At 47.3% G+C, this 144,179-nt stretch overlaps 3 protein-coding genes across 3 annotated transcripts; all 3 read right to left on the minus strand.

Annotated features, from left to right (window-relative positions):
- Positions 1–11,506: 11,506 nt before the first annotated feature.
- On the minus strand, positions 11,507–40,811 carry LOC116955157 (phospholipase B-like 1). The gene is made up of 11 exons (XM_032976166.2): positions 40,590–40,811; positions 33,839–34,064; positions 32,863–32,946; positions 30,402–30,540; positions 27,888–28,049; positions 22,445–22,589; positions 21,138–21,338; positions 18,462–18,602; positions 15,974–16,159; positions 13,323–13,429; positions 11,507–12,804 (listed from the first exon to the last, which is right to left on the minus strand). Exons 1-11 carry the CDS (start codon positions 40,642–40,644, stop codon positions 12,625–12,627), a joined length of 1,626 nt encoding a protein of 541 aa, XP_032832057.1. The 5' UTR covers positions 40,645–40,811; the 3' UTR covers positions 11,507–12,624.
- A 19,978-nt stretch (positions 40,812–60,789) lies between these two features.
- On the minus strand, positions 60,790–67,055 carry LOC142905760 (uncharacterized). Its single transcript, XM_076052916.1, is given in 2 exon segments — positions 60,790–62,251; positions 62,254–67,055. Coding segments are annotated over 2 exon segments (5,313 nt in total). The 5' UTR covers positions 66,848–67,055; the 3' UTR covers positions 60,790–61,532.
- Positions 67,056–67,691: 636 nt separating this feature from the next.
- LOC142905723 (uncharacterized) lies at positions 67,692–116,183 on the minus strand. The gene is made up of 6 exons (XM_076052794.1): positions 115,808–116,183; positions 97,300–97,528; positions 82,246–84,458; positions 71,919–72,080; positions 71,209–71,253; positions 67,692–67,696 (listed from the first exon to the last, which is right to left on the minus strand). Exons 1-6 carry the CDS (start codon positions 116,181–116,183, stop codon positions 67,692–67,694), a joined length of 3,030 nt encoding a protein of 1,009 aa, XP_075908909.1.
- Positions 116,184–144,179: the final 27,996 nt, after the last annotated feature.

Genomic DNA, 144,179 nt, shown 5'->3' on the forward strand with positions numbered 1-144,179 from the left:
CAGCAGGCCCCTCAACACGGGTGTGCTGAACAGCAGGCCTCTCTCACCAGCACCGGTGTGCTGAACAGCAGGCCCCTCTCACCAACACGGATGTGATGAACAGCAGGCCCCTCTCACCAGCACGGGTGTGCTGAACAGCAGGCCCCTCAACACGTGTGAGCTGAACAGCAGGCCTCTCTCACCAGCACGGGTGTGCTGAACAGCAGGCCCCTCTCACCAGCACGGGTGTGCTGAAAAGCAGGCCCCTCTCACCAGCACGGGTGTGTTGAACAGCAGGCCTCTCTCACCAGCAAGGGTGTGCTGAACAGCAGGCCCCTCAACACGGGTGTACTGAACAGCAGGCCTCTCTCACCAGCACGGGTGTGATGAACAGCAGGCCCCAAAACAGCAGGCCTCTCTCACCAGCACGGGTGTGATGAACAGCAGGCCTCTCTCACCAGCACGAGTGTGTTGAACAGCAAGCCCCTCTCAAGACAAAACAAGACAAAACTAGACAAAACAGGGCGCACCAACCGGCCGAGGCTGCCATCATCGGCGCCAAAGCATTTACACTTAGATATAAGCAATAGTGTATCTATGCATTATTGGAATATAATCGATAACATAACACAACAATCGGCTGATAATGTGTTTAAACTAACAAAAACTAACCAAATTAATAAATTTTCTAGACTACATAATAAACAAATCCCTACTGAAAACCAAAAATGTAAAAACAAAACTGTACTGAACTTGACCAACACTGTATTAACCGGTGACATGGTCTCTATCCTTTCTAAAGGCCTTAACTTTGCCGTTACCCCACGCACAATTCCAGTGGATGAGATAATTGCTGAGGTAGAATCAGCAGTTAGACTCCTTCCACATAATGAGGCAGAGATGACTAGACATGAGGTTGCTAAAATAATTTAGAATAGCAAAGTTCCAAAAGTAAATATTAGCTCTAACGAGGCAAAAGCCTTAAGAGAGCTGCGTGTAAATAAGGATATCCAAATCCTAGCAGCTGATAAAGGCCGCACTACTGTAGTGATGTCACGAGCCGATTATGATAATAAAATTAGAAATTTACTAGAGGAAAGTACCTACATTAAAATTAAACGAGATCCAACTAATACTTTAGAACGTAAGACCACTGCAATAATTGCAAATTCATTAATCCCTAAAAATGAGCAATACCTAATTAAGCCAAGGGCCTCAAAACCACCTAGACTCTATGGGCTACCAAAGATTCATAAAATCGGCATCCCATTACGACCCATAGTCAGTACAATTGGCTCTGCCACATATCAATTAGCAAAATATATAACCAAACAAATACAGCCCTACATCGGTAAGACATCTTCATTCATAAAAAATTCAGAACATCTTGTGAATGTGATTAAAGATATTAAACTTACTCCTGATGATATTCTGGTAAGTTTTGATGTGATTTCTCTATTCACTAAGGTTCCAGTGGACGAATCGCTTAAATTACTTGATACACTAGTAAAGAATACCGGTTTACCAAAAGATATTCCGAAACTTGCTGGCCATTGTTTAAATAACACTTACTTCTTATGGAGAGGAGATTTCTTTAAACAAAAGGAAGGAGCAGCAATGGGTTCTCCTTTATCCCCTGCTATAGCAAATTTGTACATGGAAAACTTTGAAATAAGAGCACTTGCCTCGAGCACATTAAAACCATCCTTTTGGTTTAGGTATGTGGATGACACTTTCGTTGTCTGGCCACATGGTAAAGATACACTTAATGATTTTCTAAATCATCTCAATGCACAAAACCCGGCCATCCAGTTCACCATGGAAATGGAGGTGAATAACACACTCCCATTCCTAGATAATTTGCTTGGACATGGCCTAAACGGTAAAATAACACACAGCGTTTACAGAAAGCAAACGCACACTGATGCCTATCTGAATGCAGAATCACATCATCATCCAGCTCAGAAATCCTCTCTTATCAAGACGCTCATACATCGGGCTAAAACAGTGTCAGATGGTGAGAGTCTAGTGAGAGAGATTAAACACGTTAAAGACGCACTACGACAGAATGGCTACAATAATGCTCAAATTAACAGAGCACTGAATGCCAAATCACGATCGCAAAGCAATACTGCTGAAAGCGACCAGATTGTTAAAACAATAAAAATTCCATATATCTCAGGAGTAACTGACAAATTAGCCCGTGTTTTACAAAAGCAAAACATTACAGTAAGATTTGGTACAGTACACAAAATTCAAAAACTAGTATCTTGCACTAAAGACGCATTACCTAAACTATCAACAGAAGGTGTATATCGGATTAATTGTTCATGTGGCAGCTGCTACATTGGGCAGACGGGATGTAACATCAGCGTAAGACTACAAGAACATCAGAGAAATATTAAATTATCTCAAACACAACTGTCGGCAGTGGCAGAACATGCTTGTCAACAAGGACACTCAATTGATTTTGACAATGTTGCAGTGGTGTGTAAAACTAATTATTACTGGCAAAGACTAATTAGAGAATCCATTGAAATTGAGAGGAACAAGAATAACTTTAATCGCTCTGACAGCTACCGGCTTAGTGCGGCCTGGAAGCGTATTATTAAATAATACACATTACATTTTGATTTAAAGAATTACTAATCTACAACTCATTACTAATCATAACCAATGACTGATTACTAATCGATTATATAATTACAATACCCCCCCCCTCCGCCTCTAATCACTGCACCTGATATGAGTTAAGTGATGACGTCACCCTGCTGCTCTATATAAAACCGGGAGCAAGCGAGGGCTTTAACATTCTGGCGAATTGCCCGATGACGCTGGATGTATTTACCAGCGAAACGTCGTACTCAAACTGTAAATGTGGATTAACTCTTCAACACACCGGTGGGCTGAAGTAGTGAATTATTTGTCTTTTGTCAACGTGACACTTTTTTTGCTGATTGGCCGTGTCGGGTGGTGGAGGGTTACGACACATTTATAAATAAACGCGATCTAACCCAAAAACCTTTATTATGAATGATTCACTTCAGTCACTCGCTTATCGGCGGTCAGTCGTCTCCCGATCACTCCGTTATCACTACTCTCATGGTTACTCTTTCGCCTGAACATTACTTATTGATTCTTCCCATTATTTTTGAGGAATCACGTCTAAAAGGCTGACTGTTTCGTCTCACCCACACTGTGTTCAAGCACCACACTGCAGGTCACAACAAAGACAAAGATCCCCCGTATAGCCTTAACAGACTGTTGGGGCAAGTGTCCAAAAAGAATAATGTCCGTTCGCCAGTGTGGCCACGGACAATGTGATAATGACGAAGAGAAATATCCCCCACATAGCCTTTGGGGCAAGTGCTTTTAACGGGCACCTATGAAGGTCGGGGGTGGGTGGCCAGCACCACGCCTGACCGCCTTTATCTTAGCAGTGGCGACGTTCTTATGCACTGCACCATTTGATGCTGAGGTACTTATTTGAAACTGAGTCAATCGAGGGGAATCCCAGGACCGGTTCAGATATTCGTCACCGATGTTGGCCGTGAGGGGGAAGCGAACTCGGGTTACCGGGTTGGTAGCGTAGCGCGCTAACCGCTACACTACCGCTCCCCACTGGTCACAACAAAAACAAGATCGCCCAATTATTATTCATAGAAAAAAATTTCATAAAAAATACGTACGGTCGATCATGGGTCAAGGCCGATTAACGCATTTGGCCATCAAATCAAGAGAACAGCCGAAAGTTGCGCGATCCAGGTAACCCAAGAGCGATGGAACCGGCATCAAGCAAGATGCATAATCACTTAATTGTGAGCATTGTACCTTTACATCTTGTAATTAATATTGTCACTGTGAGACGGTCTCACTCTAAACGCAATACACGGCGCAACTAAATAATATATATAGTTATAGCCTACATATTATTGTATTCGGGTTAAATTCATCTGTACCTATTTCTGTAAAAGTGAATCGGGAGAAAGCAGGGGGGGGCACAGTCGGATCTTACATAGCCCCCACCCCCCCCCCCCCCACGTTGAAGTAGGTAGCTGCGCTCCTGAATCCAAGTGCTGACCTCATCCCTGGCAATGCTACATTTCCATCCCAAGACGTTGGTTCATACATGCGAGAGAACGACGTCATCATTCCTTACACACAAACACACGTGGGATTGCGGTTTGTGCTGGATTCAATATGAGGGCACGTCATCTGACACACGGCACCATTACCTCACCTCTTTTATTCCTCCCCTGGCTAATGTATGTACATTTTGCTGAACTTCTTTCGCACCATACGTAGCCAACCGCGCTAATCGGAGGTGCGGGGGAAGGACAACAAACTGAACACAAAAAGCATTTATAGATAAATGAGTTTTCAATCCAGATGATTTGAAAGTGCATAGCTCCAGTGGCTTCCTACTCTCGGAAGAGCGTTCCAGGCGGCCACATGAACATGGCCAACATCAACGTCAACATCCCCCACTTCCTCATTATGCAGGTACATTCTCAACATCACCATCATCAACATCACTTACCTGTCAACCCATACGGGTTAGCCGTATTCTTGTACAGGGATATTGAGTTTTCAGGTCCGTACGGCGTACATCCGTTTCAATACGGGCAATAAAACATGTTTTGTCTATTTTTTCTGTTTCTCCTTTGTGATGGGACGTTATGAGATGAACACTGAGATTTATAAGGGCACGGGGGTGACCAATAAGGTCTCAATTGGTCTGTAATAAGGTCGGGCACTGATAAGGGATTGACAGGTATGACATCATCACCACCGTCACGTCACGTATGCAGGTCGAGAGCTTCTATCGCACAAGAGCTTTCGCACGGGTTGAAATAGGTCGTTAGGCCCCATGCGGGCCACCACAGCCACCAACTGCCCCGTATTTGCAACCCACGTGGGTTACCACCGGTGCCTTGGCTCCCGTACTCGCCGCACGTGGTCTCTCACAGCCCAGCGGGCACGAACTTGAGCTCGTTGTTGCTCACGCTCAGCCACGTCAGCGCCGTCAGCCCCTTGAACGCGTCGGAGGGGAGTTTGTTGAGAGTTATAATATACGAATGGGTTATATATATTTGTAAATATAGAGCATGTACAATAGTAATATATAATGTACTTAATGTGCATGTATAATGTACATTGTATACATTATACATGTGCATTGCACGTGAACATTACAGGACACACACACACCACCACATAATTGTGTTCACATTTTATTCCTGTGTTGAACTTTAGTTGAACGAAAGGTGTTTTAATTTAATGTTAATTGCTGTTTGTGCACTGTTTTTTTTTTCTTGAATGTTATTCACTTGGCTCTGTCTATTTGGTTATCTCGATTCAGATGTCTATTTGGTTATCTCTGCTCTTATTTATATGTGGTTGTTTTTGTTTGCTTCATTTTTGTGTTTGTCATTTTCGTCATTGCTTTTGTTATTTTGTTGACCCTGGTCACTCTTGCTAATGAGACTGTATCCCTGGTCTCTTCAGTTCTCGGCTGGTAACACAAGATCAACTTAAGCATCATAGAGATCACGCACAAATGTCAAATACAAGTGTGCAATTGAGACGTATCATGATCATTAAACAAACGCGTTCGCCAGTGGGGCCACGGAGATGTGTGATGATGACAAAGACAAAGATCCCCCGTATAACCGTTGGGGGCAAGTACCACAAGTTGGCACCTGTGAAGGCTGGAACGGCACACGAGGTGGGGGTGGTGACCAACACCATGACCGGTCGCATTTGTCTCCCCTGTGGCCATGTTTACACATTCCACTGGGTACTCATTTGAGGCTGAGTCGACTTCGGGGAGGCTCAGGACCGGTGAAAAAAATCGTCACTGGTGTTGGCCATGAGCGGTACTCGATCGGCTGGGTTCCTAGCACAATGCGTTAACTACTGTGCCACCACTCCCCACAATGTATGTATGTTGAACTCCTTTCGCACTGTACATAACCAACGATGACCCCCAAGTGCTGGACGTGCACGTGTTTATGAGCTGACACACAATGCACATTGGAAAGCCCTACGGTTGCGTGTCGTATTGCACTGCTGCCTGTTGGGACGGTTCACAATTGTCTCAACTCGTCGATTTGGTGGTCTAAATGACATCATTGCCACACGTTAATTTTTTTCTGATCTGGTGGGCTGGATCAGGCTGAGAGAATGTGTGCGCAGCTGTGTGTGTTGTTAAGCATATAAGTACTCATCACGTAGACCAGTAACGGACTATAGCACGTGTTTTATACACGATGGTCGCCCCCATTCAAACACTATCCAGGCTCAGTACCTGTGCTTTGCTTCTAGCACATTGCAGGTAATTTGGCCTCTCCGGTAATGTGCTGCGGTAGAGAATCTGACCCAGAGCAAGCACACCACGAGTTAAATTCCTGTCCCGGGTTCGACCCCAATCCATGGGAATCGCCAACAGCTGTGTAATGTGCGGGGTTTGCAAACAGCGGGTGCATTTGAGGGCGAGCAGGTTCCAAGCATCAAGACATGGAGTAGCCGCCAGAGAGGCGCCAGCAATTAGGGGGAGAAGCAGTAATTAAGCGGGTGCATTTGGGGACAGGCAGGTGCGAGCGCGGGAACACGGCGTAGACTCCAGAGAGGCGGGAGATGGAGATGATAAGAGAGAGAGCATGTGCAGGAGGCGCCGCTGAGGCGCCAGCTTAATGGGGGTAACTGAGGACCCTTAGTGAGGAGGGGGATTTAAGGTTGTGTGCGGAGCAACACGGCGTGGTTGTTGGTTGGAGCTGAAGAAATGAAGAAGTCAAGAGCCGGGGAGAAGAAGCCTGGGACCTCGCCCTACCACACCTCGTCCTCTCCAGCAGTGTTGGACGAGAGTGGAGGTGTGAGAGAAGAGTGACAAGCTAGCGGAGTATTAAGTGACAGGCTAGCAGAGTATTAAGTGACAGGCTAGCACAGTATTAAGTGACCGGCTAGCGGAATATAGAGTGACAGGCTAGCGGAGTATAGAGTGACAAGCTGGCAGAGTATTGAGAAAGGGAGTTCGGAGCAAGGGTGCGTTGTGTTAGTGTGAGGAGCATCCATACGGGATGTGAAGTAATAAAGTGACACAGGAGATAAGCTAAAAGTGTCCATGTGAATACACCACTACATTTGGTGCGAAGTGGTCAAGAACCTACTTCGCCATCATGTAAAAAGGCGGTTAAGAACAGGAACTTATGGTCGACTTCTCCAATGACGAAAACGACAGAATCATCGTTCTCGCCATGGCCCCCAACGCTGCGCATCAGCTGGTGGGCCCAGAGGACCGCCTGCCGCCGGTGCAAGAGGGAAAGCGCGGTGTGAGCCCGGTCTGCCCACCAACGGAGGGTTGGCGGAACGTCGCTGCCCATCTAAAGAGGATGAAGTCGGTGGTTACTTACCTGTTCAACATACTGATGATGGCAACCCAGGTGACGATTTCGGTGGTGGCGCTGGCAGATGTGCCAACTCTTCCCACCACTTCAACAATGGCAATCACGCAGGAAGCCACCGCCATTCCGCGAGCAGAAGCAGCTCCTGCCATTTCAGCGACTGTGCCAGATTTGACGACTACTTCGCCTGCTGTGCGGCCATCTCCGATGCGCCGGTTGCCTCCAATCCGTGGTTTCTCCGCGGCTGGGAGTGACTGGATGGCGTTCCGCCGTCGCTTTGAGGTGGCATATCATTTAGTGGACTGGTCTGCGGACGAGGTGCTACGGGCCTTGTAGACGGCCCTGTATGATGGTTCATTGACCGCCTTCTACTCCATCCCTGAGGCTGATGATTCTTCATTCACCGACACCTGCTCCATTATGGCAGCGATCTTTGACCCACCATCGAACATCCGCAGAAGATTCCTGTTCAGAAAACGGGGGGATACTGATACAGCCCTGGCATTCCGCAGCGCTCTCTTGGCCCTCAGACAAGCGGCCTACCCCTCCATGGATCGAGCAGCCCTCGACTTGCTCACCCTGGAGCGGCTCTTGGAGCTGGAAATGGAGCTGGGTGTTGTCCTCGCTATCGCCGCCGGCGACCTCACATCCCTCCAAGTTGCTCGAAATATGCAAGCTCACCTGAGCCTCAGAGGATGGCCTGCAGCGATGGAGTGCACTGATGAGAAAGGGGACTCAGAGCCCAGTGACGGCAGTTCGGCATATGCATCCTAGTATCAAGATTGACGGCGCGAAGAAATGTAAGGAGGCCAGCCGCCAGTCGAGTGGACACCAAGGAGTGGGCCGCCAACTGGGCCCTCTTTGCGGGCATGCTTTAACTGCAGTCGGACCGTGGTTCACCCAGGCCCCCTTCCAATCTCCAGCGCCAGCACCTCCTCTTCCCACAGACCAAAGGCTAGTCGCAACGCAACCATACACAGGGCCATTTCCCTCCCATCACTCATCCACAGCGCACCGGGCATTCGTTAACCTAGTTACTTTTCATCCCGTCGCATCGGAAGCTCGCCATGTTGGTTTGTTGGCTGCGGGTCCGCGGAACATTGAGCAGTGGTGTGCGTTGGCCTATCGAGTGGTCGGTGCAGCGGCGGGATTGTCGTATGTAATGGGCCTTGGTGCAGGTCCGGGTGTTGATCGATACAGGTGCCTCGGCCACCCTCATTTCGTTGCCTACTTTTCGTTCGTTGCTGGCATCACCTCGGCCTCTGAAGCAGGTTCATGGGCCATGTGTAGCGGTGAATGGGGGTAGTTTGGGGATAGTCGGTCGCATGATCAAGAAGTGGTAATGGACGGGCCTGTGTTGATTTCCAAAACTCTGGCAGTGTCCTGCTTGTTGGGCACGGGTTTTTTTTTATGCAAGATACCCCTCAAAATTATGGTGGACCAGGGTGTATTGAGATGTCATCGGGGCATCACCTGCATATTTTGAAATCCCCCACAACATATAAATCAGTCAATGCGGTTGTGCAGGCTACGGTTAGCCAGACAGTGCGTGTTCCGTCAGCCATGCAGATGCTTGTGCCATTGAGGTTGCGTAAAAGCTTGGCCCTGCTAAATCCGGAGGAGGGCATTCTCTTGACCCCCTCTAACATGGTATCGTGAACACCCTCCTTTGTGGGGGCACTGACTGTTGTCCCGGAAAACCGCGATCCCTTCATCTAAGAGGTTAATGCGGGCCATACGCCGGTAGTAATCCAAGCAGGCGCCCCTTATTTTAAGCTGCAATTATAACAATGCCCAGTGGAATCGCAATCGCAGGTCAAGGCCCAAAACGTCTAGCGGACAGCAAAAAACAGCACTATCCCAGGTGTTGGACATTTGATGTAACACGCACCTTGAATTGAGCAAGGTGATGAAAGCCAAGGTGAAAATTGACGAGTGGAGCAGATTTCAATGTCTGTCACTGTTTGAATTTTAATAAAATAAAATAAAACCACTTAATAACTGAGCCCTGATGTCCCAGAAATTGTATTGGTCTCCGCGCGATCGTAGATCGATGCTCAAGGGGAAGAGAAGGCCGAAGTGGATGGTGGGATGATACTGTCAGGGCAGATAAACTAAACTACTAAACTAGGTAAGGCCCAGAGTTATTTAACTATTTTTCAGAAGAAACCCGAATATCACAATGATAGCTTAATGAAGTGGCTCATCGCGTGTAAATGCATAGCAGCCAAATACTCTAAACGTGTGATGTTGATTCTAAATGTGGAGGGAAAAACCGGAGGATCCTGAAAAAAATCCACGCGACCACGGGTAGAGAAAAATGCAAACTCCAAATAAACAGCAGGCGTCAGGGTCGGGATTGAATCCGCAATCTCCTGCATACCAGGCGAGGGAATTAACATCTCGCCACCGCGGCACCCTCCTTCATCATAGAATATGAGCACAGCTCCTCACGAGTGTGGAGGCAGATCGATTCCCACTCACAGAGCAGCGAGCTCTGCAGGCACGCTGGGCTCGGGCACCTGTGGAGGGACTGAGTCTCTGCCGAAGCTTTGAAGCCATGGAGCAGTTCGTAAACATAAGGTGGAAACATTCATAACAAACATCTGATGACATCTACAACGAACATGTCTAGCAAACATGTATAACTAAGATGTATAGCAAACGTATATAACAAGCAGCTAATGACATGTATAACAAACATGTATAAGTATGAAACAATAATACATGTTACCCTTTGTGGCAATAATACAGGTGTTAAGATGTTCAAACACCAAATTGAAACCTTATGCAAGGAAACATATATATAAAACACATGTATAACAAACATCTGATGCCATGTAAAACAAACAAGTATAACACACATGTATAAGAAACATCTGATGACATGTATAACAAACATATTATGACATGTATAAGACATGTCGATAGCAAACACCTGCACGTAATCGCAATAAACTCAACATCTTCGTCAATAACTCCTGTGGCCTTTAAAACGAATGTCGGTATAAACAGGTGCCGTTTTTCGGGCAATGGCAGTTCTTTAAAGCACGTAAAATAGAACAGTTAATGATATCAATACACCATGCGACCTCTCTGGCCTCTGTGCTGTGAAGAAGGGCCAATGTTTACGTCACCTATTGTGTTTATTTTTATTAGAAGGCCGCAGTGCTATTGATGAATACGTTGAACTTTTTGTTGTCAGCATCGGAATTTTTATTTATACTAGAAGAGGAATCCGATGAGCTATGAAGCACTTTTTTTGACAGATGTGCAGAAGGGGCATGGGGTAAGAACGTTACAACAAATAATGCAAAAAATAGCGTTACGGAGTGCTAAAGTACAGGAAAGGCAAACAAATCACAATTTTTCTTGTGCACCTCTTTAAATGCAGAAGCAGCAGCATCAACAAAGTCATTATCAAACAATAATACTAATGTGCTGCGGTGTTTGAACTTCTTCACACCTGTTTTATTGCCATCAAGGGTAAAACTTGTTCTTACTTTTCAATGTGCTACCTTTTTGTCACGCCACTGGTTTATGAAGGCCTACCCAACCCGTGTCGGTTACGGGGATTGTTTGACCATACTTCATCACAACTGGTCAGTGCCGTATCGGTGACAGCAGAGTCCAGGAAGGGTTCATGTATCACGTGCCAATTGGTGCGAGCATTGTCTGCGAATCAAAAAATTGCATCGCCTGTTATAATGCAGTGCCGTAAACCCACCGTGCCACTGCTCCACCCCATGACTCTCCACAACTCTGGCTGTCGCCTGATGAGGCTGGTTGTAATTACTGCCGAAACGTAGTACTCGAATTGTCAATGTTGTGGGTTTACTCTCCAACACACCAGTGTGCTGAACTAGTAACTAATTGGCACGTTTTGTTTACGTGACAAACCATACTAATTGGTTGTGTCGGGTGGTGGCGGGTTTATCGACACATTTACACGATCTTATTAAAAAAAAACCCTCCTATGGATATTGGTCACTAATGCCTGTGTGTAAAATTTTGCTTCTGCGAGTAACAACACCCATTGAACCATATGCTCCAGATATTTATCTTCTAAATTTTTCGTGAATAAAACAACACATCATAATCATACCACGCATGCGCAGATTCAATATTTTTAGAAAAGCATTTTATTTTGTTGTTGCACAGCCATAGTAGCATTGAATAGCTTTACATTGGGATGGAGCATTATAACAGCATCATAATCCTTAAGTATTGGTGAATTGTGTCATACGTTTACATTACTTTTCCCGTTGGAGATAAAATTATCATTACTGGTTATGAACTGTGAATAACCGAAGCAATAACAGATATCCATTGTCTTTTATTTGAATTCATTAACCCCCATCCCCTCTGGTCTTCACACCTGATTGGCTCACAAGTGACAACATCACATTTACCGCCTCTATTTAAGACTGAAATAGAAGGATTCCTCCACAATTGTGGCTGTCGCCTAATCAGGCTGGTTGTAATTACCGGTGAAACGTCACGGTACTCAAATTGTAAACGTTGCAGTGGGTTTACTCTCCAACACACCGGTTAGTGCTAAACTAGAAACTAATTGGAACGTTTTGTTTATGTGACAAACCCTTACTATTTGGCTGTGTCAGGTGGTGGGCGGGTTAAACTACACATTTATATTCACGCAATCTAACCCAAAAAAACGTACATAGCCAAACGTGCTCATCTTATGTGTGCTCCGCAAACACGTGGAGCACAAATAATAATTACCTACATGAAGCGAATTCCAGCACAGCCATTAGTAAAGAAATACAAATGCTTTAAACGCAAGTGCTGCCAAAAGTTTTGTCTCCACTGTCACTGCAATGGGCTCACCTTTTCGAATAAAATCGGACAGTGACAGCGCATTGGCTCTGATTTGTTGTTGTGGGGCGGGGGGGGGTGAAGGATCCATCTCTGGTAACATTCCATCTCGGGTTTCTTTTTCCCAACCGTCACTGACGCACGTACGCAGGTGGTGCAACAACAACAGCAGCAAGCTCCATTAGGCATGTGTCACATCTGGAGCTGTAAAAACCGTAAAGCATGAGTCATTGGATACCTAAAAAGCAGTGAAGCGTGAGTCATCTAAGCTTGGAAAGCCATGAAGCACGAGACATCTGATACTGGAGCACGTTCCCGCCCTGCAAATGTCATGCCAAATCCACCACTGTGTTCATGCCTGTGAGCGCCAAAGGAATAAAAAACACAGCCCCGATGGACACCGCGATTACGGAATGGTGAACAGGGTAGGCTGCATCGTCACGAACGGGAACTTGTACGTGTTCGGAAGGCCCTCGTGTTTGATGTTGTCGAAAGGCGACCACGAAAACGCGGGCAGTTTTCCTTCCACCGTTGGCCCATTGACCGCAGACGTCATGAACTTCTTTGCCATCCTCATGTCCGCCACCTGCTTAGGCACGCAGCATCAACAAATGATAGAAGCCACCGCAGCTCTTCTTCTGCTTTCTCCGGACACGACAATGTCTGCATTTTAACACGTAGTAGGATGTCGCGACCAATATCATCCATAAGAGGTTGTTTTGGGTTAGATCGTGTAAATATAAATGTCGTTGAGCCCACCACCATCCGACACAGCCAAAACATGCCAATTCGTTACTATTTCAGCACACCGGTGAGATGGAGAGTAAACCGACTGCAACATTTACAATGCGAGTACTGTGACGTTTCGCAGGTAATTACAACAACCAGCTTTATCAGGCAACAGCCAGAATTGTGGAAAAATCCTCCTGTTCCCCATTTTACGCCAGGGCGAGTTTTACGTTCGGGTGCGGCGTGATTTCCATCTTCTGTCACCCCGGTGGGGAGAGCCGGCTCTGCAAGCAGCACGGCACGCAGAAAATCACGAGCAACGGCGGGCGGCGGTAGCTGAGAAATTCGTTCACGACCCGCCGCACGGACTCATACCTTGGTGTCATAGCAGCCCACGGGGCTCCCTGTGTTTGGCTGCAGGTCATCGCGGCAGCAGATGGTGTTGCAGGGGTTCCCGGACGTGTAGCGATCTGTCTTGTACCCTTCAGAAACAGCGATGCGGTGACGACCCCTTCAGTTGTGGAACTCATGAAGTCCAAACCTTGCTTGGACAAGTCGATTTAGACTGGCCGAGCTGCTCATAAAACAAAGATCCCCCCGTATAGCCTTCACAGACTAGTTGGGGCAAGCTCCGTTAGCGAGGTACTTATTAAGGCTGGCACAGCACATTATGGGATGGTTGGGCCAGCATCATGCCCAGCCACCTTTGTTTATTTCTTGGTGGTGTTCATACAATCACACCAGGTACTAATTTGAGGCTGAGTCTACCTAGGGGAGGCCCAGTAATGGTTCAGATAATCGTCACCCGTGTTGGCTGTGAGCGAGAATCGAGCTCGGGTCGCCGGGTTTATAGTCTTCCGCGAATGCTTTTACACGTGATTGTCGTACAGTTAGAGCACCAGATATGCAAGCATATCTGGTGATTGTCGTACAGTTAGAGCACCAGATATGCAAGCAAAATAATGAAAAAATGTTTGTCAATTTGATATATTTGTGAGTGGACGTCATCCCCACATAGGCACAGAGCCACGTGACAGCCTCCCCCTCTGGCACGTACAGGACAACAACAACAACCAGTCTGCCCGACAGGATGCTAATTGCTACACTACCGCTCATTGGCACACGAGATCATGCATCATCCTTTCGACAATCATTTTTTTCGCGGCAGGTAAAATACCTTCCGCCTTGTGTAGGGAACGGGATGGGGGGTTCAAGGGTTGTGAGCGCTGCCCCACTTTCTCAAAACGCCCAGCAGAGATCAGGGACTGCCCAGGGTGGTTGTGACGAGGTAATACAGGGTGTCCAAAAATTAATGTACCAAAAATAAAGTTTTATTGTTTTTCCAGATAGTAACAGAAATTGTATATGAATATATGCATTAGACTCGTACGTTTTAGTTTGTTGTGAATGTCTATTGATTTTGTTTCAGGAGGAACGCCATTTTCGGATATAATGACAAATCCACCCGTTCACCCGACAACACCATTATATTTTCTGTTATCTCTGGGGGGGGGGGGGGGTATTCAAGTAAAGTCTTACACTAGCAAACCTAGGGACCTTGAAGAACGTGAACATCGTATTGTTGATGCTGCTGTGTCATTCATCCATCCCTACAGCTGTGTTTGAAAACATTTTATCAGATTTTGAACGCCAAATTAGATTGATTATAGTGAACGATGGGCGACATGTAGAAATGTATTAAAAATTCGCTATTATGTAATCAATACAATGAACATTTTAAATCATATAAAAACGTAGACGTCTCTTACGTGTATTCATATTAAATTTACAACAATTCAACGTGCTTTTTGGATTATTAATTTTCGGATACCCTGTACAACAAAACTGCATGACAGCAATCCCAAATTACTCGAGTGATACTGGCGAAATAATGAAGCTCATTGCAGTGTTATACACACATTCATACAAAGTAAATGTATTTAACGATATAACTAAGCAGACAATGTGCCTCCTTTGCGTATTTATCTCTCCACATAAAACTAGTTTTGTTGTTGCACATGCTCATGAGCCATACGGCCTTCTGAGGGTAAACATTTTCAGCAGCGTTGCTTTTTACACACGCAAACTGTGGACCGGTTTTGACGTTCAAGTGTCTCATCAGCAGAGTCGGCTTCATTCAAACAATGCTGGTGCCCAGACGTTTATGGGCAAACGCCCTTTTCTGGCAGATATCGGTCGTAGTTCAATGCACAACTATACTGATGACTTTTGTGTAAATATATATAATGGTTCAATTAAAGCATTCGGCACAATATGTATCTCTAACCTCTTGATGGATATTTAACACGTAGGCTTTCGTGACCAATATTATCCATTAGAGGTGTTTTGGGTTAGATCGCGTGACTGTGTCGCTAAACCGGCCCACCACCCGACACGGCCAATTAGCAAGGTTTGTCACGAGGTTTAATGTGTGTAGACTACATTGGTATTTTATTGTTGTTTATCCAGAAAACACTCTTTCTCAAGAGGGTACTGCAAAAAAAATTTTCAATAGGGGTGATCGTTGCTGCGTGCGATCTCAACTGAGTCATTTGCAGGCAATGTCTCAGGGATTCAGATGTGTTGGGCAATACAACTGTGTATGTTTTTTTTTAATTAAGCAATGGGAGAAAAACAGAAAACCCACAGCAAACGCATACAAAACATACACGCTTCGCTCACAGGGGGAGAATGTACAGACTCCACTCACTCATTAGAACAGGGGGAGAATGTATAGACTCCACTCACTCACTAGAACAGGGGGAGAACGTACCGACTCCACTCACTCACACTGCTGAAGAGGGAGAGAAAACATAGAAACTCCACTCACTCACTCTCCCTGTATAACAGGGGCAGAACATACACACGTCACAGAGAAAGCTGCTCTGAGTGGGCAATCAAAGATAGTCCCTTCTTGCTGTAAGGCACGTGTGTCAACCTCTTCGCCACCACCCTGCTGCCCAAAGTGTGGTGTGAGAGTGAGTTGTAAACAAAACAACTGAGTTTTGTATAAAGTTATGCAGTACCGTTGTACCGCAGCACTGCCTTTAGAGACTCCACGTTCCTAATCTTGCTCTGATCCCGACGGAAAATCTTGGCGCGCGATGACAGCTGATGGGAGTATTCGTTCCCCATATAGTCATTCAGCCTCTGGTATCCGCCCAGCTCGTATATGGACCTGTAGAACGGGATGTTGTAGGAAGCCCAGTACCCTGTTGTGCGGTGAGACAAAAGACAGGGCGCCTGCCGTTGGTGTATTCACAAAACCAGAGGCAGCTTCTGCGTGGATTAAACGTCACAAAAAGGACTGCAGAGCTTGGGCAATCGTTGGCCGCCAGCTCATCGCGTGGCTGCTGCCTTTCTCGTTTATCTGTGATTCCTCCTCCTGGCACCTCGAGTCGTCCTCTCTCTCTGAGAGTGAGTAAACACTTTTGCGGCAGCTTCGCTTTACAAATTGACATTAGTTAAGTTATGATAACAAACTGAACAAAAGCAATGATCAGATATAAGAGATGAGCCACGGCTAAAAATCAGGTAGGACCCAGCTGATGGCCCTTCGCCACCAGGCAGGTAACGCCACAGACTCATTACCGCACCTCCGATCAGGGGCGTAACTACCTATTTAAACGGCGGGGGGGGGGGGGCTATGCAAGACTCACTTTTACTGAAATAGCTAAGGATGTTTTACCCGTATACATTAACATGTAGGCTATAATTATATATTTTTTCTAGTTGCACCGTATATTGGGTTTAGAGGAAGACAGACTCACAGTGACAGTGTTAATACGATTTCAAGGAACAATACTCACAATTACGTTATCGTGCGTGTTGCTTTCACGCCGACCCCATTGCACTAGGGTAACCTCAAAGGGCAACTTTCTGCTGCTCTATTGATGCGGTAGCCAGATGCGTTAGTCGAGCTTGGTCCACGGTAGACCGCAGGAAATTATTAAATAATATTTGTTCTTGAAAATATTTTCTTAACATTGTTGCTACTCGTTTATCTGTTGATTCGGGGCCCCCTTGTGGCCGATTGAGCACCTATGCGTTGCATGACGCTGCCACAAACCCTCAACCAGAAGAACACCCCTGTCTCTGATTAGCACGGATGGCTACCAACAGTGCGAACTAACAATATATTTTATAAATATATAAAATATATTTGACCATTTCTGGTAATAAAAATAGGAGGTGTCAAGACGTTCCAACACCAAATAGATACATATTTCAAGGCATCAAGTTCGCATGAAACACGCGTACTTGTGGAAAAGTATGCAAACAAACATGCTCTGATAATATATGCATTGTTTTTTAAACTGATTAGCCTACACCAAAGCCAGTCTGGTGTAGTCACTATTGACGTTTGAACATCTTAACACCTGTTTTAGTGCCAGAAAGGGTAAAACATATTCTTATCGCTTCATCATTTTGGAACTGACAAAATGGTCCCACAGATAAGTTCAACATACAGACAAAAACAAAGATCCTCCGAATAGCCTAAATAGACTGTTTGGGCAAGTGCTGTCAGCGAGTATCATCTATGAAGGCCAGGGTTTGAGTGGTCAGCACCAATGAAGAAGCGCGAGACAACAGTGGTTTACTATATGGTTAATAGTTTAGGTTACATGGCCACAATCACAAACCTTAGCTTGTCTTTAATGTATCTCTATGCGTCTTTACAAGTCTCTGTGGGTCTATATGTGCCTTTATGTGTTTCTTCGTGTCTTTTTAGGTTTTCTATGTGGTCCGTAGTTCTGGGTTGTATGGCCACAGTCACACGGCTGTGGCTTCATCTTGAATTTTGCATTTATGAAGGCGATTTGCACACTGGCCTGTTGATGTTCTGATGCGGTCGACAGTTACACCGGTGTTTTCGCCAGTGGCGAGATGTTGACGACCTCGCCTAGTAACAGGAGGTCATGGGTTCGATCCCGATCTCGACCCTGACGCCTGATGTACATTTGGAGTTTGAATGCTCTCCCCGTGGTCGTGTGCATTTTTCTCAGGTTCTCCAGTTTTCCCTCCACATTTAGAAACATGCGTTTAGAGTATTTGGCTGTTATAAATTTCCACGTGATAAGCCACTTCGTGGAGCTAACATTTGTGATAGCCAGGTCGCTTCTGAAAAAGAGCGATATACTTTCACCGTTTATATTTTAGTTTTCAAGGAATGTCAAAGCCAGGTGTGACTGTATAAAGGGGGGGGGGGGGGTGGCAGTGGCATGTGCACTGCGCTATGAGTCCCGTTCACACGAGTTTGATTCTTGGCCATGGCTAATATCGGTGGTGGAACTATTTTTTTCAGACGAGCGACCCTCCGCGAGATGTAATGAGTCAGCCTCGTACTGGGAGAGAGTGTTTGTGTGTGTGTGGACATTTAAATACAGTACATTGTGTTCCGACTTACGAACCGTCTGACTTACGATCAGGCCTCAGGAAAGAATTATGTCCGTAAGTTCGAGGAATGCTTGTACATCGTTAACAGACACGCACAGCACTAACGAGAGTGGGTACCGTTCCGCAGGATGTCGGTTTGGTCAGCGGAGTGAACCAGCGTCGGCATCTGCTCCACCACGTACAGGGCACCATCATGAATGCCTACGCCCAGCTCAATTTTGTTCAGATTCAATATCATGTACTGGTTGTTGTAGGTTCCTGAGGATACACAACAGAGGGGAATATTTTGCAAGCGTCAGTAATCAAAGTGTGAATAACGGTCCCTGAGCAAGCACGGACAGGCAAGCTGGAAGGCAGCAAGCTAGCGCCGTCAACAAAATTACTCAGCTCTGCAGTCATCTACGTATCAAGAGGATTGGTCAGCCATAAATACCGCACCGAATCGCAAGGCTCTTTCTCACGAAGGGTCCCACCAAGTTTTCACAAGAGAGAGAGAGAGAGATGTTGCCGTGTGTGTGTAATCACACCCCAGTAATTTGCAGTGCATTTTTTTTTTTACATTTGGGATGTTTGGCTAATGCCAGTTAGATAGTGTGTAAAACTAAACTATAAACTAATTTTATTTCACCAGGTAAGGCCCATTGAGCTATAAAGCTTTTCTACAGAAGCAACTTGGCCACAAACGTTAGCTCAACGAAGTGGTTTATCACGTGGAAATTAATAGCAGCCAAATACTCTAAAAGCATGTTGATTCTAAATATGGACGGAAAAATCGGACTAGTAGAAAAATCCACGTGACCACAGTGAGATCATGCCAACTCCAAATATACAGGCATCACAGTCGGGATCGAACCCACGACCTCCTGTATACCAGGCGAGGTAGTTAACATCTCACCACCGGGGCGTCAGAGTGTGTGCTTTAGCTATGGGAGGGAAACCGGAGAACTGAGAGGAAATCCATGAACAACAGGGGGAAAGCACACAAACCCTGTACGGCAAGGTGTCCGATCTGGGAATCGAACCGATATGCTTCAGCAGGGAGTAGATAAGATTAGTATGCCCTTTGCTGTACGTGCCTTCTCCTGGAAATCCAAGGGAGTTTTGCAACAGTTGTCTGATCCACTCACTCTTCGCTGCCTACACAAGTGCTGGATGGCAGGCCGCATGGATTGCCACCACAGTCCAGCTAGATGACATCCAGCAAAACCCTGTCCTATAACAGCACATTTTTTATTCATTCGGTTACTAGTAATGCTACAAAATAATGTTTTTATCGGGCCCAGGCCACCATCAACCCGGCAACTGAACATCGACCAACGATCTCCTGGTCTCCAGAGCAATGACTCAATCGATCCAGACGCCTTTCTGCATCGAATTTGTATTTTTTTCCACCTATTCTGCATGGGTTCCCTCCAGGTTCTCTGGTTTTCTGTCATAACAAAGAAAAATAAAATATACTCACGATGTAACTGGTATTGGCAAGCATATCTCAATGCTGAACAATCACTTTGCAAATTACTCGAATTGGCTGTACCCGTAGTTGCTATTGCTACCCTGATGAAAAAAGAAAAGGCGTTACCCTTATTTGGCCACAATGTAGGTGTCAAGATGTCCCCGGAAGCATGAAGACATTCCCATTGGGCAACATTCATTTATAAGGCAATTGCCCAAAGATCTGCGATCTGTTGAACATATGTATTAGTGCAGTTACAAAATAAAAAAATAAAAATCAGCGACGCGTCCGCTTGTTTGTTCACGATTCCTAGATTTCGTACAGAACTTGGTTCAAAGCGTTTCATGTACCTGCTCTGAAGTTTTGGAACCAACTGGTTTATGTCTTTTCTGGGGATTACCACTCTGTCATCACTGTATTCTCTTCAACATATATTATTGAGGTCGAAACAATACAAATGCGAATGTACGCAAAATCATTTCGTTTTATTTACTTGAGACATTTTTTGATATTTTATTTCTTCTTTATTAAATCTTGCTGCCATGTCTGTCTGCTGGCCAAGTCGGATAATAAACTTCTGATTCTGATTCAAGCAGCACATATGCTTGTGGTACAACATGCATGCAAACAAACGTGCTTCGATAATACAATGTTCTTGAAACCGATTGGCCGACACCAGAGACAGCCTCCTTTATATTTGGCCTTGTCTCACCACAGGTGTTGAACCTAGAGAACGCCAACAAATGTGAACAGCACAAAATCAACGCATACATAAAAGAGATCAAAATAGCTCAGGTTGTGCAGTTTAGGATCCCCATAGATATTACCACCCTACTTGGAGAACATGGCATGACCCTCCTGACAAAAGAGTTTTGTGACTCGGTACGAGTATGCAGGATACACTGCTGAGGTGAAGAATGGAGATTTGTGGATGTGCCTAACAAGGACCTCATCAGTGATCCATCTGTACAGGTGCCTGGCTTCGACCTCCAAAGGCCCCAGTGGGTCAGTTGAACCGCATCTGGCGTTACCAAGGGGTGGTGTACGCCGCTTCTGAACCATTGATGGGGCGTACTACGACATGGCAGCCCGCTGTGTGAATGTGGAGAGCCAGGAGACCATGGCGCACCATCGACTCCAGCTGTTAAGTCCGTCACTGCGTGCCGGGAGAACTGGTTGGTGTTGCGCTGCACGTGCTGAAGGAGGAGCTGGCTTTCACATGGCTCTGTGGCTACGTGGGGCTGACATCCGCTCACAACATTTATAACATTGACAAGCATATTGTTTTTTTGCATATATGACGCTCTAACTGTATGACAGTCACGTGTAAAACGCATTACCCGAGTTGTGCTTGGCTAAGATTTCGCCCCACTGTTTGCCGTCGCGAGCAAGCACGTTGGCCGTGCGCACTCTCTGCCATGACAGCAGGGCCTGGGGCGTGATGTCATTGAAGAGGTTTTGGTTGTAGTTGACGATCGTTGTCTGGAGCATCACCAAGCCGCTGCTCAGCAGGTAATAGTCGTCGAGCGATGACAGGAAGCCTGCGGGGAAAGGGCACCAGCGGACGCAATACCCAGTGGGGGGGGGGTGGTTCGGGTTTACAAGGGACAGAATTCCAGGTGCTAAAAGAAGCGCCCTGCCATCGCGTCTGATAAATATAATCAGGGACACAGCCAGGGTGGCCTAGGCAACGTTGCTTCATGTTGTCTCCATTGGAGCATTTCACCTCCTGCTCACGTAAATGATACCACTACTACAACAACAAGGTAGACGATATTACGTTGTAATAAATGTAGCACTACAGTTAATCGATTAAATCAATAGAATATCGAAAAAAATAGTTTATTGTAATTAAGTAACCATTTAACATGTAGGCTGTCGCGACCAACATCATCCATAATAGAGGTTTTTGGGTGAGATCGCGTAAATATATAAATGTGTCGTTAAAACCCACCACCACCCGACACAGCCAACTAGTAAGGGTTGTCACGTAAACAGAACGTGCCAATTCGTCACTAGTACAGCACACCAGTGTGTTGGAGAGCCAAGCCACAACATTTACAAACTATGATCGCGGGGAGGCCACTCCAATATCTGCCCCGGTAACAGACCCTCAACCATCCCACATACGTCACTTAACCAGCAGAACAGTTCTGTTTTTTTCCCCAATCCTTTTTAAAATACTCAGTGGAAAAGATTTGCACGAGTCTTTGTTGGACGCAAGAATGCATGCACATGCGCGTGTGTGTGTGTGCAGTAGGGAGCGGTGGCGTAGCGTTGAGCGTGCTGCACTACGAACCCTGCCACACGAGTTCGATTCACACCCGTTGCCAACTCCAGTGACGTTTATCCGAACCTGTCCTGGGCCTCCACTAGGTCGACTCAGCCTCAAATGAGTACCTGGTGAGCTGTGTAAACATCGCCACTGGGGAGACAAATGTGGTCGGGCGTGGTGCTGGCCACCCACCCCCTCGTGCGCCGTGCCGGCCTTCATAGATGTTTCCTAACAGAACTTGCCCCAGCAGTCTATTAAGGTGCAATGATTTTGGTGTGCCAATGGCAGCCGAGTGCACGCTGCCCCCCCACGGTTGTTGCTACGCCGTGAGCGTCACGACGCATCAGTCGGGGGGGGGGGGGTTCTCCTCACCGGGGTAGCTGCTGAACGATGATTTGGGCGCGGCCGCAGCGACTTCTCGCAGGTTGAAGTCCCAGTGCTTGAATATCCGCGACGTGGCTGAGTACGTGAACCAGCTCGAGTGCCCAAAGAGGACGTTCTCAAAACCCGGCGTCACCTGCCACAACACAAGCCCCCAAGGAGCACGCGTGTCTGAGTGTGTGAGTGTGGGTGTGATCAGCGCTCATATAGGCAGCGGTTAGTGTCGCGGAGAGCGCGCTGCGCTATGAACTCGGCCACCCGGGTTGGATTTCCGCTCACGGCCAACACCAGTGACGATTATCTGAATTGGGTTCTGGGCCTCCCGTAGGTCGACTCAGCCTCACATGAGTACCTGGTGTGGTGTGTAAACATCGGCACATGGGAGACAAAGGCGTTCGAGTGTGGTGCTGGCCACCCACCCCCTCGTGTGCCGTGCCGGCCTTCATAGGTGCTACTCGCTAACAGCACTTTATGTATCCCTATGTCTAGGAGTCTCTGATGTCTATGGCTTTACTATACATTCCATAGTTTGGGTTGCATGGCCACAATCGCACTACTGTGGATTGTCTTCATTTTTTTTCATTCGTAGAGAACATGCACTCATCGGACCTGATAATGTTCTGACGCGGTTGATAGTTACAAACTGTTCTTTTTATTTAACCAGACCTCGGATTGACTAAGAAATGAGTTAGGGTCCACGTGTGAGAAAAGGTAGTGGGATCAAACCCTATCTGAGACCCCTACCTAATCACTGTTCAGTTTTGAGCCACCATGGGCTTGAAAGTCAGCTCACCGAGCCGACCTCCCTAAGGCTGTCACACCGCATGAACACGGAGCACCGGCACGGACACGGGCGTGGTGCAGGCTGCCGCCCATAAAACTGCACCTCATTAATGCGGTTGTGTGTAGTTAAAAAGGTATTGTTTTTAACACAGTCAAATTGTGCTAGTCCAATACCAAATGGGCTTATCCCTGATTGCAAATAGTGCTGTAAAGCGCAAAGACAACGCGATAAAGGAATCCGCGTCTAATGGAAATCCCACAGGGCAGAACGCCTCTCCCCCCTGCCTCCCGTGTCAAAGAATGACTACGCTAATAATTTTGAACACAACTTCTGAACAAACCTTCAAGTGACCCGTCTGTCATTAACACACTTTCCCACACAATTCGCTGACCATATTGTTTCAGGATATTCAAACCGACATTTATTTGAGTCGAAGAGTTGGAATTCGGTGTTAATACGCATGAAAACGTAACGCGTGCATGTGTGCGCTGGGGTTGATGGCCATCAACTCACTCCGCTTGAGAAACCCGGTTCAACGTCGGTTGAATGACGTCAATCGGGAGACAGGATCTCAGTGGTGCCACCTCAGAGCGGTCGCCTTTATTTGTTTATTTTATTTATTTTACCAGGTAAGGCCCAACTGAGCTATTAGCTCCTTTTCAGAAGCGACCTGGCTTTCACAAATGATAGGTCAACGAAGTTAATTATCACGCGGAAATGTATTGCAGCCAAATACTCTAAACGAATGGCTACCTCGAGTCTGGCAATACAGCAGTACCTCGGTTAAGTGACACCAGTTAACGGTGTTTAGGTTAACGTGTCGCCTCCCAATGGAACCCCATGGTTTCCACTAACGTTAAAATGTTGACTAACGGTCAGGTGTTTACATTGTGCACGCGGGCGGCAATTTAGGCCAATTCTAGTGCTCATAAGTGGGGCTGAGCCACGCCCTCAGCCAATCAGCGACGCCCATTTGAACCGTTTAGACCTCGACTGTCTTTGTTTAACATTATACTTTTCTGTTTTGGCAGTGGAAAATATCCCTCTTGCAGACACAGTGATGTTTACCTTTGTTTACCTTATAAGTGCATTCGTTGAACAGTTATTTCGGTTTACAGTAGTTTTTGTGCAACGGATTAATTTTTAACCAAGGGACTACATTGTAAGTGTAATTGAAAAGCCAATTTGTCCTATGCCGAGGCACATTTACATCTATTGTTCATAAACCCAACGCTGTGTAATGTAGCACATAGTTGCCGATGCCACGGTCCAGATTTCTATAATTTACAACAAAATTAGCAACTGAATATTTGTGTTGAAACTTAAAACGTGTGTAATGTTGCGTTACATAACCAGCGTGATGAGCATGCGTTGCAGTGCACTGATTTAACGAGACACTGAGCTGAAACTGTCCCCCAGAATATGTCTGCTTAAACAATTTATTTGACAGATCTCAACGTTTTATTATTATTATTATATTTTAATAAAACAGACGCTTGTCTATTTTGGTGGTGCGGTGTTCACATTCGCGTCTAACAGCGAGAAGCGCCTGGGTTTGATCCCCACACTCGGGTGCCGTTGGTGCGTGGAGTTTGAATGTATGTAGAACTTATTTCGCACAATACGTAGCCAACCGTACTAATGTATGTGTAGTGTAATAGTGCTGGCTGGTGGACAGCAGCAGCAACTGTGGTGGACAGATAGTACACGCGCCGGTAAGGGCGTGCACGGGGTGTAGGCAGAGGGAGGAACTAGGATAAGGGTCACTGAGGACCCTGTCTAGAGGCCCCTGGAACCTGCTACCGGGTTCGAGAAGGGAGGCATGGTCAGCGTAGAGCCATGCTGCGCTAGTAGCATAAAAAGAGCCAAGAGCGGGGGGGGGGGGCTCGCAGTTGCCGGTTCTGGGAATGGACTCATCTCGTCGTTGCTGTCGTCTCATCTCTGTCGTCGCTAAATGTCTCCACTAGATATTGTGCTACGAAGGATAGTACTTGGCTATCTCAGTCAGTATTAGACGGTTAGTGTAATGTACAGGCTAGGCAGAGCTACTGTGGAGAGTGTGCGGACGAGACCGTGAAAGTTGTTAATAAAGAAAGCGCCTCCTAGAAACTCTGTCTCTGAATCGTTGACACTACATATGTATGTTGAACTTCTTTTGCACCATACATAGCCAACCGTGCTAATGTATGTATGTTCAACTTCTTTCGCACTGTACGTATCCAACCGTGCTAATGTATATATGTTGAACTCCTTTTGCATCGTACATAGCCAACCATGCTAATATATGTGTAGTGACATCGCGGGATGTCACTGTGTGGTGCCGGCCCTAGAGAGGCACGACATGCGATGTATTGACATCACGGACCACTTGGATGTGGGTGCATCACCGGCCCTAGAGGCACTCAGTGAGCGCTGGTCGATAGCGCTGGATGGCACCACGCTTAGCATGCAGTGCTGGCCCGTACAGGTTAGGGTGTGGGAGTGCTGGCCATGGGAATAGGGTCACTAAGGGCCGTGGCACTCTGGTTGACCCCAGAGGACACGTCACCGGTTAAGTCTACACAAAGGCCCCAAGTGGGGTCTAGGGGTGGTCACATGTCAGGGTCGAGATCCTGGTCGAGGAATCTAGAAGGTGGTCGTGGCCAAGGGCAGAGCCGGCCACGCCACAGAGGATATAAGCCAGGTCCCCCAGAAGGACCGGCGCTGTTGTTCATCCTGAAGAAACCTTCGTCTACGTTCTACGTCCTACAGTCTCCAACACGTGGACCCTTGTAGCTAGTTACGGTGTAATTAGTGTAGTTAGCTTGGTGGTTACCACCATAGGTTGTTATTCTGTTAAGGGGTAGTTACCCCGTGTGTTGGTGTTAATAAATGTGTTGCCTCCAAAGAGTACGTATGCGACTCAGTTGAACGCACTACATATGTATTGTGACATTGCTGGATGTCAACAGGTTGTGGGTGCAGTACCAGCTCCAAAGGGGCATGGCGTGCGGTGTAGCTACATCGCCGGATACCACAATGATGTGGGTGTAATACCAGCCCTAGAGGGGCCCAGTGTGCGCTGAATAATAGCGCTAGATGGCACCACACTTTAAGTGCAGTGCCAACCCTACAGGATAGGATATGCGAGTGCCGGCCAAAGGATGAGGTTATGTGAGGCCATGGCACTCTGTCTTTATTTGAAGCTTTCGTGACTGCAGGAATCCATACTCTTTGGTTCTTTCGGTAAAGTCACGTAGGTATAAAATAAAATAAATCAATATGTTTCGGGCGCAACACAAGTGTCCGTCATCAGGTGGAATGACGGACGCCACCTACGTGACTTTACCGAAAGAACCAAAGAGCATGGCACTCTGGTTGACTCGGGAGGGCACGTGACCGGTTAAGTTGACAAAGGGGCCCCAAGAGGGGGCTAGGGGGTGTCATGTGATTAGGACCCAGATCCTTCTAGAGGATTCTAGAAGGTGGACGTGGCTAAGGGCGGAGCCGGCCACGCCACAGAGAATATAAGCTGTGTCCCGTGAGGGACCAGGGTTTTTGTACATCATGGAAGAAACCCTTCGTCTACATTCTCCATTCAACGAGCCTTCAACACGTGGACCCAGGCCGAAGTCGTTGGTCCCGGTCCATAGTAACAGTTACGTTGTAACTAGTGTAGTTAGCCTGGTGGTTACCAACCATAGGTTGTTATTCTCTTAAGGGGAAGTTACCCCATGTGTTGGAACGAAATAAATGTGTTGCCTCCAAGTTTAAGTCTGCAACTCAGTTGAACCCATTACATATGTATGTTGGACTTCTTTCACACATTACATAGCCAACCATGCTAATGGATGTATGTTGAACTTCTTAAGCACCATACATAGCCAACCGTGCACATTGAATGTTCTCCCCCTTCTCCTGCACGGGTTCTCTCTGGGTTCTTCAGTGTCCTGTCACGGCTAAATACAAACGTAAACTGTAACTAGCATCGGCCCAAAACCTCCCACTGCTGAAAAATCACATGCAAATCACGTAATCAGGATAACACACAGCAGCAGCAGTAACATCACCCTCGACTGCGCAAAGAGGCTTAAAGCGTTATTAGGCAAATGAGCAGAATCATATCTACGGGACCTTTTTTTACCAGTATCAAAAATGATTAAAAAAATTGTTTTTACCCTTTCTGGCAATAAAAGAGGAGGTATTAAGATGTTCAAATACCAAATAGATACCTTTTCACGTGACAAGAAGTCTGCATTAGCCACAAACTTGTGGCAAAACGTGCGAAAAAAAATGCTCTGATAACATACGCATTGTCTTTGAAAATGATTGGCCTACACCAGAGACAGCTTTATTAATGGCCTAATCTCACCAGAGTTAGACCAGAGAAAAACGCCAAGAGGCGAACAGTACGAAGACAATGCAAGTATCAGAATATTTATAGCTCGGGTCGAACTGATTGGCCTACACCAGACAGTCTTCTTAAGCAGAATCATCATCAGCAGATTAATTGAATGACTACATATTACGCAATGTGGTGCAACAGGATATGAAGGGCTGTGGGGTGGACGTGGAGATGAGAGCAAGGAGAGAGAGATGAGAGCAGAGAGAAACAAACAGGAAGGCAGCATACCTCACCACACGGGGACGTGGGCCAAGGACTGTTGTTACCTTGATGATAGCGGAGCAGTGGCCGTTCCTGAGCGTGTACCTCCGGATGTCGCCGGACGTCATGGCGCCAAACCCTCGCGCCTGCTGAGGTGACAGCTTGTTGACGAGATCGATGATGTCACCAATGCCGTTCAGGTAGTGGAAAGCAAATTTGGGCAGAGGCTGCGGACAATCAGAGCGGTGACAGGCTACAGGTTTCACATTTCTCGATATAACTTTGCTCGGACCCAAGCTATAAGTGTTCAGATACTTGAATTATCTTTGTGCCGTTCAGCTTTTGGCGTTTTAAAGTCAATGCATGTATTATCAGATCATGTTCATTTGCATGTTTTGCCACAAGTATGGGATGTTAATTAAGACTTAAAAAAGATATCGATTTGGAGTTTTAACCATCTTAACACCTGTTTCATTGCCAGAAAGGGTGAAAACCTATCCTTATTTTTTCATCAGGTTTCATATCGCTCTCGGTGGCACAAGAGCCAGCACTGAACTGCTCAACCACTCCCCCTTGTGCTAAACTGACGACCATAATCTGTGCAGCGTAACGCGAGCCGTTGTGCCAGCGAGAAAGCGACGAACATGGCAAGCAGTGGCGGCTACGCACGGTGGCTATCTCTAGCCCGGCGCTTCCTGAAGGTAGCGAGGGGTTGGTGGATCAGTGCACAAGCGCTGTGTAAAAATGCTCTCTCCTTGGGCATCGACGTGCCATTCCCGGGCGTGTCAGGAGATGGCTGCACAGCAAGTGGACTAATCGCCATCTTTCTCCATCTGTATGGGGATGGAGCCTTGCCTGCTCACATGATTGGGTTTTCTCAGGGTGGCTCGGTTTCATCCTACGTGTACAATAAACACAACTCATCATGAATTGGCTGGAAACATCTTACAATGAATACCCAATGCAGGACAGACTCAGTGTGGCTCTCCCGGACAGATAAAACAATTTATTATAAAATATGATGAAAAATAAGAATATGTTTTACCCTTTCTACCAATAAAACAGGAGGTGTTCAAACACCAAATATATACCTTTTGCAAGTTATCAGGTCTGCATTAACCACACATACTTATGGCAAAACATGCAAATAAACATGCTCTGATAATGTACGCATTGTCTTTGAAACTGATTGGCCTACACCAGACATAGGTCTCTTGTCTAACCAGTGTTAGACCAGAGAATGGTAAAAATCGAACAGTACAAAGCAATGCAAGTATCACGGCACTTATAGCTCGGATCTAGCAGTCACATCTAGATATTACGAGTATATGTCACTGATTAGTATATCTATACATTGTCACAATAACCAAGTGTGTGTGTGATAACAGCAATAATTTTGCATTTTTAAGTCATGTCATTCACGCAAAATTGTGGACCCGACGCTCAAGCACAATTGTAACAGTTTTCCGCACGGAGGCCTGGGGGAAAACACAGACAAGCGGGAAGGCGGCCAATTGTCGATGGCAACAATGGCTCAAGCTCCGTGGTCCTATAATTGGATGCTTGGCCAACTCCATGAATGAGCAGGAACCGGAGTACCCAGATTAAATCTAGATATGTAAATATATGAGACCTTTTTGTTATCAGTAACAAAGCATGAAGAAAAATAATGATAATAAGAGGTTTTACCCTTTCTGGCAATAACACAGGTGTTTAACATGTTCAAACGCCAAATAGATACCTTAATCAAGGAATAAATTCTGCATTTACCACACGTACTTGTGGTAAAACGTGCAAACTATTACTATTTATTTTACCATGTAAGGCCCATTGAGCTATTTAGCTCTTTTTCAGAAGCGACCGGACTATCACAAATCAGAATCCGAATTTGTATTTATAGTGGAGGAATCCGATGAGCTATGAAGTTATTTTCACAGATGCCCAGTAAGGATGGGGAAGGATGTTACAACAACAAAAAATACAAAAAGATGATAGCTCAACGAAGTGGTTTATCACGTGGAGATTTTAAAGCAGCCAAATACTTTGAACCCATGTTTATTCTAAATGTGGAGGGAAAAACCGGAGGACCTGAAGAAAAATCCACGTGACCACAGAGTGAAAGAGACATGCAAACTTCAAATATAGAGGCGTCAAAGTTGGGATCGAATCCATGACTTCCTGTATACCAGTTAACCACACGTACTGTAGCAAGATATGCAAACAAACATGCTCTGATGTTTGTCTTGAGGGTTTCATTGCAAAAGGGTATCTAGTTTGTTGTTTTAACATTTTAATACCTATTGTATTGCCATAAAGCGTAAAACCCATTCTTATTTTTATGCACGTGTAAATTAACCCACTTGCTATGCCTGCTGTACCACAGCAGACCAGAGATGGCGACCAGCACACCCAAGGTCAGAGGGGAAGCGCTCCACGAACATGCGCGATCCAAGCCGCGATGACGAATTGCCACGGGCATGAGTGATTCTACTCGGCCGTCACGAGCTGTCTCTTTTTGTTCTCAGAATCCGCGATTTTCGGAAGGGGGGGGGGGTGAGAGCAGTTCACCGTTAACCCACCTTGACGTTGTTCTCGAGAGCCCACTTATGCACCCCTCTCTGCAGTCCCTGCATCTGCCCGTGCAGGGCATCCACGTGCCTCCACACCGGGTCCCCGCGGTTCGCTTTTATCTGCCCGACAACCCAATCGTCCTGCTCGCTGAGCAAAGGCAGACGCAATGGGGGAAGGCGGGGGGGGAATACCACCAACGCAAAATAACAACAACGATCACCATCATCAATAATAGGGGGTTGTTTTTTTGTTGGGTTAGATCGCGTAAATATAAACGTGTCGTGAAAGCCGTCCACCTACCCGACAAAGTCAATTAAGTAAGGTTTAAATTTCGATTTAAAGCTTTCGTGACTGCAAGGATTCATCTTCTTTGGTTCTTTCGGTAAAGTCACGTAGAATGAGAATAAATAATAAATTGATAAAATAAAATAACACAATAAAATTCTCACGACGTCTCTCGCTCCAGCCCTGTCCTCCAGACAGTCTCGTCCCTTCACCTGATGAATGCCATTTGTGTTGTGGCCGAAACGTCGTGAGAATTTTATTGTGTTATTTTATTTTATCAATTTATTATTTTATTCTCATTCTACGTGACTTTACCGAAAGAACCAAAGAAGATAAGTAAGGTTTGTTATGTAAACCACAACGTGGCCAATTAGTTACTAGTTCAGCACACCCCGTGTGTTGGAGAGTAAACCCACAACATTTACAATTCGAGTATCATCTTTCCACCATCAGCATCATTCCGCACGTCCGATTAGCACGATTGGCTATGTACGGTGCGAAAGAAGTTCAACATACATGCATGAAGATTTAGACAGACATATATACATACACACATATACAAGTGACACAGTTCCCACGTATAGCCTTAACAGACTGTTTGGGCAAGTGCTGTTAGCGAGAAGCACCTATGAAGACCGGCACGGCATACGAGGGGGTGGGATGGCAACACCATGCCCGGCCGCCTCTGCCTCCCCGGTGGCGATGTTTACACACCGCATCAGGTAGCCATTTAAGGCTGAGTTGACCTAGCGGAGGCCCAGGACCGATTCAGATAAACGTTACTGGAGTGGGCCGTAAGTGTGAATGGATCTCGGGTCGCAGTGTTCGTAGCACAGCACCATAACCTGCTGCACTCCGCTCCTCACCCATTGCACTGCACAAAGACAAAGATCCCCGTATGGTCATAACAGACTGCTCTGTTAAGGGGCACCTATGAAGGTTGGAATGGCACACGGGGTGGGTGATCAGCACCACACCCAGCCGCCTTTGTCTTCCCACTGGTGATGTTTAAACACAACACCAGGTACAAGTACTCATTTGAAGCTGAATCGACTTAGGGGGACGCCCAAGACTGTTTCAAATAATCGTCACTGCTGTTGGTTGTGAATGGTTCGCACATACATGATCAATCCACTGCTGGATGAAAGCCTCTCCAAGCAGGTTTCCATCTCTTACGATCCTGCGACGTAATCATCCACCCAGTGCCTGCTCTACACGCGAATTGCTTTCATCACTCCATCTCCTCGGTGGACAGCGCAGCCTAGGTGAATTTGCCACCATCATGCTTAAGTTGGACCTAAACCAGCCCGTGACCCGTGCCCAACAGCTCTTTATTATTATTTTTAAGTTCAGAAGGAGTAGAACATTGTCTGGTGTTTTACAAAGGGAGAACAATAAGACATTGTTATTTATATTATGGGACCCTTTTTTTGCCAGTATCAAAGTGTAGTGACATAGAATTGGTCATGTTGCAGCAAAAGCGCTGGCTGCTGGCAGGGAAGGGGATCTGCAGCTTACAGCAGCCCTGACTGATAGCAAGTTACGTGATAGACCAGAGACAGGATGTAGGGGAAAGGTTAAGGAAGGGGCACATCGGGAACCCGCTCGCAGGTTCGGGAAGGGGGCGTGGCCGGCGCGGAGCCAGGCCATGCTGACAGTATAAGAGGGGCCCCGGGAGGGGAACTCAGGGTTGTCGTTTGAAGTGGGATCCCGTCGTGCTGCTGGAGTCTTCACCGTCATCTCTGTCTTCACCATTTCAGTGTCGCCAGTCAAGCAGTCTACCAGCTGCCCTTACTGGGAACCGTATTTACCAAGTGTTAACTGTTAAGGCCGTTTTAATAAACATCATGCCTCGTACTTTTAGTGTCTCTGAGTCAGTCACTACAAAAGTATGAAAAATAAGAATATGTTTTATCCTTTATGGTAAAACATCAATCAGTTTCAAAGACCATGAATATAATATCAGAGCATGTTTTGTTTACATGTTCACTGCAAGTACGTGTGGTTAATGCAGACTTGATTCCTTGCAAAGGGTATCTATTTGGTGGTTGAACATCTTGACACCTGTTTTATTGCCAGAAAGGGTTAAACCTATTCTTATTTTTCATTGTAATTTATGTTATTATTTTTCAATATCCAGAACTCACTCGGTACTGTGTTCAATGTCACTCAAATGCCTCTTACTTGAAGAATGTATTCAGCTCTTGACCGATACGGTTGTCGGTGATGAAGAACGGGGCGAGGTTCCGGTAATGAGGATATATGCGACTGTAACGCAAAGTGAATCGCATCGGTAAATATATATATAAAAAACATAACTCATTCAAATATATTAAAATACAACAACTTTCGTACACTGTGGTCTATTCGCAAAATCATTCGGAAGTGGATTGAAGTAGTTGCATTTTTGGTCCTAACCTGTATCAGCTGCAGACTTGTAACACGCTGCAGAGTAAATGTTACCCCGGTTGTCTTGCTTGTGAATTGTCTTTTTATAAAAATGGGCAACATAGTCCTTTCTCTTATATATATTTTTGTATTTTACCAGGTAAGGCCCACTGAGCTATGTAGCTCTTTTTCAGAGTGACCTGGCCACAAATGCTAGCTCAACAAAGTGGCTTATCCTTGTGGAAATTTATATCAGCCAAATAACTCTAAACACATCTTTGTAAATGTGGAGGAACAACCGTAGCACCCAGAGAAAAAATCCGCGCGACTACAGGGAAAAAGACACGCAAATTACAAATATACAGGCGTCAAGGTCGGGATCGACCCACGATCTACTGTATACCAGGCGAGGTATTTAACATCTCACCATCTTGTGCACCTCATCAGCCTTCAAATGTGCTCACTAACAGCACTTGGAGCTGAGTGGACTTGCCAATGACCGGTGCCAACAGTGTCAAGGACGGAGCAATGCTCACAAGAACAAGCAGACCGCCGAGCAGTTAAACCACAGCAAGTTGGCACAGCAGGTAGAACAGTCAGTCAACTCAAGGCACCTGCTGTGTCTGTCCCGTGACCAGCCAGCGGACGTTCGGCACTTCACGCGGCCTTAAAGTGCACATAGCCTGACACAGGCACCGTGGTGATGTCACAGCGCCACTTGGTGGCTAATGGCAGTTATTGTTGCGTGTGATTTGGCAGGGTGGGACCTCACTTAGCAGTGAGGTAGCCCTCGAGGAAGCCGGCCATGTAGAGGGTCTCCCTGTCGCCTCTCTTTTGGGGTCCGTATCCGGCGCGCACCTCGAGCACGTCCCAGCCTGTTTGGGGCAGCGTGTCGTTGTAGAGCGCGTACGCATCCCCCTGGGACCGGTCCAGCACCCCCGCCCTCAGCGTCACGTCACCCTCCTGGGCATTCCAGTAGACTGTGGCCAGCTTGACCTCTGCTCACAACACACACGGGAAGACCGGGAGGAGGGGGCGGGGCAGCGAGGGATGATCCAACAACGTCACCCCTATCTGCTACTTCTCACACAAGCACTCTTCCTTCCGATATTAGGAAGTCACTGGAGCTTTGCACTTTTAAGTCTCGTTTGAAAACCCATTTCTTTAAATTGCTTTTGGTGTTTAGTTTGTTGTTCTTTCCCCAGCACCTCCGATTAGCACGGTTGGCTACATACTGTATGATTGAAAGGACTTTACCATGCATGCATACATATATGACCATTATTCAAGAAAAAAAGGCTAAGTTATATCAACCTGCCCCCAGCAGTGAGGTCAATCTTGACACCCCTGGTACAAATCATCACTGAGTCCACTCAGGTCCACGTCCTCCTGTAGTACATCAGTCCATCTTATCTCTGGCCCCTGCTACTAGCCCACTCACTCAAACATCCATATGGTCGCTCACTCACTCACACATCAGACCATCTCTTCTCCAGCCCATGATGTGCCTGTTAAGCCTCCACTCTCCAACCCCTCATTACAGGAATTGGATTCAAACTAAATTGGCCTGTGGCGTGGTCTAATTTCCTTAAATTGGCAGGAGAGTTGACGGTTTAAGGGCTTCTCTATACGCAAAATTATTTGTTTTAAGTCACTGTACAATTTTTGAGAGTCTGCGGTTTTCAGTTTGTTGGGCTTCCTCTTTTTAATTGGAGGTTGCTTTTTTTAATCGCAGGTTGCTTATTTTTAATCGGAGGTTGCTTATTCAGGCGTTCTCTTCACACTCTGCTCCTTTCTTTTCAGAACCTACCTCCTTCCTGTTTAGGGTGCCACGGTGGCTAGGATATATCTCCCTCGCCTGTATGGAGGAGGTCATGGATTCGATCCCGACCCTGACACCTGCTATATATTTGGAGTTTGCATGCTCTCTTTCCCTGTGGTGGCGTGGAGTTTTTCTCCAGGTCATCCAATTTTTTCCTCCACATTTAGAAACGTGCATTTCTAGTATTTGCTACTATACATTTCCACATGATCAGCCACTTCGATGAGCTATCATTTGTGATAGCCAGGTCACTTCTGAAAAGGAGCTAAATAGCTCAGTGGGCTTAATGTGGTAAAATAAAAACATAGAATAGCTTAGAAATAGAAAGGACTATGTTGCCCAATCTGATAAAAATACACAATTTACAAGCAAGACAACCAGGGTAACATTTACAACGTGATTAAAATCTGCAGCTGATACAGGTTAGGATCAACAATGGAACTGCTTCAATCAACTTCCAAATAATATATTTTCATGAGCAGTGCTTATTTATTTATTTACATTTAGAAACATGCGCTTAGAATATTTGGCTGCTCTAAATTTCCACGTCATTAAGCTACTTTGTTGCGCTGTCATTTGTGGCTCGGTTAACTTTGAAAGAACTACATAGCTCAGTGGGACTTACCTGGTAAAATGAAGAAAAACATGTTTAATAGTTTAGACCCCACCCCTTCCTCTTCAGACCCCGCCCATCTCTATCTCGGCCCCTCCATTTGATATTTAGGTCCCACTCTACCTCTTTAGGGCCCGCCCATTTCTCTTTAGCCCCCCCCCCCCCCCCCACTTGATATTTAGGCCCCATTCATTTCTCTATAGGCTCCCCTCTTCCTCCAGGGCACAGGCTTTGAGCTTATTTTGGGGCTTGTGTTTTAAAGGCCAGTAGTGACACTCTCTTTGACCCATGAGACCTGGCAAACTCTGGTCTAAAGGCGAGTAGATTTGAGTGAGAGACGGCATGGTCGGTGGGTAGTGGTGAGGGTTATAGAAGGGGGAGAGTGTGTGTGTATGACTAGAATGCCTCTCAAAGCAGCAATACAATAATAATAGCGTCTTTATACGAGAAGCATCTCTAGACGCTGTGTAGCGGCAATAATTTAGATGAAATAAAACATAAAAAAATCATACAAATTTGCCACAGTGATCAATCCCAAAGGGCATCAAAATAACCCTCAAACATGAATGAAGATGCAACATTTACACTTGCCGTTTTTATTATTAGGAATGTAATTAGAATTATAAATGCCAAATATTGTATTTCTGCCTTTGAAAATGCACCGCTGGATGCAGACCTGCCCTCGACATGTCGGTTGCCTGAAATTGCATAAGTCACACCGAACCTTGTTGAGAATTATTGCTGTTTAGTGTAAATGCAAAAACTTTCAACAGTCAAACCCAGGCAACTTATCAGATTCGCCGAAGACACGTCCCAACGCAAAAATATCAATAAAACTCGAATGCCGTGGAATTAATGCCATTTTTATAAGATGAGTAACTTTCAGACTAATTTAAATGTTCAGCCATTTTGCCAATCCACTGTTGGATAAAGACCTCCCCACGCTGCTCAATGCGGATTAATGAAAAGAGGACCAAGAAACGGTTGAGGTACCCACTCGTCACTGATGTTAGCCGTGGCTGGAAATCAATCTCAGGTTGCCTGGGTTCATATCATGATGTGTCAACCACCGCGCCACTGCTCGGGCAATTATTGTCATCTTGGTAAATTCCTATTGCCGTTATAGCTTCATTAAAAAAATCCAATTGACAACTTAATTATCTCAGTGTAGCATTTTCCACGTGCCGAATATTTATCGTCTAAAACAATTACAAGCGGCTTCCCCGTCACATCCGCGGGGTTCGCGTTTCAATTATTCTCGCTCCACGCGAAGGTCTCGAGAGTTTTTTTTTTTTCCCGAGACACGCGGAGGGAAACGTCTTCTCCGAAGATGAGAAAATAACAAATGTTGCAAACGCGAGCTCGTGGTTTTCTTTTCCAAAAACAACAACAACCCACCAGCGTCCAGGGGCGAGGGCACCTCACATCCTGCAAGTTCTGTCTTGCCTACAGATCGTCTTCGCGTACAACATGCCACAACACGTCGCAGTGGCGAGTCTCACTCACCATCTATGTGTGTGTGTCTGTGTGTTGAACTTCTTTTGCACCGTACATAGCCAACCAAACTAATTAGAGTGTATATTAGTGTAGTGTATAGTCTAGTGTATAGTAGTATAGTGTGTAGTATATAGTAGTGTAGTACATAGGGGTTTGTATGTATGTTGAACTTCTTCCGCACCATGCATAGCCAACCGTACTACCCGGAGTGTACAGTAGTGTAGTGTATAGTCTAGTGTATAGTAGCGTACTATAGCTCTCATATCCCATACCAGGAAGGTTTTATTAAAGATTATTCAACATAGAATTGAGAGCTACGTAGAAATAAAACTACTGGATGTTCAAGCAGGCTTCAGGAAAAGAAGAGCAACAAAGGACCAATTTGCAAACATCAGAGGGATCATGGAAAGATCAAATTAATACCGGCAACAGCTGTACCCCTGCTTCATTGACTACAGCAAAGCTTTGATTGTGTGGACCACGAATTGACGTGGATTACAATGAAGGAAATGGGAATTCCAACTCACCTTGTGTGCATGTTACGTAATCTATATGCAACCAAAAAGCAACGGTAAGAACAGAGTATGGGGAGACACAAGAATTTGACATTGGCAAAGGAGTAAGACATGGCTGTATGTGGTCTCCTTACGTGTTCAATTTATAGAGTGAGCATATCATACGAGAGGCAGGTCTGGATTCCATCGATGTTTATTTAAATAACTGTATTTATTTAAATACGTGGAAACCATCACACGAGGCTCGCTCGACATTGGGACGGTGATGTGGCCCAGTGGCAGCGCGTCGAAATATCACGAGCCGTCAGCTTCACAGTAGGACTTTAAAATGTATAAATACCCCGTGGATGCATTCGCGAGGGAGAGCGGGTCATTGTATTTGCCAGCATTACCATCCAAATTTTGCCAAACGTATGTATTGGTGGTACACCGGTGCAGTGCAATGCACCGGTCCTCGTAAAACAGTTCTAAAAATCAAGATGTGAACTGACATTCGTTTTTTGACCTCTCTGGCATTACAAGAACCGATTTTGACGCACCACCACCAAGATTGTTGGCAAAAACATTCTTTTTTATACCGCGCACCAGGGGTGTACTACCAATACGTTCAAAAGTGAAAATGAGCCGCAAATTCAATGGGGCGCCACGGTGGCTCGGAGATGTTAACTACCTCTCCTGGTACAGGAGCGTGTGGGTTCGATCCTGACCCTGACCCCCTATATATTTGGAGTTTGCGTGTCTCTCTCTCCCAGTGGTCGCGTGGATCTTTTTCCAGGACCCTCCGGGTTTTTCACCTCCACATTTAGAATGGACATCACGCGTTTAGAGTATTTGGCTGCTATAAATTTCCACATGATGATAAGCCGCTTCGTTGACCTATCATTTGTGGCCAGGTCGCTTCTGAAAAAGACAAATATAGCTCAGTGGGCCTTTTTACATAGTAAAATAAAAATAGTTGAGTTCATAGTTTATAGATCTCATCATGCTAGCTAAGCAGGGGTTACCCTTGGATAATTCTTGGATTTGGCGACACGTCATGGGCAGTAAATTGCAGTGCGGCCAACTCTACTGTTATACTTCACATCTATAAAAAAAAATGTGCATAGTCGTACGATATGATACACTATTTACTGGCATCATTGTAAGATTGTTAGAACAGTTTAACACGTTGGCTTTTGCGACCAATATCATCCATAAGAGGTTTTTTGGGTTAGATCGCGTAAATATACGTGTCGTTAAAACACACCACCACCCGACACAGCCAACTTGTAAGGGTTGCCACGTAAACAGAACATGCCAATCCGTCACTAGTACAGCACACTGGTGTGTTGGAGAGCCAAGCCACAACATTTACAATCTGAGTACTCAGTTTGTAAATGTTGGCTGTGCTGTACTAGTAACGAATTGGCATGTTATTTTTACGTGACAACCCTTACTAGTTGGCTGTGTCGGGTGGTGGCGGGTTTTAACGACACATTATTATATTTACGCGATCCAACCCCAAAAAACCTCTATTATGGGTTGTTAGAACAATTGCTCACCGATTATATTACAATACTCACCATAATCGTCGTCGTGCATTTTAGAAATAAGAGAATAGCGGCTGATGCCAGACAGGCCACGCCTGGTGCCGAGCCAGTTATACTGGCGACTCCACATGCCTATGGCGGAGACCCATCATCTACTGAAATAAACTGTTGGATTCTCAAAGTGGTGCTCATTTTCATCGACCGAGCAATGTCTAAACTATGAACTAAAGACTTGTGTTAAACATGCAAACTATTCCTATTTATTTGATCAGGTAAGCCCCACTGAGCTATATACAGTAACTCTTTTACAGAAGCGACCTGGTCACAAGTGATGGCTTATCATGTGGAAATGTATAGCAGCCAAATGTTCTAAACACATGTTGATTCTAAATGTGGAGGGAAAAAACAGAGGACCTGAAGAAAAATCCACCGACTACCACGGGGAGAAAATGTAAACTGCAAATATACAGCAGGCGTCGGGGTCAGGATCTCACTCACTCACGAACTCCCGTATACCAGGCGAGGTAGTGAACATCTCGCCACCGTGGCACCCCATCATGGTGAGGTACGGTTAACTGATCATACAGAGTGTGCGGAGGGCCTTAATCCACAAGTGGATTGACAACGGGATTTAAATCAATGCAATTGTATGACCATGCATGGAGATATTTATTATACAAAAAAAGAACATCACCAGAGGACAATGACTCTGTAAATAAAATATTAGAATCAGAATATTGATGTATACTTGAGGAATCCGATGAGCTATAAAGCTATTTTCCAGATGTCCAGTCGGTCAGAAAGTTACAACAAGACAATACAAAAACACTCAAATGTGTAAAGTATAGGAAAGGTAAACGAATCACTTCAAAAATATACACGTCAAACTAAACTACTTTTTTATCTGACCAGTCAAAGTCCACGGAGGTATAAACTTATTTTGCAGAAGCGACCCGACGGGAAATGATAGCTCAACAAAGTGGCTTATCATCACGTGGACATTTTTTGCAGCAAAATAATATCAATGCACGTTTCTAAATGCGCACAGCGCCCTGCTCAGTTCATTTGCAACGTGCATTTAAATCCCACCACACAATCTGAAAAAAGGTACAATTATTTATAGTACTTCTAAAATAAGCCATTGGAGATGTTCATCTCTTGCCTAAAAACTTGAGCCAATTGTGGAAATGCCACATTCCTCTTGTGGGGACAAAGTATAAGGACAAACCACTGATGACTTCAGCAGAAAGTGTTTTTTTTAAATGTTATCAACCGTGGAGGGATTATGGGCCGAGTCAATTCCTCTCAAACCTGGATTTTTGACTCGCGACATTCCAATGGAAAGTTTCAGAAGTTTATTATCCGAGCAAAGAACCCACTGAGCTGTACGTTTTTTTTTCAAGGGTGACTCGGTCAGCAGCAAGTTGAGCCAACCGGGCCAGACAATTGTACTGAACTCTGTTGGTCTCGCTGTCAACACCCGCACTGTGGCTAGGACCGGCTGCCATCACGCGGGAAGTTTAGAGAAAGAGACCGCGCGGGCTTACCCGAGGCAGCCAGAGAGACTGCGGAGAGGATGAACGCGGTTGTGGAGAGCCACATGGTGACACTGGTCAGCGTGCGCGGCACTTGTTTTGAACTCAACCCCCGCGGGAGGCGCGCGGTTTCATCGGCCAAAGCTGCTCCGATTCTGCCGCCCACCGCCACCACTCCAAACGTTGCAGCCCTCGTGTGCAGGAAACCGCGAAACACAACCACAACACCTTTTATTTTTTAAAAAACTAGCAGCCCGCACCTTCCCTCCCTCCCCCTTCCTTCCCTCCCTCCCCCTCCCTTCCCTCCCTCCCCATTCCTTCCCTCCCTCCCCCTCATTCCCTCCCCCCCCTTCCCACGTTCCCCCCTCCCTTATCTCCCCCCTCTCCTCCCTCCCTCTCCCCCTCCCCTCCCTCTACCCCCTCCCTCACTCTTCCCCCTTCCCCTCCCATCCCTCCCGCTCACCCCTGAGGCCACCTGAAGTCTGCAAGGCTCGCTGCTGGTAGGAGTTCACGGGACAGATCCAGGTGCCATGGGTGGACTGAGGCGACTGGCAGATGCCACCACCAGTGTCGCTGCTATGCCCTCAATCGATTGAATCCAACATTTATCATCGTCCATATTCAGCTTGTACAGGATGACAAGCCGATCATCAGCGTGCAGATCAGCTCCACGGTAGGTGCTGATGTCAAGGACATGGGCCCGCATCCGCTGTTCCGTCCCCATGTAGTCCAGCGGATGTTCTTGCTTAGATCCTGTATGCATCCATGATGTGGCGTGGATGCGCTGAATACGGAACAACTTAGTCGGTGATTTAAAGTCCATGGGTTGCACAGAAGTCCGGCAGCCTCCTACTATTATACCTACTATAATCACCCAGGAATGTCTGTCATTAACGCTCGTGACGTCACTCCACATCGATCAGCCAGCCCCCTTAATTCATATTCATGAGCAGGTGACGTCCTCTAAATGGACACCCCCCCATGCCTCCTCATTAATAATCATGAACGGTGACGTCACTCAATATAGAGTACTCCCCCCCCCCCCTCACTAATAATCATGAGCAGGTTACGTCCTCCATATGGACCCCCCCCCCCCCCGTCATTAATAATCATTATAAGGTGACGTCCTCCAAATGGACCCCCTCCCCCGCCATTCATAACAACTATCGGCTGACGTCACTCCACATGGGGGGCAGAGGGGCCTCCTCGGCTTCTCCCCCCCCCCCCTCGGAGTCAACTTACAACCCTCACTACAAAGGCAGAACCCTCACGTCACGCGATCTCCGTAACGCTGTTGAGACTTAAAAGTAAAAAAATTACATCACGATGAACAAGGGATTATAACCTTAAAATGAAATAGGTCTGTGTCACCGCGCCCTTACAAATTGCACACCTATTAATGCAATGAATATTACGTCGCGATCTGCTTTTCGCTTGCAAGTTGCAGATTTACTGCAATACACCCGTCCTTGGACGGGCAAAAGGCTAGTTATTATTATTTATCTGGCCCATTACTTCCAATTGAACTATAAAATCACCCACTTTAGCCAGTGCCCACGACAGTAAGTCATAGCAGGCTGACTTATCAGCCTTGTCTGCATCCCTCGACTGATTTAATCTTCTGTCGCAGTATAAGTCACCACCACCATTCCTCGACTCCCGTTGATGCGGAGGTGAACCCACAGTAGCCTGGTACTTACAACTTCCCCACACCTCGTCTCCGCGCTCCCATACCCCCGAAATTATTTTGTTCAGAACAAGAGCCGCTCCCTGTTGCTTGGCCGTTTCCTGGACCCAGTGGAGGATTTTTCCACCCTTCATGGCAGTGTTTCTCAAACTGTTTTCTTGGCTCGCAGACCGCTCAGCCCATGTGAATATTTCCGTGCACCGCCCGGGCCACACCCCCTGCAGATAAAACGCATTCACTTATCTCGAAATACCACGAGTGCAAAATTATTCATATTACATGAAAAACATGTGTTTTTATATACGCAGCTCACAAGGTTGTTTTTTTAGTGGGGCATTTCGATCTTATGTTAGGGTAGTTTAAACCGGGAGTTTACCTAACTTCGTTTTAAGATAAATGTCATCACTAAAATATGAATTAATGCCCGAAACAAAAAGTATAAACATCGTCATAATTTCCGGATCAACCTGCAATTTGCCTCTCCTGGAGGGCCATCGCGGACCGCTCGGCGATCGGGGGATCACACTCTTAGAACCACTGCTTTATGGTGACCGGAGCCAAAACCAGTTAACCGGACCCCCTGTATTCCAGAGGTCTAGACCAGTGGTTCTTAACCTTGTTGGAGGTACCGAACCCCACCAGTTTCATATGCGCATTCACCGAACCCCTCTTTAGTGAAAAATAAAATGTGATTTTTTCCAAATTCAAGACTTAGATATGTTTTTTACTGGTACACAAAATGAGCCGTGCATGAACATTACCTTGTTCAAAGAATAAAACCAACACAATGCATAAACTCACAACAAATTACATACCTGGAAATCAATGTGACTTCTGCTGTTGCCTTTGAGAGATCAGTTCAGATATGCGTGGCTTCACCTTGGCAAGTGCCACTCTCATGTCATTTTCACAGCAAAGTCTGTTCCTTTTCTTCGTTTTTATGTCCAGCATCCTCGAAAAGGATTGCTCACAAAGATATGTTGTAACAAATGGTATAAAAAAAATCCAGGGCTTTCTTAGCAATAACTGGATACTTGTTCATTTGTCGACACCAAAACGTTGAGAGCGTTGTTGTTCTGAAGAGTTGCTGTTGAACCTGGCTCTGCTGAATTTCAATGATTTCGTCGAGGAATTCATCATTGACATCTGCTGTTTCAACAGCAAACGTGAACGGCTGTCTCACCCATGCTGGATATGACTCTCTTGTAGGGAAATATCCGTCGAAAGACTTTGCAAGCTCATCTAAGTGCGTGGCAATTGTTTGCTTCAGTTCCGTGGATACAGAAATATCTCCGATTCCAGACACATCTTCGATCTTACTTGCACAGTCGTCCAGAAGCGGGAAGTTTGCGAAGTTATTGTTCTCTGTTCGTTGTTTCCATAACGGTAGCTTTTTTTGAAAAGCCTTCAGGTGTTCTTCCGCTTCCATGATATTGACTCCACCACCCTGCATCTGCTGATTGAGATGATTGAGAGCTGCGAATATATCAGCCATGTACGCTAAAATGAGAATGAACTCAGGATTTTTGAAGCAATCTGCATGGCAGTGTTGGTGCTCTTGCAAAAACAGGGCTAATTCCACACGCATGGCAAAAACACGATTCAGCACCTGTCCCCGGGATAACCACCGAATATTAGAATGGAGCAGAAGTACCTCAAATTCAGAGCCCATTTCTTTACACAGCTCACTGAAGATGCGGTGCCTCAGAGCACTTTTTCGCACATAGTTCACACATTCCACCACAGTTTTTAATACTTCTGTCATTTTTGGAGGTAAGGTTTTTGTTGCCAACGCATGCCTGTGCAGAATACAATGCGTCACAATGATGTGTGGTGCATCGGCCTTTACTAGCGCACCAAAACCAGACTTTCTTCCCAGCATGACTGGAGCTCCGTCCGTACAAACTGCAGAAACCATATCCCATGAAAGATTGTTGTCTCTGAAGAAGTCATCCACAAGCTTCTTCACATCGGCTGCCTTCGTTGTTGTTGTAAGAGGCTTACAAAATAAAAACTCTTCTTTTATCATGTCGTCTTTCACATAGCGTACAAAAACAGCAAGCTGGCTTAGATCAGAAACGTCTGTGGTTTCGTCGAGTTGAAGGCTGAATTTTGCCGGGCTTGAAATCAGATCCGCGACTACTTGAGCCAAGATGTCTTTACTCATGTCTTCTATTCTGTCACTGACGGTGTCATTTGAAAGGGGAATTTGGGATAATTTACCTTCGGCCGCTGTTCCGAGTATCAGATTCGCCATCTTTAATGCAGCTGGTTTCACAAGTGTTTCACCAATGGTGTGTGGCTTGCCCTGCTTTGCGATCAGGTAAGCAACTTCGTACGATGCTGTCAGGATCGGTTTGTTAACAGGTACAAATCCAAGAGCAGGCAGAGTGGCCCTTTCATCGAATCTGGCTCTCTTCACCCTGAATTCAGCAAGTGTTGTGTTCTTGTATTCCCCGTCTCCATGCAGCTTCAAGAAGTGTTCCTTTAGTTTTGCCGGTGCAAGACTAGAGTTGCTCAACTTGGCGTTGCAAATCATGCAGATAGGACACTCACTCCCATCACGTTCCGTGATACATGAGAATCCATGTTGTACATATTCGTCCGACCACTTTCTTCTTTTGCCCGACATAGTTAGTATGGATAAAATATTAAAGAAATCACACGACGTACGACAACAACAGTCACACGTTGACTACTGAGTACGCACTAAATTCCCCGCAGCGCTGATTGGCCAAGCAGTGTAGCATGATCATCTGCAGCCAGTGATGGCCAAGCGGGCCGTGTGTGTCATCACAAATTTACACAATAATTCAAGTGTGTCCGGACCTCCGTGGCGGGGGCTCTGCCGAACCCCTGAGATCGACTCACCGAACCCCTGGGGTTCGATCGAACCCAGGTTAAGAACCACTGGTCTAGACAGTACTGGTCCAGCTTCTGACCCAAGAACGGCAGCCTCTTTGCAGCGAACGTTTGGACATTCCGCGTGGCCAACGTAGTAGATTTCTGTTTTTGGTGGTGGGGTGGTTCAGTCTGACTCCACCAAATGAGGTTTGGCCAGAAGTCATCAGAAGGCGTCATTCGCGCCTCGGTGTCGAGATGTTATCTCCCTCACCTGGCATACAGGAGGTCGTGGGTTTGATCCCAACCCTGACGCCTGCTGTATATTTGGGCTTGGAGATAGTGTTTAAGGCACCAGTCCTAGACTGTTACTAGATGGGTACTCTTCAGAAGCCACGTGTATTTTACACGTTGGAAACCCCAAGGTGAGGTTTTCAATTGTTCAAAGCTGAGGTGCCTGGCCTACAGGGGCGCCGCCGTGGCGAGATGGGATGCAGGAGGTCGTGTGTTCGATCCCGAAACTGACGCCTGCGTGTCTCTCTCCCCGTGGTCGCATGGATTTTTCTCCTTGTCCACCAGTTTTTTCCCACTCCGCATTTAGAATCAACGTCTATTGTATTTGGCTGCAATAAATTTGCACGCGATATGCCACTTCATTGAGCTATCGTTTGTGATAGCCAGGTCGCTTCTGAAAAATAAAACAGCTACATCGCTCAGTGGGGCCCTACAGATAAAAAAAATAGTACATAGTCACTATTTGCGTTGCAGAGCCAGTGTGTGTTCAAGACAATCAAACACTTCTGGTGGTAGAGCCGACAGTTGGTTCGTCGCGAAGCTGAGCGTTCTTAGTTCAGTCAGAGGATGGAAAGTGTCGGCTGTTAGCGCCTGCAATTGGTTGTCGTCAAGGTTTAGCCGTGCGTGGTTAGATTCAGAGGCAAGTAGCGTTGTAGAGTTCATTTTAATGTATCACATCGGCAAAAAGGAAATTATGAAAAAAACGATACAAATCTGATATTTGGGCTGACAGGGTTGCGAGGTTGATTATTTTCTGCGTGATGTCGCGTAAAAGGATTACAGTCTCGTGTCAGTACGGCCAATTGAACCTTATAGCTGTACCATAGTACCCCGGCTCTCGTATAATGTCCGTGATGCAGTCATTTTTAGTCTGTTGATGGTCGGCGATGCAGCAATCATAAACTCATCTCGGCGAGCTGTACACGATGCACTATTCAAAGTTGAAATTTTCGATAACAGATTTTTTTTTATGTTAATGTTTAGCGTTTCGCGTCGTGGAGTAGCACTGATTTCAGGTTGATTGGTACCCCAGTCGCGGAGTTAAGTCCACCCCTGGAAGAAATAGTGTCCCAGAAATAAAATATTTAATTGCCTCGGCCATTTTGTATTATTTGGTGCTCCGGGGTAGCGCCATAAAGATCACGTGATTGTGAATGTTGCTCTGGCTGCCGCTTGACGATGCCAGTTGTCATTACTGGAAAAAAAAACGTCGTACTCAGATAGTAAATGCTGTGGATTTGCTCTCGAACACACAGGTGTGCTGTACTAGCGACGCATTGGCATGTTCTCTTTACGTGACAAACCTTACTAATTGGCTGTGTCGGGTGTTGGCGGGTTTAACGACGCATTTATATTTTCTAAGCCAATAAACCTGTATTATGGATGGTATTGGTCGCGACAGCTTACGTGTTAAACTGTTTCTTTGCTTTTTAAAAGTTCCTGAATTGGATGGCACGTTTGGTATAGTCATCATCATCATTACCATAATCAACAACCACTGCTCGGTGGAGGTCACTCCAAGTCATCACCACGCTATTCACCAAATCCACCTGGCGTCTGCACGCGAGCCGATTTCGTTGCTCCATCTCCACGGTGAACGTTGCTCCCTGGGCTCGTTTTCTCATTCAGGCAAGTCTCAACTACCGGGTCATCATCTCTCCCTGCCAAAGACCGATGATGTACGTTGATTGAATTGTGTTTTTTGACTCTCTGTGATTGGAAAACCCAAGGTGAGGTTATATTCTGATTCTGATATTCTGTTTACAAAGTCACTGTCCTCCGCTGATTTTTTTGTATGAGGCATCGCCGTGCATGGTCATACAATTACATTGATTTAAATCCCGTTGTCAATTCACTGCTAGATGAAGGCCCTACGCACACTCTGTGAATCATGGCGACTGTATTATCAGTTTACCATACCTCACCACAATGGGGTACCACGGTGGCGAGATGTTAACCACCTCGCATGGTATACAGGACGTCGTGGGTTAGATGCAGACCATGACGCCTGCTGTATATTTGGAGTTTACATGTTCTCCCCGTGATCATGTGGATTTTTCTACACGTAAAACATGCGTTTCATTTGCACATATTGTGCCACCTCATTAGGCTGTCATTTTTGGCCTGCTTGATTCTGAAAAAGAGCTATATAGCTCAGTGGGCCTGACCTGGTAAAATACTAAATTTGTTTAATTTAGTTTTAGTACCCGTCTTGAGTAGAAAATTATCAGCCCATTACATTCATCATTCCAATTGATCGATTCGTTGCATGGCGGCTGTGACATCTGCCTCCCCTTGAACCGATTCGGGGCACAGTTCAATTCACGAATCGATGATGCACGCCAGCAGTGCATGTGTAAACTGTAGTGGAAGTAACGTCTGTTTCCCAGACCATCAAGACCCAGGCACGTGGTAGAGACATTACAAAAGAGTGGAACAGGGCGCAGTCCCTGCTGTTATGCAAACCTCAGTTTCCCAGCACGGATGGTTGTATAAAATATATTTAGTAAAATCTTCCCCGTCATTTTTAAGGAATATTAAGCAACTCATCGTCATCGGCGATCACTCGGGGTCAAGTATGACTGCCCACCTGGCGGGTCCCATTTGTGGATCTCCAGATGGCTGAACAGGCCGATCCGAGAGCCGCAGGTTCTGCTGCAGTGTGCGTTTCGATCGCAACACAAGCAATCGTCATCAGGTGAGACAGTTACAGTGAGGGCAAATGATGATGTGAAAACACAACGCTGTAAATGTCTCACCTGATGATTATTGTTCGTGTTGCGATCGAAGCATCGTGATTTATTTAATTTTATTTCCACCTACGTAACTTTACCGAATGAACCAAAGAGTATACATGCATGTATGTTGAACTTCTTTCGCACCGTTCGTAGCCAAAAGTTCTAATCGGAGATTGCGAGGAGAAACAAAAACGATGGAGCGATGAAACAAAATGAGTTTGGCACGGTTACAGCAGCTGAACTGTATGCATTCGGAGTGACAAGTGATTGGAAACGGTTGATGGAGGGGAGATAACCAGGCGCGCTGCTCCAGTTGGGATATGTAGAAGCGTCATGCGACACATGGGGCCCCAGTCGGCCACAAGAGAGCCCCGAATCAACAGATAAACAAGTAGCAAAATGTTAAGAAAAAAATATTCAAAATAATTATTCGTGAAAAATTGCCTGCAGTCTATCATAGACCAAGCCCGACTAACGCATCTGGCTATCGCATCAACAGTGCAGCAGAAAGTTGCACAATACACCCCCTTTGAGGAAATCCGAGAGCGATGTGACTGGCATGAAAGCAAGACGCACGATCATTTAATTGTGAGTATTGTACCTTTTCATATTGTTATTAATACTGTTACTGGGAGACTGTCTTCCTCAAAACCCAATACACGGTGCAACAAAAATAATATATAGTTATAGCTTACATATTATTGTACGAGCTTTCTGGCCGTCCAAGGACGGGTGTTTTGCAGTAAATCTGAAACTTGCAAGCGAAAAGCAGACCGTGACGTGATATTAATTGGATAAATTCGTGTGCAATTTGTAAGGCCGCAATGGCAAAGACTTATTTCATTTAATGGTTATTATCCCTTGTTCATCATGACGTCCTTTTGACTTCTATGTCTCAATAGCGTTACGGAGATCGCGTGATGTGAGGGTTCTACCTTTGTAGTGAGGGTTGTAAGTTGACGCTGAGGAGGGGGGAGGAGGTGCTCCCCCCCCACCCACATTTCGAGTCACGTCACCCGCTAATGATCATTAATGAGGGGGGGTCCATTTGGAGGACGTCACCTGGTCATGATTATTAATAAGGGGGGCTGTTCGATGTGGCGTACCATCACCTGCACATGAGTATTAATGGGGGGTGATCCATGTGGAGTGACGTTACCAGCTCAAGATTATTAATGTGGGGGGGGGGGCTGCTCCATGCAGAGTGACGTCACCTGACATGATTAATAATGATGGGGGGGGGGCATGTGGAGAACCCCACCTGTTCATGACTATTAATGAGGAGGACTGTTCGATGTGCAGTGACGTCACCTGCTCATGATCAGTAATGTGGGGGGTTCCTCCATGCGGAGTGACGTCACCCACGCATGATTATTAATGAGGGACAGGTCCATGTGGAGGAGGTAACCTGTTCAAGAGGGGGGCTGGTCGACGTGGAGTGACGTCACGCGCGTTACACACTGACATTATTTGGTAAATATAGTCGTCAATATGGGCTAAAACCAACCGTAGCTATTTCAGTACAAGTGAGTCGGGAGAAAGGAGGGGGGGGGTGCAGTCGTATCTTGTGTAGTCCGCCCGTTGAAATAAGTAGTTTCATTTAACACGTAGGCTTTCGTGACCAAAATTATTCATAATGAAGTTTTTTTGGGTTAGATCGCGTTATTTATCCATTCTGGCGAATTGCCCGCTGATGCTGGATGTAATTACCAGCAAAACGTCGCATTCAAACTGTAAATGTTGTGGATTCACTCTTCAACACACCGGTGGGCTAAGGTAGTGAACTAATTGTCTTTTGTCAACGTGACACTTTTTTGCTGATTGGCCGTGTCGGGTGGTAGAGGATTATGACACATTTATAAATAACGCGATCTAACCCAAAAAACCTTTATAAAGTATTTGAAATTAGGTCGTTGAAACAGGTAGTTGAAATTAGATAATTGAAACAGGTACTTGAAACAGGTAGTTGAAACAGGTAGTTGAAACAGGTAGTTGAAATATTTTAAATACGTAGTTGAAATACATAGTTGAAACAGGTAGTTGCGCCCATGTAGGTGACCCAGCCTGGGCTAAGGCAAGGGAATTCCAGTTAAACTTAGTTTATTTCATAGCTGGTATATATTTTGTAAGAACAGCGAGGCAATTCTGAAGCTGCGGCTCGGAATTTATGGAGTTTTTGGAGGTCCCTTGGTAATATTTGACGGATTTGTTTAAACTTAATTTGAGGATTAAGTACTGGGAAAAGTTGGGTTGGTCTCTTCGGATGTTCAATGTGGGACAGAATGGTGGCGACAGACAGGTTGTAATGATGCGTTCTACACGAGGCGCCAAAGGGCAAGGCAAAAAAGCCGGAGTGATGTAATGGAACGAAGCGGTTTCGAGTTGTTTCGGTGGTGGCTAAGCGGTATGTGATGTCGCAATCATCAAAGACGGGGGATGGTGGCGACATTGACGATATCAAGATGCAGCCGAAGTGGGACACTGTTTCTGGAGATGTCCATACGCGAATTGGAGGATACGTTATAAAATAGCATGCTCTTTCTCAGACGATGCCGCACATAACACTATATAATTGAATCCCTTAAATAGGCACAGTTTAATCTTGATTTGAAGCTTTCGTGACTGCAGGAATCCATACGTGACTTAACCGAAAGAACCAAATATTATAGGCACGGATGACTTGCTCGTTTTAAAAATGCATATATGTTTTGTTGTTGCAACATGATTGTTTAATATAAAATGCGACATTTAGACAGCGCTCTTCGATAAAACGACATTTTTGTACACGGCCCGATCTGGATGACAACCAATTGCAGGCTCTCTCGGCCGGAGTTTTCAACCCTCTCACTGAACTGAAAACGTTGGGCTTGAAGGGAAATCTGCTTCTAGTTCTACCACCCGGAGTGTTTGATCGTCTCCCCCTCGCAGGCCTGGATGCTCACAAGTGGATGGAGGGATGAGCTCATTCTGGGCTCGGTGGCACGGATTTGCTTTGCAGGTAGCCCCCTCCGTCCCAGACGGAAGTGCGGGCGTCATGAGTGAGCAGTCGTGTGGAGAGCGGTGGGTGTAATGGTTAGCACGCTGTGCGACGAACCCGGGCGACCCGAATTCGATTCCCTCTCACACAGCCAACACCAGTGACGATTATCTGAATCGGTCCTGGGGCTCCCCTAGGTCGACTCAGCCTCAAATCACTACTTGGTGCGGTGTGTAAACATCGCCACCGGGGAGGCAAAGGCGGCCTGGCGTGGTGTTGCCATCCCACCCCCTCGTGTGCCGTACCGGCCTTCATAGGTCCTGCTCGCTAACAGCACTTGCCCCAACAGTCTTTTATATGGGGAGAATTTGTCTGTGTCCGCGGGAAGGGTCGAGGTGCGCCCTCCCCGCCCCACACCACAGCATCAGACAATGCCACGATACGTCCGGATATACCGGCGAAAGGCCAACACTAACCCCCGCGATAGCGATATCGGCACACAAAGAGGTTGCTCGCGATAGGTCGAACCCGCGAACGATAAGCCCGCGATATTCTAGGGTACCCCGTAGTATAAACGAGACAATAAAAAGGCAAGAATGTGGGGCACCTGGGAAGATTTCCAATAAGCATTTCGCTAATTTGTTGGTCACTCTTTAGAATGAATGTAAGTTCAAGTTGATTGCACGTAGCATGATGTTTGAGACAAAAGCAATCCACAGGCATGCCCACGCTGTAGTATTGCTTCTTAACCCCCCCCCCCCCCCCCCACTTTGTTAGTATTGACTGTTGCCCACATCATCCAGGAGTACATGTTGTCTACATATTTCATCTAAACGGTGTTTTTTTCACTGATCACCAACAGCACCGTTAACTCGGGTTACTTACCTGTTTTATTTTATTTCTAACTACGTGACTTTACCGAAATAACCAAAGAGCATGGATTCCTGCAGTCACGAAAGCTTCAAATCAAGATTACTTACCTCTTGTCTAGAATTGACTCGGACCATACAGAAACTGACCGCTGTGTCCTGGGCTGCAGAGGGAGAGCATCGGCTGGTGGTTTTTTTCTTCCCTGCAGGGCCATAATCTTCAACCACCTGTCTGTCTCTACCACTTCCCTCTGTGCCTGGTTCTGTAAAAACCCAGATGTGGCAACTCCACGTCGTGGGTATCTTGAGTTGCACATTGGTTTGTTGTTAAAGGAACATTGCCAGCCTTACAAGATTGTCAGCCCGAAGATGTTTTATAAATCGTTCGTTCCTCAATCCGCTTGTCCTGGTGAGGGTTGCGGCGCAGCATGTTGAGTAGTGGCGGCCCATACCTCCCTTTCCCTGGCGACAGACTTCAGCACTACATCACTATACACTACTATACATTACTACACTATATACTACTACACACTACATTATATACACTACTATACACTACAATATGCACTATTACACTATACATTACTATATACTACACTACTACACAGACTCTAGCTCTTGCTGGGGAATTCCGAGGCGTTCCCAGGCCAGCGACATGGTACCGCCAGCGTGTTCTGGGCCGACTCCGGGGTCTTTGCCCAGTGGGACGTGCCCGGCAGAGTATATATATTGCCATATTTGTTTAACGCCTCTAAACATCGAAAATGGGAATTTAGCGCTTGAATAATTTGCCACATGCGAATAATAGAATACAATAAATGCTGTGAACCGCAATGCCATCATTAAACTGTGTCTGTACGCACAGTATGCCGCACGTGGCTCAACCTTGAGAACAACCAATTGCAGGCGCTAGCCGCCGACGTTTTCCATCCTCTGACTGAACTAACAACGCTCAGCTTCACGAGAAACCAGCTGTCGGCTCTACCACTCTGAGTGTGTGATTGTCCTGCGCACGCATGAGCTTCGAAACACAACATGACCGTCGATGCAATCGGGCGTTCGTATACGACGTTTGCTTTGCCAATTTTCACATGAATACGTAATAATAATGAAAATGTCAACTTTACCGCACACGATTCGCTAACTCTCGAAGAGAGAGAGGACGACTCAGAGGCACGAGGAGGGACCACAGACAAGAGGAAAGGCAGAAGCATCACCATGACCCGGCGCCAAACAATTACCGAAGCTCTGCAGTCCTTTGTATATTAAGGTGATATCGGCCACTTGAGTGTTTATATAATGGGAGGGAAAAAGGAGAACTCCGGGGAAAAACCAATGCATGCGACAGTGCAACGCTCTATCCCATGCAGATGGAACGGTTGGAGTCCACGCCTATGCTGTGCTGCTTTCAATTGGCATGACATCACCACAAGGGAAAGTCGCAACATTTGTGCGATCCACCGAACCCTCGCTGCCTCTCCCGTGCTGGGTTACAGGCTGTGCTACTATTCGTACGCATAGTCATCTTACTCCCATTCATATTTAACCCAACTTTGCAGCTATTTTCATTAAAACCTTCTTCCATTGCCCATGATTTATTCCTAAATATTTTCCCCATATGAATAATTTTATTTCTGTTATGATATTCTGATGTCACACTAAATAGCGCTGGTGATAGCGAATCTCAAGGTCCGACTCTCTTCATCAAATCTAATAATTTGGAATGTTCTTCACTGTAGGTGGACCGGGATCTAAATGATGATGTAGTGGAAGTTAATACTGAGCAAATAGAGGGGCCTGTGACCGCAGCCCCTCGTGCTTTGGGAAAATTAAACTCACTCACGGAGAGTCTAAAGAAGAACATTTCTATCAGCGTACATCATCGGCCTTTGGCAGCGGGAGATTATGGCCGGAATTTGAGACTTGCCTAAATGAGAAAAAGAGCCCAGGTAGCAACGCTCACCGTGGAGATGGGACAAGGAAATCGTCTCGCGTGCAGACACCAGGTGGATTTGGTGCATCGCGGTACTATGAGGGATGGCGAGGACTTGGGGAGACCTTCACCCAGCAGTGCTTGATGATGATAATGATGATGAAAACGATACCAAATGTTCCATCCAATTCAGGAACACTTAAAGGTGAGGCAATTTCCAACTTTCGTCACAAAACAGAGCAACATTGACAATCAGATTGGTGTATTGACACGAGACTGCAATCCTTTAAAGCGACTTCACGCAGAAAATAATCAACTTCGCAAACCAGTCAGCCCAAATATCAATTTTGTATTGTTTTTTTAGATAATTTTAGTTTTTTTTGGCCTAAATGGGATTCTTTAAAATGAACTCTACAACACTGCATGCCTTTAAATTTAACCACGCGCTGCTAAGCCTTGAAGACAACCAATTGCAGGCGCTAACAGCCGACACTTTGGATCCTCTGACCGAACTAAAAACACTCGGCTTCACGCGAAACCGGCTGTCGTCTCTACCACTTGTGGAGTGTGTGCTTGTCTTGCGCACGCATGAACTCCGAAACACAACATGACTGTCGATGATATCGACCGTTCGTGCACGACATTTTCTTTGTCAATTTTGACATGAATACGTAATAATAATAATGAAAATGTAAACTTTACCGCACACGATTCGCTAACTCTCGAAGAGAGAACGACTCAGAGGCACAAGGAGGGACCACAGACAAAAGGGAAGGCAGACGAATAACGATGAGCCGGTGCTAAACAATTACCCAATCTCTGCGGTCCTTTGTATATTAAGGTGATATCGGCCACGTAATGAGTGTTTACATGGTGGGAGGGAAACAGGAGGACTCGGGAAAAAAACCCCACGCATGCGACGGTGTAACGCTCTAGCCCACGAAGTTGGAACGGCTAGAGTCCACGCCTATGCTGTGCTGCTTTCATTTGGAATGACACCACCACAAGGGAAAGTCGCAACATTTGTGCGATCCACCGAACCTTCGCTGCCTCTCCCGTTCTGGGTTACAGGCTGTGCTACTATTCGTATGCATAGTCATCTTACTCGCATTCATGTTTAACCCAACTTTGCAGCTATTTTCATTAAGACCTTATTCCATTGCCCATGATTTATTCCTAAATATTTTCTCCGTATGAATAATTATATTTCTGTTTTGATATTCTGATGTTGCACTAAATGGCGCTGGTGATAGAGAGTCTCAAGGTCCGACTGTCTTCATCAAATATAATAATTTGGAATGTTCTTCACTGAAGGTGGACCGGGATCTTTCAGTTTTCAGTTTCAGTTTATTTATGTAGTGGAAATGAATACTGAGCAAATAGAGGGGCCTGTGACCGCAGCTTCTCGTGCTTTGGGAAAATTTAACTCACTCATGGAGAGTCTAAATAAGAACATTTCCATCAGCGTACATCATCGGCCTTTGGCAGCGATAGATTTTGACCGCATTTGAGACTTGTCCAAATGATAAAAAGAGCCCAGGTAGCAACGCTCAACGTGGAGATGGAGCAAGGAAATCGTCTCGCGTGCAGACACCAGATGGATTTGGTGCATCGCGATACTGTGAGGGATGGCGATGACTTGGGGAGACCGTCACCCAGCAGTGGTTGATGATGATAATGATGATGAAAACGATACCAAATGTTCCATTCAATTCAGGAACACTTAATAGTGAGGCAATTTCCAACTTTCGTCACAAAACAGAGCAACATTGACACGAGACTGTATTCCTTTTACGCGACTTCACGCAGAAAATAATCAACTTCGCAAACCAGTCAGCCCAAAAATCAGATTTTTATGATTTTTTTAAATATAATCTTAGTATTTTTTGCCTAAATGTGATACTTTAAAATGAACTCTACAACACTTTTGGAGTGTGTGATTGTTTTGCGCATGCATGAGCTCCGAAACACAACTTGACTTAATTCTAGATTTGAAGCTTTCGTGACTGCAAAGATTCATACTCTTTGTTTTTTTTCAGTAAAGTCACGTAGGTAAAATAAAATACATGAAAACAACTAACTTAAATCCCGACGTTTCGGAGGCAACACATGCTTCTGTCTTCAGGTGGAAACTGTCACGGCAAAATTGCCGTATCAAGTGAAGAGAGCTCTAAGATACCTGAGATTATATACAGTTTAAGGGGGGGGGGGGAGGTGCCAGGAAGGGCCGTGGGGGGGGGGGGGAGGCTAAGTTAAGCCGCCTTTTGTTATGCTGCATGGGGTTAGGGGGACGGAGAGGCGATGGCAAGCGGTTATCGAAAACGAGCGCAACCACCTGGAAGAAATGGGAAAGACTGTACATTTATAAGGCAGCTAAAGTTTGGCTTGGTTGATGACATCTTTCCAATGATTGCTCATTTTAAAACCATCCTCTCGGTTGAAGTTGTGTCTATGTTTATATATCTGGATGGCTTCATGGACAAATCTTTGGTAGTATCCGGGAAGTTTGCAGAGTACTTTGGTATCGGAGAAAACAATATCATGAGAACCCGCTGTGTTGAAACAATTCTCGAGCACAAATCAGATTAGAAACACATCAGAACGAATTATTCGGCCGTAGCTGATCATTGTTTCAACACAGTGGGTTCTCATGATATTGTTTTCTCCGATACCAAAGTATTCTGCAAACCTCCCGGATACTACCAAAGATTTGTCCATGAAGCCATCCAGATATACAAACATAGACACAACTTCAACCGAGAGGATGGTTTTAAATTGAGCAATCATTGGAAAGATGTCATCAACCAAGTCAAACTTTAGCTGCCTTATAATTGTACAGCCATTCCATTTCTTCCAGTTGGTTGCGCTCGTTTTCGATAACCGCTCGCCATCGCCTCTCTGTCCCCCTAACCCCCTGCAGCATAACAAAAGGCAGCTCAACTTAGCCCCCCCCCCCCCCCAGACCCACAGCTTGAAGAGGCGACGACCATGACGACAGCAGCATGACGAGTTACATTCCTGATGGCAGCAGCCCCGACTGTGTGTCGGAGCTCGCCTTTTATTCTCCCCATTGTGGCCAGGCTCCGCCCTCGGCCACGCACCGTTCTGGATCCCCCAGAAGGCTCCGGGCTTGGCCCACGGGTCTAACTGGAGGAACAGGCTGCTTCCCCTTATTCCATTGTTTAGCAATCTCCCAGCGCCATGCGCTGCAGTGACTCATTCAATGTCACTACACATGCGACAGTGCAACGCTCTATCCCATAAAGATGGAATTGCTGGAGTCCACGCGTATGATGTGCCACTTTCTATTGGCAAGGCACCAGAAGGGAGAGTGGCAACGTTAATGTGCGATTCACTGAACTTTCGCTGCTTCTCTTGTGGTGGGTTACAGGCCCTACTCGTACGCATAGCCACCTTACTCACATTCATATTCAACCTACATTTGCAGCTATCTTCATTAAGACCTTTCTACCATTGCCTTCAATTTATTCCCGTTGGTTATTATAATGGATGGATATATAGTCATCAAAATCTGAGATGGCTAAAGATTATTTCCGTATGAATTATTTTATTTCTTGAAATTATCTTTTGATGTTGCACTAAATGGCACTGGTGATAGCAAGTCCCCGTGTCCGACTGCCTTCATCAAAGATAATAAATTGGAACGTTCTTCACTCAAGGTGGACCTGAATTGAAATTATGATCTAGTGTAACTGAATACTGAGCAAATAGAGGGGCGTGTGATAGCAGCCTTGTGTGCTTTTGGAAAACTAAACTCACTCACGGATAGTCTAAAGAATAACATTGCAATCAACGTGCATCATCGGCCTTTGGCAGGGAGAGATGATGACCGATATATGAAACTTGCCCAAATGAGCAAACGAGCTCAGGTAGCTACGCTCACCGTGGAGATGGAGCAACGAAATCGGCTCGCGTGCAGAAGCCACATGAATTTGGTGCATCGCGGAGCAACATTCACAATCAGATTGGCCATATTGACACGAGACTGTAATCCTTTTACGCGACATCGCATAAAAAATAATCGACCTCCCAAACCAGTCAGCCCAAATATCAGATTTTTATCTTGTTTTTTTACATAATCTTAGTTTGTTTGCCGAAATATGATACTTTAAAATGAACTCTACAACACTACGTGCATCTGAATCTAACCACGCGTGGCTAAACCTTGAAGACAACCAATTGCAGGCTCTAACAGCTGACATTTTCCATCCTCTGAATGAACTAAGAACGCTCAGCTTCGCGAGGAACCAAGTGTCGGCTCTACCACCAGGAGTGTTTGATTGTCTTGAACACACACTGACTCCGAAACGGAAATTATGGTTATTTACAGTTTTTTTAAATATATTTTACCAGGTAAGGTCCACTATGATATATATGTTTTTTCAGAAGCGATCTGGCTATCACGAATGATAGCTCAATGAAGTGACTTATCACGTGGAAATGTATAGCAGCTCAAATACTCTAAACGCATGTTTCTGAACGTGGAGGGAAAATTCCATGCAACCACGGGGAGAACATGCAAACTTCAAATATACAGGTGTCAGTGTAGGGATCAAACCCACGACCTCCTGCATACCAGGCGAGTTAGTCAACATGTCGCCACATGCAGCGAAAGCAGATGCATAAGGCACGTGAACACTGATCCTGGGTAACATTTGAGATGTGCATGATCTGATAAATGGCGTCATCTTATTGACGGAATCTATACATTTTCGGAACGCACGTGGCATTCCACTTTATTATTTCGACAAAAGTTGGAGTAAATTTGTTCGGTATTGCCTCAGTGAGGATGACTCTGAACATGTGTCTGCTTGACCGTACTAATAATGTTACCCCACCGTCAGAAAAAAGAGGTATTCCAAGTGATTCCTATTCCATGTTTTCTTAAAAAAAGACGGGATTAAAAATAAAAATCATGAATATATAATACTGCAAAATATAAATACTGCGGCATTAATTCCCATGCGGGAAGTTGGTGAAAACTCACTGCCTTGGGTTTGTTACTCTGCAGCTGATTTTGATCCAGGTCGAGTCGAGTGAGTTTTGTCAGACTGTCAAACACCCCGGTTGGGAGAGACTTCAGCTCGTTCCTGTTCAGCTTGTGAAGTAGCTATGTTTTTTTTTCCGTAAGTATTTATAAAAGTATTCCTAAGATATAATCAAACGCTACAAATTCTGTCACAAGATTCTAATACAATGAGATTCCCTGTCCCTCCTTGCACGTATTCTCAAATGCACCGCGACCCACCTGTTAATTGGACGATGCCTTCATAGACACTTTGTATGCATCAGTAGATTAGCATTGGCAATGTGAAGATGTAATTACCTCCCAAGCAAGTCAAAGGTGCGAACCTGCAAGTGCTTACTCACGCCACTGTTGGCAGAATGTCCTTTACTCGAGTGAACTCGACCAGGCATGTGGTCTTCTCTTCCACAGTGACCAGACGCGTTGGACCTGCCGATCGACTAACTGTATTGAATTTAGTTCAACACGTAGTAGTAGGCTTTGACGACCAATATTATCAATCATAGGGAGGAGGGGATTGGGTTAAATCGCGTAAATATAAACGTGGTGTTTAACCCGTTTACGCGACGAATCTTACTAATTGGCTGTTGCGGGCGGTGGCAGGTTTAGCGACACATTTATATTTACGCGATCTAACCCAAAAAAAAATCTCGATTATGTATTGAACCCATTTGGATTAGTTTTAACGTTAATGGTTTTTACTGAGATTGCGCTGTCATGCGCTGTTGAGGCATTGGTGTGAATGGCGATACAGGCAGTCCTCGACTTACCAACATCTGATTTACGAACACCCGCACTTACGAACATCCGCACTTACGAACCAGCTTCCATGAAGGATGTTCTTAAACATTAACTGAAAACGCGAATTCGCATTTGAAAATTGATCTGCAGCACTATTTTGTTCAGCTTAGCGCTCCTATGTGAGGTGTAAATGAGTCGGCCTCGTGCACTGGCATTGAGTGGTTGTGTATGTGTGGGCATTTAAATATCAAGAAGATTACTGTTTCCAACTTACGAACAGTCCGACTTACGAACAGACCTCGGGAACGAATTGTGTTCATAAGTCAATAACTGCCCGTATATATTTACTGAGGTTTACTTCCTTCATTTATCCACTGGAGCTCGTGGATCCGAGAGAACGGACGTGTAGTGAAGACCGATGTGAGGGCCAACGTTCCTGATCCAGACAGTGTACGCATGTGTAGTGACATAAATGGTGTCAATATAGTGTAGCAACAGTACCGAGTGAAGAGCGGCACTGTATGTGCAGAGTCTCTCTCTAGCACCAGAGTGAGTATGCCATGGAAGGGCTCTCTAGGGGGCATAGCCCTGGTGACGGTGAGAGAGAGGTCAGGCGAGCACATGGTACTCTGAGTGAACCCGAGAGGGCACGTGACTGGACGAGGTGGAAAGGGGGGCCCAGAAGGGGGTGAGAGGAACACGTGATGTAGGGCCCAGAATCTTCGAGAAGGATCTGGAAGGGGGCGTGGCCAGGGGTGGAGCCCAGCCACGCCGCAGCCCATAAAAGCCGAGTCCCGAGCCCGATCGTGGCTGTCTCTGGGAATGGAACTCTTCGCTCTTTGGTCTTTGGTCTTCGCGCACGGCATCGTGAACCAGACAAGATGTTAACTGTCCGGGTCCAATTGTATAGTTACCCCTTGGTGGTTACCACTATATAGTATCTCGTAGAGTGGTTTAGTAGTTAGAGTGGTGGTCACCACCCTATGTCGTTATCCTGTGAGTGGTTATATAGTTACCCCGTTGGGTTGTGAATAAACGTGTTGCCTCCAAGTTCGAGTGTGCACCTCAATTGAACCCACTACACATGTGTAGTGGGTTCCAGGACACGGAGACGGCAGAATAGAAGCAGCACTATTTATTTAAACCTTAACAAGGGTTACACTAGAAGGGGTAGCGGCCCCTCCACCCGTATAACTCAGGAACACACCCCAGGCTCTCTAGCCTAAGCTCTAGACTGCCAGTTCCTCCTGGTAGGGCTCTAAGGGAGGCTATCAGATCCGGCCCTGGTTAGGCACAGATCTCGGCACCCCGCCGACCAGACCGGCCCTTAGAAGGACTCTGACTCTGGGGCTCTGGGGCCGCACCACTGGCTTGCTGTGCCGGCCCTGAAAAGGGCAGCGGTCACAGGAGTTCCAGGGTCTCACCTAGCTGGCCTTCTTTCTTCACTGGTTGCTTCAGCCTCGGGCCCCACACTCTGCCCCGAGATCCCTGGCTCCCCGCACTTTATACCCACTGGAGCCTTAGCGGACGTTGTTGTAGCCACCAAGGTGTGGGTGAACCACACCTTCCCGTGCCATGTGTTTATTCCCCATAGCATCCCTACATCACCCCCTCCCGTGTAACCCGCAGCCGTCCCGGCTGCAACAATACTCGAACAATAAACACAACAAACTCCCACCTGTGCGTGCCTCATAAGAACGAACACCCCAATAAATAACCCAACCCACCTATACAAAATTACACTATATACACATATACATTGTACCCCCCCCCCATCAACGCAGCAAGAAAACTTAACAGTGAACAACAAGAGTAACAAGAACCATTATTACAACAAGCGGCGCGTTTTGGCGCCAGTCCGTTTTGCGGGTCCATCGTAGGGGGAGGGTCCGGTCGGCCCGGCAGTGGGCACCGGCTGTGCAGGTGCACCGTCTTCCGTCACCCCGGAAGGGCAAACTCCATCCCCACCGGGTGGCGCAGGCGTGCTGGAAGCCGTCACTCTTGAGGCGCCTGAAGGTGGAACAGTTATCGAAGCATCAAGGGCAGGTGACGAAGGCGCCGTCCGGGAGTCAGCGGACACATCACATGCTCGGCCCGTGTAATGTGGTGGAGGGACGCGCGGCGCCACAAACGGCTTCAGACGCGAGGGGTGTACGTACCAGCGGCGTTTCCCCCACTGGATACGAACGCACTGCGGCCGCATAACCTTCACAATAACCACAGGGCCCATCCAAGGCCGCAACAATTTCGCCGAGGTCGCCAACGGCACCTGAGGGCAGTGCAGCCAGGCTTGATCGCCTGGCTTCCACGCATGTGTGCGTGATTGGCGCGATCGCAACCTCTCTTTGGCCTTCTGCCGAGAGGAAGAGTTTTGGGCCGCTGCCTCCCGCGCCTCGGTCAACCTCAGGATATTAAATTTAACGTGGTCGGCCAATTTTGATTTTCTGCTGGTTTCCGAGACGCGGAGCTGAGTTGCAATTAGTGGGTCAACGTCGCGACCGTACATCAAAAAGAACGGCGAGAAGCCGGTTGCCGCATGAGGAGCATTCTATAGGCGGCCAAAACCCCCGGAATGTGAAGGTCCCAATCGGTCTGGGAGTCACACACCTGGTGACACAACATAGATATGAGCGTCCTATGCAGCCACTCCACCATGCCATCGGTCTGTGGGTGATAGGGGGAAGTGCGAATCTTTTTCGTACCAAGAAGCGCACACACCTCGTGCAGAAGGACGCCAGAGAAGTTCTTCCCTTGGTCAGTCAGCAGCCGTTCGGGAGCACCCTTGTCGAGGACATAGCCCTGGACAAAGGCCTCGGCAACGGTTGCTGCTGACTGGTTAGCGAGAGGCCATGCCATAGGCCATCGGGTGAAATATTCCACGCCAACCAGCAGGTACTTGTTACCCCTAGGGGTCGCAGGGAAGGGCCCCAATATATCGAGTGCGACGAGTTCGTTAACCCGAGAGACGGTGATAGATTGTAGCGGTGGGCAGGCGCCTTTCGCTGGTGGTTTTCGTTGGGCGCACTGAGTGCATGCACCCAGGAGGTCATCCACATTCCTTGCCATACCCGGCCAGAAGAAATCCAGTTGGAGCACTGCAAGGGTCTTGTGGGTCCCCAGGTGCAAAAGCCGCTCGTGTGCTGCCCAAACGGCCTTACCCCGCAAAGCGGATGGCACCACAAGCCTGTGACGGCAGGCCCTCCCATCCCAATGCATTAGGAGCCCCTGGAGCAGCCCATACGAATCAATCCCCGCGACCCCCCGCACGGAACCCCCTGCGCGACGACGCAACGCGAGGAGGGATGCGTCCTCCATCTGGAGGTGCCCCCATTCCACAACGGACAACCCCAGCAAGGAGTCCGCACCTCCCTCCCCGACAGGCCCCTCAGGCAAGGGGTCCTCAGTGGCAGCAGCGAGAACCGGGATATCTAAGGGGGGGCTATCCTCTGGCGGCTTACAACACCCCGATCCCCTGAGACAAGCGCAATCTGAGGCGGGCGGCAGGCGAGACAGCGCATCCGCATTAGTGTGCCGAGCACCCTTCCGATATGTGGTCGTGAAATCATGATCGTGAAGGATTTCGAGCCATCGGGACAATTGCCCCGAAGGCTGTGTCACCCGCAAGGCATATTGTAATGCCGCATGGTCCGTACGGACAGTGAAATGCCGACCGTACAGGTATGGGCGATACTGTTGCATAAAAAATACAATAGCCAAGAGTTCCCGACACGTGACGCAGTATCTCTGTTCCGCCGGAGACAAAACCCTACTGCCATAAGCCACGACGCGTTCCACACCACAGATCACCTGTGAGAGCACACCCCCAATGCCCGTATTGCTGGCGTCTGTATCGAGCAGGAAGGGTTCCGAAAAATCGGGGTAGCTCAATGGAGGGGCCCGCACGAGAGCGTCGCGAAGGGAACAAAAAGCGACCTCTTCCTCCTGGCCCCAGTGAAATTTCACTCCCTTCGCCGTCAGAGCGTGTAAGGGCTTAGCAATGGTCGCGAAATCCGCGACGAACCGCCGGTAATAAGACGCAAATCCAATGAAACTCCTGACCTCAGCCACCGAGGTGGGGGTTGGCCAGGAGCTGACACACTGCGTCTTTGCGGGATCGGTGGATATGCCCGAGCGGCTGACGATGTGCCCCAAATAGCGTACGGATTCCCGTAGCAGGTGGCACTTTTGCGGCTTAAATTTCAAATTCGCAGCATGCATTTTGAGGAACACGGCGCGCAAGCGCAAAAGGTGTTCGTCAAATGTCTTGCTGAACACGATGACGTCATCCAGATAGATCAAACAGACGTTCCACTGTAAGCCAGCCAAAACCAGTTCCATAAGGCGCTGAAATGTCGCTGGAGCGGAGTGTAATCCCATAGGTAACCAGTTAAATTGGAATAGGCCGTGTGGTGTGCGAAACGCAGTCTTTGGCTTGGACTCATCATCCAATGGGAGTTGCCAGAATCCAGATAACAAGTCCAACGTAGAAAAAAAACGTGCGCCAGCCAGAGCATCCAGAGATTCGTCCATCCGGGGAAGTGGATACGCGTCGGCCACGGAGATCTTATTAAGGCGGCGAAAATCCACACAGAATCGCAAGGACCCATCGTGCTTTTTGACATGCACTATGGGTGCTCCCCATGGACTGGTGGAAGGGGCTATAATGTCTGCAGCCAGCATGTCATCCACTGCCGATTTGACATGATCTTTTTCGGCCGGACTTAACCGAAAAGTATTCTGGCGTACCGGCGCATTGTCACCCGTGTCAATGTGGTGACGCAACAATTTCGTGCACCCAATGTCATATTTGTGTTTACTAAAGACATCGGAAAATTCCGTCAGAAGGGTGCGTAGGCCGGCACGCTGGGAGTCGGACAGATCACTCGTGCCCGAACATAGTGCGTCCATCCAACTATCGTCCCCCTCAGAATGCGGTTGAGCCAGAGGATCGGTCCCCACATTACCCATAACCGTGTCTACCACGGGGACTGGCGTCGCGTGCGCAAGCACAGTTCCCTGAGGAACGACGGCCGTCTGTACGCCAACGTTAAGGACGAGGATAAACGGGTCATCGCTCCCCTTAACGAGCGTTTGAGCGGCCACCAGATCCAGCCCGTTTTCCCCAGCCCTCGAGGGCCCTAACAGAATTCCCTGGTCCAGAACACCGGGCACGAAAGGCTGACGCAAGCGAAGGTGCACGAGCATTTGTGCCCCGGGAGGTACACGCACCGTCCGAGTGACGACCGCAAGTATCGACGCGCACGCTGCCCTTGAGGTGACAGGGGAAGGCAGGAATGTTACCCGTTGGCCCGAAGGAAGCTCGATGCAACCCTGATCAATTAGAATTTTAATCGGCATTTTGCCCAAAAAGTCCATCCCCAACAAGCACGGAACCGCCAGCGAGGACGAGACTAATATCGGCCCGGAGAGTTTGATATCGCCAATGCAAATTTGTGCTCGAATTTGGCCTATGATACCCAGCGAACCCCCGTTCGCTGCGTAACATGGAACGGTGACTGGGAGCAAGGGGCGGCTTTGAACGGGAAGAATATTATAAATCAAGTTTGACACAATGGTCGCCGAAGCTCCCGTATCGACGAGGATACGCACCTCGACCCCGTCAATGCAACCCGCGACCACGGACGAGCCTGCCGACGCAGCAACAATGCGGTGGGCCAATTCCGTCCACTGCCCCGGCCCGAGCACCCTCTCGACCCCGCCGCCACCCAACAAACCAATGGGCGTACCCCGAGGCCCATACACCGAAACGCGCGAGGTGGGGACAGGTGTGTGCACAGGCCGAGCATGTGGGGTGCCGCGACTTGCCGGGTTGCGATGCGGAGGCCTGTAGGCTGGAGCGCCGTCCGACCGTCCCGGCTGTCGTTGACGAGGCGCCCGGCATTCCGCAGCCACGTGGCCCTTGCGGCCACAGTTGTAGCACGTGATGAGCGCCTTGGGGTGCTCCTGGCGATCCAGTGTTGTCCGAGCCGGCCTCCCTCCGGATCTGCACTCCACCGGGCGACCCGCCGCGAAGACCTCCTCGGAGGGGGGGATGGTCGGCGTCCCAGCGCACACCGCAGCTGCGCCCTTGGGGACGAGAGGTGATCGACGCTGCGCTATCAGGTGCGCGTGGATGTGTCTTGCTGCCCGCAAGGAGCACATGTCCGCGTCGTCCTCTGCGACGATGACGATCTGTAGCTCCTGGGCCAACGCCAGGAGCTTCTCCGTCACCATCGCGTCCACCCCTTCGCCGTCCATCCGCGGGAAAGCCGCTTTTGCGAGGGCCAGGAGAGCCGTGCGATACGCCAGCGGTGGCTCCCTCTGGCCCCTGCACCGCTCGTGGAAGAGTTTGCGGCAGTCCGACGATGGCCCGTAGACTATGGTGAGGACCTGGAGCGGCGACTGTAGCGTAGATAGCGTTGATCTGGGAGCTGTGATGAGCGTAGCAAGGGCGTCATCGTCCAGCATGGCCGGTAGCACACTCAACGCCTCGTTGTCCATCCAGCCGGCCATCTCTTGATGAGCGAGAAAGCGGCGTTGAAAGGCCCCCCAGTCGCCGCCGTCTGAAACGAACTCCTTCAACACCGGCAGGCGTTGTTGAAACGATGGCTTCGTCTCTGAGAGGTGCCGCGCGCCATTTCCGGCCTCTCCGCCGGTGTTGGAGGGGCTGGGGACACCCATCGGCGGTCGCGCAGGTGATGACGATGCTCCCGCCGATTGGTCCTGACAGCGGGCGTCCGTTGGTGATGACGTCACCACCGCTGATTGGCCCACAGCGTCCACGTGGAGCTGCGACCCTCCAATCGCCGTGGCAGACACTGTCATGGCGGAAAATCCGAAATCTGGTGGCTGTGTTTCGGCGGGAATGGCCGTTGAACGGCGTTCGTCTCTCTGCCGCCTTTGCGCCCGCAGCCCCGTGCGGTTGATTTCCTCCAGCGTGGAAGCCACGGCATACAGCAGCTCAGCCAGTCGAGAGTGAGCCGCCTGCAACCCGTCCTCCATCGGCGGCCACTCCTCCAGCGGCGGCTGCTGTTGGGGCGTCTGGGGCATCCCAGGATCGTCGGCCGCGGCCTCTGGCACAATCCCAGGCGAGCTGTCCTCCTCCTGGGGTTCCTGTGATCGGTTTGTACTCCTTGTGTCCATTTTAAGACCACTTCTGACACCAGTTGTAGTGGGTTCCAGGACACGGAGACGGCAGAATAGAAGCAGCACTATTTATTTAAACCTTAACAAGGGTTACACTAGAAGGGGTAGCGGCCTCTCCACCCGTATAACTCAGGAACACACCCCAGGCTCTCTAGCCTAAGCTCTAGGCTCCCAGTTCCTCCTGGTAGGGCTCTAAGGGAGGCTATCAGATCCGGCCCTGGTTAGGCACAGATTTCGGCACCCCGCCGACCAGACCGGCCCTTAGAAGGACTCTGACTCTGGGGCTCTGGGGCCGCACCACTGGCTTGCTGTGCCGGCCCTGAAAAGGGCAGCGGTCACAGGAGTTCCAGGGTCTCACCTAGCTGGCCTTCTTTCTTCACTGGTTGCTTCAGCCTCGGGCCCCACACTCTGCCCCGAGCTCCCTGGCTCTCCGCACTTTATACCCACTGGAGCCTTAGCGGACGTTGTTGTAGCCACCAAGGTGTGGGTGAACCACACCTTCCCGTGCCATGTGTTTATTCCCCATAGCACCCCTACACATGCAACCTGGAAGACAACGCTGCCGCCCCACGTGCAATACAATACAATGGAGTGGTACAGTTGAGTTAGAGTTGCAGGTTCACATTAACACTCCTGAAATATATCACAGGCCTTTGTGGTGGAGCGGTAGTTTTCATCACTGTGCTTATGAACCCAGTGACCTGAGTTTGATTCCTAGCCACAGCGAAAGTCAGTTTAAAAGTTCGAACGAATCTTAACTCCCCCAATTATCCAACGTGCACCGACCAGTTTGGTGAATATGGTTAAATAATCCTCATATAGACACAGTATCCGGGGGCCGTCATCCTGCAGTGAAGAGACAAAAATGAGTCAATTTATTATTTAGTATTTATTTTGAGATTTTTAACAATAGGGTATTATTTGTGTGGCTAATGGGGTGTGTAAAACGTCTTTCAGTTTGATGTCGTCTTGAAATAGAGAGAGTCCTCGACTATAGACAATTGGCCGGTTTGGCATTGGTTCAAGCAAGCCGGATTTATGATGTACAACTGAATACACTATGTAACACAATTTTTGTTCCTAGGAAGTGTTATTTCGTGATTGCTTATGCTTAAAAAGTATGGAAATGAATATTATTCCCTACAAACTTTGCTTTTGTGACCAGGACAGTGATATTTTGAAATTTACCTATTTTCAATGAGAAAACAGGCAAATTTGTGTCTTTTCGTCCACATAAAGTCAGCAAAAAACAACATATTAATCAAAATCAACACATAATTATACGAAAGTAATACAATGTCCTGGTCACAAAAGCAAACTTTGTGGGGAATAATAGTCATTTTCTGTACTTTTGAGGCATAAGCAATTAGAAATTAACACTTACTACACGGGTACAAAAAAAATGTGTTAAATAGTGATATCAACACCAGCCCCAAGAGTTTGCTTGTGTCGAACAAATGGTCCTGAAATAACGCACTCCCAGAAGGCCGTGCGGCTGATTGGATGTGCAAAAAAAAACTCAGTTCTGTGTAGAGAGACGATTGTGTGAATGAAATGAATGTGCTGTGTTTGTATATGCACAGCACTACGCTCTTGTTTCAACAGCATGCGTTTGACAATCGCGAACGGCGGATTGCACGCACACTTTTCGCCGGATCGCACTGTGTATTTTCAGTTTTTATTACAGGAGTTATTAGTCGTGAAAATGTAACATTCGTGCAGTGTTTTCGTTGTAAAAATTGTTGTATAATGTATCGTATATTATATTTGACACTGAAATCAAGCGTAGCTTTAAAAAAATGACACACACTTGGTACCGATCGCTGGGACCTCGTTACAGACTTTGCAACCGGATAATTCGCGTGCCGGATAATCGATGCTCATCTATATTCTGTTCTTAATATTCGACACAACAACGCTAACGATGTTTATTTATAATTATATATTCCCGTGCGGGATAATTCCGGTCCTTATTTCAATCGTTCCCGTTCCGAATGCTGCCCAATTTAAGACTTGCACCTGCGACCTCATTAATTTGACTCATTAATGAAAGGCGCTTTCATCTGAAGAGATTAAAGGTTCGTTTCAACACCGATTCATATTTGAACTTTCACCTGAAATCCTTCGAATTGGAAGTTGAGATCTCAGTCACTGTGCCACTCAGCCAAGTATCTAAACGGGCAATAGAGTTCAATCAGAAGGTAAGATAACTCCGTGAGACTTTAATACAGCCATCAGCTAATCTCTCCCACATGCCAGAATCTGAAATTGTATTGATGATGATTCTGCAGCAGCTGTGACATCCTGTACCTGAGCGCCTGGATCGGGAATAGTGCGGGCAAGGTGTAAAGTGGCTGTCTGTCACTGCTATTCACCATGTACGGCGTGCTGCTCTGAGCGGATAACTTCTTCCAGGCGAGTAAACTTTGTAAGCATAATGTTCAACAGTACACACACACGTGAGCGTCTGTCACTGATTTTCACCATGTACGGCGTGCTGCTCTCAGCGGATAACCTCTTCCAAGGCGAGTAAACTTTGTAAGCACAATCTCCTAACTCGCTGCTTGGCGACTAACATTCCACCACCAATCTTGTCCATCGGACCATCACCCTCCTTCTAACCCAGACGTGTCCATGCCCTCATAGCAGACAAGTTATGGACGAATTCATTTGAGAATTGGACCGATCGCAGAGACGCAGATTGGAACGGTCTTCTCGAGTCGATGGTGGAAGACTATCAGGGCAGGTCGCGTGGATATTTCAGGTTACAGTGAGGGAAAAAGTATTTGATGCCCTGCTGATTTTGTACGTTTGCCCACTGACAAAGAAATGATCAGTCTATAATTTTAATGGTAGGTTTATTTGAACAGTGAGAGACGGAATTACAACAACAAAATCCAGAAAAAACGCATGTCAAAAATGTTATAAATTGATTTGCATTTTAATGAGGGAAATAAGTATTTGACACCCTCTCAATCAGAAAGAGTTCTGGCTCCCAGGTGTCTTTTATACAAATAACGAGCTGAGATTAGGAGCACACTCTTAAAGGGAGTGCTCCTAATCTCAGCTTGTTACCAGTATGAAAGACACCTGTCCACAGAAGCAATCAATCAATCAGATTACAAACTCTCCACCATGGCCAAGACCAAAGAGCTCTCCAAGGATGTCAGGGACAATATTGTAGACCTACACAAGGCTGGAATGGGCTACAAGACCATTGCCAAGCAGCTTGTGAGAAGGTGACAACAGTTGCTGCGATTATTCGTAAATGGAAGAAACACGAAAGAACTGTCAATCTCCCTCGGCCTGGGGCTCCATGCAAGATCTCACCTCGTGGAGTTGCAATAATCATGAGAACGGTAAGGAATCATCCCAGAACTACACGGGAGGATCTTGTCAATCATCTCAAGGCAGCTGGGACTATAGTCACCAAGAATACAATTGGCAACACACTACGCCGTGAAGGACTGAAATCCTGCAGCGCTCAAGAAAGCACATATACATGCCCGTCTGAAGTTTGCCAATGAACATCTGAATGATTCAGAGGACAACTGGGTGAAAGTTTTGTGGTCAGATGAGACCAAAATTGAGCTCTTTGGCATCAACTCAACTCGCTGTGTTTGGAGGAGGAGGAATGCTGCCTATGACCCCAAGAACACCATCTCCACTGTCAAACATGGAGGTGGAAACATTATGCTTTGGGGGTGTTTTTCTGCTAAGGGGACAGGACAACTTCACCGCATCAAAGGGACGATGGACGGGGCCATGTACCGTCAAATCTTGGGTGAGAACCTCCTTCCCTCAGCCAGGGCATTGAAAATTGGTCGTGGATGGGTATTCCAGCATGACAATGACCAAAAACACACGGCAAGGCAACAAAGGAGTGGCTCAAGAAGAAGCACAATAAGGTCCTGGAGGGGCCAGGCCATTCTCCAGACATTAATCCCATAGAAAATCTGTGGAGGGAGCTGAAGGTTCGAGTTCCAAAACGTCAGCCTCGAAACCTTAATGACTTGGAGAAGATCTGCAAAGAGGAGTGAGACAAAATCCCTCCTGAGATGTGTGCAAACCTGGTGGCCAACTACAAGAAACGTCTAACCTCTGTGATTGCCAACAAGGGTTTTGCCACCAAGTACTAAGTCATGTTTTGCAGAGGGGTAAAATACTTATTCCCTCATTAAAATGCAAATCAATTTATAACATTTTTGACATGCGTTTTTCTGGATTTTTGTTGTTGTTATTCTGTCTCTCACTGTTCAAATAAACCTACCATTAAAATGATAGACTGATCATTTCTTTGTCAGTGAGCAAACGTACAAAATCAGCAGGGGATCAAATACTTTTTTCCCTCACTGTACCTGGATCATTGAGGTCGCGCGTCTCCTGCGCACCAGCTGCAGGATCTGGCATGGGGGAGACAGAGTTGGCGAGGTGTATTGGCATCGACGTCTTTGGCCACAATGCCATCTTGATCTTGAACTTCGGGGAAATACCTATGGCCTGACTGTCAATTTCACATCAGACTATAACATGTTTTAAAATGTAGCAAATCTCAAATCAATACACAGTATATTCTCTTATGACGCATTCGTAGTTGCGTTCCTGAAGAACACCACGTTGTGTAAAAATCGCGTTATAATAAATGATATATACTGTAGGGTAAAGCACAGTCCACGGTAACACGTGAGATGCGTATGCAAGCTGAACAAAGACTGAGGCGTGTTGTTAGCATCTAGAAGCATCCAGCAGCATCCCAATGCCTTGTGTTGTGTTGCTACGCTGAGGCAGCCGTACGATCGCGTATTCCTACTCGCGCAACGGAGTTCCGTTAACTCAATCGCGATATATAAAATTCGCATCTACGATATAAAAAATGTGTTCCGTAATACGTTCGCAGCGTTATATCCAATTCGCGTTATGGAAACACACAGCGTTTTTTAAAGAGAACAGACTGTAACTCATCAATAAAATTCACACACCGGCAACAAAAACGGCTATAGACGAATCTATAATGAGATGACTGGGACCCGAGTGCACTGACGAGCCAGTCCCATACGCCACCTCGCACCTTCCTGGACCCCTGTAACGCCGCCTCGCTCCTTCCTGGACCCCTGTGAGAGCTCCGACAACTCCTTCAGGTTCACCAGCTGCTGGAACGCAGCCTCGGGCAGCGACTCCAGTTGGTTTGAATCGAGCTCCAGCCTCTGCAGATCCCTGAGGTGGTTGAATGCTGTGGGGGAGATGCTTTTCAGCTGGCAAGCCGTCTCTTCTCGCTCCCTGTGATTGTCTGGATGCCGTCACTCGATCGCGTTATATCCAACTCGCATCCGCATTATAAAAATAATGTGTTCCGTAATACGTTCATTGCATTATATCTAATTCGTGTTAATGAAACACGCAGCATTACAGGGTAACAGACTGTATGTGTATTTCATGCTGGCTATGGAAAAGTAGCGTCTACTTACTAGGTTTCACATTTAATTTGCTTAACATCGGTAAGTGACAGGGAAAGAAACAGTACACGTGCTCCATTGGAACCTCCTTTGCCAGTAGCAGAATATGATAATTGGTTTATTACCCTTTTATCTGGCAACAAAACTGACACCTTTTATTTATTTATTTCAAGGAGTCATGTATGCATTGACCACAATACCTGTGGTCAGAATGCAAACAAAAAAAAACAAATCTGCTAATGTATGCACTGTCCTTGAAATTGATTGGTTCACACCCGAAACAGCTTTCCTTAGAGCCTAGTCTCACATGGTGTTGGACCAGATGACGCCAAAAGGCGCACAACTCAAAGATTGAAAAAAAAGGTGTCCGCTTTGTTGCCAGATAAAAGGGTAAAAAAACAAATATAATTTGCTACTGGCAAAGGAGGTTCCAATGGTGTAAATGCTTAACCCGAGCTCTCATACTCTGATGGTGCATTGTCTTTGAGTTGTGCGCCTTTTGGCGTCATCTGGTCTAACATGTGAGACTAGGCTCTAAGGAAAGCTGTCTCGGGTGTTGACCAATCAATTTAAAGGACAGTGCATACATTATCAGAGTTATGTTTTTTTTGCATTCCGACAGCAGGTATTGTGGTCAATACAAACATGACTCCTTGTAAATAAAGGTATCAGTTTTGTTGCCAGATAAAAGGTTAAAAACAATTATCAGTACACGTGCTGTTACCTAATTTTCCAGGACTTCATCATCATAAAACGTGAAATGTGCAATCGTTGCAAGCACTGGTCTCATTTGTTGATTAGCAGAGAAGGCTGCAACATCCTCTACTTGAGCTCGTGGATCCGAGAGAACCAAGGCAAAGTGAAAACCGACGCAGTGAACAACATTGCTGAACCAGACAGTGAAACGGCACAGGCACAAATCTGCATCTATACTATAGGCTGTGCTTGCACATAAGCATAGCACACGCACTCAGTGTGTTTCTCTGATCATAGCACACTTAGACACAGCGTCCATAATACAGTTTATTTGGGTTAGATCACGTAAATATAAATGTGTCGTTAAACCCACCACCACCCGACACAGCCTATTAGTAAGGGTTGTCACGTGAACAGAACATGCCAATTCGTTACTAGTACAGCACACCGTTGTATTGCAGAGTGCGTCCACAACATTTATAATCTGAGTACGAGCTTTCGCCAGTAATTACAACTAGCATCATTAGGCGACAGCCAGATGTGTGTAGAAATCCTGTTCAGACTCAGAATGTATCTCTTATCATAGTCACTGAGAAAGTGTCTCTCTGATCATAGCATACGGAGACACAGTGCCTCTCTCACCATAACACACCGAGACACAGTGTCTCTCTGGTTATAACACACACTCAGAGTGTCTCTCTCACCATAACATACTCAGACAGTATCTCTCTGATCATAGCACACTGAGACACAGTGTCTCTCTGATCATAGCACACTCAGACATAGTGTCTCTCTGATCATAGCACACTCAGTGCATCTCTGCACTTTATGATGTATAACTTTTACTGTAGTGTTGCTTGTACAAAAAAAACGCGCTTCTGAACGAGGCACAACCTGCGTCTATGCTGATATGCCTGTGTCGTTAACTATTAGGTGAAGGTGGAAATTGCATTCACGATATAGATGATTTACATATCCTAGCTGGGTGCTGGTGGCTTTGCACGTCGCCTTTAATGCAGCACTGTATATCTATGTGTTAAACTTTTTTCACACTGTACCTAAGCAAGCGTGCTAATTGGAGGTGCGGGGAGAAGGACAAACAAACTAAATACAAAAAGCAGTTCTCAATACAAAGTTTTCAATCTTAATTTAAAGTGTGTAGCTCCAGTTTTTTCCTAATATCGGAAGGAAGAGCATTCCAGACAGCGGCAGAAGCGCATCTCAAAGCGTGTGACGCGGTGATCGTCTTTGTTCGATGGTTAGCCAAAAGCCGCGGCGAGGATGACTGAAGTTCGTGTGATGGTTTATGCTCCTTGACGAGATCGACAAGGTATCGGTGGTTCCTTTGTTCTAAGCACTTTGTGTGTAATGAGTGCGACAATATCATGTATTCGTTCGGCAACCAGAAGCCAATGCTGCTCAGCGAGCATTGGTCAGTCATGGTAAGATGTACAGTGAGGGAAAAAAGTATTTGATCCCCTGCTGATTTTGTATACTTGCCCACTGACAAAGAAATTATCAGTCTATAATTTTAATGGTAGGTTTATTTGAACAGTGAGAGACATAATAACAACAAAAAACATCCAGAAAAACGCATGTCAAAAATGTTATAAATTTATTTGAATTTTAATGAGGGAAATAAGTATTTGACCCCTCTGCAAAACATGACTTAGTACTTGGTGGCAAAACCGTTGTTGGCAATCACAGAGGTCAGACGTTTCTTGTAGTTGGCCACCAGGTTTGCACACATCTCAGGAGGGGTTTTGTCCCACTCCTCTTTGAAGATCTTCCCCAAGTCATTAAGGTTTCGAGGCTGACGTTTGTCAACTCGAACCTTCAGCTCCCTCCACAGATTTTCTATGGAATTAAGGTCTGGAGACTGGCTAGGCCACTCCAGGACCTTAATGTGCTTCTTCTTGAGCCATTCCTTTGTTGCCTTGGCCGTGTGTTTTGGGTCATTGTCATGCTGGAATACCCATACACGACCCATTTTCAATGCCCTGGCTGAGGGAAGGAGGTTCTCACCTAAGATTTGACAGTACATGGCCCCGTCCATCGTCCCTTTGATGCGGTGAAGTTGTCCTGTCCCCTTAGCAGAAAAACACCCCCAAAGCATAATGTTTCCACCTCCATGTTTGACGGTGGGGATGGTGTTCTTGGGGTCATAGGCAGCATTCCTCCTCCTCCAAACACGGCGAGTTGAGTTGATGCCAAAGAGCTCCATTTTGGTCTCGTCTGACCACAAAACTTTCACCCAGTTGTCCTCTGAATTATTCAGATGTTCATTGGCAAACTTCAGACTGGCATGTATATGTGCTTTCTTGAGCAGGGGGTCCTTGCGGGCGTTGCAGGATTTCAGTCCTTCACGGCATAGTGTGTTACCAATTGTTTTCTTGGTGACTATGGTCCCAGCTGCCTTGAGATCATTGACAAGATCCTCCCGTGTACTTCTGGGATGATTCCTTACCGTTATCATGATCATTGCAATTCCACGAGGTGAGATCTTGCATGGAGCCCCAGACCGAGGGAGATTGACAGTTCTTTCGTGTTTCTTCCATCTGCGAATAATCGCAGCAATTGTTGTCACCTTCTCACCATGCTGCTTGGCAATGGTCTTGTAGCCCATTCCAGCCTTGTGTAGGTCTACAATCTTGTCCCTGACATCCTTGGAGAGCTCTTTGGTCTTGGCCATGGTGGAGAGTTTGTAATCTGATTGATTGATTGCTTCTGTGGACAGGTGTCTTTTATACAGGTAACGAGCTTAGATTAGGAGCACACTCTTAAAGGCAGTGCTACTAATCTCAGCTTGTTACCTGTATAAAAGACACCTGGCAGCCAGAAATCTTTCTGATTGAGAGGGGGTCAAATACTTATTTCCCTCATTAAAATGCAAATCAATTTATTACATTTTTGACATGTGTTTTTTCTGGATTTTGTTGTTGTTATTCTGTCTCTCACTATTCAAATAAACCTACCATTAAAATTATAGACTGATCATTTCTTTGTCAGTGGGCAAACGTACAAAATCAGCAGGAGATCAAATACTTTTTTTCCCTCACTGTATATATTCTTGGTTCTTTTGGTAAAGTCACGTATTATAGTTTTATTTATATTATTTTATTATTTTCTTTCTACGTGACTTTACCGAAAGAACCAATAATATGAATCCCTGCAGTCACGAAAGCTTTAAATCAGATGTATGTATGTTTAACTTCTTCACACCGTACGGAGCCAACCGTGCATATCGGCAGTGCAGATCTTACTGTACCCATCACGACAGGTGCCAAAGATTTTTGTGCACGCTAAAGCTTGGTAATGTTTTTGGCAGATGTCCCGTAGAGTAGTGAGTTGCAATAATTGAGCCTTGTTGATACTATGATACACACCACCGTGTTGGCTATGTCACGACTCAATAGTGGTTGAATGTGTCATCGAGCCCTGATATGAAAACTGCAGGACCTATGTTTTGCACGTGGTGATCAAACGACATTCTGGTCGAGTATGGCGCCGAGGCTCTTTAGATACGAGTAGAAAATTGAATCCTGAGCGACCGCCACACCTCATCCTCCCACAGATGTTTGAGTGCCAGCCAGAATAACTTCCGATATTCCTAGATTAAGCAGCACTTCGTTGCGTGAAAACCACACGTGCACCGCTCGCGTGCAATCCTGGAGGTGACGGAGGCTCTCTGCATCTAACTGTGACTTCACTGTGGCGTACAATTGTGTATCATATGTTGGTGGAGGCAAGGGTTGGTGAATCTCACCCAAATGTTGCAAAACTCCTTCCCGTGTGCGTCGAGGTGTCCATACCCCTTGCTCGCCACGAGATGGCAGTACAGTAAGTGGACTAATCTCAACTAGTTCATAGTTCATTTATTTGGTATAGCCCTGTGAGCCATTCGGCTCTTGAATCGGGTGCAACCGCAACAAACAACAAACATGAACAAGAAAACATCTTAAAGTGATTATGTGACTGTGCAAACAGAAAATACAGGAAAAATATCAAAATATTCCTGAAATAGCACCGTACACCAACGCTGTGTGCAAAAATCCCTGTGGGATGCAAGTCAAATAACAACAACCACAAGACAACTAAGATTAAGGCCATCAGTCTAACTCCGTACTACAATAAACAAAAACATGGCCAAAACAAAAAAAACTTTTCGAAATCACCAAAATAAAAGCCATAAATCCAATGTAACAGTGATCATAGGGACTGTGACCGAATTTTTTACAATTAACTACATAAATAAATTATAACACCAAAATCTAGAGCCATATTTTAGGCCACTATATTTTTTATTTATCAGGTAAGGCCCACTGAGCTGTATAGCTCTTTTTCAGAAGCGACCTGGCCACAAATTATAGCTCAACGAAGTGGCCCATCACGTGGAAATGTATTGCAGCCAAATGCTCTAAGCGCACCTTTCTAAATGTGGAGGGGAAAACCGGACGATGTGGAGGGGAAAACCGGACGACCCGGAGAAAAATCCACACGACCACGGGGAGAAAGACATGTAAACTCCAAATATACAACAGGTGTCTGGGTCAGGATCGAACCCACGACCTTCTGTATACCGGCCGAGGGATATAACATCTCAAACCACCGTGGTGCCCGGGCCAGGAATCCAAATGCGGTCATGGTGCTGATGCCACGATCAAAAGCACAGGGGCTGCTCATCCGTAGTGAGGCGAGGACGAACTGCTTACGCCGGGAGGAGTGCACACACCGATAATCGCAGGTGAACAGCAATTACAAACAAGATAAGTGCGGGCAATTTAATTGTTACGAGAAAATGTGTGACATATCGAATGTGAGATGCCGTTTAGTCAGTGGATCGAACGAAACTCGGATAAAGTTTAATCCACTGTCCAGGCCACGTTTGCGGACCCAGATGGTGTAATATGCTGAGTGTAGCGAATTTCAATTTACCAAAAGTGTCGTTGTAAAATTAATGGCATTTGTGAAACGGGCTCTTGTATATTTTTCATCCTGTTAGCCACAGGATGTGTGTGGTTTGGCAGGGGAGGATGAAATTAACAGTAGGATACGAGGCCATTGGACGTGACCACAGTAACTTTTTGAGGTATGATCGAGACAAGAACTATTGCACAAACATGTTCAGGACGATACAATCGTTGTTGTTTGGAGACTAAGATTATTGAACAACTGCCCAGGTAGCCCGGCAGCAGAGCTAGCAGCTCGCAATCAGAAGGAAACGAGTTCACATTCTGGTTGCGATTGACTTAGCCCATCAACACTTCCCCTGGTGTCGATACAAATTGCACACATTTTAAACTAAAAAATGTGTTCATTAATATTGTTAAATTAAACTATCTTTTGTTTAACCAGGTAAGGCCCACTGAGCAATTTAGCTCTTTTCAGAAGCGACCTGGCTATCATAAATGATAGCTCAACGAAGTGGCTTATTGTATGGAAATGCATAGCAGCCAAATACTCTAAATGCGTGATGTTGATTGCAAATGCGGAGGTGAAAAACTGAAAGACCCGGAGAAAAATTCACACGACCATGCAAACTCCAAATATACAGCAGGCGTCAAATCCACGACCTCCTGCATACCAGGCGAGGTAGTTAACATCTCTCCAGAGCAATAGCAAGTCGTGTAAATGTATTCAAACAGCCATATAAATGTGGAATTTACACCACTGGCTAACGGTTGTAAATGGGAGATGAGATTCAGTGTCTCAATGCTCATTGGAGCAGTAAATCACCTTGACCTTGAATTCTGAAAGGTTAGACTAGAATAACGTAAAGGCATTTTAATCACTATATCGTAAATATTGAGTAAATGCTATAACACTCGAATATTGCAGAGCCATCTTCATGAAAATACACCAAGTGTTCTTCGTTATTTAATTACTCTTTAGTTCCTTCGGTAAAGTCCCGTAGGTAGAAAAATAAAATAGAATAAAAAATAATATGAGAGGCAAGCGCGTTCACGCAAGAGAACCACCGTGACGGTGGTCGCACCAGTGAGACACAAAGCCCATCACACAGCCGGAACCATCGATACATCGTGGCTAAGGGAGCAGAGGTGGCCATGTTAGTGAGACCCCAGCCCGTTAATACAGAGGCACCTAACAGGGCAATGCAACTCAGGGAGTCGGAGATAACAGCTAAACGGCAGCGAAGAATGGAAGCACCACAGCAAGTTACGCCTGCTTGCCCTTTGCCACATATTTAACCTCTTGTTGTAACAGCTCTCTCGCTGGTTCAGCAGTTCCACTGCTGGATTATGTTTTCCGGCTGAGGACGACCGCTTGTGTTGTGATCGAAACGTCATAATATATTTTTTTCTACCTACGTGACTTTACCGACTGAACCAAAGAAAATGCAATACAAAGTCCACTCTTGCCATCGGAATGGTCGAATAAAAAAGAAAAGTTACGTTCAATGAGACATGATACATTTCTAACCGTGTTAATCACAACAATCAGCCAGTGGATCCAACAAAACGCATACAAAGTGAAAACAAACGTGCAATCCACAATTGCTGAACCAGATGGTGTAATATGCTTAACGAACTCTAGCCAGGCGGTTGGCGGCTTATGCACGTGGGCCTGTCGTCCGGCACTGTCACGGTTTGTCGAGGTGGAGCCGTAACCTGGCTCACAAGGAGAAAGCTGTAAAGCAAAAAGCCTGTTCTGTCTATGTGGAATATACTGTTTCCCTCTCGCATGTGTAGTGTTGTAAGGACGAGCAGACTTCTTTAGGAGGCACACTCTGTTTATTGTATTATTTCCTTATGCAACGCTTAACACACACAGAGGGATATTCGCTCACCCGATACCCTAGGGAGGTACAGCCTCCGGAACTGGCGGGACTCACACGTCTACCGCTAACCTCCTTGATACCTAAGGAGGTACAACCTCCGGACTTGGCGGGACTCACACGTCTACCGCTATCCTAGTCCTCCGGCTAGGACCTAGGGGAGGCTATCTGACCCACCGCTGGCCCGGTGGGTCCTGACCACTGGGTATGCCGAGCCTTAGCCCTTAGAAGGGCTGAAAGGCTGGTCCAGGGTCCTAGCTAGGCTTCAGCCCAGTCTTCTATCTTCGTGCAGGGAGAGAACTCCCCGAGGTCCGTTGGGTCACCCGTCTTATACCCCTTCGTGGCCAGGTAGAACCAATCATACATTCCCATGTGTAACCGTCTGATTGGTTCGCACCAAACCTTGGCCACGATCCGTTTCACCTCGACTGACCCCAACCGTTGTACCCAGGGGTAATGCTGCACTGCCCTGGTGGCAATGCAGGTTACGCAACAGCGCGTAGTTAACACCTCTACATCACCCCCTCCTTCGGAAGCTCCAGCCGTCCCGGCTGCAATAATAGGAAACTCCGAAATTACCAACGGTAGAAGAATTGTGAGTGTGCCTCACGAACAGCAAGAACAAGAACAATAAAACCCCTATAAATACCCCCTTAACAACATAACGTATGTACAAGGCACTAGACATGCCAAAAAAACATTATAACAACCGGCGAGATTTCGCGCACGTGTGTTTCGCGGGACCATCGTAGGGGATGGCAGGCTTTGTTGGCGGCACAAGGGAAGGAGGAGGATGAGCCAGAGCATCCGGTGGGCCTTTAGGCATCTCCACGGGGACACCTGCTGCTCCACGGTCCATTGAGGCCGAACGTGGCCTGCATGGAGCCGTCACTCCCGCGTCATCTGCAGGAGGAATGACGCGCCTGCGCTGTGGGTTAGGCACCAACGGGGCAACATCCGGCTCGTCGGACGCGTCGCACACTTGGCCCCCGTGTCGTGTGTGTTGTGGAGGGACGCGTGGCGTGACGAAGGGCTTTAACCGAGAGGGGTGAAAGCACCAGCGACGCCGTCCCCAGCTAATTTTAACACATTGGGGACGCAGGACTTCCACTACCTCAACCGGGCCTCGCCATGGTCTGAGGAGTTTGGCCGACGTGGACACCGCCACCTGGGGGCAGTGGAGCCATGCCCTGTCTCCCGGTGCCCACCGATGCGTGTATGTCCGAGGGTCCCACAGTCGCAAATTCGCCCGTTGGCGGGAAGCCGAATTTTCAATGACGGCCTCCCGTGCCTCGGCCAACTTACGGAGGTTGAATCGCAAGTGGTCAACGAGCTTTGACTTTTGCGGTGGCTGTTCGATTTCCAGCCGAACGTCGGCGAGAGGAAAGGCATCCCTGCCGTACATTAGAAAGAACGGGGAAAATCCCGTCGCCGCGTGAGGTGCCATACGGTATGCGGCGAGGACCCCCAGCACCTGCAAGTCCCAATTGAGGTGGGATTCATCGACCTGATGGCATAACATAGCGGTGAGAGTTCTATGAAGGCGCTCCACCATGCCATCGGTCTGGGGATGGTAGGGTGAAGTGCGCACTTACTTAGTGCCCAACAGGCGGCACACATCATTCAGCAAGGCTCCCGAAAAATGTATTCCCTGATCAGTCAGCAACCGTTCTGGTGCGCCCTTGTCCAGGACGTAGCCCTGAACAAAGGCGTCCACAACGGCCGCCGCCGACTGGTTGGGGAGGGCCCAGGCCATAGGCCACCGTGTAAAATACTCTACCCCAACCAGAAGGTACTTATTACCCCGTGGCGTAGTAGGAAAAGGGCCCAAAATATCGAAAGCCACCAACTCATTTATACGAGAGACCGAAATGGGTTGCAGGGGTGGACATGCCAGTTTAGCCGGCGGTTCACATTGCGCACAATGGGTGCATCCCAGCAAAATGTCAGTGACGTCGCGCAGCATGCCCGGCCAGAAAAATTGCAACCGCAACAACCCAATGGTCTTATGAACACCCAGGTGCAATAAACGCTCATGCGCCGCCCATACGGCCTTGCATCGCAAGGCGGATGGCACGACGATTTTATGTTGACACGAGTCAGCATCCCAATGCATCAACAAGCCGTGCTTCATGACAAATGAATTAAATTTGCCCTGTCTTGGAACCGCATTATTCGCGTGGCGACGCAACCTCAATAACGACATGTCCTCACTCTGGTGCCGACCCCATTCGGCCAAAGTTAGCCCCAGCAAATCGTCACTGGCCATTGGATCTGCATGATCCAACATCGGCGCTGAGGCGGCGGGAAGTGCGACTGACACCGTTGTGAGAGGCGCAACCTGCACAGGCAGTGGCGGCTCACAACGGCCCGAGCCCAAAAAACACGCACATTTTTGAGCCGGCGGAGGCGAGACAACGCATCGGCATTCGTGTGTTGTGCACCCCTACGGTAAGTGACATTGAAATCGTAGTCCTGAAGGACTTTGAGCCACCGAGAAAGCTGCCCGGACGGTTGGTCAACCCGCAGAGCGTACTGTAAAGCCGAATGATCAGATCGCACGGTAAAATGCTGACCATACAGGTACGGCTTGTATTGCTGAATAAAAAAAACAATGGCCAGCAGCTCACATCTGGTCACACAGTATCTTTGTTCAGCAAGAGACAAGACTCTGCTACCATAGGCAACAACCCTTTCAATGCCATCAACTTTTTGGGACAGAACACCCCCAATCCCCGTATTGCTAGCGTCGGTGTCCAACACGAATGGCACGGAAAAATCGGGGTATGCAAGGGACGGTGCCGTCACGAGCGCGTTCCGCAAGGAGTCGAACACAGCCTGTTCTGCGTCACCCCAATGAAACGCCACCCCTTTTGACGTAAGGGCGTGGAGCGGCTTGGCAATTGTCGCGAAGCCAGCAACAAACCGGCGGTAGTACGACGCAAAACCAATAAAATTACGAACATCGCCCGCAGATGTAGGGGTCGGCCAATGTTGAACACATTTGGTTTTTTCAGGGTCGGTAGAGATGCCCGAGCGGCTAACTATGTGGCCCAGATAGCGCACAGACTCACGCAGAAGGTGACACTTTTGCCGCTTGAATTTCAAGTTAGCGGCCCGCATTTTCAAGAAGACAGCACACAACCGTTCGATGTGTTCGCTGAACGTGCGGCTAAAGACGATGACGTCGTCAAGATAAATGAGACATGAGTCCCATTGGAGCCCAGCGAGGACCAACTCCATGAGCCTCTGGAACGTCGCTGGGGCCGAGTGGAGACCCATGGGCAATCTATTAAACTCGAAAAGGCCCTGTGGTGTCCGAAAAGCAGTCTTAGGTTTTGACGATTCGTCGAGGGGGAGTTGCCAAAACCCCGACAGAAGGTCCAAGGTGGAGAAATAGTGTGCCCCTGCCAGGGCATCCAATGACTCATCCATACGAGGGAGAGGGTAGGCGTCCGCTACCGAGATTTTATTTAGGCGCCGAAAATCAACGCAAAAACGGAGACTGCCATCGTGCTTTTTGACCAGCACTATTGGAGCACCCCAGGGACTAGTGGAGGGAGAAATTATATCAGCCTCCAGCATGTCATCCACAGCCGATTTAACATGCTGTTTCTCCGCCGGGCTAAGCCGAAACGGGTTTTGTCGAATCGGGGCAGCGTCACCAGTATCAATGTGGTGACGCAGCAGCTTGGTGCAGCCAATATCAAATTTAGATTTACTGAAGACATCGGAAAATTCTCGCAGAAGAGCACGCAATTTATTTCGCTGTGAATGAGACAGATCACCCGTGTCTGTGCAGAGCGCGTCCAACCATCTCTCATCCGATTCGGAAAGAGGTGGGACCTGCGGCGTGTCATGCACGTGTCCCACGACTCCGGTCCCCAACGGCACCGGGGTCGTGTGAGCGAGCACAGTTCCTTGCGGAATTACGGTTGTGGACAATCCGACATTCAAAACCTGCAAGAACGGCTCCCTGTCGGCTGCTACGAGGGTCTGTGCAGCCACCAAATCTAACCCCTTAGCAGCTGCGTTTGAAGGCCCCAGCAAAATGCCATGTGCCGAGGCCTCCGGGGCTAGCGGTTTTTTAAGTTGCAAGGGCACGAGCATTTGTGTCCCTGGCGGAATGCGGACTGTGCTCGCGACAAACGCCTGCACCGAGGCACTAGCCATGCGCGGATGTGAGGGTATGGGCAAGAACGCCATCCGTCGACCCGACGGGAGTTCGATGCAGCCTTGATCTACAAGGATCTTAATAGGCATTTTCGCGAGAAAATCAGTGCCTAACAAACACGGCACGGCGAGGGAAGAAGAGTCCAAAATAGGCCCTGCCAATTTAATGTCTCCAATCGAAATTTGCGCCCGAATTTGCCCAATAATGGCCAGTGAACTTCCATTAGCGGCGAAACACGGGATAGAAACCCGTTCCAAGGGGCGGCATCGTACGGGCAGTATATTGTAAATCAAATCCGAAATTATCGTAGCCGACGCACCAGTATCGACCAACACGCGAAATTCCACACCCTCGATTGATCCGACAACCACGGACGAACCTGCCGTCGCCGCGACTACCCTATGGGCCAACTCAGACCACTGCCCAGGTCCGAGTGGCCGTGAACAAATGCCAGAATACCCCCCATCACACGCCGAATCGCGAGCCCTTCTTATGGTGCATTGCAGTGTGTATGGTGTGAATGAGGGCCGAGCGTGAGAGGCGTCGCGACTTGCCTGGTTTTGCCGCGATGCCGTGGACGTCCTGTAGTCCTGGCCCCGGGATGCGGAAGGGCGTCGTCGAGGCGCACGGCAGTCAGAGGAGATGTGGCCTCATCGGCCACAGTTGAAGCACGTCACGTCGCCGCGTGGAGAAGGCCGTCCCCGCTGCTGGTCGTTGCGACGACCAGCGTGGTCGGACGATCGCCGGCCCGTTGACCTGGTCGCCATGAAGGATGACGATGCGCAGCTCGCACGCCAGCTCCAGCATCTTCTGGAGAACGATGGCGTCGATGGCCTCGTCGTCCATGCGAGGGTAACCCGCTCTTGCCATCGCCAGTAGCGCGGTCCGGAATGCCAACGGAGACTCTTTAGGGCGGCGTCGCCTGTCGTAAAATCGGCTGCTTGACGTCGGATGGAGGTCCGTAGACGTCGGACATCCGTCGGAGGGCCGATTGAAGAGTCGCCCTTTTGTGTCTGGGGATGGTGAGGAGCGAGGCGAGAGCGTCGTCGTCCAGAGTGGCCGGTAGCGCTCGGAGCGCCTGTGCGTCCGACCAGCCCACCATCTCTTGGTGGCTCAGGAAGCGACGCTGGAACGCTGCCCAGTCGCCCCTTCAGATGGGAATTCCCGGAAGATGGGCAGGCGTTGTTGGAGGGCGGACGTCGTCTCCTCCTCAGCTGGCAGCGTCTCGAACCAGAGATCGGTGATTTCCCGGCCGACAGGGTCTACTGTACCATGTCGGTACAGTGATAACGCGACGTCCGCTGAGGAACTTGAATTTTCAGCGTCGCTTGCTGATGACGTTGCGGGTTGTGATTGGCCCCCCGCGTTCTCAGGATGCCCCTGGCTTCCGCTTCCGGCGGGATCACATGTTTCCCTGGTGGGAAAATCAAAATGTCCGCCTTGGCCGATGGCGGGAACGTCTGCCGGCGGTTGACTCGGCCTGCCCGCAACCTCCAAGTTGATCTCTTCGAGAATGGAGGCCGCGGCGTGTAGGAGTTGGGCGAGACGGCCGTGTGCTGCCCTGAGTCCGTCCCCCATGGCAGGAGGAGCGACCGGCTGCTCAACCGGTGGCTGGGCGGCCGTCAACGTGGCAGCAATTTCAGCGGAGCTGGCGGTGCTCGCAGGTGAGACAGCATTATCTTCGTTCTGGCTCCGCGCGTGGGCTGAACTTCTTGTTTCCATTTTCAACCACTTCTGACTCCAGTTGTAGTGTTGTAAGGACGAGCAGACTTCTTTAGGAGGCACACTATGTTTATTGTATTATTTCCTTATACAAAGCTTAACACACACAGAGGGATATTCGGTCCCCTCACCCGATACCCTAGGGAGGTACAGCCTCCGGACCTGGCGGGACTCACACGTCTACCGCTAACCTCCTTGATACCTAAGGAGGTACAACCTCCGGACTTGGCGGGACTCACACGTCTACCGCTATCCTAGTCCTCCGGCTAGGACCTAGGGGAGGCTATCTGACCCACCGCTGGCCCGGTGGGTCCTGACCACTGGGTATGCCGAGCCTTAGCCCTTAGAAGGGCTGAAAGGCTGGTCCAGGGTCCTAGCTAGGCTTCAGCCCAGTCTTCTATCTTCGTGCAGGGAGAGAACTCCCCGAGGTCCGTTGGGTCACCCGTCTTATACCCCTTCGTGGCCAGGTAGAACCAATCATACATTCCCACGTGGAACCGTCTGATTGGTTCGCACCAAACCCTGGCCACGATCCGTTTCACCTCGACTGACCCCAACCGTTGTACCCAGGGGTAATGCTGCACTGCCCTGGTGGCAATGCAGGTTACGCAAGAGCGCGTAGTTAACACCTCTACACATGCGTAGGCTCTGTTTTGGGTGGTCCAGATCAAAACATACCGCGGCGTGCGACTATGATGCAGGTCAAGGATTGGTGCATCGCAAGTGAATCGTTACTTCGACGGTTTAACACGTAGTAGTAGTACTAGCAGGACTTTCACGACCAATATCATCCATTAAAAAGGGTTTTTTTTGCTAGATCGCATAAATATAAATGCGTCGTTAAATCCACCACCACCCGACACAGCCAATTAGTAAGGTTTGTCATGTAAACAGGACATGCCAATTCGTTACTAGTACAGCACATAGGTGTGTTGCAGAGTAAATCCACACATTTACAATTTGAGTACGGCGTTTCGCCAGTAATTACAACTAGCATCATCAGGCAACAGCCATATTTCAAGATAAATTATCCTGCTCAGACTCAGCGTGTCTCTCTGATCATAGCACACTGAGACACAGTGTCTCTCTGATAATAGCACACACACGAAGCGTGTCTCTCTTGATTTAAAGCTTTCGTAACTGCAGTTATTCATATTCTTAGTTTTTTCGGTAAAGTCACGTTGAAGAGAAACAACAAAATAATAAAATATATATAAAACAATTAAAAATTCTCACGACGTTTCGACCATAACTCAAACGGTCGTCTTCAGGTGTGTTGGTTCGCATAAATTGATTTTTAAACGGCGCATTTATTTATTTATAAAAAACGTTAGCGCCACGCGCAATGATTTGGCAGTTTACCCAGGACTAGTCCATCTATATTCTGAAAAGAGGAGGGGGGAGACGAAATTTTTATAATGCATGCTGTCTGAAAGCCACTGTAAGCGTGAACAATCAATTAAGACCTGAAATGGTTTATCAAATCTTTCCAATGATTGCTAAGATAGAATCCATCTTCTCGGTTGAAATTGTCTCTGTGCTTGTATATGTGGATAGCCTCATGAACGAATCTCTCATGGAAGCCAGATGGCTTACAAAGAACCTCTGTCTTGGAAAAGTCAATGGCATGTGAGCCTACTGAATTAGAACAATGATCTGCCACGGCCGAGGTGTTGGTCCTACCGTGTTTAAGGTCTGCTTTGTGTTCACGAATGCGGTCCGAGACATGGCGTTTGGTTTCTCCAATGTAACTACTACCACAGAGGCAACTTAGTTTGTAGACACCAGGGTATTGTATGTCCGGAATCACATCTTTTACAGACGGAACCAGATCACGGATTTTATGTAATGTGTTGAAACGGACCTGGATCTTGTGTTTATTCAAGATTTTGGAGATCTTTTTTGTGATCCCAGCATTGTAGGGTAAAGTGATGGTTTTGAAAGCCTCCTCAAGAGGGTTCTTCTTCATGGTTTGAGTGATAGCTTTGCGGATTGTATAGTCGGAGTAACCATTAGCCCTAAGAGCTTGGTGTACGTGCTTGAGTTCACTGCTTATGTGTTCCTGGTCTGATATGCATTGGGCTCTATGATACAGAGTCTTGATGAGATAATTCTTCTGTGATGGATGGTGGTGGGAATCCGGTTTCAGATAAGCATCCGTATGGGTAGCTTTCCTGTAGACAGAGTGGCTCATTGAACCATCAGGTCTCTTTTTAATTAGGACATCCAAAAAAGGTATCTTGCCATCTATTTCGACTTCCATGGTAAATCTGATGGCTGGGTGTATGGAATTGATGTGGTCGAAGAATTGGTCTAGAGCAGGCCGGCCATGTGGCCAGATGACAAAAGTGTCATCCACGTACCTCTTCCATAAGGTTGGGCGCAGAGTGGCAGTCTGGATGGCGTCAGTCTCAAATTTCTCCATGAAAATGTTAGCTATAACTGGAGAAAGGGGGGAGCCCATTGGGGTGCCCTCAGTTTGTTTGTAGAAAGTTCCATTCCAAGTGAAGTATGTATTGGTTAAACAGTGTCTCACCAGGGGGGTACCTCAGTGTTTAGTCCTTGATGAACCAAGTCTTCAATGATTGCAATGGTGTCAGGTACAGGAACCTTGGTGAATAAGGAAACTACATCAAAACTGACAAGCAGGTCGTATGGGGACAGGGAAATACCCTTGATTTTCGATACCAGGTGAGTAGAATTTTGTACCGCAGAGGTGGTCTTTCCAGTGAAAGGACGCAGGATTTCAGACAAAAAACGAGCTAGTTTGTAGGTGGGGGAGCTGATAGTAGAGACTATGGGACGAAGAGGTGTATCAACTTTATGTATTTTTGGTAAGCCGTATAATCTTGGTGGCCTGGCAGCAAAAGGTTTCAACGAAAACTGTTTAGATTGATCAATTAATGCGGTTGAATCAGAAATTATTTTGTTGGTTTGTGTGACGAGGCTGTTGGTGGGATCTGGCTTCCATGAGAGATTCGTTCATGAGGCGATCCACATATACAAGCACAGAGACAATTTCAACCGAGAAGATGGATTCTATCTTAGCAATCATTGGAAAGATTTGATAAACCATTTCAGGTCTTAATTGATTGTTCACGCTTACAGTGGCTTTCAGACAGCATACATTATAAAAAATTTCGTCTCCCCCCTCCTCTTTTCAGAATATAGATGGACTAGTCCTGGATAAACTGCCAAATCGTTGCGCGTGGCACTAACGTTTTTTATAAATAAATAAATGCGCCGTTTAAAAATAAATGTATGCGAACCAACACACCTGAAGACGACCGTTTGAGTTATGGTCGAAACGTCGTGAGAATTTTTTATTGTTTCATATATATTTTATTATTTTGTTGTTTCTCTTCAACGTGACTTTACCGAAAAAACTAAGAATATGAATTACTGCAGTCACGAAAGCTTTAAATCAAAATTTAATCGCCTCTACGGGGAGGGTTTTCACATAACTTTAAGATCCTTCAACAAACTCCGCGATAAGAAAGCTCAGCTGATCGAGTCTCTCACCTTCCTGAACAGATGCCGCGACTCTGGGGTAATAGCAATCGCATTTACACTGACCTCTGCTGCTGTAACTTCTTCTAATGCGAAACGAATTCTTTTCAAAACTAGCTTAGCTCTTATCTCAGAAAAAATCAGACTTATACGCACAGAACTAGATCAGTTAGACAAGACACTCTACAAATCACACTTATCATTGACGGCAATAATGTCCACATCGGATTGGGAACATGTAGACAATATGACTGCCTCTTCAGCTGCTACTATGTCGACCAAATGTAAGGAAAACCTGATTTCCAAATTTAACCTCCTCTTCAACAAAAGACCGGACCCACACACCAAAAAGTTAGACGTTAATAAAGTCGTAATTAATCGCAGTAACAGTTCTATTTCCGATGGTCTGAAATCCGTTTTAGCTAAAGGTCTAAACTTTGCAGTCACACCTAAACACATACCAGTTAATTATATATTTGCCCAAGTAGACGTTGCTCTCAGGGGCCTGGGTCACATCGCTGCAGACGTAGCAAGATCTGAAATCGCTGCAACCCTCAAAAACGCTAAGATGCCAGCTAGCAACCTCAGCAAAGATGAGCGTTTTGAATTATATGAATTAAAAAAGAGAAATGATATTGTAGTCATCTCAGCTGACAAAGGCAATGCTACTGTCATCATGGATAAAATAGAATACAACAACAAAATTAAAGAATTACTCGACGATGGTAGTTATACAAAAATAAAAAGAGATCCCACCAACAGCCTCGTCACACAAACCAACAAAATAATTTCTGATTCAACCGCATTAATTGATCAATCTAAACGGTTTTCGTTGAAACCTTCTGCTGCCAGGCCACCAAGATTATACGGCTTACCAAAAATACATAAAGTAGATACACCCCTTCGTCCCATAGTCTCTACTATCGGCTCCCCCACCTACAAACTAGCTCGTTTTTTGTCTGAAATCCTGCGTCCTTTCACTGGAAAGACCACCTCTGTGGTACAAAATTCTACTCACCTGGTATCGAAAATCAAGGGTATTTCCCTGTCCCCAGACGACCTGCTTGTCAGTTTTGATGTAGTTTCCTTATTCACCAAGGTTCCTGTACCTGACACCATTGCAATCATTGAAGACTTGGTTCATCAAGGACTAAACACTGAGGTACCCCCCTGATGAGACACTGTTTAACCAATACATACTTCACTTGGAATGGAACTTTCTACAAACAAACTGAGGGCACCCCAATGGGCTCCCCCCTTTCTCCAGTTATAGCTAACATTTTCATGGAGAAATTTGAGACTGACGCCATCCAGACTGCCACTCTGCGCCCAACCTTATGGAAGAGGTACGTGGATGACACTTTTGTCATCTGGCCACATGGCCGGCCTGCTCTAGACCAATTCTTCGACCACATCAATTCCATACACCCAGCCATCAGATTTACCATGGAAGTCGAAATAGATAGCAAGATACCTTTTTTGGATGTCCTAATTAAAAAGAGACCTGATGGTTCAATGAGCCACTCTGTCTACAGGAAAGCTACCCATACGGATGCTTATCTGAAACCGGATTCCCACCACCATCCATCACAGAAGAATTCTCTCATCAAGACTCTGTATCATAGAGCCCAATGCATATCCGACCAGGAACACATAAGCAGTGAACTCAAGCACGTACACCAAGCTCTTAGGGCTAATGGTTACTCCGACTATACAATCCGCAAAGCTATCACTCAAACCATGAAGAAGAACCCTCTTGAGGAGCCTTTCAAAACCATCACTTTACCCTACATTGCTGGGATCACAAAAAAGATCTCCAAAATCTTGAATAAACACAAGATCCAGGTCCGTTTCAACACATTACATAAAATCCGTGATCTGGTTCCGTCTGTAAAAGATGTGATTCCGGACATACAATACCCTGGTGTCTACAAACTAAGTTGCCTCTGTGGTAGTAGTTACATTGGAGAAACCAAACGCCATGTCTCGGACCGCATTCGTGAACACAAAGCAGACCTTAAACACGGTAGGACCAACACCTCGGCCGTGGCAGATCATTGTTCTAATTCAGTAGGCTCACATGCCATTGACTTTTCTAAGACAGAGGTTCTTTGTAAGCCATCTGGCTTCCATGAGAGATTCGTTCATGAGGCTATCCACATATACAAGCACAGAGACAATTTCAACCGAGAAGATGGATTCTATCTTAGCAATCATTGAAAAGATTTGATAAACCATTTCAGGTCTTAATTGATTGTTCACGCTTACAGTGGCTTTCAGACAGCATACATTATAAAAAAAATTCGTCTCCCCCCTCCTCTTTTCAGAATATAGATGGACTAGTCCTGGGTAAACTGCCAAATCGTTGCGCGTGGCGCTAACGTTTTTTATAAATAAATAAATGCGCCGTTTAAAAATAAATTTAAGCGAACCAACACACCTGAAGACGACCGTTTGAGTTATGGTCGAAACGTCGTGAGAATTTTTTATTGTTTTATATATATTTTATTATTTTGTTGTTTCTCTTCAACGTGACTTTACCGAAAAAACTAAGATTACGTGTCTCTCTTATCATAGCACACAGAGACACAATGTCTCTCTCATAGCACACACACACTCAGCGTGTCTCTCTGATCATAGCACACTGAGACACAGTGTCTCTCTGATAATAGCACACACACTCAGTGTCTCTCTGATCATAGCACACCGAGACACAGTGCCACGTAAACAATTAACTGTGAGTCGCCAATAACAGGTATTGCGATTCATATTCTTGGTTCTTTCGGTAAAGTCACGTAGAAGGAAAACAATAAAATAATAAAAATATTAAACAATAAAATTCTCACGACGTTTCAACTGCAACACAAGCAATCATCATCAGGTGTGAAACCCACAGCAAGAAATTTTGAAAAAGTGGCGTTTTTTTAATGTTAACACCACGGAGGGCGCTTTGGCATTTATTCAGATGGACGAGTCCATCTATGTTTGGAAAAGAGGAGGGGGGAGACGAAAATAATAGATCCGGTCTGAAAGCCACCGTAAGCGTGAACAATCAATTAAGACCCGAAATGGTTTATCAAATCCTTCCAATGATTGCTAAGCCAAAATCCATCTTCTCGGTTGACATTGTCTCTGTGTTTGTATATATGGATAGCCTCATAAACGAATCTCATGGTAGCCAGATGGCTTGCAAAGAACCTCTGTCTTGGATAAGTCAATGTCATATGAGCCTACTGAATTCTAACAGTGATCTGCCACGGCCGAGGTGTTGGTCCTACCGTGTTTTAGGTCTGCTGTGTTCACAAATGTGGTCCGAGACATGTCGTTTGGTTTCTCCAATGTAACTCCTACCACAGAGGCAACTTAGTTTGTAGATGCCAGGGTACCGCATGTCCGGAATCACATCTTTTACAGACGGAACCAGATCACGGATTTTATGTAATGTGTTGAATCAGACCTGGATCGTGTGTTTAGTCAAGATTTTGGAGATCTTTTTATAATTTCGAATATTAACACACGTTGTCAATGTATCCAAACACACTGACTGTTGTGTACAACGCACTTCTGCATCGCTTGCATAACAAACGTTGGATATCGCAATCATCATCCTGATTGGCCACGGTCTGTCCACTGCCAGATGAAATCTCTCTCGATGCCGTCGCAATGCATCTCAGCAAACCACATGCGTGTGAACGCAGTCGACGTCCTTTTCATCGCGGCCTCCTCCTCTGGCTCTCACTGTAATCATTCGCGACCCTTTGCTCATCGCCGGGCGAAAGGCGTCTTCCCCTAAGCGCGCGAACCGTTCTGAACAGTCAAAATGATGTCTCTCTATCCTGCATTTGCTCTCTAATCCACGTGTTCCTTTCGTCTGTATCTTCACGTAATTACGATTCTATTTGTGCTTCTTCTGTGTGCGCTTTTAAGATCTTGATTTAAAGCTTTCGTGCCTGCAGGAATTCATACTCTTTTTAGTTCTTTTGGTAAAGTAACGTAGGTAGAAAAAATAGATCACGATGTTTAGATCGCCACACAAGCAATCAGATGCGATACTCGGTTGCTTGTGTGGCGATCGAAACATCGTGATCTATTATTTTTATAACGACGTGACTTTACCGAAAGAACTAAAGAGTATGCTTTTAAGATGTTTCTACATCCCCTATGTCAGCGTCAGTTGTGTGATCCTAAAGACATCAATGGACACCATGATTTAGTGGTGTATGGGTGCATGATTTCAATGTGTATTGAAATCGTGCACAGTATACCATTTACAAATTTTGATGGAAAAAAACTTTACTTTACATAGGCGGACAAATTATATTTCTGTTCCAACCTTCTTCCACTAAACTCATGTACATAGAAAGTGTGTGTAAGTCCATGTGTGTGACTGTCTTTTTCGCCCAGGCAACGCCAGGTACTTACCGCTAGTAGGCACATAAGTTTTGTACAAGTTATCATTGTACAGTCTGTTCTCCTATAACGCTGCGTGTTTTTCATCACGCGAATTGGCTATAATGCGATGAATGTATTATGGGACGCATTTTGTATAACGCGGATGGAAATTGGATATAACGCGATTATGTGAATGGAAACTACGTCGCGCGAGCAGGAATAAGCGGTCGTACAGCTGCCTCGGCGTAGCATCACCACACAAGGGATGCTGCTGGATGATTCTAGATGCTACCCACGTGCAACCTCAGTCTTTGTTCAGCCTGCGTTCATGCATCTTATGTGTTATCGCGGACTGTGCTTTGCCCCTATATTATATATTAATCATACCGCGATAATTCCATAACGGGGTATTCCTCAGGAACGCAACTGCCACGTTATTGGAGAACAGACTGTCATTTATCGATTCTGTAAACACTATTGTAATATAGTTGCAATAACCACAAAAACTCGACCAAAGTGAAATCCGATGTACGATCCAACATTGCTGATCCAGACGGTGTAACGTGTGGCTGCTGCAAAAGTGTTTTCCTGGTCCTGTTGTATGTTGATGACTCGTGTTGTTTTTATTATTCCACGGGAAGAAAACCTCACCGAGTTCTTAAGACTCCCTTTCAGGAGGGCCCTGACGAGTTTTCTCTGCAGGGAGGTGGGGGGGCGGCGACGTTACTGCTGTGTATTTTTCCAATTGGTTCGCCATCGGACAAAAGACCGTCACTGCATTGTGCGCTTTCAGATGTGCTTCTGTGGCCGTCTGGAACGTGCTCTTCATTCCAATATCAGGAAGCCGCTGGAGCTATGCACTTTGATATCCAAATTGAAGAATAATTTCTTTTAGAACAGCTTTTTGTGTTTAGTTTGCTGTCATTCCCCCGCACCTCCGATTAGCGTAGTTGGCTACGTGCGGTGCTAAAGTAGTTCACCAAATATACAATGAGACGATATGCGAGTCTTTTTTTCCCGAATGTAACACATTTGGACCGTGACGCCGGCACACGGCGGGGCTCCTCTTCTTCGAATGATCTCGCGAGATCTGTAACGTCCACTGTGAAGCAGGTGGCACGTACATATTTTTTTGTTCAAGGTTGATACACAGGCACTATTAACCAGGATGGCCAGCTGGAGCTTAAACCACGAACGTTTTGCAACAAGCAGCGTACGCTCCGCAACCGGGTCGTGTAACCGCCCAAATCCACACTCGCGGATTTGGGTGTTTACAACGCATTCGCTCCACAAATAATGGCAGCAGTAGATGCGGATGACCTGATGCACAAATGGAAAATTAAAAACGCTCCAGTCGTGTGCGACTGTGGTCATCCAGAACAGACCGTACAACGTATAACGACGCAATGCCCCGATCCACAAATACGAAGGAGACATCATAGCGACGATACACTCCGCTGCTCCTGAAGCGGTTGTCTGAACTTGACCACCTGAATGTAACATTGGAGTTGTTGCACTGCATCAACATCAGTCGTGCAAGAGAAAAAAAGGCTGCCCAAACACGTATATGTTGATGTTGTTGTGATATATAGCTGAACAACTTGAAAATCACACTGTGACTTTATAAATTAAAAAGTAGATAATAGGTGACATTGTGGACTATGGCTCTTTTTCACCGCAAATAGGCCAGGAGGGTAGAATGAAATCACAAATACAATGTGCACTGCGCTACGAACCCGGCGGCCACAGGTTAGATTCCCGCTCACGGCCACCACCATAAAATAACTGGTCCTGGGCCTCCCCTAGGTCCACTCAGCCTCAAATGAGTACCTGGTTCGATGTGTAAACATCGCCACTGGGGAGGCAAAGGGGGCCGGGCGTGGTGCTGGCCACCCATCCCATCGTGTGTCGTGCTGGCCTTCAAAGGTGCTGCTCGCTGACAGCACTTGCCCCAACAGCATGCTACGCCTATACGGAGGATATTTGTGTTTGTGTGGGTATGAGCCGATTGGTGTGGCGGAACGAGTGTGACGGTACTCCTGCAACATTGAGCACGATCAGGGAGTCTCAACAACAGATACTGGCATGAATGTAAATGGACGGAACGAGATGAACATTTCTAAATAGCCTGCTACGATAATAATAGGGTTTTTCCCCTTTTTTTGGTGCCAGAAAAAAAGGGGAAAAACCCTATTATTATATTTTGGTACTGGCAAAAGCGGTCTAATGATGTAGCCTACTACGAGTTAACGTCGCGTGAATTGTATAACACATTGACGACGTTGATGCCAGTGCCCGCTGGTGTTGCCATCTTCGATACGCACGCGCTTGGATTGGGCAGAACGCAGACAAGGTGAAGACCGATTCACTCAATAACATCACCGATCCAGACGGTGTGGAACGCGTCTTCGCGCCTTCTCTGCTTCCTCTCGCGAGTAGCACTCATATAGTTTTTTTTTATCTTTGTTGCTGGAACGTTCTGACTCGCCTCCTACTGGCAAACTGTTTTAAAAAGTCCTTTATAGCTCATCAGATCCCTCCAGTATAAATGCATAGTCTGATTCTGGAATTGAAAGATCGATACCAAAGTCGGAAGCTGTTTGGCGAGGTATTGCCACTGCTCTGCCCTTAAGTCTTGCACTCAATCTGTGTGATCACAATGGGCCAGGAGAGGCCTGTGGTGTGAGCTAACGAGTCCACGTGATGGCTCTGTCGGGGGTCATGGAGTTATCATTGGTGATAGCCCGGTCGCTTCTGAAAAAAACAGTTACTACCTCAGTGGGCTTTGCCTGGTAGGATGGGGATGGTTTAGTTTTACTTGTATGTGTTTGTGTGATTTGCTTACCTTTCTTGTACTTTGCACGACTGTCGTGTTTTTGTATTGTTTGTTTTTGTAACATTCTTACCCGCCCTTACTGGACATCTGTGATAAAAAAAAACAGTTTTATAGCTCATCGGATTCTTCTTACAGTATAATAAATATATATTCTGAGTTTGTAGCGGTGGCACAGTGGTTATTGCAATCGTGTGCAATACCCGGACAAAGCTAAAATGACTTGCCAATGATTTTTGAACCGGTCCTAAAACCAACCTGCATTGGCCAGCGAAGTGAAGTATGGTAAATAAATAACCACAGTGTGGAGAGAGCTCGTCATCCAGCAGCGGATTGACAAGGTGCTCGACATTATTATAAAGAAAGCAGTATATTTGCGCCTTCGTTAATAACCATTTAAGTTGGGTAAAAACCGTAACACAATTAACTAACAATTGCATAATACAGTCTGCTCTCCTATAACACCGCGTTATGGGAAAATCGCGTTATAATAAATAAATAACAATATTTAGAGGGTAAAGCAAAGTCCATGATAACACATGAGATGCTAAACAAAGATGGAGGCGTATTGGTAGCATCTAGAAGCATCCAGCAGCATCCCATTGTCTTGTGTTGTGATGCTACGTGGAGGCAGCCGTACGACCGCTTATTGCTACTCGACGTAGTTCCGTTCACTCAATCGCGTTATATCCAATTCGGATCTGCGTTATTAAAAAAAACACGTGTTCCCTAATACGTTTGCAGCGTTATATCCAATTCGCGTCATGAAAACACGCAGCGTTATATAAGAGAACAGACTGTAACTCATCAATAACATTCACACACCCGCAACAAAAACGGCTACAGACAAATCTATAATGAGATGACTGGGACCCGAGTGCACTGACGTGCCAGTCCCACACGCCGCCTCGCTCCTTCCTGGACCCCTGTGAAAACTCCGAAAACTCCTTCAGGTTCACCAGCTGCTGGAACGCAGCCTCGGGCAGCGACTCCAGTTGGTTTGAATCGAGCTCCAGCCTCTGCAGATCCCTGAGGTGGTTGAATGCTGTGGGGGAGATGCTTTTCAGCTGGCAAACCGTCTCTTCTCGTCCCTTGTGATTGTCTGGATGCCGTAGCAATCCGCACACTTTGATTATATCTTTTTTTGTTTCGGATGTTTGTGTGTTTCATTATCTCTCCAAGGGTAATTGCACTACTTGAGAAAATTGGCACTTCAAGACAGAGGGGAAAGTGGAAACAAATGACGAAATGTTGCAGTGGACACTTACTACTCGGGGTCATCTGCATTCATCGTGATTATGATGAATTATCCAGAAGAGCCACATTGAGTCGTTAGCATTTTGTAGGACAGTCCTGCCACGGTTTTTTTTATTTCAAGATGTTTTTTCAGTCAATTCATGATGAGTTGTGTTTATTATACCAAGTGGGATGTAAACCGGACCATCCAGAATAATTTCACGCACGTGCGAGGAGGCAACGCTCTATTGCCGTACAAATGGAAACAGTTTGGTGATTCACTTTGCTGTACCGCCTTCGCCTGGCGAGCTAGGCTCTGTGGGCAACCTGTTGTGAGACTGCCACGGGAAGGCAGTCTCACAACATCAGTGCGGTGATCCACCAACCATCGCTGCTGCCGCCACAGTGCTGGATGACAGGAGACACCCTGTTAAAGACGAGCGTCTCCTCCAAACGGTGAATGCTGTTCGTGTTGTTTGTGCGCCGAGTCATCGCCACAGTGGGTGTCCGCAAAGGCAACCCCATTAATTATTCATATTCGAGGTTTTTGTTGTGGTAGATCGCGTAAATATAAATGTGTTGTTAAACCCACCACCACCCGACACAGCCAATTAGTAAGGTTTGTCACGTAAACAAAACGTGTCGATTCGTTGCTCGTTTAGCACGCACCAGTGTGTTGCAGATTAAATCCACAACATTTATAATTCGAGTACTGTGACGTTTCGCTGCTAATTACAACCAGCCTCATTAGGCGACAGCCAAAGGTGTGCAGAAATCCTCCTCCTAATTCGGTCTGAAAAAGATGAATTACAAATGAAATCTCAGTTCGATCTGCGTCTTTGAAATATTGTCAACATACATTATTCGTACAACAAACAAAACATCTATGTGTTTAAAACCAATAAAATATTAAACTATAACCAATTAGATTTTACCTGGTGATGTACACTGAGCTATATAGCTCTTTTTCAGAAGCGAAATGACTATCATAAACTCAACGAAGTGGCTTAGCATCATGTGGAAATGTATGGCAGTCAAATACTCTAAACACATGTTCATAAATGTTGGGGGAAAAATCGAAGGACCCGGAGAAAAATCCACGCGACAACGGGTAGAGAGAGAGACATGCGAACTCCAAATATACAACAGGGTCTGGATCGAACCCACGTCCTACTGTAAATCAGGCGAGGTAGTGAACATCTGCTTAGCGACCATGGCGCCAATAAATTGCGAGTGGTTTTCAGTCGGGGCACAACAGAAGGAATCAAAGCACAGCCGAGATTTTGGGGGATGGGTAGACACGTGGGACTGGGCTCGAAGAGACGTGCGTCACCAAGGCTCAGAGTGGACGAGGACTCGCCAAACAAAATATCCGCACTGCTACGTGCACCCCAACAAAACAAAACCATATTTCCGTAAAACACGACAAATTACTCCATATATGGGCATGACAAATGTACGTAATTTATCATTCAATATGTCCTGTTACAACTCGAGTAGATTTATTTACTGATTCATTCCAAACCGCGGCAGAATCCTAATTGTTTTATCGCGATGGATATATTTAAATTATTTCGGTTTGGGATTGCTTACGGTCATCCAGAATGTCTGTGACAACGTAAAGGTTGTGAGCTTGTTATGATGCACGATATTGTGGATAAAAAAATAATACAACTCCAACGACAGGAATAGTAACATATTAGTTTCCCAGCCGCATTATGTACTGTATATCTGTGTGTCTCTTTGTATATCTACGTATGTCTACAGGTTTACTTTACGGTCCATCACTTTCGGTTGCATGGCCATACTCGGCCACAATGTGTTTTGACTGCGTGTTGATGCTCATTTGTATAAAAGCAAACCGTGCTAAGTATGGAATAACAATATGTGTGTCACACGTGTCCTTTACGTGATTGCTGTGCACGTGTCAATCGACGCCCCAGACACCCTCGTCAAACGAGATGTCCCATTCGCAGCAATATTTTAGATGGAAATAATGTATCGAATAAAATAATGACGGTAACTTATTCTACGCGCGGTAGTTTTTTTTTTGCTACGGCACCCAAAGGGATAGAGGCTCAATTAAATATGTTTGAGAATGCTGATTGACTTTTACGCGTGGTGGGAGTCTCCATTGAACAGGAGATAGTTCTCACACGTGTAGACTGCTGGAATCTAACTCCAGCCACCTGTCCCGAGTGAGCTGGCTGGAAATGTTGCAACAATAGCCACACAACAAACACGTGCTCTGTGTGTGCAATAACCTCTCAGCCTTAAACATGGCGCAAAACCACCAATTCCTGAAGCACGGCATTGTGATCATCTTGTCTTAAATCGACACCAAGAAATTGAGCAAATGTGACGATCACAATGACAGGCAGCGGTTAAACAAAGAGACAACAGGAGATCAGATTCATCCTCATTAGAACTCATCAGCACAGCACAATCACCAATGCTCAGCGCTACACAGTCTGCCTTTTAGAAGCCCCTCGTGGATGCAAAGACCACACATGCTGTGCCGTGTCTCGTCGTTTTGCAATAACGCTTATGGTTGGGAGATGTTTTGCACGCACGGGAGCACGGTGCTTGTGAGTCGTTGACAATCGGATGTTTGCGGTCGCGTGAGCTCGTGGCTTATCTTTGTGATTGCGGGGTTTCCCTTTTTCGCAATCGTCAGAGGTCGGCTGGAGTGGCAGGGCTCTGTGTGACTAGCAGCTCTCTCTCTCTCTCACGCTCTCCCGACGGGGAGACTTTGCAGCCCGGCAGCTTCCAGGCCCAACCACGTCAGCTGCCGTAAGTCCCGAAATGCGGAGGCGTCCAAGGTCGTGAACTGGTTATAGTCGAGCCGCAGCATTGAGGTGTCCTCGATTGCCGCGCGTCATGTGACACGCGGCAATCGCCCCTGCACGCGCTCATTATTTTGTGACACGTTGAATGTCGAGTTGAAGAGTCACGTGTATTTACGTCGAATAATAGGATTGGTAATGATGATAATGATGTACAATTAGAGTTGGCAAACCGACAAAATAAGAAGAGCCATTGTTCTTCTTTGGTTCATTCAGTAAAGTCACGTAGAATGAGAATAAAATAATAAAGTAATAAAATAACTCAATAAAATTCTCACGATGTTTCGTGTTGTGGCCGAAACGTCGTGAGAATTTTATTGTGTAATTTTATTTTCTTAATTTCTTTTTTTATTCTCATTCTACGTGACTTTACCGAAAGAACCAAAGAAGATTAATCCTTGCAGTCGCGAAAGCTTTAAATAAAATTTAAGAGCCATTTTCTTCGTATTTTGTAACACAAAACTAAATATTTCGAGAGCCGCAATGCTCTCGAAATGAACACAAGACGACATTTAACGAATAACGTCAACCCGTATTTTTTGTAATCACTGTTTTAAAAACAGCATGCGCACAAGAAATTGTGCGCGTGTAATGCCGCATTACAAATCGTTGTTGGCCTTTTAGACGTTCTTCGTTTATCGACAATAATGAGGGATTTTTTTCACTTTGCTATTATAGTGTCGGGAGGCACGAAGCAGTTCCTTAAAGAGCCGCATGCGGCTCCGGAGCTGCAGTTTGCCGACCGCCTGATGTAGGAGGTATAATGCGCGCAGCTTTCGTTCACAGTCAAAATGGATAAAGAGAGAGCAGTGAATTATTTAGGGGCGCGGGGATAAAACCGCAGGCAAGCAGGCGGAAGGTGACCGGAAGGGGCGCCAATGATTGCCCAAGCTCTGATGTCCTACACTGGGACGTGTGGCCAACTCTAGATATCATCACTATGAAATTCTGTACATTGAACAGTGTTGGATATGATTTGATTGAAAACTCGATACATGGTAATTTAGCGCTGGACTGAATAAATTAAGAATAGGCAAGGAAAGGGCGAAGAGTGGGTCCTATTAAAAAAAATTCTGAGATGGCTAATCTAATTGTGTTCACATTGCTACTTCTGACATCTAATTTTTAGAACATTTTCAAAGGTTGTCACAAATATCATTGTTAAAAGCGAATCTCCTTGTATTGCTCATCTTCTGATTTTTATATTACCATTCTCTACATAAGCTATCAATTTTTATTTTTACCAGATAAGGCCAACTGAGCTCTATAGGTCTTTTTCAGAATCTATCTGGCCACATATGATGGCTCACCGAAGTGGCTTATCACATGAAAATTGATAGCAACCAAATACTCTAAACGCACGTTGATTTTAAATGTGAAGGGAAAATCGGAGGACTCGGAGAAAAATCCACACGACCGAGAGAGAGACATGGAAACTCAAAATATACAGCAGGTGTCAAGGTCCGGATCGAAATTCACGACCTCCTGCATACCAGGCAAGAAGGTTAAAATCTCGCCACCCTGGCGCCCATGCAATCTGAACCTAGTGGTTCAGTATTGGAACATTATTTGAAAAGTGAAAACTTTGATGAACGTATCGCTACGAAGGGAATAAAAAAACTTCTCTTCTGTTTGCTGCCCTGCATCAGTGGTGAAAATTATGCATTCTTACTACTCACGTTTTATCCTCTCTCGCTGGAGATTGTTGTATAGAGGCCTTTTTCCAAAATTGATATTAAGGATTTTGCCGATTTTTTTTAAATAATAATCGTTAATAAATAAATAAAACTCCCTCTGAATCGCTAACTCACACAAATACCAAGCAGCTGGAGGTCATAAAAGGCCATTAAATAATAAACTGAGTGTAAAAGATTCCAGGGCGGCAAAAACCGGACAGACAGGTTTTGGGTTATTTTAAATTAACAGAAAGTCTAAGAAAAACTCAACAACAAGAATAAGCTGACGTTACAGGAGTAATCTCGGGAAACATATACCAAAATAATAATTCCATATCAACACTAACGTTACTCACCTTAAATCACATTACATCTTGCCATTACATGACCTTACAAAAACCAAGGAATATGAATTCCAACAGTCAAGAAACTTACCTCTAAAACTCAAGACATAAAAAAGTAAGTAAATAATAACTCAAGCATAACAGCACCGATCCCCGGATACAGACGGGGGGACGAAAATGAATAAACCCTAGGAAATGCGTCGTGATGACAATGAATCACAAATCTTAGGCAACATAAACCAAATAATATTTGTGCAGTATTAAACCGAGGGTTGTCCAGAAGAAATTAGGCGAAATGGGTCGGGCTTACACAGCCAAGTTAGACTGTGTTCGATAGGAAAGGAGCCTCCCGGCCGCCTTTGTCTTCCCACAGCACGGGATAGCAAGGAATGTAACACTCAGAGCGAAGGAAATGACTATGTTATTGTCGTGAAAGCATGTGTCCCACGACGGTAATCAGGACAGGGAGAGACACAGATGGCTTGAGGAAGGCGACAGGGAACCATGCCTTGATGAAACTCATATTACCTCAATAAATGACACACAAACACGGACACACGACAATCCATCCCCCACAACACAGAGCGAGATCAAAGAAAGATCCGGTCCTTTGTGAAGAGGCGAGCCAGAGGGAGAAATTTTGGCATAAAAAGAGAGACACGACAGCATTGACATGGCAGCATCCAGCGGCAGAAGACGGTGACCATTGGCTCGACAATTCAGCTTGGCAAGGGACAGCAAGCCAGCTTCGGGGCATGGCCTCGAGACATTAGCAATGGGTGCTGTGTCTCGCAGGGAAGAGGGGCGAGGTGATGTTAGGTGCTAAGCTCGACAATTCAGCTCGACAAGGGACAGCTCGGCTAGCGACAGAAGAGGGCGGAAAGCGGCAGGCTCCGGGGTGGGCCCCGCAATCAACCGAGGATGGCGAGGCTTGCAGAATAGCGATGGGTCACCGAGTGTGAGTTCAGAGCTGAAAGACGAAGTATCGCTAAAAGAGTTTTATTCTACATCGAGTGCCAGCTCCCAGCAGCAGCTGCAGCCCGAGAGAAAGAGTGACGAGCGACGAAAGCAATCGTCCACCGCGGGAGAGCACGCCGCAGGAGAGAGTGCGCAACCAGCGCAACCAGCGTAACCAGTGCAACCAGCTCCACCAAGCAAGGGTGCCAGCTGCCAGCGGGCAAGCGTTGTGCCAACTCGGCTCATCCAGCAGGGGAAAGAGCCTGACCAGCCGCCCGTGAGCAAGAGAGCTAGCGGCCCAGCGGCAAGCATGATCGAGCATCTTCAAGGACAAGCAACGTGCCGACGCAGCTACTCCAGCAGTGGAAAGAGCCTGTATCTGCCAGCGGACGGGCAGCTAAGCCAACGTCCCGAGCAAGAGCGAGAACGAAGCAGTTTGTATGACTCTCCCCCACACTCACACCCTCACGACGCATCACCCGGCGTCTGCTTTATGAAGACACACAACACGCATATCTGGACAAATCAAGAAGGGTTGCCATTCCAAGGTGGCGCATTGAATATCAACTGATCGTGAAGAACATTGCTGCCCATTGAGTTACGTGGATACGGTCATTAAGAAGTATTTTAGTCGTTCTTTTTTTCTATTGCATAATCTTGCCGATGAATCTATTGACGTATACTTTTGCCTTTGGGGTATAATAATTGCTTTTATTGCCTTTCGTATGAATATGGTCGGATGAATTTTTAAGGACTTTTTATTCCTATTTGCCGTGTATGCTCGTGTTACTCTGAAGTAATCATTGATCTGTTACCCCATTAACAACGTGATCGTTGAGGGTTAAATGTATGGATCAATGAGGGGAACATCTCCTGGAGTACTGTGTTGACAATTTAAAGTATAAGAATTCACATATTAAGAGTTAAGGTTTTTGTTTAGAATATTGTTTCATGTCGGTTTTAAAGACTCTCCCTATCACCAACTAAGCTCGTGTTACACGGTGGAATTAAGCATATATGCAGATGACAAAGTGAAACACAACCATTGATGGTTAAATGTACTGCTCACTGAGGGAAAATTCCCCGATGGTACCGGGGGTAATTCCAAGTGTAGTGGGTTTGAATTAGGTGCACACACACACCCAGCTTGGAGGCAACACTATTTATTAGAACGGTAAGTAATATAACACTGTACATAAGGTGGTGACCACCTTCCTCAACTCACTAACACTCTGGAACACTATACAGCATGACCCAGGCAGGCAACGGGCTGCCTGGTCCCAGACAATGACCCGGGACTTGATTATTGATGATGTTGTCTTCACTTCGGGGTTGAACAGCCCCACTCTGCCTTCACACCCCGCTTATAATTGCTCTGGCGTGGCCGGCTCCGCCCAGGCCACGCCTCCCTTCCCCCACCTCTGGGAAGGTCCAGGTCCTCCACCACGTGACCTCCCAAGCACCCCTTTGGGGCCCCCAGTCCTCGTACGGGCCTACACAGTAGTGACATCCTATGTCACTACATCACCCTCCCCTGTATAAACACACAGCCGTTCCAGCTATAACACAACTGTGAAACATCGAAAATGTGTGCCTCCGAACCAGCAACATCAATAAATAACTGGCGACTGATAACAAATACATCACCGAATATACACAGAATCGACGAGGGTAAAAGGGGGGGAACGCATGGAAAACGGGGAATTAACAACACCAAATATACATGAAAACTGGCTAACCCGCTTGCTCTCCAGCACAGCCTCCCCGTGTGAGAATTACGCATGCACCGACATGTGAGTGTGGCCATCTGAACGACGGCGTAGGCAATGAGCAAGGCGTGTGAGAGCCATGTAGAGCAGCCAGTCTTCCACGAGTCCATGTGGCCAGGCCCCCCAGGGGAACCAGAAGCGGCCCAAAGGGCACAGCCCCTCCCCAGGAGTCAAGAACAGGAGGAGCAGGAGTAGCTGACGCATGCTCCACTCCCTCCGCCCCAGTCCACAGCCGGTCGGCACAACAGGTGACTCCAAGGTGCCAGGTAGATACTGCCTCCTGTGACGAGAAACATAAACCCTCCTGAGGCATCACTCCATGAACACTCGCCTCGGCTCGTCGGACACGACAGTCACCCGGCCCCTGGGTAGTGGGGATAAGGGGATTGCGGCCGGCGCGAGAGAAGAGAAAAAAATAATAACAAATTCAGACGCGTTGGATGCACAACAAACACAGCGACGAAACCCAATATGTACACCTTCACCCACACAACACGGATGGCAGGGTTCCTCAACCCCCAGCTACCGTTCCATCCACTAGGTGGTGATAGAGCGAGGATAGACGAACTACCTAGCGCTCACACACCCCCACACCCCAATGCGGACGTCTTCCAACATCCTGGGTCGAGACGTCATACATCAGAGCAAACCCATGTCCTGGGGTGAAGAAGTCGCGCTTCAGGGACGCCCCCAGGATCTGCAGTTTAGTTAAAGAAAATAGTTCAGCGTGAAAATTGGCCTAAATTGCGTCCGCACGCGTGATCTGCATCTCCACAGCCTCACGCACTCGTACAAAATGGCGGCTGCAGGCACGAACCGCATCCCCTGCAGTTTCCCGCGCTCACACAAAATGGCGGCCCCACGCGTGAACCACATCTCGGCGGTTTCCCGCGCACACACAACTTAGCAGCCCTCCCTTGAAGGCCAACCCAGACATCTCATGCACTCGGTAGCACCCCCCACCTTTCCGACGCGCACGTGTCGGCCGTATCAGGGGAACTATAACCCAGTCTCTCTCCAAGACTCGCGTCGCAGCATATAGCTGTACCAACCGAGCTGAGAAGACCCATCGCTCACTCACTGCACCACATGCACCCTAACAACTGAGGGATACAGTCCCAACGTAATGGGACAACTACACCCGAAGATTACGAATCTCCAGCCCACTGTTTTAACGCACCTCAGAGTGTCTCGATCTCCAGGCCGCCAGGGCAAGCCTACAGCTCCAAACGCACCACGGGGGGTCTCAACCTCTGGGCCGTCAGGTCAAGCCATCAGCCATAGCATGACGGGACCACACTCTCCGAGCCATGTGAGCGAACTGCCCACTAGGCTAGACACGCCACGGAGTGTCTCAATCTCCGGGCTGTCAGTTCAAGCCATCAGCCATAGCATGACGGGACCACACTCTCCGAGCCATGTGAGCGAACTGGCCATTAGGCTAGACACGCCACGGAGTGTCTCAATCTCCATGGCTGTCAGGTCAAGCCATCAGCCATAGCATGACGGGACCACAACTCTCGTGTTAGACACACAACACTTACTGGGCCATCCTGGTCAGGATCTGCGCCCCAAGATATTCGACAGCCAGCACCACAATTTCAAATCACTGCAGCAAGTCACCATCGCAATTTAAATGCTCCATACCAATGACGTCAGAGCCAAAACCCAAGGCAGTCATCCCCCACACAATCTAACACCATCACAACACGTACAATTTGAATTAGGATCCCCCACTGAATTGATCCAAAGTCCAACAGGTACGCACAATTTGTGACGATCCCGAATACCCAATGGTCACAACAATACACCTCACATCCCATATCCGTACACATCATCTCAGAGACTCGTATTGCAGCATGCAGCTGTACCAACCGAGTTAAGAGAGCAACACAATGTGGCGACAATTTACAGCTCCAAGCACCCTTGATCTACATAGAATCTAATGGGCACCCTCGCACAAAAAACCTTATTTTTTCATGTATCGAACAAGAACGGAGAGGAACCAACCATTATGAGACCTCCTTTGCCAGTAACAAGATATAGTAATAGGTTTTAACCCTTTTAGCTGGCACGAAAACTGACATCTTTATACGAGGGATCATGTTTGCAATAACCACAACACAAGCAGTAAAAAATGCAAAGAAAAAGAAACAACTCTGATAATGATATGCACTGTCCTTGAATTTGATTGGTCCACACCCGAGACGGCTTTTCTTAGAGCCTAGTCTCCACTGGTGTTGGAGCAGATGACACCAGTCAGTTTTTGTGCCAGCTAAAAGGGTAAAAACCTATTACTATATCTTGTTACTGGCCAAGGAGGTCTCATAATGTAAAGGCTTACCCCGAACTCTCAATACTCCGAGAGTGCGCTGTTTTTGAGTTGTACGCCTTATGGTGTCATCTGGTCCAACAACAGTGGAGACTAGTCTCTAAGAAAAGCCATCTCGGGTGTGGACCAATCAAATTCAATGACAGTGCATATCACTATCAGAGTTGTTTCTTTTTGTTTTCATTTTTGACTGCTTGTGTTGTGGTTATTGCAAACATGATCCCTTGTATAAAGGTGTCAGTTTTTGTGCCAGCTAAAAGGGTAAAAACCTATTACTATATCTTGTTACTGACAAAGGAGGTCTCATAATGTAAAGGCTTACCCCGAACTCTCAATACTCCGAGAGTGCGCTGTTTTTGAGTTGTATGCCTTATGGTGTCATCTGGTCCAACAACAGTGGAGACTAGTCTCTAAGAAAAGCCATCTCGGGTGTGGACCAATCAAATTCAATGACAGTGCATATCACTATCAGAGTTGTTTCTTTTTGTTTGCATTTTTGACTGCTTGTGTTGTGGTTATTGCAAACATGATCCCTTGTATAAAGGTGTCAGTTTTTGTGCCAGCTAAAAGGGTAAAAACCTATTACTATATCTTGATACTGACAAAGGAGGTCTCATAATGTAAAGGCTTACCCCGAGCTCTCAATACTCTGATAGTGCGCTGTTTTTGAGTTGTACGCCTTATGGTGTCATCTGGTCCAAAACCAGTGGAGACTATGCACTAAGAAAAGCCGTCTCGGGTGAGGACCAATCAAATTCAAGGACAGTGCATATCATTATCAGAGTTGTTCCTTTTTGTTTGCATTTTTGACTGCTTGTGTTGTGGTTATAGCAAACATGATCCGTTGTATAAAGGTGTCAGTTTTTGTGCCAGCTAAAAGGGTGAAAACCTATTACTATATCTTGGTACTGGCAAAGGAGGTCTCATAATGTAAAGGCTTACCCCGAGCTCTCAATACTCTGAGAGTGCGCTGTTTTTGAGTTGTACGCTTTATGGTGTCATCTGGTCCAACACCAGTGGAGACTAGGCTCTAAGAAAAGCCGTCTCGGGTCGTGGACCAATCAATTTCAAGAACAGTGCATATCATTATCAGAGTTGCTTATTTTTGTTTAGATTTTTGACTGCTTGTGTTGTGGTTATTGCAAACATGATCCCTTGTATAAAGGTGTCAGTTTTTGTGCCAGCTAAAAGGGTAAAAACCTATTACTATATCTTGTTACTGACAAAGGTCTCATAATGTAAAGGCTTGCCCCGAGCTCTCAATACTCTGATAGTGCGCTGTTTTTGAGTTGTACGCCTTATGGTGTCATCTGGTCCAAAACCAGTGGAGACTATGCACTAAGAAAAGCCGTCTCGGGTGAGGCCCAATCAAATTCAATGACAGTGCATATCACTATCAGAGTTGTTTCTTTTTGTTTGCATTTTTGACTGCTTGTGTTGTGGTTATTGCAAACATGATCCCTTGTATAAAGGTGTCAGTTTTTGTGCCAGCTAAAAGGGTAAAAACCTATTACTATATCTTGTTACTGACAAAGGAGGTCTCATAATGTAAAGGCTTACCCCGAACTCTCAATACTCCGAGAGTGCGCTGTTTTTGAGTTGTACGCCTTATGGTGTCATCTGGTCCAACAACAGTGGAGACTAGTCTCTAAGAAAAGCCATCTCGGGTGTGGACCAATCAAATTCAATGACAGTGCATATCACTATCAGAGTTGTTTCTTTTTGTTTGCATTTTTGACTGCTTGTGTTGTGGTTATTGCAAACATGATCCCTTGTATAAAGGTGTCAGTTTTTGTGCCAGCTAAAAGGGTAAAAACCTATTACTATATCTTGATACTGACAAAGGAGGTCTCATAATGTAAAGGCTTACCCCGAGCTCTCAATACTCTGATAGTGCGCTGTTTTTGAGTTGTACGCCTTATGGTGTCATCTGGTCCAAAACCAGTGGAGACTATGCACTAAGAAAAGCCGTCTTGGGTGAGGACCAATCAAATTCAAGGACAGTGCATATCATTATCAGAGTTGTTCCTTTTTGTTTGCATTTTTGACTGCTTGTGTTGTGGTTATAGCAAACATGATCCGTTGTATAAAGGTGTCAGTTTTTGTGCCAGCTAAAAGGGTGAAAACCTATTACTATATCTTGGTACTGGCAAAGGAGGTATCATAATGTAAAGGCTTACCCCGAGCTCTCAATACTCTGAGAGTGCGCTGTTTTTGAGTTGTACGCATTATGGTGTCATCTGGTCCAACACCAGTGGAGACTAGGCTCTAAGAAAAGCCGTCTCGGGTCGTGGACCAATCAATTTCAAGAACAGTGCATATCATTATCAGAGTTGCTTATTTTTGTTTAGATTTTTGACTGCTTGTGTTGTGGTTATTGCAAACATGATCCCTTGTATAAAGGTGTCAGTTTTTGTGCCAGCTAAAAGCGTAAAAACCTATTACTATATCTTGTTACTGACAAAGGAGATCGCATAATGTAAAGGCTTACCCCGAGCTCTCAACACTCTGATAGTGCGCTGTTTTTGAGTTGTACGCCTTATGGTGTCATCTGGTCCAAAACCAGTGGAGACTATGCACTAAGAAAAGCCGTCTCGTGTGTGGACCAATCAAATTCAAGGACAGTGCATATCATTATCTGAGATGTTTCTTTTTGTTTGCATTTTTGACTGCTTGTGTTGTGGTTATTGCAAACATGATCCCTTGTATAAAGGTGTCAGTTTTTGTGCCAGCTAAAAGGGTAAAAACCTATTACTATATCTTGTTACTGGCCAAGGAGGTCTCATAATGTAAAGGCTTACCCCGAACTCTCAATACTCCGAGAGTGCGCTGTTTTTGAGTTGTACGCCTTATGGTGTCATCTGGTCCAACAACAGTGGAGACTAGTCTCTAAGAAAAGCCATCTCGGGTGTGGACCAATCAAATTCAATGACAGTGCATATCACTATCAGAGTTGTTTCTTTTTGTTTGCATTTTTGACTGCTTGTGTTGTGGTTATTGCAAACATGATCCCTTGTATAAAGGTGTCAGTTTTTGTGCCAGCTAAAAGGGTAAAAACCTATTACTATATCTTGTTACTGACAAAGGAGGTCTCATAATGTAAAGGCTTACCCCGAACTCTCAATACTCCGAGAGTGCGCTGTTTTTGAGTTGTACGCCTTATGGTGTCATCTGGTCCAACAACAGTGGAGACTAGTCTCTAAGAAAAGCCATCTCGGGTGTGGACCAATCAAATTCAATGACAGTGCATATCACTATCAGAGTTGTTTCTTTTTGTTTGCATTTTTGACTGCTTGTGTTGTGGTTATTGCAAACATGATCCCTTGTATAAAGGTGTCAGTTTTTGTGCCAGCTAAAAGGGTAAAAACCTATTACTATATCTTGTTACTGACAAAGGAGGTCTCATAATGTAAAGGCTTACCCCGAGCTCTCAATACTCTGATAGTGCGCTGTTTTTGAGTTGTACGCCTTATGGTGTCATCTGGTCCAAAACCAGTGGAGACTATGCACTAAGAAAAGCCGTCTCGGGTGAGGACCAATCAAATTCAAGGACAGTGCATATCATTATCAGAGTTGTTCCTTTTTGTTTGCATTTTTGACTGCTTGTGTTGTGGTTATAGCAAACATGATCCGTTGTATAAAGGTGTCAGTTTTTGTGCCAGCTAAAAGGGTGAAAACCTATTACTATATCTTGGTACTGGCAAAGGAGGTCTCATAATGTAAAGGCTTACACCGAGCTCTCAATACTCTGAGAGTGCGCTGTTTTTGAGTTGTACGCTTTATGGTGTCATCTGGTCCAACACCAGTGGAGACTAGGCTCTAAGAAAAGCCGTCTCGGGTCGTGGACCAATCAATTTCAAGAACAGTGCATATCATTATCAGAGTTGCTTATTTTTGTTTAGATTTTTGACTGCTTGTGTTGTGGTTATTGCAAACATGATCCCTTGTATAAAGGTGTCAGTTTTTGTGCCAGCTAAAAGGGTAAAAACCTATTACTATATCTTGTTACTGACAAAGGTCTCATAATGTAAAGGCTTGCCCCGAGCTCTCAATACTCTGATAGTGCGCTGTTTTTGAGTTGTACGCCTTATGGTGTCATCTGGTCCAAAACCAGTGGAGACTATGCACTAAGAAAAGCCGTCTCGGGTGAGGCCCAATCAAATTCAAGGACAGTGCATATCATTATCAGAGTTGTTTCTTTTTGTTTGCATTTTTGACTGCTTGTGTTGTGGTTATTGCAAACATGATCCCTTGTATAAAGGTGTCAGTTTTTGTGCCAGCTAAAAGCGTAAAAACCTATTACTATATCTTGTTACTGACAAAGGAGATCGCATAATGTAAAGGCTTACCCCGAGCTCTCAACACTCTGATAGTGCGCTGTTTTTGAGTTGTACGCCTTATGGTGTCATCTGGTCCAAAACCAGTGGAGACTATGCACTAAGAAAAGCCGTCTCGTGTGTGGACCAATCAAATTCAAGGACAGTGCATATCATTATCTGAGATGTTTCTTTTTGTTTGCATTTTTGACTGCTTGTGTTGTGGTTATTGCAAACGTGATCCCTTGTATAAAGGTGTCAGATTTTGTGCCAGCTAAAAGGTAAAAACCTATTACTATATCTTGGTACTGGCAAAGGAAGTCTCATAATGTAAAGGTTTACCCCGAGCTCTCAATACTCTGATAGTGCGCTGTTTTTGAGGTGTACGCCTTATGGTGTCATCTTGTCCAACACCAGTGGACACTAGACTCTCAGAAAAGCCGTCTCAGGTGAGGACCAATCAAATTCAAGGACAGTGCATATCATTATCAGAGTTTCTTTTTGTTTGCATTTTTGATTGCTTGTGCTGTGGTTATTGCAAACATGATCCCTTGTATAAAGGTGTCAGTTTTTGTGCCAGCTAAAAGGGTAAAAATCTATTACTATATCTTGTTACTTGCAAAGGAGATCGCATAATGTAAAGGCTTACCCCGAGCTCTCAACACTCTGATAGTGCACTGTTTTTGAGTTGTACGCCTTATGGTGTCATCTGGTCCAAAACCAGTGGAGACTATGCACTAAGAAAAGCCGTCCCGGGTGTGGACCAATCAAATTCAAGGACAGTGCATATCATTATCTGAGATGTTTCTTTTTGTTTGCATTTTTGATTGCTTGTGCTTTGGTTATTGCAAACATGATCCCTTGTATAAAGGTGTCAGTTTTTGTGCCAGCTAAAAGCGTAAAAACCTATTACTATATCTTGTTACTGACAAAGGAGATCGCATAATGTAAAGGCTTACCCCGAGCTCTCAACACTCTGATAGTGCGCTGTTTTTGAGTTGTACGCCTTATGGTGTCATCTGGTCCAAAACCAGTGGAGACTATGCACTAAGAAAAGCCGTCTCGTGTGTGGACCAATCAAATTCAAGGACAGTGCATATCATTATCTGAGATGTTTCTTTTTGTTTGCATTTTTGACTGCTTGTGTTGTGGTTATTGCAAACGTGATCCCTTGTATAAAGGTGTCAGATTTTGTGCCAGCTAAAAGGTAAAAACCTATTACTATATCTTGGTACTGGCAAAGGAAGTCTCATAATGTAAAGGTTTACCCCGAGCTCTCAATACTCTGATAGTGCGCTGTTTTTGAGGTGTACGCCTTATGGTGTCATCTTGTCCAACACCAGTGGACACTAGACTCTCAGAAAAGCCGTCTCAGGTGAGGACCAATCAAATTCAAGGACAGTGCATATCATTATCAGAGTTTCTTTTTGTTTGCATTTTTGATTGCTTGTGCTGTGGTTATTGCAAACATGATCCCTTGTATAAAGGTGTCAGTTTTTGTGCCAGCTAAAAGGGTAAAAATCTATTACTATATCTTGTTACTTGCAAAGGAGGCCTCATAATCTAAAGGCTTATCCCGAGCTCTCAATTCTCTGATAGTGCGCTGTTTTTGAGTTGTACGCCTTATGGTGTCATCTGGTCCAAAACCAGTGGAGACTAGGCTCTAAGAAAAGCCGTCTCGGGTTGTGGACCAATCAATTTCAAGAACAGTGCATATCATTATCAGAGTTGTTTCTTTTTGTTAGATTTTTGACTGCTTGTGTTGTGGTTATTGCAAACATGATCCCTTGTATCAAGGTGTCAGTTTTTGTGCCAGCTAAAAGGGTAAAAAACTATTACTATATCTTGTTACTGACAAAGGAGGTCTCATAATGTAAAGGCTTGCCCCGAGCTCTCAATACTCTGATAGTGCGCTGTTTTTGAGTTGTACGCCTTATGGTGTCATCTGGTCCAAAACCAGTGGAGATTATGCACTAAGAAAAGCCGTCTCGGGTGTGGACCAATCAAATGCAAGGACAGTGCATATCATTATCTGAGATGTTTATTTTTTTGCATTTTAGACTGCTTGTGTTGTGGTTATTGCAAACATGATCCCTTGTATCAAGGTGTCAGTTTTTGTGCCAGCTAAAAGGGTAAAAAACTATTACTATATCTTGTTACTGACAAAGGAGGTCTCATAATGTAAAGGCTTGCCCCGAGCTCTCAATACTCTGATAGTGCGCTGTTTTTGAGTTGTACGCCTTATGGTGTCATCTGGTCCAAAACCAGTGGAGATTATGCACTAAGAAAAGCCGTCTCGGGTGTGGACCAATCAAATGCAAGGACAGTGCATATCATTATCTGAGATGTTTATTTTTTTGCATTTTAGACTGCTTGTGTTGTGGTTATTGCAAACATGATCCCTTGTATAAAGGTGTCAGGTTTTGTGCCAGCTAAAAGGGTAAAAACCTATTACTATATCTTGTTACTGGCAAAGGAGGCCTCATAATGTAAAGGCTTATCCCGAGCTCTCAATGCTCTGATAGTGCGCTGTTTTTGAGTTGTACGCCTTATGGTGTCATCTGGTCCAAAACCAGTGGAGACTATGCACTAAGAAAAGCCGTCCCGGGTGTGGACCAATCAAATTCAAGGACAGTGCATATCATTATCTGAGATGTTTCTTTTTGTTTGCATTTTTGATTGCTTGTGCTTTGGTTATTGCAAACATGATCCCTTGTATAAAGGTCAGTTTTTGTGCCAGCTAAAAGGGTAAAACCTATTACTATATCTTGTTACTGGCAATGGAGGCCTCATAATCTAAAGGCTTATCCCGAGCTCTCAATGCTCTGATAGTGCGCTGTTTTTGAGGTGTACGCCTTATGGTGTCATCTGGTCCAAAACCAGTGGAGACTATGCACTAATAAAAGCCGTCTCAGGTGTGGACCAATCAAATTCAAGGACAGTGCATATCATTATCTGAGATGTTTCTTTTTGTTTGCATTTTTGACTGCTTGTGTTGTGGCCGAAACGTCGTGAGAATATTATTGTGTTATTTTATTTTATCAATTTATTATTTTATTCTCATTCTACGTGACTTTACCGAAAGAACCAAAGAAGATGATCCCTTGTATAAAGGTATCAGTTTTTGTGCCAGCTAAACGGGTAAAAACCTATTACTATAAGGAACCAACCAGTGAGTACGTAACACACTGAACCTGTCATTTGAAAATCCCCTTCAACATTAGCCATTGGATTCAGGCATTCGAATTTTAGAGCCAATAAAACCATCCACAAACCCCAAGAATCGGCGAATTAAGTAATACAGTACATGCAGCATATGCAGTCTGCATATAGCCAACCATCTCGCGCAATGCTCCATACAGTCTATACATCGTTAACAATCGCAGCACAAGCTATACCTTAACAATCACGAACAAAGCTCCATACAAACCATACATTGTTCACACTCACAAGCAATGTTTCGCAAAGTCACACATTGACAACATTCACGAGCGAAACTCCATACTGTATACCCAAAAACAATCGCGACCCCGCAACGGCACCCAAATAAAGTGTCAACAAATCATTAACCCGTCAATTCACTGGATCTTAACGAAGCCCGAGACCCCCCACGTAGCCGAATGAATCAACTGGCTTCTTAAGATAACAATCCCGACGCTGTAATTAACCAATAATTTAACACGCGGACACCTAACACGAACGTCACGGACAGAGGAAAGTTATTAAAAAGCAATTGGACGCCCGGCATCCTGGCGGGAAAACAATAAAATAAAAAAATAACACGAACTCACAACCCGGCGCACGCAAGATGGATGAGATGTCAACAGGGGCCGGTGTGTGTCGCGTCATGCCTCGCCTGGCAAGCTGTGAAGAGCGGAGGACGGCAGGGTGGAGCGTTGGGATGCCCCGAAGAATCTTGCACGCCAACACGGACTCCCTCTTGTGACTGCAGCCGCCACCCGCGCTCGAGCAGGAGGCGGGGCGCCGCCACTCGAACGTGTGGAACTCCGCCACCACAGGTGTTGACGTCGGCAGGAACGGCGTTTTGGCGGGAACAGCGCCCCCGCCAACATGGCGGGAATGGCGTTTTGGCGGGAACAGCACCCCCGCCAGCCGCCGAAATGGCGGCCCCACCGCGTGGCCCGCATGCTCGGGCTTCCCCTGCCAGCTCCCTCCGCGCAGCGACGACGGCGTCCTCTCCCCGCGGCTCCGGCGCTCCGTTCCCGATGGCGGCGAAGCAGAGGTGTGATACCAGTCCCGCCGCTCCACGTGCAGCGCCATCTCTCTCTCTCTCTCTGTCACCAGGGATGCCATCCCCGGGGCTGTCCAAAGGATGGTCATCACGCCGTCCTCGTCGTACCAAGGCGTCCAGGTGAGTTTTTTTTGTATGCTCATTTTACTACCCTAGGATAACACCTAGCAATATTTATTTTTCCGCAACTTCTGACACCAAATGTAGTGGGTTCGAATTAGGTGCACGCACACCCAGCTTGGAGGCAACACTATTTATTAGAAAGGTAAGTAATATAACACTGTACATAAGGTGGTGACCACCTTCCTCAACTCACTAACACGCTGGAACACTATACAGCGTGACCCAGGCAGGCAATAGGCTGCCTGGTCCCAGACGATGACCCGGGACTTGAGGATCAATGATGTCGTCTTCACTTCGGGGTTGAACAGCCCCGCTCTGCCTTCACACCCCACTTATAACCGCTCTGGCGTGGCCGGCTCCGCCCAGGCCACGCCTCCCTTCCCCCACGTCTGGGAAGGTCCGGGTCCTCCACCACATGACCCCCCAGGCACCCCTTTGGGGCCCCCAGTCCTCGTATGGGCCTACACAGTAGTGACATCCTATGTCACTACACAAGCATGAGAGTCGCTTATTAGGGTGTTCAGGTTTTGTTTAGAAATTAAAATTGCTTAACACAGAAGTGTTTGAGTGTTTCTTTAATGAGTTCATGCATAATAATCTTATTTATAAGAACTGTATCCTGCGTTGAGATTGAATTTGGAGACCTGGCATAAACACACTAATACATGATCAGTAAATGTTAAAGCGAGAATAATTGTGTTATACCGATCGATAATACGAACCTAGACAACGAAGCCGAGTTTAATTTGCCATACTTACAGCACACCTACATAACTTCATACAATTCGTTGTCTTATCCCGATTTATGATACGACCCTCGTCAGCGAGGCAGAGCCTAATTATCATAACGGCTCGCATTAGCATGATCGCATACATTCTCATAAATGTACATGATTATCTCTCGAATTAGGATAATGTATGCCGATAATTACATAAATTAACATATTTTCGTATAATTATGCTTTTTTATATCATTTTAATTTTATTATTTTCATTTAAATTTTCATACCTGGCACATCCAACAAGAGACAGACAGACATAGTCAGGAGATGTTCTCTACTTATCCATCGCGTTGTGTGTTCTCCACAACGACGCTCACCAGTTTATTTTGCGTTAGCACTGTCTACCTTCCATGCAGTGGCACTTGCGGTGATGGCCGTCGAGGCACGAATTAGGAAAGGAAGAAGGATTCTTATTTTAAATGTCGGTGAATGCCTCACCATCTAAACATCTCAGTCAATCCAAAGCCCAGATGTACTTTTCTTAAGCATTGAAGACCCCACAGTGGCAACTGTTCCCTGCGATACTGAAGGTGACTGGGCAGCGTTCTTCAAGTAACATATCATTTCGACTCTCGCTCTGGCCGTTGCTGCATGCCCCGTGGTTTTCTCGATGCATCTTCTAGCCGTGCTGGATGTAATCTCTCGACCCTGGACCCGACGATCACGTGTGATTGCTACCTGAGGTGAAATTACTATTATGTTTCTAGCTAAACTAAACGATTTTTTTTTTACCAGACAATGCCTACAGAGCTACATAGCTCTTTTTTAGAACTGGCCTGACTATCATAAATAATAGCTCAACGGAGTGATTTATCATCTTGTGGAAATTTATAGCGTCAGCCAAATACTCTGCACACGTGATGTTGATTCTAAATGTGGAGGGAAAAACCGGAGGACCCGTAGAAAAAATCCATGCGACTACGGGGAGAGATACACACAAACTCCAAATATACAGCAGGCGTCAGGATCGGGATCAAACCCATGAACTCCTGCACACCAGACAAGAGAGTTAACATCTCCTAGCCACCACGGCGCCAATTCTCGATGTGGTCAACAAAAGCGAATTATGATCATCAATTGAAATTGGTGAGGTTTGCCAAAATTTCACTCTCATCAGCCGTGTAAGTCAATCCGTGCTACCTTAGGTAGATCAGTTTTCTGCTTTGGCCCATGGGCTATCGCCCATGCTCTCTGCCAGCCACTTGCAATGGGTACTGAGGGTGCAAGCCAAGCTGCGATTCGCAGGGGTCAGCCACTCCCGGGGGGAGACTCTGCAATCCGACTCCATCCAGGCCCAGCCACGTCAGTTGGCTAAAGCCTTGGAAGGTGGATGACGTGGCAGATAATTCTTCATTATATTTATTGTAGTAATAATAATAACACAAATTTTCATTTGTATACAGCAGCGTCATTCATGCAAATCGATTCTCAAATTGGTTGCAGTAGAGTTTGTAATGCCGAGCAGTCAGAACCGGAACTACCCAACAATTGCCCCAGCTTTGTGGTCCTATATTGAGCTGTTTGGCTAGCTCCATTTATTAGTGTTTATACAGGGTGTTTGAAAAATATGGACCAAATTTCAAAGCAGTATATTTCACGATGGCAAGATGTTACAATTACAGGAAAAGTTGCAAACGGTTTAATGAGTTATTAAGTTTTATTAACCATTTAGAAATGCTCTATGTGCCTTCCACCCGCTGTACGGGCAACGTCGAGATGATAGTTGAATTCGTCCCAAACGCCTCTAAAAGTGCCTCCTTCCACTTGAAGTCACCGCTGCCATGATTCTGTTTTTGAGGTCATCCAGATTAGTCGCTAATGTTGGCACAAAAACACGGTCTTTGACGTATCCCCACAAGAAAAAGTCGCAGGGTGTGATTTCTGGGGATCTTGGGGGCCAAGAGTGTAGCGCCAAGTCTTGGGGTCCCGTGCGACCTATCCAACGTTGAGGCAGTGTGTCATTTAGAAAACGTCGAACCTGCAGATGCCAATGTGGCGGTGCTCCGTCTTGCTGAAAAATGAAGTCATCGGAATCTTCATCAAGTTGTGGAAAGAGCCATTTGTGCAGCATTTCGAGACACGCTTGCTCCGTAATTGTGTTTCCCTCGAAAAAGGAAAAGGCCCTAAACCTTTCTTTGAGAAACAGCACAAAACACTTTCGGGGAATTATGCTCATGCTCTACAGTTTCGTGTGGATTCTCTAATCCCCATTGTGATGGTTAACTTTATCGCTTAGATGAAACGTTGCTTCATCACTAAAAATCAAACGCGGTAAGGAGCTGTCGTCCTCCATGTTCTGTAACATCGCATCACAAAATTCTACATGCTTTCCTTCGTCACCTGCATGAAGAGCCTGTACCATTTGCAACCGGTATGGCCTCATGATTAAACGTTGTCTTATTACACGCCAGACAGTCGTATGAGGGATCGCAAGTTCTCGGCTGGCACAACAAGTGGACTCGTAAGGGCTACGCAGAAAACTCTCTTGAGTTCTTCTCATGTTTTCCTCTGAGGTGCGTGGTCGCCCTGTGTTCTTCCCCTTACATAAACAGCCTGTTTCATCAAATTGTCGGTACGAACGACGAATGCTCTTTGACATTGGCAGATCAATGCAAAAACGCCATTGATACGCATGCTGCACCGCAATTATGGATTCAGTATTGCTGAACTGCAGAACGCAAAACGCCTTGTGTTATGGGGTCGCCATCTTGCAAATGACTGCGGCTAGGGGCTGTGTTTTGCCGCCGCAGCGGAGCCGCTCCAGCAGAACTGCGCCCACCACGGCGGCGCCATCACCAATGCCGCGGATTTCCCGCCACTTTCCCAGAGCGTTTTGGCCCCTGCACAGTCGTGAGGCCGCTGCAGCAGGGCCGCTCTGCCGAGGTCGTGCCCACCACCGCAAAGCCGCCACCGGGGGATGTCGACGCCGACGCGGCGCACCCTCACCACCCCCTCCCCTCCCCTCCCCCCCACACGAACGTACACATGCCCCATGTAGAGCCGGGAGGGGAGGTCACCCGGCTGATAGGTTTTTGTCCAGAAGTCCCTAGTGGGATCGAACTTCATGGTTTCCTGCGGCCAGGAAATTGGGCAATCTTCCCCCCGTAGCTGACATGCACTGCGGCGCCGCGACTTAATATTAAAGTTGCATGGTCACGGCAAGGGCTATCGAACCACCGCGAGTGGAGCCACACACGCACAAGCACGGGTCAGTGGACTGGTAGCGGGAGAAGAGAGAGCGGACGTCGGTGAGATCACTGCGGCGACGTCACCCGAGCTGAGATCCGGGCATCGATAGGGCGGGAGAATCCGAGCCCCTGATTGGACGGGAGGCCAAGGGTCTGAAAGAGCAAAATTCCTTTGTTGTAGGTAGGATAAAAGGAGGGGGATTGGGGTAGCATGGGGGTTCTTTTTCTTCAAGATCATCACGGTCCCGGGAGCAGGAGAGTCAGCCATCCGAGACGTCCATGAGACGTACTCCAGCATCAACAGGCTTGCCGCCTCATCCCCTTACAGCGGTCAGTACATCAGGGAGAAGTAAGTACGAGTGAGAGAGGCGTAAGTTTAGGCGTTTTAAATCCAGGATAGAGAGCGGGGCGATCAGTAGGAGAAATCGACTCGAAGACCTCCGAGGGATAGATTAGCGTCCACTGACCATACCATCACAGGTAAATAAAATTCGCTAGTAGGGTGATAAAACTGTGCGTGGTCTTTTGGGAGTGTGAAGTGGAGGGCAGTGTGCGCGGGGTGTCTACGTGTATGCGCGGCTGTGCACCTCGAGACGAAGCATGGGGTGTTTATGTGCCCGCACGATTGCTCACAAAAGTGCTTAGCGATCGCGTACCTGGGTGGCTGTGTCGCGGTCACGCACCCGCACAAGTGTCTAATCGCGAGGTAGCTAGTTAAAGCGCCGAGCGCGCGCGTATTCGCGCGACTGTTTGAGCGGGACCTTTAACTCAGAGCCAAGCGAGCGTCCCCAATCAGCGGCGCGCACGGCAGAAACCCCGCCCACCCGTCCCCCGGCTCCAACCCCCTCGCGTGCGATTGGTTTGTTTACGGGCAGAGGGTAGGGGCATGTTTGTTATTGTCGGCACACGTGGAGCGTGGGTGGGAGGGAAACACGCGCCGCGCCTGTTTGTTTACGGGCGGTACGGAGATTTAGTGGCGAGCGCACTTACAGCCCCACCCCGCCGTTGCACAGTGTAGTGCATCGCAAGCGCAAAGTGTACGAGCCACTAATTAAACTATGCAAACGCGGTCGACATCCCAGGCAGAGGTACAGGAGTGCGAGACGTTAGGGGTCGTTAGTCTGGACCTGACAGAGCAGCCGGGGGGTAGCGGTGTGAGTGGAACGGGGGAGTCGGTGGGCAGCGGCCCCGACAATTCAGTGATGGTGGGGGACGGTAGCCCCCACAGTTTGGCGTCAGAAGCGGTACGAACCCCCGTGTTACCCCACGCGAAAATAAGGCATATATTCACTGGCCGGGGTACACCTTCGTGGAAAGCATTTGCCCGCAACGTCCTAGGGGCTAAGGAAATTAATGGGTGGACAGACGCGCAGGCGTTTCGTCAACTTAATATGAATCTGGATGGGTGGGCAGCCGATTTTGTGGAAGCCCTACCCGCAAGAGCGCAGACACAACTAGAGGAGCTGATGCGCCGACTTGATCTGCGTTTCGGTACGCGCGATGAGGAGGAGGCAAAAGCGGCCTTAGATGCACGCCGTCGCCAACCCGGTGAGGACCTGCACGATTATGCCGAGGATGTGCACGAGCTAACAAAGATCGCACGCCCGGGGTACACGACGGAAGTGATTGAGGAGCTGGCCGCAGAGAAAATACAGCGATACTTAACGTGCACGGCGTGGTGGCAGCCAGACATGAACTGTTCGCTCCTCCCCTTTAACGCCCTTGTCGAGCGCGCGCGCAAATGTGAAAGAATTTCTAGCGAACGCGCACAGCTCCGAGGACTGGGACGGGAGCGCACCATTGCAAGTCTGTCCACCGAGGAGGAAGAGGAGGAACAGGAGCTCGCCAGGGCAGTAAGGGGTCGGGAAAGGGAGCCTCCGGCATCCCGCGAGACAACCCCGGGATGGGTAGCGGGGATACAGATGGGCATCGGGGGGATCGACAACAAGGTAACCCAAGTAGGTGAAAGAAAAACCCAAGTGGACAACAAGGTAACCCAAGTACGGGGAAATACGACTGCGCTGCAGACTACGGTGGAGACGGTTCAGACCGAGGTGGGAGGGCTGACCGGGAGGGTAGCCCGACTAGAGGCGGAGTCTTGGCAGCGGCGTATGGGAGGGGAAAGAGGGAGTGGGCAGGGAGGCTCTTACGGGGCCGCCGCCCTTCCCCGAGCATGCTACCTGTGCGACCAGCGAGGGCATCTGGTGAGGGACTGTCCCCAGATTGCCCGCGCTAGAAAGGCACCAGGGTTAAACGCCAACGCCCCCTAGAGAGTGGACCACCTAGGGGTGCAATCAACGAGGTCCCGAAACAAAACGGTGATAATGATAATGGTGAGCAAGTGACACCCACACAGGTCCCGGCCACAACACCCAAGGACGCGGTGAGGACGGGCGACTGGCTACGGGAGCTGGTGGCAGGAATCACGGGGGCCACGTTGCTGGTGGAAGGACAGGTGAACGGGCAGCGCACCCGGATCCTACTGGACACGGGGGCCGTAGCCTCACTCGTGAGCGCCGCGCACTGCAGCGTGCTCGGGGTTGACGTGAGCCGCCTGCAGGCCCCGGATTGCGCGCTGCACACAGCGAGCGGAGCCGGGTTGGGGTTGCTGGAAAGGATCTCCCTCGAGGTCCATCTCGGAAACCAGGTGTGCACCCAGGAATTATACGTCTCGAGTGTGTTGTGCCACGAGTGTATTGCAGGTACGGACCTCCTGGAAAAGCTGGGGCTCAACGTGCAGCCCCGCCAGTGATGTGCCACCGTGGAGGGCAGCGGGGAGCGGATCCCGTTCCTGGGATCCGAGCCGAATCGCCCTCGCTTCACACCCATGGCCACTATGCTGGTGTCGGCCGTCACCATCGGGCCGCTCCCCGAGATGCTGGTGCCAGTGGCAACCCCCTCCGCCGACCCCACACACCGACCATCGGGCGAGGTAATGCTAACTCCTCACCCGGAGTTGGCAGCGCGGTACGGAGTCGTAGGGTCGGCCACGCTGGTAAATGCAGATGGGGGCCGACTGTTTATGCGGGTGTTTAACCCACACAGTACCCCGGCGATGCTACGACGACGCACCACAGTAGCCACCATACACCCCCTGCATGCGCGCCACTCTAACGACTCGGTGTTTGCACTCTGGGCAGAAGACCCTGGCCACTCCGAGGACAACCAGGATCTGGCCTGGCAGGGCGGGCCAACCCCCCGGGCCGAGATCGCTCCCCTGCATGATGCGTTACATGTGCCTTGGGCAGATTTACCTAAGGGGGAGGCCGATCAGCTGCGCGGGTTGTTACGGGAGTACGCCGACGTGTTCAGTGAGCACGATTCAGATGTAGGCCGAACAGACCTTGTTAAGCACCAAATTGACACAGGTGCAGCCAAACCGATCAAACTCCACCGCATACCAGGTGGGCGCGCCCAAACGGACTCTGATCAAGGAGGCAGTCGCGGACATGCTACGTAATAACATAATTCAGCCCTCGACGAGCCCCTGGTCTGCCCCAGTGGTACTAGTGACGAAAAAAGACAGGTCGACCCGATTCTGCGTTGATTACTGAAAATTGAACGCAGTCACCCTCGGCGACGCCTTCCCCATACCGCGCATCGACGACACCTTTGACAGCCTCGCAGGAGCATGGTATTTTTCCACCCTCGATCTGGTGTCCGGGTACTGGCAGGTGGAGATGGCGGAGGAGGATCGGCCGAAAACCGCGTTCACCACCCCGATGGGGCTGTTCGAGTTTCGAGTGCTGCCGTTCGGACTCACTAACACGCCCGCGACGTTCCAGCGGTTGATGGAATTGGTAATGCGGGGCTTACAGTGGGAACAGTGCCTGATTTTCCTGGACGACGTGATAGTGTTCAGCAGATCTCTGTCCGAGCATTGGTCCAGGTTGCGAGAGGTGTTCCAGCGACTACAAGCAGCCCATCTCAAGCTCAAGCCGCGTAAGTGCTACATTACGCAGCGAGAGGTGGGGTACCTCGGACACCGAGTCAGCGAGGCGGGGGTGCGCACCGACCCGGAAAAGGTGCGCACCGTAGTGGAATGGCCACGGCCCAGGAATCTGACGGAGATCAGATCATTCTTGGGACTCGCCACCTATTATCGTCGATTTGTTAAGGGATTCAGCGAGATTGCACGCCCCCTCACCCAACTCACCTCCCCTAAGAACCCCTATCGATGGACAGAGGCCTGCCAAACGGTCTTCACCACCCTCAAAGACCACCACACCCACACCCCTACGCTCGCTTTCCCCGATTTCACCACGGATTTTATCTTAGACACCGACGCCTGCAGCAGTGGGCTGGGCGTGGTGCTGTCACAGGTGCAGGGTGGGACGGAGCGGGTCATCGCATACGCCAGTCGAACCCTGAGTGGGGCTGAGCTGAATTATTGCGTGACCCATCAAGAACTGTATGCCGTGGTCTTCGCGTGTAAACAGTTCCGACCGTATTTGTACTGCAGGAAATGTCGGGTACGCACTGACCATTATGCCCTGCAGTTTCTCCTTACATTCAAGGAACCGCGGGGGCAGATGGCCCGGTGGCTGGCGCAGCTGCAGGAGTACAACCTGCAAATAGAGTACCGAGCTGGGCGCATGCACGCAAATGCGGACGCCCTGTCGAGGCGGCCCACGGTGAGCACCGAGACAAGGGCGGAGGAAGCTTGCCCGTGCTTCACGGGGGGCCGTTGCCGGCAGGTGGTGGACTCCCAGGAGCGCACCGAGACTAACCCTCCCCCAGTGAGAGGCTGTGCAGTATGTGCCACAGAGACCCCGGTAGGAGGAACCAGGGACGCGGAGGACCACTCGGCGGACACGGAGCCCACACCCCGAGGCCCGACGGGTCGCTCAACCCCACCCGATCGGATTCAGGAGGACGTCGGCTGCGCCTTCCCGAGCCTGGACGACGAGCAGCTGAGGCGGATCCAGCTGCGGGATCCAGATCTAGCGGCGGTGGAGGCGGCCCTACGGGAGAAAGAGGACACCCTACCAGGGCCCTGGAGTGGTTTGTATGCCTGATTGTGCGTGCAGAACGGGGTGGTACGGGAGCTAACCGAAGCCGGCCAGCCGGGGTGCATCTGCGTCCCCGCCCAGATGCGACCCCAGCTGCTGAGACTAGTGCACGACCACCTGCTCGGGGGCCATGACGGAGAATGGCGCACTCGTGAAACCCTGCGCCGCCAGTATCTCTGGCCCAAGTTGGCACAAGACGTGGCCGCCTGGGTGCAGGGCTGCCGCGCGTGTCAGCAATGCTTGCCGAAACCGGCGCGATACCAGGTACCCCTGAGGCCGTTCCGCGTCAGCCGGACGAACCAGTTGGTCGGGATCGACCTGCAGGGGCCATTCCCGCGATCCCACCGGGGCAACCGATATATTCTCGTAGCGGTGGAGTACTTCACACGCTATCCCGTAGTGGTAGCCATCCCCGATAAGACAGCCCTCGTAGTGGCCCGAGCGTTCGTGGAACACTACGTACTGAAGCACGGGATCCCCGAACGGGTCATTACTGACCAGGGTAGTGAGTTCAAGGCAGAACTATTACAGGCACTGTGCCGGGAGTTCGGGATCCAGAAGGACCGAACTACGGCGTATCACCCCCAGGCAAATGGGATGGTAGAGAGAATGGACCAGACCCTAGCCGGGAAGCTTAAACGCATGGCGGCCGTGAATCAACGGGACTGGGACGAACACCTCCCCTATGCGCTGTTCGCCTACGCTAGCACAGTACACACATCCACGGGACAGACCCCGTTCCTAATGATGTTTGGTCGCGAGTCTCGCCTGCCTACAGATCTGCTGTTCGGTGTCCCTCCGCCGCAAGAGGAGGAAGGGAGCCGCCCCGTGGAGCAATTGATGGGAACCCTGCGAGAAACTAGGGTCCGTGCCTACCCGCAAGGCAAGACCGCACACCGGCGGCAGGAGCGGGGCGCCCGACCCCGGATGGAGCCCCCCTTCTACTCGGCGGGCTCTAAGGTGTGGCTGCACACCCCTCACGTCGGGGCCTGGCAGGTGGGGAAGTTAACCACCTACTGGCGGGGGCCCTGGACGGTGGGGCGACAGATCTCCCCCTGAACGGTACTGATTCAGGGGGGAGAGAGGGGCCGGGAGATGTTAGTTAATGTTCGGCGACTAAAACCATGGAGGGCGGCCCCAGCGAGGGAGAACCCCGCCGTTCAAAGACCCCGAAACCCCGGGGTCCCCACACCCCCGATACCCGGGGGCCTCGCAGAGTATATGGGCCCCACGGGGTCCCGGGCCCCAGGGGGTCCCGGCCCAAGCCAGGAGAGACGAGGATGGCACCCCCTGAACCCTACTGCCCCCGAGTTTGTCTCCCAGCCCGCAGGTACCCAGGGCCGGAGGGAACCATTGGAGTGGAGAAGGAGACCGCCGCCGGAACCCCGAGAGACGGAGCCACCACCGCCGAGACCAGCCACGAGAGCCGGGCGAGTCCCGCGGACCCGCGGCTCTACCTTGTAGGGGCAACCCAGGCGAGGTGCTCCAGTCAACCCGGAAAGGGGACTGGCACCTCGGGGGGCTGTGTGGTGTCGCCGCAGCGGAGCCGCTCCAGCGGAACCGCGCCCACCACCGCGGCGCCATCACCGATGCCGCGGATTTCCCGCCACTCTCCCGGAGCCGGTGCCTTCTCAGACGTCCGCGTTTTGGCCCCTGCACAGTCGTGAGGCCGCTGCAGCAGGGCCGCTCTGCCGAGGTCGTGCCCACCGCCGCAAAGCCGCCACTGGGGGATGTCGATGCCGACGCGGCGCACCCTCACCACCCCCCCCTCCCCCCCACACGAACGTACACACGCCCCACGTAGAGCCGGGAGGGGAGGTCACCCGGCTGATAGGTTTTTGTCCAGAAGTCCCTAGTGGGATCGAACTTCATGGTTTCCTGCGGCCGGGAAATTGGGCAATCTTCCCCCTGTAGCTGACATGCACTGCGGCGCCGCGACCTAATATTAAAGTTGCATGGTCACGGCAAGGGCCATCGAACCACCGCGAGTGGAGCCACACACGCACAAGCACGGGTCAGTGGACTGGTAGCGGGAGAACAGAGAGCGGACGTCGGTGAGATCACTGCGGCGACGTCACCTGAGCTGGGATCTGGACATCGATAGGGCGGGAGAATCCGAGCCCCTGATTGGACGGGAGGCCAAGGGTCTGAAAGAGCAAAAATCCTTTGTTGTAGGTAGGATAAAAGGAGGGGGATTGGGGTAGCAGGGGGGTTCTTCTTCTTCAAGATCATCGCGGTCCCGGGAGCAGAAGAGTCAGCCATCCGAGACGTCCGTGAGACGTACTCCAGCATCGACAGGCTCGCCGCCTCATCCCCTTACAGCGGTCAGTACATTGGGGAGAAGTAAGTACGAGTGAGAGAGGCGTAAGTTTAGGCGTTTTAAATCCAGGATAGAGAGCGGGGCGATCGGTAGGAGAAATCGACTCGAAGACCTCCGAGGGGTAGATTAGCATCCACTGACCATGCCATCACAGGTAAATAAAATTCGCTAGTGGGGGGATAAAACTGTGTTGCGTGGTCTTTTGGGAGTGTGAAGTGGAGGGCAGTGTGCGCTGGGTGTCTACGTGTATGCGCGGCTGTACACCTCGAGACGAAGCGTGGGGTGTTTACGTGCCCGCACGATTGCTCACAATAGTGCTTAGCGATCGCGTACCTGGGTGGCTGTGTCGCGGTCACGCACCCGCACAAGTGTCTAATCGCGAGGTAGCTAGTTAAAGCGCCGAGCGCGCGCGTATTCGCGCGACTGTTTGAGCGGGACCTTTAACTCAGAGCCAAGCGAGCGTCCCCAATCAGCGGCACGCGCACGGCAGAAACCCCGCCCGCCCGTCCCCCGGCTCCAACCCCCTCGCGTGCGATTGGTTTGTTTACGGACAGAGGGTAGGGGCGTGTTTGTTTTCGACAGCACACGTGGAGCGCAGGTGAGAGGGAAACACGCGCCGCGCCTGTTTGTTTACGGGCGGTACGGAGATTTACTGGTGAGCGCGATTACAGCCCCACCCCGCCGTTGCACAGTGTCGCGCATCGCAAGCGCAAAGCGTACGAGCCGCTAATTAAACTATGCAAACGCGGTCGACATCCCAGGCAGAGGTACAGGGGGGCGAGACGTTAGGGGTCGGTAGTCTGGACCTGACAGTGCAGCCGGGGGGTAGCGGTATGAGTGGAACGGGGGAGTCGGTGGGCAACGGCCCCGACAATTCAGTGATGGCGGGGGACAGTAGCCCCCACAGCTGTTTGTACGCTGGGAGAGGAATCTAGTGGTAATCATTTGAAACTCTATGCCCCGCCCTTTCAAGTGGTAAGAGTTGTATTCATGGGCGGCTCGTGGTTGCAGAGATATAGCGATTTCAAATCGTGTCAATCTATTTCAAACACCCTGGATATATCATCCATTGATAACTTTACTATGTTGACCTTCTTTCGCACCATACATAGCCAACTGTGATCATTTGAGGTTCGGGGGGAAGGACAATAAACTTAACACAACAACAAGCAGTTCTAAAGAAATTAATTTTAAATCTAGATTATGTAAAAGTGCATAGCTCCAGTGGCTTCCTCATATCGGAAGGAAGAGCGGTTCCAGACGGCCGCAGAAGCGCATCTGAAAGCGCGCGATGCAGTTACCACCGTTTTTGTTTGATGACCCAGACAATCCACATGGATGTTATTTCATACACTTCTGTGATAATGTTCCAATTAATTATTTAAAAAAAATATTCCACATGTTAATTTCACGCAGTCATGTGACATATTTTTGTTCTCGTTTAAGTTAAAATCCAAGGTGAGCTTAAATAAGCAGACAATGCATCTTCCTTCACATATCCATCACTCCACATTAAATAATGTATTTTATTTACACATCCCCTCAGCCGCACTGTGCTTCTAGGAGTGAATCATTTAAGAGGCATTGATTCAAACACAATTAAACTTTGGACCTGGTTCGACATGCGTTGTCTCATCAGCAGCATAATGTCTTTCTTGCATCAATGCTGGTGAACTGCAAGCCGTATTGTCTGCCTCTTTAGTTTGTTATCTATATTCTCCACAAACGACGTTGGTGATTCCTTTAATTATGTATATGTATAGTCCATTATGCTATCACGCCTGTTTTTATAACGCAAATAGGATATAACGCGATCGAGTGAATGGAACAAGGTCACAGCGGGAGTCGGAATAACAGGTTGTATGGCTGCCTCGGTGTAACATCACCACACAAGACAGTGGGATGCTGCTGGATGCTTCTAGATCCTATTTGCAGACTGTGCTTTACCAAATATAGTGTAAAACACAGTAATTATAAAATAACACGTAAAAAAACAACATTAATATCACAAATTATCATTAAAAATACGAGGAATGTTGCTGTTTTCGAAACCTACTACCCCCTAACTCCTTAATTCCCATAATAGGGGTTTTCGCCTTTTTTCTGGCAACAAAACTGCAACTTTTTTGTACAAGGATTCATGTCTGCATTAACCACAATACCTGCAGTCAAAATGCAAACAAAAAACATACTATGATAATATATGCATTGTCCTCCAATCTGATTGTTCCACACCAAGGGATGGCTTTCTTTTAAGCCTCGACCCAATTGGTGCTCGACCAGATGACGCCAAAAGGCGTACAGCTCAATGACAATGCACTATCAAAGTAATGAGGGCTCTGGGTGAGCATCTACATCATTAAACCTCCTTTGCCAGTACCAAAATATAATAATAGGGTTTTTTCTCCTTTTTTCTGGCAACAAAACTGCAACCTTTTTACAAGGATTCATGTCTGCATTAACCACAATACCTGCAGTCACAATGCAAACAAAAAACATACTATGATAATATATGCATTGTCCTCCAATCTGATTGTTCCACACCAAGGGATGGCTTTCTTTTAAGCCTCGACCCAATTGGTGCTCGACCAGATGACGCCAAAAGGCGTACAGCTCAATGACAATGCACTATCAAAGTAATGAAGGCTCTGGGTGAGCATCTACATCATTAAACCTCCTTTGCCAGTACCAAAAAATAATAATAGGGTTTTTTCTCCTTTTTTCTGGCAACAAAACTGCAACCTTTGTACAAGGATTCATGTCTGCATTAACCACAATACCTGCAGTCAAAATGCAAACAAAAACATACTATTATAATATATTTTGGTACTGGCAAAGGAGGTGTAATGATGTAGATGCTCCCCGAGCCCTCATTACTTTGATAGCGCATTGTCTTTGAGCTGTACGCCTTTTGGCGTCATCTGGTCGAGCACCAATTGGGTCGAGGCTCAAAAGAAAGCTGTCCCTTGGTGTGGACCAATCAGTTTCAAGGACAATGCATATATTATCATAGTATGTTTTTTGTTTGCATTTTGACTGCAGGTATTGTGGTTAATGCAGACATGAATCCTTGTTAAACGGTTGCAGTTTTGTTGCCAGAAAAAAGGGGAAAAAACTCTATCATCATATTTTGGTACTGGCAAAGGAGATCTAATGATGTAGACGCTCCTTAATTCCCATTGACGCAATGGTTGTTACAACGCGATTTTTCCATAACGCGGTGTTCTTCGAGAACATAACTACCGCATTATAGGAGAACAGACTATATATGTGTAGATATATCGTGAGAATGAATAATGATCCCAGGCTGGATAAAATAAAATTCAGGCACCGGTTTGGCCCCACGAACCAGAATTTGGACCATACCACCCGAGCGCTGATAAAACTAAACCTTAAATATATTTTTTATTTTAACAGGTAAGGCCCACGGAGCTGCATCGCTCTTTTTCAGAAGCGACCTGGCTATCACAAATGATAGCTCAACGAAATGGATTATGCTAAATACTCTAAAATCGCACGTTTATTATGAATGTGGAGGGGAAAACCCGGAGAGAGAGACATGCAAATTCCAAATATACAGCAGGCGTCAGGGTCGGGATCAAACCCACAACCACCTGATTACCAGGCAATGTCGTTAACATCTCCTAGCCACCAGGATTTTAATATCCTACCATAAACCAGCTTTGATTGAGTCTGCGCACACATGTTACACAGTCTGGATGCTCAATCATATCCTGCACGGAGCCTTGCTTCACTTTATTTGAGTGGGTCCACCTTACGCCTCTAGTCTACTGTGCAGATTTTGGAAAAATGTGGCAACACGAACACGTTTACAACGTTCTAATTGCACCGTGCTCTGCGGTGAAGTGTATAATCTAGCGAGATTGAGGTGCCTAATTAACACAGTGTGTTGCCTACAGACGTTGTCTCGCCTTGCTGAGTTGGTCTCAAGAGCGCCTGGGTCGTTTAGATGGCACCTGTAATGCAATGGACCCTCGCGTGTCTCAGATGTCAAAATGTTTACGCACATGTGACCGTCACAATGCAGCGCCGGTGTGTTGTGATAGCCATAATACTGGGTTTTTTTGGGGTTATATCGCATATATATATATATAAATCTGTCGTTAAATCCGCCACCACCCGACAGCCAATTAGTAAGGTCTGTCACGTAAACAGAACATGCCAATTCGTTACTAGTATACAGCACACCGGTGTGTTGGAGAGCCAAGCCACAACATTTACAATCTGAGTACGACGTTTTGCCAGTAATTACAACTAGCTTCATCAGGTGACAGATTTGTAGAGAAGTCCACCTGTTTTGTTTCATTCAATAGGGACACAACAGCCAGAGTTGTGGAGAAATCTGTTTAAAGTAACAAGAGGTGGACTTCTCCACATATCTGGCTGTCACCTGATGAAGCTAGTTATAATGACCACCTGATTTTGTCTGCGGTGACAGTTACTTGTGTGAAGATACCAGAATCTCATATTACTGATTGCAGCTGCCATTTCGTCTTGGTCATGCTGGGGTCGTCTGACTGTGCGATGACCACTGCTGGCTTGATGAGAAAGGCGGATGTGAAAGGACGTGGGTGCCCGGCGACCGATTCAGATAAGACTTGCCACTGCGCTTTATCTATGGCAAGGAATCGAACTCGGGTAGCTGGGTGCAGACCACAGTGCTGATAACCACTAATCCACCTCTTGAGCTGGTAAACACGAGACAAATATAAATTAGTGAAAATACAAAATCGATCTGGAATGTATCTAAAAATTTTGTTTTACACGACTAGTAATTACTACTAAAAAGACAAATATTAAAAACAATTAATGTTTTCATTACTCGTCTGGTAGGCTTCCCTGAGGTGACCCATTCAAACGGACCAATATTTTTTTACGGTCTTGGGATGCAGCAAAAAAATCGCCAATGCCTGTACATACATACAGTAGCAAGGTTAGCTACGTACGGTGCTAAAGAAGTTCAACATCCATGCATACATTAGCACGGTTGACTACATATGGTGCCAAAGAAATTGGACATGTATACAGTACATACAATAGCGAGTTGGCTACATATGGTGCGAAAGAAGTTCAAATCCATATATACATTAGCACGGTTGGCTACATACGGTGTGAGAGAAATTCAACATAATACACCAGCACGGTTGGCTACGTACGGTGCGAAAGAAGTTCAGCATACATACATACAAACTACTATACACTAGGATACACTACACTACTATACAATAACATCCGCTATTCACCACTTATAATTAGCGGTGATGTCACCAACTGGGCGGCTAAAACACAACGCGTTGGCATACGTAGGTGCCACAGGTGGTGGTGTACCAGGAAGACATATCAGTCAGTCAACCCATGGCAGCTGCTAGGTCTGTCCCGTGACCTGCCAGCGGGCGTTCGACACTTCATATGGTCTTAAAGTCCACATAGCTTGGCACAAGCGCCGTGGTGACATCACCGCCACTTAGTGGCAAATAGCGGCTGTTGTTGTATAGTAGCGTAGTTTATAGGATTGTAAAATAGTTTGTATGTATGTTGAACTTCTTTCGCACCATACGTAGCCAACCGTAGCTAATCGGTGGTGGGGGGGGGGGGGGGCAACAAACTGAACACAACAACAAGCAGTGCTAAACAAATTAGTTTTCAATCTTCGATTTGAAAACAATCTCACCTAGATTGAAAACTCATTTTAGATTGAAAAATGTTGTTTTTTTCATCGCGCTCAGGCAACGCGCCAGCAGCTTCAGCCGTGCACACACTCGCGCCGGTTTATCCCCGGGCGGGAGAGACTTGAGCTGGTTCACGTTCAGATACAACTTCTCCAGACTCGTCAGACGATCAAACACTCCCGCTGGCGGAGCTTCCACTCGCTGTTGGTGCAAAAAAAAAAAAACCTCTGCATCAATAAGTGCCGAGTAAACAAACAAAAAAACCGCGCTTTTTAACCAAGATGTGCTTATAGAGTTTCTAAATAGCAGCCGATATGTATCACTGTCGGCACAATGGCAGTCTAAATCACCATTCCAGGATCGCTCTGTCGCCATCCTAGAATCTCACCTGGAATTGGAAAAACGCTGGTGGACATAATGGCCAAAACTATTCAGAGAATCTATCGAAATTGAGAAAAATAAAAAAAAATGTAACCGTTCGGATAGCTACAGGCTTAGTGCTGCGGGAAGAAAATCATAACATCATACCTTGTTTAAATGCATGCCTATACAGGTCACCATACGTCAATGGGGATTACCTGTGCGCAGCCAATAACAACAGGTGCTGCTATTTTAGTGCACACAAACGACAGGAGGTACAAGAAAAATGTGTATGCATAATGTGCATGTCTAGGGGCGTGTATGGGCTATGTGTAGCGACATAAACGGACTGTACACTTACCTGTAGGGGCTGACACAGTCCAGTAGGGGCAGTGGCAATACTGTGGGGGCGAACGTCCCCCGCCATCACTGAATTGTCGGGGCCGTTCCATTCATACCGCTACCTCCCGCTGCTCTGTCAAGTCCAGACTACCGACCCGTAATGTCTCGCCCCCCTATACCTCCACCTGGGATGTCGACCGCGTTTGCATAGCTTAATTAGCGGCTCGTACGCTTTGCGCTTGTGGCGTGCTATGCTGCTCGGTGGCGCATGCCGCGGGGAACGCGCTCGCCAGTAAAAATTCCGTCCCGCCCGTAAACAGACAGGCGCGGTGCGTGGTTCCCTCCCACCCACGTTCCACGTGCTCTGGTAATAACAAACACGCCTCTACCCTCTGCCCAGCCCCGTACACCAATCGCACGCGAGGGGGGTTGGGGCCGAGGGATGGGCGGGTGGGACGTTTGCCGCGCGCGCGCCGCTGATTAGGGAGGGTCGCTCAGCTCTGAGTTAAAGGGCCTGTTCAAACAGTCGCGCGAAAACGCACGCGCTCGTCGCTTAGCTCGCTACTTCGCGATTAGACAATCTTGCGGGCGCGTGACCGCAACACAGCCACACAGGTACGCGATTGATAAGCACTATTGTAAGCGATATCATAGGTACGCGAGCGCTGGACACCACCAAAAATGGCCACGTATGCCCGCACGCGCCGCACAGTACTGTACACAATCACACAGGTGCGTGATCGCAACGCAGTCTCACCGGTATGCGAGCGCTACGCGCTATTGTAAACAATCGTGCGGGTACATAAGCACCAAACACTTCGTCTCGTGGTGAACAACCGCGCATACACATAGACACCCAGCACACTCTGCACTCATCCCCATGCTCCCAAAAGACCACACAACGGTTTTATCCCCCGCTAGTGATTTTATTTACCGTGAGCAACCCGTTTAAAGTTTGAGAATAGTGTATGCGTCAGTGGCTACCAGCCTACTCTCCCGGGGATTCTAGACCGAGCTTACTCTGCTTATCGCTCCGCTCTCTACTCTCAATTAAATCACTCCGGACTCACTTCTCTCACACACGCTTACTTCCCCTCTGCTGCGCTGAACGCTGTAGAAGGAGGAGATTGTAGGTCGACCCCGTCGAGAGTGGAGCCTGGAAGCGTTGGAATTCGTCACACGGACGTCCCGAACGGCTGACTCTGCTGCTCCGTGGACCGTGAAGATTTTGAAGAAGACTCTCTTGCTACCCCCCAACCTCTGCCTTTTTATCCACCCTAGCGGCATTCCGTTGTTCAGGAACGTGCTCACCCGGGCTCTTTCGTATGCAGATCTGTGACCTTTCCTGGAACAATAGGTATTCAGATGCTTCTGCCTCCTTGCCTGCCCTGTCCATTCAGGTGTTGAGTTATTTTCGTCCCTCTTACATGCAGATCTGTGATCTTTACCTGCAACACAAGCGTTCCGCCGGTCCCACGCCTCGTGCTACCTTGTCGGAATGTTCCTAAGTGCATCTTTTGGTGGAGTCCCTAATAGCATCTATAATAAAGGCGCGCTGCGGTTCTCACACCCCAGGTGGCCCTGTCCATTCAAATGTTGGAATGCTATTTCGCATTGTTATTGGGGGGCCCGAATGCTACCTATGACAAAGGCGTACCGCCGTTTTCACGTTCCATGCCATGTGTGCATAACTGCACCTGCGGCGGCCATGCGGCCTCCGCTGTGACCATGTAACTTTAATATCTGGTCATGGCGCTGCGGTGCGAATCAGCTGCGGGGGGAGATCGCTCAATTTCCTGGCCGCAGGAAACCATGAAACTTAATCCCATTAGGGGTTTCTCTAAGAAAACCTATCGGCCAGGTGATCTCCCCTTCCGGCTCTACGTAGGGTGTGTGTGCGTTCGTGCGGGGGGGGGGGGTGTACGGTCCTCGACGGAGCTACTCCGCCATGGTGGCACCACAATACCCCTAGCCCCGGAGCAGGAGGGGGCTGTGGGATGTCCTGGGATTCTCCGGGGTAAGGGGATTGGGGGGTGCTCTGGGATCCCCTGTCACCCTTCCCAACGGGTGGGGGTCTGCAAAGTGTCCTAGGATCCCTCGGGACCTTGCCCCTCGAGTGGGGATGTGTATAAAAGCCGGACCTCTCTACAGGCTCAGGACCAGTCGAAGACAGAAGCAAGTAGACCGGTGAGATAGGACCCTGGGACCCCTAGCCCCGCTGCCCTTCTCAGGGCCGGGACACTGTGTGGCTCAGTGGTGAGACCCTGGGAACCCCCCGCCTGACGTCCTTGTAAGGGCTGGGTCCGAGCGGACCAGTTGTTGGTACCCGCACCCTGGCTAGGTCAGGTTAGATTATCCTTCCCTAGCCATCCATAGCCAGAGGACCCAGAGTAACAGTCCTGTATTGGGCAAGTCAGCTCGGAGGCAGTACCTCCCCAGGCAGTGTACAATAGAAGGGCCGCTGCCCTGAGTGTGCAGGGGTTGTACTGCCGAACGTTGTGATAATAAATAGTGTTGCCTCCAAGTCCCGAGTCCGACGTCTCCAGAACCCACAACACTACACATGCATAATGTACGTTGGTTACTATATGAATAATCCAACCGGTAATGGATACCCATTGTCATTTAGATGCATTAATTACCCCCCCTCCCCCCATTTGTGAAAGGCTCACAAGTGAAGTCATCACATATATCCATCTATTTAAGGAACGAAACAAGAGGATAACACTACAAATCTGGCTATCCGCCTGATGATACTAGTTGTAAATACTGGCGAAACGTTGTACTCAGATTGTAAATGTTGTGGATTTGCTGTCCAACACACCGGTGTGCTGTACTAGTGTTGTGATTTATTCACACGGACACTTTTAGCTTTTCTCCTGTGTCACTTTGTTACTTCGCATCCCGTATGGATGCTCCTCACACTAACGCAACGCACCTTTGCTCCGAACTCCATCTCTCTATACTCTGCTAGCCTGTCACTCAATACTCCGCTAGCCTGTCACTTCATACTCCGCTAGCCTGTTACTCTTCTCTCACACCTCTTCCTCGTCCTTGCCCCCAGCGGGGGATCAGCCAACACCGCTGGGGAGGACGAGGTGTGGAGGGCGAGGTCCCAGGCTTCTTCTCTCTGGCTCTTGTCTTCTTCGTTCCTTCAGCTCCAACCAACAACCACCCCGTGTTGCTCTGCAAACAACCTTATATCCCCATCCTCATTAAGGGTCCTCAGTTACCCCCATGAAGCTGGCGCCTCAGCGGCGCTTCCTGCACGTGTGCTCTCTCTCTCTTATCATCTCCTGCCTCTCCGGCGTCTACTCCGTGTTCACACGCTCGCACCTGCCTGTCCCCAAATGCACCCGGTTAATTACTGCTTCTCCCCCTAATTGCCAATTGCTGGCGCGTCTCTGGCGGCTACTCCATGTCTTCACACTTGCACCTGCTCGTCCTCAAATGCACCCGCTGTTTGCAAACCCCGCGCGTTATGCCACTACACTAATATCGAATTGGCATGTCCTGTTAACGTGGCAAGACTTACTAATTGGCTGTCGGATGGTGGCGGGTTTAACGACGTATTTATATTCATGCAATCTAACCCAAATACACTTGTATTATGGATAATCGAACAACGCAGACGTCCAGAATAAACCACTTAATTCCAGACCCAAACATCGCACCTCCTGGCTTTGGCATTCCGCTTCAAAAGATGCATGGTGTAAGTCACCAAGCCCCATCGGAACATCAACGGGCCCGATTGTGTTCATGCCATTGTCAAACTGTAGACTCCACATAGTAAACCATTGCAGTTTGAGCTCCTTAAATGGAGAAATAGAACAAAATGACGCGAATTATCTCTATTTTGAAGCCCCCCCCCACCCCCCCATCGTCGTGGCTATCAGCAGACCTCGGATGGTGCCTTCTTAGCTCCTGCTTGCTCCCATTGTAAGCATGAGAATAGTCCTCCATGTTAACTACCTCGCCTGCATACCCGGCGAGGTATTTAACATCTCGGTGGCTCGGAGATGTCAATTACCCCGCATGGGTATACAGTAGGTCATGGGTTCGACCCCGACCCTGACGCCTGCTCTATATTTGGAGTTTGCGTGTTTTTCTCTCCCCATGGTTGCGAGGATTTTACTCTGGATCCTCAAGTTTGTTGCCCTCCGCATTTAGAATCAACGTCACGCGTTTTGAGTATTTGGCTGCTAGAAATGTCAACATGCTGATAAGCCACGTCGTTGAGCTATCATTTGTGATAGCCAGGTCGCTTGTGAAAAAGAGCTATACAGCTCAGTAGAGCCTTACCGATAAAATGAAAAAAAATTGTAAGTTTTCGTAGTTAGGTTTTGTTGGTTTTTCGAACGAAACGTGGCTTCCAGATTTCGCATGCTCCAAATACCTACAACAACAACACGATGTAGGTTCCCACTCTACCACGACCTGATAAAGACGTCAAGGACTTCACCAGCAGCAGCTCACAATGGGACTCTTTGTGGGCCAGCGTCTCAAGCTCATACGGGACACACTCACCCACTGTTGACTTGCAGCTACGGCCCGTCACTACATTTCGCTATCACAATCAAAATTGGTATTTAAATCATCCCGGAGGAATCCAATGAGTTATGAAGCTCTTTTTTTTTTCACAGACGCCCAGTAGATTCACAAATGTCCAGTCAATATAACTTCACGTTGAGTCACTGTGCAGCAATCGCTTTCCCTGAGCTGATGACACGGCCGGGTAATGTGCACATGTTACACTGTCTGGAGCCTCAAATATATTTTGTCCAGTTCCTTGCTTCACTTTGTTTGAGTTCTCTAGAATCTGGAATAGCTATACACCGATTAAAATAACGCGTTTTTTACATAATGACTAGCGGGAAGTACCCGGTGTTGACCGGGCCAAAAAGACAGACACACACATCGACTTACACACACTTACAGACGTCGACCAACACACACAAACACAACGACTTACACACACACATACACACATATGGACTCACACAAACAGACATCGACTTTAGCTGCACACACATGGAGTTACACTAACATATCGACGTACACGCATACAGCGACTCACACACACATACATAGACAACCACACACATCGACCTAAACACATATGGATTAACATACACACATATCAACTAAGACATACACACGGACTTACACACACACATGGAGCCATGCACACACATCGACGTACACGCACACATGGACTCACACACACATCGACTCTGACACTCACACACATGGACTCACACACACACATCGACTGGCAGACAGATTGACTGACACACACATTGACTCACACACACACATTGACTTACGCACACACTTGGACTTACACATACACATCGACACACACACACAAACATCGACGCACATACAAATGCATCGACTCGCGCACACACACACAAAGCGACCATCACTGACACACACATGGACTCACACGGAAACAAGAACAAGCACACACATAATAAAACAAAAATAAGCAAGTAAATTGTGAAATATGAGTTGTCTGCACACAAACATAATTATTTGTATAAATGAAAGGTGATTATTAAAAACATTGGTTTGAATGTACGTAATTTTAGCGAAAGAAGAAAATGAAATGATAGTTTTGTGCACACAAACAATATTATGTTAATATTTGCAAAGTTATGTAAATGATAGGTTTTTATGTACGTGCGTTTAGCGAAAGAAGCAAGAAAATGAAATAATATTTGTCTGCAGGCAAAAATAAGTTATTTATTATTTACAAGTTAATAAATTAAATAATCGTTCCTATCTACGTGAGGTTAGTGAAAGAAGCAATTAAAAAAAAGTTGTATGTACACAAACAAAATCATTATTATATTTCCAAACCAATATATTTTATATCAGTTTTCGATGCACATGAGTTTAGCGAAAGAAGCAATAAAATTGTATTTAACATTACCGTGGTGAGGCCTAGTCCCGTGCAGAACACGCAGCCTCGCCTAGATTGTCGAGCCGGCCGAGTTGGCTCCCTAGCAGGCTGTGGGCTGGGCCGCTCCCCCCGCCCGTGCTAAAACAATTGCTATCCTATAGCAGTAATTGCACGCATTGGGGTGGGGGGGGGGGGGGGCAGGCACATGACATTTTGAAGAATTAACCTCAGCGTTTTGTGTGAAAATGTCCCCCTCACCCCGACCGACTTGGTAAAAGCCGTCCCCCCCACCGAACGCGTAAGAGTTGGTACGGTCCAGCGTGCGCTATTTAATAAATAAATGGAAACACCACAAAATCGCTAATTAAACTAATTTAAAGGTGAAGAACGTGAAAAATGAATATCGCTTGCCCACCGCGGGGCTTACAGCGTGGTACCTGGGTAAATTATTTTTTTACGTAAACCCCACCGTTTAAGAGACAAGTCCCTTGCAAGCGCGCAAACACACACAAACCCACACACAAACCCACACACAAACAATTTTTGACTTTTATATAGATAGATTACTAGCATCTCATTAATGATATAATTTATTTAACTTGTAATACATGAATAGGGGCGGTTTGATGACCTGACCATAGCGCATTTGCCGCTTGTTGTAGAGGTTCACAGTTCGATTTCAGTGGCCGCCCTGGTTAATACTGCGGTGTGTAATACCCAAGCAACTAAATACATTATATTTTTATTTTCTATGGTAAGGCAAATTGAGCTTTATAGCTATTTTTCAGAAGCGACCTGGCCACAGATGATAGCTCAAAGAAGTTCATTATCACGTATATGTAGTGGATTCGAATTAGGCGCACACAACTTATTGGGAGGCAACACTTATTTATTAATGAACACAACAGTTACCTCTTACATTACGCATAGGGTGGTGACCACCGACCTACTCTAGCTAACACACACTTCTCTAACTCACACATACTCTAGCGTAACCCAACCAGGTGGGCTACTGGCAGGTCCGCTGACTGGAGGCTTGACTCTTTTTGGCGTCTTCACGATGCATCTTCATTCTTGATACGGGCAGCCTCGAACCTCGTGATGAGGCTGTTTATATAGGCCTCGGCATGCCCGCGCCCCACCCCAGCCACGCCTCCCTTCGAGAACCCTCTGGAAACCCTCCTGCTGTACATGTGCCCCCGGAGGTGCCCCCTAGGCCCCCGGCCCCCCACTGGGGTCCAGTCACATGTCCAGCCGGGGTCACAGAGAGTGCCACGACCTCACACCACCCTCGTGGCCTCCCGAGTCCAGAACCGGCCCTGACGTCGTTCCCGCCTCCAGCCGGGATGACGTCATGTGTGTGTGTAGACCCGCGTGGTCGTGATGCTCCCCCGCATAGTGACGTCACACGTTTGCGTGTGCACAATAGTGATGCTACAATCACTACACATACATTAATAGCAGCCAAATACTGTATGAATGCCCGTTGATTCTAAATTTGGAGGGAAAACCCGGAGGACCCAGAGTAAAATCCACGTGACCACTGAGAGAGACATGCAATCTCTAAATATATAGCAGGCGTCAGGGTCGAGACCAAACCGACGACCTCCTGCATGCCAGGCAAATCAGTAAGGTTTGTCGCATAAACAAATGATCATGACTAACATTGGTCGTGAAAGCCTCACGTGTAAAATTGAAGGAGAGAATAAAAATAATACCCACAATTTATTGAACTGGGATCTGCGTAGTAGTCATTGCCCACCACCATGAAAACTTTAGGTGAGACCCCTCCTGAATATGAGCCCTGGGACTCAGTGAGACGTTCCTCGTTGCAAGCGCGCAATGAGCGTAACATAGATCACGGAATTATACGCCATAAAACTTATCTCATGTATTACCGCTGGAAAAACCGAACACCTGAGCTTGATTACCAGCCACGTATATCGTCAGGTTAGCTTGTGATGCTTCTTCATTTATTGATCGCGTGGAACAGAAGGGCGCGAACACAATTTGGCCCAGGCTGGGTAGAACAAACTTACCTGCGGAGGCAGAAGCAAGTGGCATGAATCATCCTTAGATTTCCTGTTTGACATTCTCTTTCCCACCACAAGACCGACGAGTGCACACCACTATCCTAGCACCACCAACAAGATGTTTCACCACGCCGTTATAATTTCGAGCTGTTGAAACATTCCACATTCCTATGCCAGGGACCTGTTCGCCCATACGTCGATCACAGTTAACGTTCCGACGAAGCGGTTACTCATTTATTAACCATGGAGGGATGACTGTAGCGAGTCGACTGGAGACCGCCGTCGCAGAGTAGACGAGTGCCGTTCACTCCGTGACGGTGGCAGTTGTGCGGGTCCAAGAGAGACTTTAGCTGGTTCATGTTCAGATATAGCTTATCCAGATTGATCAGTCGATCAAACACTCCCGTTGGTAGAGCCTGTAGCATGTTTGACTTCAAACGCGGCTCCACGCGTATCTTTACGCACGTTGCAACCCTTGGACGTGCACATTAATATTTAAGATGTTATATATGCTGCAGAATTACGGTTAATGTGCAGTCTACATAATTGAGGTTTTACTCCAGTTGACTGACTCCCGAGTGCACAGACACTTAGCAAATGACTGGCATCAGCTCAAACATAACAACTGCCCCACAATCACCCATACGGCACTTGCCACCAAATCAAACAAGAGACAACGATTCCTTATCACCATAGACATCAGCCGTGATCTATCAGTTTTTGAATGACGACCTCCCCAAAGCCGTCTCCATCTTTCACGATGCAACACCCGATGAGCATTGCTACTAAGGCGCCTGTTTAGCCAAGAAAGCCCACAAAACAATTTTTTTAGGAGCATCCTGCCGTGTTTTCGCAGTAGGGGGAGTGGGGAAGAGGGACGATATTGCTGCTATGCCTGTTTCGTTTATTGTCTCTTCTCCCGCACCTCCCGTTCGCACGATTGACCACATACGGTGTGAAAGAAGTGCAACATACATACGTACACACATGTGTCATCCCAACTGAGTAGATAGCAGGTGTTTCTTTTTTTAACACTGGGTTTGCTCATGGAAAATATCAGTTGCATTGTGTGTGGGGTTATTTTTTAGCTATGGTAGGAAACGACATGCATAAAGGACATGGGCAGATTGTAGAAACTCCAAACAAAGATAAATATCCCCGGTATAGACTTTACAAGACTGTTGCGGTAAGTGATGTTAGCGAGTTGCACCTCTGAAGGCCGGCACGACACGTGAGAAGGTGGGTGGCCAGCACCACGCCCGGCCGCACCAGGTACACATTTGAGGCTGAGTGAACTTACGGGAGGCCCAAGAGCGATTCAAATAATCGTCACTGGCGTTGGCCGTGAGCGGGAATCACTAACAATCACTCGCACACACTCTCACACTCATTCTCACACTCTCTGCAGAACAAGGGAAAGAGAATATATAAACTCGACACAGGGAAGGGGCCCGAGTCGGAAATCGAACCCAGGTCCTTCTTGCTGCGGGGCGCAAGTGTTTACACTGCGCCACCCTGCCGCCTAAAATGTACAATTATCTTTTCATACAACATAATACCGTAATCATCGCAATGGTCACTGATTGATGCGTGTTCTTCTTGGCACGCAGTGGTGCTGTGGTGCGGCGCTTCGACAACTGAGTTAGATTACCAGCGGCCCTGAGTTAGATTCCCGGCCGCGTCGCGCATCAGTGGCTGTGGGTGACAAGCATTGTGAAGTATGGTCAAATGACTCCGATGGATGACAGAGTGTGGGCAGGCCCTCGTTCATCATTGTTGTTTTCCACAGGTATAACGCAGTCCCCTGACTATCTGATGGAGGTCGCTCCTTCTTTATCTGCTGCCTCCACAGCCTGGAACCCCGCTCCCCACAGCCATCTGTGTGGCCGAATCCCCTCCTTGGCTTTATTCTCGTTCAGGCTTTAAAAAGAACCATATCATTGTTGCCTCTGCCCATGCCTGTTTATTTCTATATATAAATACAAAAGACAAGTATGCCTTCGATTTAGGAACGTTTGGTGTACGGAAAATGCCACGCTAACGCAATTGACATATTATGAACACTTTTCGGTTTAACGAAATCGAATTTCCGCGTTAACGTAATTCCACTCCGGGGCACGCCGTGAGATCACCAAACGTGAAGCCACCCGTGAGGCTGCGTCGTCATCCATCGGCGGCAGCGTCACGGTGTCCCTGCAGTGTCAGCAGGAATCCATACTGTAATAATAGGGTTTTTCCCCTTTTTTTGGCAACAAAACTGAAACCTT

The sequence above is a fragment of the Petromyzon marinus genome, chromosome 58 (genome assembly GCF_048934315.1).
Source record: "Petromyzon marinus isolate PM22_M1 ecotype Great Lakes invasive population chromosome 58, UKy_Petmar_22M1.pri1.0, whole genome shotgun sequence".
NCBI classification, from domain to species: Eukaryota; Metazoa; Chordata; class Hyperoartia; order Petromyzontiformes; family Petromyzontidae; genus Petromyzon; species Petromyzon marinus.

Bases quoted from the DNA above. Each gene is read 5' to 3' on its own strand.
- LOC116955157 (XM_032976166.2), bottom strand. From the start codon at position 40,644: ATGTGGCTCTCCACAACCGCGTTCATCCTCTCCGCAGTCTCTCTGGCT. The intron at 34,065-40,589 runs GTAAGCCCGCGC...TGTTGTGAGCAG, and splicing joins AGTCTCTCTGGCTGCCTCGG to AGGTCAAGCTGGCCACAGTC. The intron at 12,805-13,322 runs GTATGAGTCCGT...GTGCCTAAGCAG, and splicing joins TGGGCTGCTATGACACCAAG to GTGGCGGACATGAGGATGGC.
- LOC142905723 (XM_076052794.1), bottom strand. From the start codon at position 116,183: ATGGCGCTGCACGTGGAGCGGCGGGACTGGTATCACACCTCTGCTTCG. The intron at 97,529-115,807 runs GCATCCCAACGC...TACGGCATCCAG, and splicing joins GGCGTGCAAGATTCTTCGGG to ACAATCACAAGGGACGAGAA. The intron at 71,254-71,918 runs GTGCGAGGTGGC...CCCCCATGCCAG, and splicing joins CGTTACAGGGGTCCAGGAAG to ATCCTGCAGCTGGTGCGCAG.